Genomic DNA, 104,469 nt, shown 5'->3' with positions numbered 1-104,469 from the left:
TGTGGGGTTCAGAGCAGGACATGCCCCTCTCAGGGGCTGCTTTGTGACTCAGGCTTTGGGCAATTCCTGCTGGATTTTCAGGGTTTTCTGTGTGGTTTTGTGGTGTTTTTTTGTGGTGTTTTTATGGTAGTTTTGTGGTGGCTTTTGTGGGTTTTTTTGGGGTGTTTTTGTGGTGTTTTTGTGGTGGTTTTGTGGTGGTTTTTGTGGGGTTTTTTTGTGGTGTTTTGTGGTGTTTTTTGTGGTGTTTTTGTGGTGTTTTTTGTGGTGCTTTATGCGGTGTTTTTGTGGTATTTTTGTGGTATTTTTGTGGTGCTTTTTGTGGTGTTTTTGTCGTGGTTTTGTGGTGGTTTTGTGTTTTTTGTGGTGTTTTTATGGTGTTTTTGTGGTGTTTTTGTCGTGGTTTTGTGGTGGTTTTGTGTTTTTTGTGGTGTTTTTGTGTTGTTTTTGTGTTGTTTTTGTGGTGTTTTTGTGGTGCTTTTTGTGGTGCTTTTTGTGGTGTTTTTATGGTGTTTTTGTGGTGTTTTTATGGTGTTTTTGTAGTGTTTCTGTGGTGTTTTTTTGACCTTGCTGAATGCAGAGCTGGTGGATCCCTTGGCAGGGTAAATTGAGCACCACTTTCCTTTTCCAGCAGCACCTGTGAGAGTTCTGTGACCCAAGGGGAAGAGGAAGGGTTAAAACCCCTCAGAACCTGAATTACCCAAACCTTGGGATGGCCCGGACAGATGCGTTACCATGGCAACGGCTCCAGGGCAAAGCTGCGGGGATGGGGAACCGCAGCCCTGCCCTGGCCTTGGCCCAGCCCCTGCTGGCAGCCCCTCATTAGCGGCAATCATTAATTATCCCTCCACCAGCCCCTCCGGTGACGCCAGCAGGGCTAACGAGGCTGGGCTGTTAATTTGCTGCCTTAACGATGATGTTCTCCCGATTTGGCTGGCAGGGAAGAGGGGGAGGTGGGTTTAAAGTCACTTTTTCTGTGGGTTTGTGCTTCTATTTCACCCCATCCAGGGCTGGGAGTCCGGGGGAAAGGGAATTCCTGAGCTCTGGATTCAGCCGAAATAGCTCTGCTCCGAGAGCAGCACGCTCATTTTAATGGGGGAGCTGGGAACTGGTGCCTGGGGGATGCTGGGCTCTCATTTTCCAGGGGTTTTCTGAGGGGAGAACTGTGCCTTTATAGGTGTTCAGAGTTCCTCACCTGCCTTTTCTGGGCACTGTTGGACACCAGCTTGGGTGTTCTGCTTTGCTGAAGGACGGGACTCAGCTCCTGCAGGCTCCTTTGCCATGAAAAACGAGATTTTTTGGTGAAGTTGAAGCTCCTGATTCCCCAAACCAGGAGCTTCTCTGAGAGCAGCACACTCAGTTTAATGGGGGAGCTGGGATCTGGTGCCTGAGGGATGCTGGGCTCATTTTCCAGCTCCAGGAATTTTCTGAGTGGAGAACTGTGCCTTTACAGATGTTTAAGAGTTCCTCACCTGCCTTTTCTGGGCACTGTTGGACACCAGGCTGGGTGCTCTGCTTTGCTGAAGGACACGACTCAGCTCCTGCAGGCTCCTTTGCCAGGAAAAAGGAGATTTTTGGTGAAGAAGCTCCTGATTCTCCACACCAGGAGCTTCTCCAAGTGACCAAGATGTGAATTGTTGATTTACAGAACAGCCTGCCCTGGAACAGGGGAAGGAACAGGAAAATGATGTTTTTGCTCCCTTCTGAGAGGTTTTGCTCTATGCAATGTGTGTGACAGCACCTGAGCTGAGCCTCCAGAGCAGCTGAAGGAATTTATTTTTGTAGCAATATTCATTCTGTACTATTTTGGTGGGGCTGGTGGTCCTGGAGAACAGTGCCTGGCTCTGCTGAGGAGTTTTCCATGGAAGCAGCCCCCTGTGCTCAGGGGAGGCAGGCCCAGGTGATTCAGCCCTGCTTTCATTCCCCCTCCTGCCTCAGCTCTGCTCCCAGCCCTGCTCTCCACAGGGAATTCTGAGCTCCCAGAATGGGCCTGGGCCTGGCAGGGCCCTCTCAGCCCCGTGCATGCCCATTTGGGGCTGTTTTGGGAACAAACCTTCCATCAGCTCCCCGGGTGTGAGAGGTTCTGCTGCTGCTCTGCAAGGCAGCCCCGCACAGATCCTCATCCAATCCCCCTCGCCTTTATTTGCTGAGAAGTCACCCCAGCAGGGGCTGCTCCATAAAACCACATTTTGGCATTTCCCCGGCAGGAAATCACCACCTTTAGGGAGCTTTTTGAGCAGAGAGGTCTCTCCTGAAAGCCCCACATTGAAACTCAGCAAACGCCGAGTGACAGCTCTGGGGAAATGGAGCTTTCCTGGGAGGGAGGCTGGATTGGAAACCCTGGGAAAACGGGCAGAGAGAACTCCTAAAATGAGATAAAGGAGGATGAAACCTGCTGTAGCCTTGTGCCCACATTCCTGAGCGTGCTGCCGTGGGGGTGTGTGCTCCTTTTGGGATTTCCTGTGCCCAGGGCGTCCCTGCTGGTGTCCCCATGAGGGCTCTGGATGCTCCTTTTGGAGCTGTCAGGCTCCAGTTTCTCAGCCTTTACCCCCCACTCACTGTTTATTTTGCCCCCAGGGTTAACTCTTGTCCTTTGTAAGATTTGTGGGGTTTCTACCAGCAGGCACAGATTTTCTGTGGTTATTCAATTATCAGCACTGGATGGAATTCTCTGCTGCTGGAGCTGCAGGTGTGATTTTTCATCAGGGGCCGTTTCTATTAAATTAGAGGATGCTCCTTCCTTGGTTTCAGTTTCCACTCAATCTTGTGGTTTTACACTCAAATTAACCTCAAATTTCTTGGTTTGCCTGCGTGTCTGGGCTTTTCCACAATTCTCTTTTTGTTCTGCTGATTTTTAACCACTGAGAATCAGGATAACCTGTCCAAAACCAGATGAATATCAGGTTTAGCCCACACAGAGCCCATTCCTTCAGCCTTGCAAACCCCAGGCAGTGGCACTGAGTTATTCTCTGCACCTCGAGGTGCAGGCAGCAGAATCCTCAAAGCACTGGGGGCAGAAACATTTCCCTTATTTCTCCACTCATTTTCCCAATTTTTATCCCTTTTGCCTCAAATTCCCAGCTGATGCTCTATGGGAGTCACCCAATTAAAAGTTTCTTTTCATCACATTTCAAATGAGCTCTCTGCCATCTGACCTCCCCTCCAGTGCAATATTCCCATCAGAAAATCACCTGAATCAGCAAAAACCTCTGCTGGCTGAGCTTGCAGCTCTTTCCCCTCAGTGACCTGCTTGGCCACCTTCCCATCAGGGCCAGGGTTGCAGAATTTATGCCTCATTTTCCACTCCTGCTCTTTGTCCAGCAGTGGAGGGAGAAAGGGAGAAGAGGAGAATTAATTCCTGCTGTAATCTTATCGTCAGTCTGAGATATTCCTCAATTTCAGGACTGCCCAAACCAGCTCAGCAGCAGAGCTGGGTGCACTGAATTCAGACACAATTTTAAGGCTCTTTTTGGATTTTCCAAGCCTGTGTGCACTGAGCTTGTGTGCACTGAATTCAGGCACAATTTTAAGGCTTTCCTTGGATTTTCCAACCAGCTCAGCAGCAGAGCTGCATGTATTGAATTCAGGTACACTTTTAAGGTTCTTCTTGGATTTCCCAAGCCTGTTCAGCAGCAGAGCTGCGTGCACTGAATTCAGGCACAATCTTAAGGATTTTCCAAACCAATTCAGCAGCAGGGCCATGTACACTGAATTCAGACACACTTTTAAGGTTCTTCTTGGACTTCCCAAGCCTGTTCAGCAGCAGAGCTGTGTGCACTGAGACAGTTTTAAGGCTTTCCTTGGATTTTCCAGACCAGCTAAGCTGCAGAGCTGTGTACATTGAATAATAGAAGCAGCCTTAAAATTGTGCCTGAATTCAGGTACAATTTTAAGGCTCTTTTTGGATTTCCCAAGCCTGCTCAGCAGCAGAGCTGTGTGCACTGAATTCAGACACAATTTTAAGGCTTTCCTTGCATTTTCCAAACCAGCTCAGCAGCAGAGCTGTGTGCACTGAGCTCAGTCCCAGGGTCACAGGATTGTCACTAGTGATGTTAAAACAAGAGCTGCTGAGGATCTTTCCACTGGTTTTTTTAATCTTGTTTTAATTAATTCTGAACGAGCCTTCTGTTAATGAAAGTGCAAAGTGCTGTGCCACCCCTGTGGCACCAAGTTTTCCAGTCTTTCCAAATTAATATCTGGCAAAAGTCAGTGGTACCAACAACCCCAAGTGTGCCAGAACCATGGGGAGCAAACCTCATCTAGAAAATCCAGTGTTTGCAGCAGACATCAATTGTTTTGGTGCCTCAGAGAGAAAATAACTTGACCCTAATGAAGACAAGAGTGGCAGGCGCTGCTTTAGCTCACTAGAAATTTAAAAAATGAAATGCACATATTCTTTATTTTGTATTAATACACTGTAACTGCTTTACAGAGTCCAGCAGATCAGTTGCATGTAAATACTACAGATGAACTTGCCAAACTGGAGCTCACAAAACTAGTGCATTTATCCCAAAGCAGAGACTAAACCCTCTAAATCCTTAAAAAAATACATTAAAGAACATACCACACACACACATATTGCACTTTTCTCCGTATGAAATTTGTACCCCAGATACATCACACCAAAGTCTCTTCAAAGGAGGCTGTAGTACAAGATAATAAAGCTAATAATTACTCTAACAGTAGTGTACACAGTTCTCTAATGTTAGAACAGAAGAGATTGGAACAAAAAAGCCACTTCAAAGGAGTGGGAAGTGGTGCCCAATGGATCCTCTCTGTATGAGAAGGCTTCAGAAGCCTTTTAGTCCTAATTGGCTTAAAGGAAATTACATGAAATGTTAAATATGCTTTTGGCTGAGGGGAAGGAGTCAGTCTAAACTACATTAAAAAATGCTGCAGCTTCCCCTGCCCAGCCCTGCAAAGCTCCGAGGAGCTCACGCTGGTTGGCACATCCTGATAAATGAATTGCAGAGCTCCAGAACGGAATCATTTTTCTCTTCTGAGCCCTGAAACGTGCGGGCTCCTGGAGCTGGGTGGGGAAGGAAGTGGGTGTTGTTCTGGCAGCCCCCCAGCCCTCCCTGGCCAGCTCTGAGCACAGGTTCCACGCTGCTCCAGGTGTGGGCTGTGCTCTGGGGTGGGGCAGGGGCAGTGCAGGGCCCGGGCTCTGTGTGTGCTCCTTGCTCTGCTCTGTCCTGCTGCAGATTTTGTCAGGCTCCTTCCCTCCAGCTGTGGCTGGGTCTGGGTGTCCCAGGGTGGCAGGCAGGTTTCCTTCTGGAGGGAAACCACACGACAAAACCCTTTTCTCTTTAGAGCAGCTTTCTGGCCATCTTCACCTCGTGATCCCTGCTCCTCCAGCTCTCCTTTGCTGCTGCCTCGAGGATCCCTGTGCTAGCAGAGGCAGAAGCTGAGCACTTTTGGCTCAGGCCAGCATCAGAGAAGGTTCCAGAGTCGTCTCTGCCTGCCCACACAGGGCCCAGGTGCCTTCTGTCACCCGTTAAACCCTCTTCCCTTCACACAGGGTGCCCAAACCCCTCCTATTCCATGGTTTAATGTGGTCTTATTGCTGTAAATGCTGACTTTCACCTCCCTCTGCCCTGGGGATTTGCAGTATCAAAGACCAAACCTTCCAGCAAACTCTGGTGTGATCAGCACAGTTCCTCCCTCTCTCTTTGTGCTTTGATGGAGCTGCAATTGTGCTTAATGTTTGCTCAGGAAAGGGCTGGCCTGGCCCCTGGCCTGGCCCACGACACCTCAGGGTCAGAGCCAAACCTCAAACTGGAGATCTCAGCTTCCTGCAGCTCCCTGAGCCTCCCCCCTCCTGGGACTTGGGTTTCATGAGTGGAAAGTTGTGGAGAGACAGCTCCGGGTGGAGCTGGAGCATCCCTTGAAATGGTTGACACATCAAGAGCTGGATGCTGAAATATTGCTGTGATACTTTCAGTGTCCTATATACACGAGCCATTCAAGCACTGAGGAAGTTAAACATGTCCCACATGGTGGGACCTGTGCTCTGAAGGGACTTTGGCCACAGCAGGGATATAAATGGGGTATTGTCTACTTTCTTCAGAAAAAAGCATATAGGCTGATAAAGAACTGAAAAAGGCACAGCACTATCACTTCACAGGGGTGTTTTTTTTACTTTTTATAAGCTCATTGTTTTGTTTTTTGTTTATCCTTAAAGTTCTAAAACCCTAAATAATTGTCCAAATATACAAAGCTCAAGAAACCACCAGCAACACATACTGCAAATTCAAAACACAGTTTTGTTTGCTTGTTTGTTATTAAAATGCAACCCAGGGACAGGTGGATCCTTTCCAGCCAGCAGAATTCCTCCTGAAAAAGGGGGTGATTTTAAAAGCCACCCAGGTGGATTTTAATTTTTTTTTTTTTTAATTCCATTTCCTGCAGCTCTTGCTCTCTCTCTCATGGCTCTCTTACCTTCTGTCTCTGTTGGCTCATCCTTGATCCTCCAGAATTCCAGTCCCCACCCAGAGGTCTCTCCACACGATCCCAGGTTCCTTGTGACAAAGTCCAGGTCCAGGTTCCTTCAGCAGACAGTGAAGAGCTCCTTGGCAGCTTTGGGAAATCCTGTTTGGGTGCCAGCAGGAGGAACTGGAGGCTGCCTGAGATGCTCAGGGCTGGCCACAGAGGAATTCCAGAGCAGGAGCTCAACCCAAGTGCAACTTCCCTTGGATTCCACCTCGTGCTCCTGTTCTCCAGAGGATTTCAGCTGCCGTCAGCACAGACCCAAATCTACCCTGAATTTCAGTGAAAACTATTGCTTTTATTGCCAAGAAGTACGAGAAGTGTGCACTCACTCTCCTCTCTCTGAGTGGATGGTGGATGAATGCTGACAAACTCCCCGAATGTTTTCCGAAGGGGCTTTTTCCTTCCTCTGAAATTCTCCTTTTTTGCCTCCTTCCACGCAGACTTTGTGGGATGAAGCTGCTGTTGAACTCCCTGTTCTCCAGCCCCTGCCACTGGGGCCAAACACCTCCTGCTTTTTTATTTTCCTTGCAGCCAGGTGGATTTTCAGTTCCCCTGTCAATCTGAGGGTCGAAAAACTTCGATGGGGCGGTGGGGGGTAGGAACAGGATGGGAAAAAAAAACAACCAAAAACCAACCCAAAAATTCACATGCTTCTCCTTGTGTCCTTCCAGCGTGCCCTGGGTGCTAATTGACCAGGACATAGCCACTGTGCTGGGGATCCACAGCCTCCATCATCTCACAATCAAAGAGTCCGGGCAGCTCCGGCAGGGGCAGGGAGTCGTAGCTGGGCTGAGCCTCTGCAGAGCTGCTCTGGCTCTCAGGCAGTGCCCCGGGGCTCTGGGGGGCAGAGGGGACAGCAGGCAGCTCACAAGTCTGGTAGGGGAACGGGAGGGGCTGTGCTGGCTGGGCCTGCCCCGGGCTGGGCTCCAGCTGCACCTTGGGGAACTGCCTGAGGAAGGGCTCGAAGCGCAGCTGGCCCGAGGAGGGCTCCAGCACGGGGCTCAGGGGCTGCTGCAGGCTGAACTGGGCTGGCTGCTGCTGCTGCTGGGGCTGCTGGGGCTGCTGCTGCTGCTGCTGCTGGGGCTGCAGCTCCTCCGGGCAGGGCAGGGGCAGAGGGCTGGCCCGGGGGTACGAGCTCTCCGCTATCTGCATCTGGTTAAAGTAGGCCTGCAGCTGGGACTGCTTCTGCAGGAACAGCCTCTTCTGGTGCAGCCTGCAGGCAGGACAGAAAAAAATGGTTATTTTGGCCATTTGGGCCACTCACACAGCTCCAATCCCCGGGCAATCCTGCTCAATGACTGCTGCAGCACAGCAAAGTTACCCCCTTTCAGTGTTACCAAACTGTCCTCTGATAACTCTATCCACATCTCCTCTGATAACTCTATCACACATCTCCTCTCATAACTTTATCAGTTTTTTAAACTAACCCCATGCACGGTTTAATTCAGTTTGTTCAGAATGAGATGCATTTTTTGTGTTTGTATTTTAAAGCCTCCTGTTCACTGCTCTGGGGTATCTGGGAGCTGAAGATCGGGCAGAGAAATTGGTAAACACATGGCAGGACTTGTTCTTGCTTTTAAAAGAAGTTTTGCAGTGAAACTTGCCTTTCTTAGATCATTTCTAAATGGACAAGGAGAGTTCCAGTTCTTTTATTACTCTTGAGAGTAATTTTTGTGCCTAACTTGGGGGATTCTCACCTGTGCTCCTGGAGCTGCTGTTCCAGACTCCGGGGCAGCTCCTTGCAGTAGAGCTGGCAGGTGTTGGGAGCTTTGGAGAGCAGAGTGGGCTTCTGCAGGGAAAGCAGAGCTGCTTTAAATGCCTTTTGATTTAATCAATGAGTCCAGAAAGCACAAGAAACATTTTCTGCCCTTGTAACTGCCCAGCTGTCCACAGAGCCACTCTCTAAACCCATAATGCTGCCCATTGGCTTCTGACCCTTAGGCAATATTTTTGCAGGAGAGATTATGCCATAAAAATCCATGGAAAGCTTCTTCCCAAGTGGAAGAAGCTGGGAAACTGGGGAAAAACCAGTTTTTTATGAACTAAAGGTATATGAAAATGGAAATCCAGAAATGCTGGAGCCAGAAAATAAACTGCCCTTTTCCACCTTAAAAAAGCAGCGTGTGGGCATCGTGTTATTTCATGTCCTACAGTGACAGGGAGGGGCAGGGTGGGATTCAGAGGGTGGGGCAGGGCAGGGTGGGATGGGCAGGGTGGGATGGGCAGGGCAGGGTGGGATTGGCAGGGTGGGATGGGCAGGGCAGGGTGGGGTAGGATGGGGTGGGGCAGGGCAGGGCGGAGCAGGGTAGGGTGGGGCAGTGTGGCATTCCCAGGCAGGGCAGTGTGGCATTCATTCACAGAGCAGAGCAGTGTGGCATTCACAGGGAGGGCAGTGTGGCATTCATTCCCAGGCAGGGCAGTGTGGCATTCATTCACAGAGCAGAGCAGTGTGGCATTCCCAGGCAGGGCAGTGTGGGATTCGCAGGGCAGGGAGGGCAGTGTGGCATTCACAGGCAGGGCAGTGTGGCATTCACAGGCAGGGAGGGCAGGGCAGTGTGGCATTCACAGGGCAGGGAGGGCAGTGTGGCATTCACAGGCAGGGCAGTGTGGCATTCATTCCCAGGCAGGCAGAGCAGTGTGGCATTCACAGGGAGGGCAGTGTGGCATTCATTCACAGAGCAGAGCAGTGTGGCATTCACAGAGCAGAGCAGTGTGGGATTTGCAGGGCAGGGCAGTGTGGCATTCCTTCCCAGGCAGGACAGTGTGGCATTCCTTCCCAGGCAGGGAGGGCAGTGTGGCATTCCTTCCCAGGCAGGGCAGTGTGGCATTCACAGGGCAGGCAGGGCAGTGTGGCATTCACAGGGAGGGCAGTGTGGCATTCACAGGGCAGGGAGGGCAGTGTGGCATTCCTTCCCAGGCAGGGCAGTGTGGCATTCATTCCCAGGCAGGCAGGGCAGTGTGGCATTCCTTCCCAGGCAGGGCAGGGGTACCTGCAGCCGGTGTTTCAGGTACTGAGTCTCCAGGCTCTGCCTCCGGGCCAGCAGCGGGGGCTGTGCACCACTGGGGAAAGCAGCTGGAGCCTCCTGCTGCTGCTGCTGCTGCTGCTGCTGCTGCTGCTGGGAGCCTTCCTCCTGCAGGGGAAGAGGAGCAAGCTGCATGGCCAGAAAAGGCTCCCTTAAGCCTTGCTTTGAGGGTTTTCCCTGCCAGAGGTTCTGTTGTGTTCCTGTTCCACTGCAAACGAGTCACTGGGAGCTCTTTAACCCTCACTCTGCACATCGATCTGTGTGTAACTGCAATCTGCTTCTTGCAGTTGTGCCTCCAGCAAGAAAAGGTGTCATTGGCCTTTGCTAAATCCCAAACACCCCTCAGACTGAAAGCAGTGACTGTTGGGTTTGGGAAGCTGGCAGAGCCCCTCACTGACACCCAGGGGTGGGCAAAGGCTGCGGATTCTGCAGTCTGGGGAAGGCAGAAAGGAGAACAGCACATTTAATCTGTCCATCAGCTCTTCCCAGATCTCCACAACACCTCATCCTCTGCTGATCTGTCCCACGGCACTGAGATGGAGCTCGAGTTCTGCTTTAATTACCTGTGCAGGGCTGTTAATGAGGTCCTGCAGCTGGGTGGCAGCTGATGTCAGGGAAGGCTCTTCCTCTGATCCCATCTGCTCATACAGCAGCTGCACTTTGTTCAGCTCCAGGATTCCTTTGGTTCGTGCCAGGTTCTGGAGGTGCTGCCTAAATGCTACAATTCCTGGAGAGGAGAGGAATGAAGAGAAGAGAAGAAAAAAGAAAAGAAAAGAAGAGAAGAGAAAAGAAGAGAAAAGAGCAAAACCCCCTTGTCAGAATAATCTGATTTTCTGGTTAGCACAGCAGATAAACTGAGCGATAACTGAGCCACAGCTGAGCACAGAGGGCATTTCCTGCTGTGCCTGGCTGTCACTGCCATTAAAGCAGGCTATTGAAAGAGCAGGGTGGCGTGGAACAGAGGAGTTACCTTGTGTGAGGGAGGTGTCGGAGGCGCGGCGGCCCTCGCGGAAGCTGACGGGGGAGCGGTTGTGAGCCTCTCGCTTCTGGCAGCTCAGGGCCTGCATGGCTGGGTTGGCAGGCCTGAGCCCCAGGAAAGGGGAGGTCACCCCTGGGGGCTGCTGGCTGCTCAGCACCATCTCCTTCAGGGAAGGGGTCTCGCCCAGGAATTTGAGGTCCCTCTGCACGGAGCCCATGTCGTACTCCGAGTCGATGCTGCCCAGCGAGGAGTTCTCATCCAAGGAATAGACCTTCCCTGGGACAATAAAAACCCAAAAAGCAGGATGAAAGTGAGAATCAGCACCACTGACTCCAGCTACTCCTGCCAACAGTGGCTATCTTAGAGTGAACATCCAAAGAAATCAATTTGGACAAGGGAATTGTCAAGTGAAACTTGCAGTGCAATAATGGGGATTTGCTGCTGGGTTTTTGCAGTACCTTGCAGCAGCCAGACACTCTGCAGATGTTCACTGGAAAGGGTTTAGGGGCTTTTTTAATCCTGACAAAACTGTAGCCTGAAAGGCTTGGTCACCTCACTGGTGCTGGAGTCCAGAGGGTTTTATTTCCCCACTGTTCTCTGCCAGCTCATCTTTAGGGGATGAATAATACTTTGATTTGATGATTTGGGGACATTCAGTTGAGAAAGCAGCTGATCTTGCCACATTTCCCAGTACCTTTTGGGATTTTGCATGAGTTTAATCACCTGTAAATGTGCTGCTCTGATTTTATACCATCTCTAAAGCAGATTTTGGGGTATTTTGTGGTGATTTTTTCCCCTTTGTCTTTTCTAGTCAATACAAACTGTCTTGTACTCATCCCTCATAAACCCTGATCAGCCTGAGCGCTGAGGCAGAGCACGAGCTTTGAGCTGAGCTGTACCTGTGCCTGGCACCATCACCAGCTGGTTGGTGACCTCAGCCAGGGTGTGCCTCCTCTTGCCCCCTCGAGCCGCCTGCAGGGCAGCGAAGGCCTGGGCCGGGTCCTCCTCTGCCTCTCCTTCTGCCTCGATCCCTTCATCAATGGAGGTTTCCATCATGCTGGAGGGCAGGGACTGGCATCCTTTCCTCATCACCACGGGGGGCACGGGGTCCAGCAGGCAGCCATTCACCTGGGGGCACAGGGACAGCTCTGTTTGTGCCCAGCTCTGCTTGTGCCCAGCTCTGTACCCACCTTTGTACCCAGCTCTGTTTGTGCCCAGCTCTGCTTGTACCCAGCTCTGTACCCACCTTTGTGCACAGCTTTGGTTTGTGCCCAGCTCTGCTTGTACCCAGCTCTGTTTGTGCCCACCTTTGTGCCCAGCTTTGGTTTGTGCCCAGCTCTGTTTGTGCCCAGCTCTGTTTGTGCCCAGCTCTGCTTGTACCCAGCTCTGTACCCACCTTTGTGCCCAGCTCTGCTTGTACCCAGCTCTGTACCCACCTTTGGGCACAGCTCTGTTTGTGCCCAGCTCTGTTTGTGCCCAGCTCTGTACCCACCTTTGTGCCCAGCTCTGCTTGTACCCAGCTCTGTACCCACCTTTGTGCCCAGCTTTGGTTTGTGCCCAGCTTTGGTTTGTGCCCAGCTCTGTTTGCACCCACCTTTGTTCCCAGCTCTGTTTGTGCCCAGCTTTGTTTGTGCCCAGCTCTGCTTGTACCCAACTTTGTGCCCAGCTTTGTTTGTGCCCAGCTTTGGTTTGTGCCCAGCACTGTTTGTGCCCATCTTTGTGTCCACCTTTGTTTGTGCCCAGCTCTGTTTGTGCCCACTTTTCTTTGTGTCCACCTTTGTTTTGTGCCCACCTTTCTTTGTGCCCAGCTCTGTTTGTGCCCATCTTTGTGTCCACCTTTGTTTTGTGCCCAGCTTTGTTTGTGCCTTTCTTTGTGTCCACCTTTCTTTGTGCCCAGCTCTGTTTCTGCCCAGTTTTGTGCCCAACTCTGTGCTCACCTTTGTTTTGTGCTCACCTTTGTGCCCACCTTTCTTTGTGCCCACCTTTCTTTGTGCCCAGCTCTGTTTCCTGCCCAAAGAATCACCCCCACAAGCAGGAACTCCCTGGCCTGAAGGCACTTGGGATCTTTAACTCTGCTGAGGTAAGTAAAGCTTGTCTTCATTTCCTATTTGTAATTCCCTTAACACTCGGTTCCCTAAAACTAAATACTCTTATTCCCACAGTTCTGTGCTCTCCAGGACTGGGTTTTTTTGGTTTGTTCTTTTTTTTCTTCTTCTTTTTTTTTAGTTATTAAAAACTTTGCCAGCTCAGTCACAAGCATAAAATATTTCTGGAATGTGCAATACTGCTGTTCCCCCCTTCCTATACCTCCTGTGCTCATTTATCACACTCAGATAAACACCAGGAAAAAAACCCCAGCCTTGCATTTCATCCTTGCAGGGCTGTGCTCAGGAATAACTCCATAAATGCACCTTTTTCCAGCACAACTCCACTTGATTAATGTTGTTCCCCTGCAAACACAGGTTGCCTGGAAAAGCTGTGGAATCTCCCTCCTTGGATTTACCCAGCCTGATAAAGCCCTGAGCAGCCTCCCACAGCTTTGAATCAGACCTTTAAAGGCACCTCCCCAACCTAAACTGCTCCTGGGATTTGAATTCTGGTTTTATTCTCCAAGCCAATTTGCCATGTACCTTTAACTAATTCTTTGCCATATGAAATTATATGGGTTTTAAGGAAAAAATATTATTCTATATATTTAATTATTTTTATTTATTATTTATTTTTAATATACTCAATTACTTCATTATTATATATAAATATATTATATAAATATAATATATATATTATTTATATCTATATATCTATATATATCTATATATCTATATATATCTATATATATTTATATATATATCTATATATATTTATATATATATATATATATATATATATATATATATATATATATATATATATATATAAATTATTTATAAATATTTCCATGTCCTGCAGCTTTTGATACCTCTGTCCTATAATTACTGTCCTGCTCCTGCACAATCAGGATCACACTGGGTAAAATATGGATGGAAAAACCACAACCCTTTACCACAAAACCTGGCACTGCTGCAGCTGATTTTATGTAAAGCCATTTTTTGGGAGCCATTCCTGAATTTTCCTCCAAGTTCTTTGGTGTTTTGCAAAGGAGGAGTGTTTGGAAAAGAGCTTTCACTGCATGGACAGCAACTCTTAACAAATGGTCTTGAGGCAGAACTACATGGTAGGAAAATACCAAGAAACAGCAATAAATAATTTAAACAGCAGGAAAATGATGATTCCTGCACGGGAGAACTCTGGCTCTGCTGAGTTTTGACTGAGTGGATTTTACCTCTAAATTTCATTTTCTTTGAACGCCTTCCTTCCCATTTGGGACTTCCCCACTCAAATGCCTGGCACTGATCTGGCAGAAAGGAGGAGCAGAACCCATCCTACGTTGGCTCCCTGCAGATTTTCCAGGGATCAGAGCCTGGAAATCTTTAGTGCTCATGTCCTACAAAAATTAAGAATATTCCCAAGTGCCCTCAGCCCTGACACCTCACTGCTGTCACCAGTTGCTGACCTACCCTGGCCAAACTGCAGCTATAAAGCAAAATAAAACTGGAAATGTTAATTTTGAAGCGCCTTTGAACTGGTTTGTGCTTTCCAGCTGCCACAGACCACACAAGGAGCCCGAGCTGAGAACCAGGGCCACACTCCTGGTGCTGGGAACAAACCAGGGAGCAATAAACCCTTCAAACTGGCAGGCAGGAAATCAAACCCCAGCTGGCACCAGGCAGCAGAAATGTGCTGAAATTCAAGTTATAACGTGGTGCAACATGAGAGAAAACAACAGAGGTTTTATGAGAGTCACATACTTCATAAATGTAATTATTTTAAGCTATTTCCCCTCTCTAACTGCTGACTCCAAATCAGGCTGGAGCTCCTTTTGGACACTTCAGCTGCATCCAGGACTCCTTTGTGTAAGGAGTCTTCAGAGCTCTTGAAAATACATTTTAGAAGGACAACGGAAGGAAATCCACTTTTTTTGGGTTTTTTTCCCCTATCCAAAAGCAGTGTGGTGAGAATGGAATGAGAGCAAAGAACAGGAGGCAGACAAATGATGAAAAAAGACACAGCTCTGGGGAGTCACAGGGAAGGAGAATTTGGAATACCTACAGCTCTTGATGCTTAAACACTTAAATTTCAGGAAGCACTGCTGTGCTTTTAAAAGAAAACAATATTTTTTAGCTGGAATGATTTCTGAAAAATAAAAACAAATAACAGGGTGATTTCAAGCTGTACCTTTGGTGTCTCAACCCTTTCCTCCTCCATAAAAGCTGCCTCTCCCTGGCAGCTGGAGGGAGGGAAGGAAAAGGTTTCTGCTCCTGAGGCTGAGGGGAGCCCTGGAGACTGCAGCAGCCTTGGGTTTGGGGAATGCAGGTTCACCGAGGGCACCACGGCCTGGGCCTGGAAAACAGAACTGAAAAACTCAGAACTGGAACAGCTCGAGGTGGGGAGCAACGTCCAAAGTCAGGGATGGAACAATGTGCAGCCCAGGGCCAAAGCAGAAGTGCAAGATTTATTTCTTGGTTCAGGATGAAGAACATTCTTAGCTTTTTAACTTGGGGGAAAAAACCCAACATTACCACCCCCAAAACAGCCAGGCCAACCCCAAATGGAATTAAGCTCAGTACTTACTGAAGCTGACTTACTCCCAGCAGCACAGACAGAGTTTGGGGCTTCCTGGTGCTCTAAAATTCCTTTTTTATATTGAGTACAAACCCCCCTGACTGCTACCAGGAGGCTCAGGAATGGTTTCAATGACTTTTTTTGGGAAATTTCCTAAGAATCAGGAGAACAGGGATATCTTCCCTGGTTTTGAGCCTTTAATTCCTGGAGTGCAGTATCCACACCACTGGCCAAGAGGAAACAATCACCCTCAGCCAGGAGCTGTGGTGCCACCATGTGTGAAAACCAATTATCCTTGGGACAACTGGCAGGCTGTAACTGAAGAATAAAGGGGGAATGTGGCTCTAAAATGCAGGAATTCAGTACAAGAGGTGTTTTATTCCTCCTTGTTCATCCTGCTTTTAATCTCAAAACTGATCATTAATACGTCTTAAAATTGATCATTTTCTCTGCAATATTGTGACTTTCTATCACAAGAACCAAGCTTAAACCTGGGTTCAATCTTTGTCACGCTGTTCCTGGACCTGTGTTTTCATAACTGAAGCTGAGCTTGAGCTCAGCAGAACCCAAATATCCTGAAGGGAATCTCTCAGGTCAGCCTTGCCAAGGCATCACTGGGAGACGAGCAATGAGATCCTCGCTAAAACCAAACCCAACATTTGCATTTTAGGCTTCAGGATGAAACCCCACCAAGCAGAGAGGGATTGCAGGTGGGAAGGGAGGGATTTTAGAAGGGAATGAGGCAGAAGAGCCCAGGGGTGAGGAGGGAGCTGACCTTGGCCATGGTCTGCTCGGTGATGGTGCTGGACCAGCATTTTAAGCTTCAGGATGAAACCCCACCAAGCAGGGAGGGATTGCAGGTGGGAAGGGAGGGATTTAGGAAGGGAACAAGGCAGAGCAGCCCAGGGGTGAGGAGGGAGAGGCAGAGGAGCCCAGTGTTGAGGAGGGAGCTGACCTTGGCCACTGTCTGCTCGGTGATGGCACCAGACCGGCATTTTCAGCATTTTAAGGCTCAGGATGAAACCCAACCAAGCAGAGAGGGATTGTAGGGTGGGAAGGGAAGGATTTAGGAAGGGAATGAGGCAGAGGAGCCCAGGGATGAGGAGAGAGAGGCAGAGGAGCCCAGGGTTGAGGAGGGAGCTGACCTTGGCCATGGTCTGCTCGGTGATGGCACCAGACCGGCATTTTCAGCATTTTAAGGCTCAGGATGAAACCCCACCAAGCAGGGAGGGATTGCAGGTGGGAAGGGAGGGATTTAGGAAGGGAACGAGGCAGAGCAGCCCCGGGGTGAGGAGGGAGAGGCAGAGGAGCCCAGTGTTGAGGAGGGAGCTGACCTTGGCCACTGTCTGCTCGGTGATGGCGCTGGACCAGCATTTTCAGCATTTTAAGGCTCAGGATGAAACCCCACCAAGCAGGGAGGGATTGCAGGTGGTAAGGGAGGGATTTAGGAAGGGAATGAGGCAGAGGAGCCCAATGTTGAGGAGGGAGCTGACCTTGGCCACCGTCTGCTCGGCGATGGTGCTGGGCCGGCGCTGGCGCGCGTCCACGCGCTGCTCCACGGGGAAGCTGCTCCTGTGCGACTTCAGCCTCTCCACCAGCAGGTAATAGATGGCAGCAAAGTGGTTGTAGCTCTTGTTCTGCAGGGACTGCAGAAACAAAATTAAAAAATAAAATAATAAAGCACAGCGTAGGAATGTGCCCCCTGTTGATGAAGCGGCCAAATCATTCTCTGTCTGCTTAAAAAGGCAAAAAAGCCCAGGAGTTTCTTTCCCAAGGACACTGCATGGGACCTTTGGGGCTTCACCTCCCACCTGGGGCTGAGGACGGAGGCCAAGAGGTCCAAACTGTACCCAATTGTACCCAATTTGGTACAAAGGTACCTCACAGGACTTTTGGGGCTTCACCTCCCACCTGGGGCTGAGGACAGGTGTGTTGTACCCCCATTTGAGGTGTTTTACCCCAATTTCAGTGTGTTGTACCCCCATTTCAGTGTTTCACACCAATTTCAGCATGTTTCACCCTCATTTCAGTGTGTTTCACCCCCATTTCAGTGTGTTTCTCCCCCATATGAGGTTTTACCCCCATTTGAGGTGTTTTACCCCCATTTCAGTGTGCTTTACCCCAATTTGAGATGTTTTACCCCCATTTCAGGATGTTTCACCCCCATTTGAGGCGTTTTACCCCCATTTTACCCCCATTTCAGGATGTTTCACCCCCATTTCAGTGTGTTTCTCCCCCATATGAGGTTTTACCCTCATTTCAGTGTGCTTTACCCCCATTTCAGGATGTTTCATCCCCATTTCAGTGTTTCACACCAATTTCAGCATGTTTTACCCCCATTTCAGTGTGTTTCCCCCCATTTCAGTGTGTTTCACCCCCATATGAGGTTTTACCCCCATCTGAGGTGTTTAACCCCCATTTCAGTGTGCTTTACCCCCATTTGAGGTGTTTCATCCCCATTTCAGTTTTTTTTACTCCCATCTGAGTTTTACCCCCATTTCAGTGTGCTTTACCCCAATTTGAGATGTTTCACCCCCATTTCAGGATGTTTCACCCCCATTTGAGGCGTTTTACCCCCATTTCAGTGTGTTGTACCCCCATTTCATCATGTTTCACCCCCATTTCATCATGTTTTACCCCCATTTCAGTGTGCTTTACCCCCATTTCAGTGTGTTTTACCCCCATTTCATCATGTTTTACCCCCATTCCAGCATGTTTCACCCCCATTTCAGTGTGTTCTAGCCCCATCTGAGTTTTACCTCCACCGTTTTCTGCTGGTCTATGCCCAGGCTGTGCATCAGCCTCAGCACCTGCTCGTTGTACTCCCCCAGGGAGGGCTGGTTCTCCTCTCCTGCTGGGTACAGGATTGGCCTCTGGGCAGGAACCTCCACCAGCATCCACTTGTGCTCCTTGATCTGAGCAATGCTCAAACGTTTGGAAGGGTCCAGGACCAACATTCTCCTGATCAGGTGCTCACACTCTGTTGGAAAGGGGTGAAAAAAAAAAAAGAAAAAAGAATAATTTTAAACTTAGTGACCCACCAGCCCAGAGATGCATCACTGCTGCTAAAAACAAGACTAAAAATCACATTAAAGTGGAGAAAAGCCCAAATTCTTCATGGCCAGCAGTGCCATTCCCCCTGCCCACCTTGTGGTTACCCCAGCATTTATTCAAAGCACACCAAAATGAGTAAAACCATTCCACTGTTACCTTCTGACATGAAATAAGGGATCCTGAACCTCCCCTCCAGCACCCTCTGCCTCAGGATGGGCAGGGTGGGTCCATCAAAGGGCAGGGCTCCACACACCAGCACATACAGCACCACCCCCATGCTCTGTGGGGAAAAAAAGGGAATTTTCAGCTCAGTTCCAAGCTCCCAGCAGTGTCTCTGAGGGTGCAAGCCAATTATTTCTGCAGAAATAATTATTTTCTGCTGAAAAAGGGAATTTAGATGCAAAGGAGGGAGCTGCACACGGGTGACTGAGAAGTGAACCCCAACTTCAGCTGAGAATTTGGGATATTTTTATCATTTTATTATTTATTATATTATTATAGATTCATTAGAATATTATTTATTAATATACTATCCATTAATAGATTATTTATTATATTTTATTCATATTATCTACTACTAATTATTTATTATTTATTTATTTTGTTTTATTTAATTTTGTTTTATTTTATTTTATTTTGTTTTGTTTTATTTTATTTTATTTTATTTTATTTTATTTTATTTTATTTTATTCTATTTTATTATTAATCTCAGCCTTGCCCAAACAAAAGCAACCCTCACACAGCAGCCCCTCAAAGTGAAAAACTGTAATATTTTCCATTTCAAGCCTGTGGGGAGGAGTTTCTATGAGCAGTGAGTTTAGGGGATTGTTCAATGTGAGCAAAAGGGGAAATTCTGGGCAAGAGCTCTGCTGCAATTGTTTATTCCTGGAAGGATGCAATGAATTGGCAGTGCCAGTGGGAATGTTCTTGCCAAAAAAATCCCAGTGAGAGAACCACAGCAGCCTGGCACAGCACTGGGTCTCTCAAGGGGGAAAAAGCAGGTGTTGACCTCAAAACTTTGTAAAAATGCTGAGATTTCACAATTAAATATAGATTTTTTTTAAAAAGAAAACCCTGTCAAAAGCCAAACTGGGGATTGCTGCAAGCTAAGCACCTTCACAGAATCCTTAAATCAGAAGTGAAGGCGATTTTATTTTAAATACCAAAACCTTCTCAGGTTAAAAGAATCAAATACTCCAGATCTGCAGCTTCTGAACAATCAAATACTCCAGATCTGCAGTTAAGAAAAATTGAATATTCCAAATCTGCAGTTTCAGAAAAATCAAATACTTGAGACCTGCAGCTTCAGAAAAATCAAATATTCCGGATCTGCAGGTTAAGAAAAATTGAATATTCCAAATCTGCAGTTTCAGAAAAATCAAATATTCCAGATCTACAGGTTAAAAAATCAAATATTCCAGATCTGCAGTTTAAGAAAAATTGAATATTCCAAATCTACAGTTTCAGAAAAATCAAATATTCCAGACCTGCAGCTTCAGAAAAATCAGATATTCCAAATCTGCAGGTTAAAAAAATCAAATATTCCAGATCTGCAGGTTAAGAAAAATTGAATATTCCAAATCTGCAGTTTCAGAAAAATCAAATACTCCAGACATGCAGCTTCAGAAAAATCAGATATTCCAGATCTGCAGGTTAAAAAAATCAAATATTCCAAATCTGCAGCTTCAGAACAATCAAATATCGGTTCCAGCTTCCCAGAAGTGGACTGGAATGCAGTTAAAATTCAGGATGAAGGTACCCAGATGTCCAGCTGGGGTCCCTCGTACTGCTGCCCTTCAAAGACCTCTGGGGCTGCGTAGGGGGGGCTCCCACACCACGTGGTCAGAGGCTCCCCGCTCTTGTAGAAATTCCCAAAGCCGAAATCTGGGGGAAAAAAAAAGAAGGGAAAAGTCACTCCAAGCTTCCACTGCAGCACAAAGAATAATTCCAGGCACGCCCCTCTGTGATTTCAGCCCAAATCCTTCTGTGGGGACAATCCCAATCCCATGCTGGGATGCTGGATGTTCTCTGTTTTTGCTGTTTTTGTGTTGTGGAACTATTGAAACACTGCAAAACCATCACAACCTGGAGGAGTTTCGAGTACATTTGTAAACAGCCATCATTAAAATTCAACAAACTGTCAGTCCCAGCAGATAAATGAGATTATTGACTTGCCAAGAGATAATCTGAGATTTCCTGGGCTTTCCTGAGGTGCTTTCTAGCCTTGAACACACAACAAATTCTGACAAGGTTTGGAGCTGGGAGGAAGGAGCTGTGCCAAGAGCAACAGGATGGGAAAGCACGGGGACTTTGGCTGGGAAGGACAGACAGACTTTAGCTGCTGCTGGGGCTGTCTGCAGCCCTTGGAGTCACCAGCCCACAAACAAAACATTCTTTTAAATGTTGCTTTTTATGGCTTCGTGCAGGGCAAGCTGCGGTCTGATATTAATCAGAATTTTTATAATTCAGGCGTGAGAAGCAAAAGGAGCTCAGAGACAGAGGCTGGTGCTGCTGTGAGAGAGGTGACAAACAGGGTGACATCAGGCTGGGGATGCAGCTCTGAGTGTCCCTGGGAGGTGACAAACAGGACTCTGGGAGGTGACAAAGAGAGCACAGCCTGATGGTGCAGCTCTGAATGCTCCTGGGAGGTGACAAACAGGACTCTGGGAGGTGACAAACAGGGCTCAGGCTGTGGATGCATCTCTGAATGCTCCCAGGGTTGCTGTGAGGTGACAAGCAGGACACTGGGAGGTGACAAGGAGGACTCAGGCTGTGGACCCAGCTCTGAAGGCTCCCAGAGATGATCTGAGGTGACAAACAGGGATGCTGGGAGGTGACAAACAGGGTGACATCAGGCTGTTGGTGCAGCTCTGAATGCTCTGAGGTGACAAACAGGGATGCTGGGAGGTGACAAAGAGGGCACTGTGAGGTGACAAACAGGGCTCAGGCTGTGGATCCAGCTCTGAGTGCTCCTGTGAGGTGCAAACAGGGCTCTGGGAGGTGACAAACAGGGCTCAGGCTGTGGATGCAGCTCTGAATGCTCCCAGGGATGCTGGGAGGTGACAAACAGGGCACTGGGAGGAGAAAAACAGGGTGACATCAAGCTGTTGGTTTAGCTCTGAATGCTCTTGTGAGGTGACAAACAGGGCTCAGGCTGTTGGTGCAGCTCTGAATGCTCCCAGGGATGCTGGGAGGTGACAAACACGGTGACATCAGGCTGTTGATGCAGCTCTGAACGCTCCCAGGCTGCTGGAATGCTGACCAGCAGATCCCAGAGCTGATAAACGCTGTGGTTACCACAGGCTCTCCTGAACCATCCCATTCACCCCGTTTGTGTTGTCTGTGCTGTTCAGAGGAGCCAGAAAACCACGGGAGATCCCTCAGAAGCAGAGAAACAGAGAAAGATTTAACAAAAAATGAGAAAAGTCACCCTGCAGCTGGTTTGGGGCAGCAGGGCAGAGCTGGGGCTGCTGCCATGGAGCTCTGGGGGAAAGGACTGGGGGCTGCTTCCCCAGCAGCCTCTAATGATGGATCTCCACCTGCAAGACCACTCAAAAACGAAGCATTTTGGGAACAGTTTTGGTTTTGGAGCTGGGAATGAACACCTTGGAGCTAGGAATGAACACCTTGCAGTGCCCTAAACCCCTGGTGCGTGCAGAGCCCGACTGTCCCAGCCCCAGAGGGGACCAGGGTCGGCACACCCGATACCCTGCAGGGTGAACTCTGGCACCTGGGCTCCATCAAAGGCTGCTGCCAGCCAGGCTGGCTGCCAGGCAGGCTCTGAAGGTCAGGGTGTCACAGCAGAGCCCAGGGTGTCACACAGAGCCCCGATGAGCAGGGACGGTGACGCCACCGCGGCCCAGGGACGTCACCGGGCCCGGCGGCCAAGGCCGGCTCAGATTCCAAACTCCTGCAGGAGCCAGGGTGGAACAGGACAGCACAGCCCTGCTGCCCTCCCTCCCTCATCCCCTGCAGTTCTGCAAAGCCTTCAGCTGCAGCAGCACAGGGGGGACAACAGAACCCACCCCAAATCCCCCCATCCCTCTGGGTAACCCCAGCACGGTGGCACCTTTTCCCCTCTTCCCTTTTATCTCCATTTCCCTTTTTTCCCCTTTCCCCTTTTCACTTTTTTCACCTTTTCCATTTTCCCCTTTCCCCCTTTTCACCTTTTCCTTTTTCCCCTTTTCCCCTTCTCCCTTTTTTCCTCTCTTCCCTTTTTTCACCTTTCCCCTTTTTCCCCCTTTCCCCTTTTTCCTTTTTCCCCCTTTCCCCTTTTTCCCTTTCCCCCTAACACAGCCAGACCACTGCTGTGAATTCTTTTTTATCATTATTCCCTTTTTCTTCCCACAGAATTGGCTTGGCCACGGTGACAATGCCTCAGGAGGCACGAGGCCATTCCTGCTCTCCACAGGAGCATTTTGCCACCCCGTGTAGGTGAACTTAAATCTGATTTCTCCCCTCTCTTATCTCGGATTTGTCAGGTTTTCAACATCCTCACAGTGCAGATAAACATCAGGTTTTTATCTCAGAGCTGCAGCTCTCCCTCGGGTGCCACCCTCATAAATCTTCCTATCAGATTCACAAGTACAAGAACATTTATTTGTAAGCACAGCTAAAGAAAGCATGACTTGCTTGGGAGCACAAGGATTTCAAATCCTAAAAAAAGTGACATTCCTTGCCTGTCCAGACTGGGATTTAAAGTCACCTCTTTGAAGAAATCACCAAAAAGAAACATGAAGAAATCTGAGCAGCAAAAAGCCAGTGTAAGAGAAGCCCCAGGTTTATGTTATTATTACCATCAGATGATGAATTTTGTGACACACAAAGGTTTTATTTCTGGTCACCAAAGAGAAACATGAAGAAATCTGAGCAGCAAAAAGCCAGTGTAAGAGAAGCCCCGGGTTTATGTTATTATTACCATCAGATGATGAATTTTATGATACATAAAGTTTTTATTTCTGGACCTCAGGAGCCAGGACACATCCTGGAGGTGCTCCTGGCCCCTCAGAGCAGGAGAAGGGCAGAGCTTGCAGTGCTGAACTGGCTGAAGAGCAGCTCTTGGCTGACTCTGATGGCCCTGTGACAGCACAACTGACTGAGCTTTATTAGAAAATCCATGAATGAGAGGCTGTGAATTGCTCCCAGAAGGAGCAGCCACAGCCAGAGGGAATTCCTCACCAGCCCCTGTGCCTGCAGTGCTGTCCTGTACACCTGGACCATGATTTCCCCACTCTGCCTCAGCCCCGTGCTTCTAAAGCTTCAATTTCTTCTCTTTTCATGACCAATGAAACACCAGAACCCTTCAGCTCTGAATTTCAGCAGCACAAAGCACTGCCAGACACCTCCTGACTGGCACTGGGCTTTTTCATGGAATACATGAATTAAAACCAGTGCTCTGTATGTCAGCAACTGGCTCTTAGCTTTAAAAAATCCAATTCTGTTTTCTCTTATTGGACAAAATAATTCCCTGGGTGGGGGAGATCAGCATTATTTGTTAGGGTACACAATTTCTTGTGCTCACCCCTTTTGTCTCCATTATTCTCCCCACACAAATGGCTGGGAAACAATTTGTAAGCACTCCAGCATGGATAACATCCATGAAAACCCTTTCAAAGGAAAAAAAAAAAAAACAGGATTTAGTCAGGATCCTGGATGCTTGCTCCATGGGGCTTCCTCAATTTTTAATTACTGCACTGTCAGTTGAGTTGCCCCACTTTTTGGAGTGGCCAGGATTCAGTTAAGCACAAAAAAATCATCAGTCTCTCATTCTCCCCCTTCCACCTTGTTCCTCTTTTGCCATTGCTGATCTGTCACAGCCATTCTGGATCCAAAGTGGTCATTTTTAACCCCAAAAATGTCTCATTCCAGAAGAAACATCACTGCTATTCGAGGGAAAAAAATGTGCTAGCCCTCAAAAAAAAACCAAACCAAACAAATCAAACATATGCCAGCCACAGAATTCTAAAAGGACTGAAATTGGGTTCATTACCAGCGGACTGAGATTATATAATGGAGTGATCTCCTTAACATTTCCCTGAATCTGCACGTTAAAATAAAGAACAAACCAAACAACAAAAAGCCCAAAAAAAGGCCATCATTTGCAGCATTGTGTTCAGTTGAATAAACTCTGTGTTTGTGCAATCTGCAAATATTGGCTCTGCACAGTTGTGGTATTTGGTTTCTCAATCTCATTACCCCCTTCAGAATAATCTTGAATTTCGAAGGTATCATTTTTTCGAGCGCACATCACGCCAATGGAATCTGTTTTCCCCTTAAAAATGGAAAAAACCAGCCTGAGCTTTCAGCCCCGTTTGCAATCTGAGAAATGGCAGAGCCACTGCAGCTTCTGCTGAGCCTCCAGCAGGATGGCAGAGCCTCTCCCTGGTGCCTCCAGAAGCCTCCCAGAAGGAGCTCCAGAGCTATAATTAATCCATTCTCCTAAAACGAGGAGCAGAACTCAATCTGCCTGCCTTGCAGAGAGCCACAGGGAGCTTTTGTTGGAGGAGAAATGTGAGCCTGGCAGATAATGGGCACAGAGGTGCTGATAAAGGCAAGGTATGAGCAGCAAACCTGACCCACTTCAGGGGCTGAGGGCTGAGCAGCCTCTCCTGACGTCAATGCACATTTCCCTGTCCAGCAGCAGCTCCAGCCTCCTTCAAAATAACAGTCTCTGCCTACCTGGGCTGCTGCAAGCAGCAGGGTGTCACAGTTTCCTGCAGGCACCTCAATCTGGGGCTGCAAGGACAAGAACAGGAGCTGGCTCCCCATTCTGAGCAGGTTCGGGTTTCAGGGGTGCATTTCTGGCTGCACAGCAAAGGTGGAGCTCAGAGGGAGCTGAAATGCCTCAGATGCCCTCAAAAGCAGCAAAAGCAAAGGACACAGCACCAGTGCAGCTGCTGAACTCTGGGGAGAGCCAGGCAGGGCTGCCTGGCCAGTGCTGAGCACAAATTCCACATTAAACCTGGCAGGGAATTCCTCACCTTCCCCCTTTTCTCAAAGGACATTTTAGGTATCTCATTGATACCTTCAGTTTTGCTACTTGCACTAAAATTTAAGGGCTCTGCTCCCAACCACCTCTTACCTTTTACAAAATAAACCTATCAAAGCTCTCACCTCAAATTCTTTACTCATCCTCTGTTTGTTGTCCAGCTAGAGAGAAAAGATCCTTAAAATTCCGCCTGTCCCTGTCCTTTTAGAGCAATATTAACACAAAACTATTGGATTTCAGTCCAGCCTCAGGCATCAGAGGTGGCAATCTTATGAACCCACAGGTTTTGGACCACTTTTGAATGTTAGTTTATTCTCCTGGTGGCTGAAATACAGAGGTGACTTTGTGCATGTTTCAGTGTTGATAAAAACTGTAGTGCTCTTCATGTGTAAAAAGCTTCAATAAAAGTCTTGGAAGCAGGAGAACAAAGCAAGAGAGGTGACTTTGTGCATGTTTCAGTGTTTGACTAAAAACTGTTGTGTTCTTGAGGAGCAAAAAGCTTCAGTAAAAGTCTTGGAAGCAGCAGAACAAAGCAAGAGGCCCACTGGAAGCTAAGAAGAGCTTTATCAAAAGAATTCATCAGTTCTTGTGCTGGTTTTTCCAATTCCTACATGACCTGAAACCAGAGGAAAAGCCCAGCTATCAGAGCTGGGATCCTGGCTGCCCTCTGTCCTTCCCCAGCCTGATAAATGAGCCATGAGCAAGATGAACAACTGGAAGAGGCTGTTCCCAGGGATCTGCACAGGCCAGATAACTCCAAAAACCCCAGATAAACCCTGGGCACTTCGTCATCCTTCCCCTCTGCAGCGAAAAATCCAACAACTGACTCGGCACAAATCACTACAAAGTTTCAGCAGCCTGAACTTTCCTCCAGCTCCTTCAGCAGCCAGGCTGGACACAGGGAGCTCTTATCAACCTGATAAGGACTGAGATCCACGGAGGAACCAGTTCATGGGCTCATTTACAGCCCACCTGTAATTAACTCAGTGCACTGGAGAAGTGGGGCAGCAGAGCAGCTGGGGCAGGGCAGAGCTGATGGAATCTCCTCATCCCATTTCCACTATAGTTCTAATACAGCATTTTCTTTTCATATAATATATATCATAAAATAATATATCAGCCCTCTGAAACATGGAGTCAAAATTCTCATCTCTTCTCATTCTGGGGTTGCCTGCAAATTCCACAAGGCAGGAGTTCAGTCCAGCATGGAAAAATCAGGTGAGTGTGCAGGAAATTCTGAAAGGGACCCTGGTTCACCTGGGAGCAACCAAACTGGAGCCCCTGAGAGAGCACTTTAGGTCCAGAGCCTTTCCTAGGAAGCATAAAAAGAGCTGAAATCCCCCAATTATCACCTAAATGTGAATTCCCAGTGCCAGAACAGCTCCTGGCTCTCCTGGGATGTTCTGGAAGGAGCTTTTCTCAGGGGATTTGCATCCCTGCAGTGCTCAGGACATCCAGGGCAGGAAAAGCTCTGGATGCAGGAGCTGAGAGGAAAACAAGCAGAGGTCACTCTGGAAATCTAAATTCTTGTGTTAGGCAGGAATTCAGTCCTGGAATTCAGCAGGAAAAGAGCTGAAATATCCCAAATTATCACTTAAATATGAAATCCCCAGTGCCAGAACAGCTCCTGGCTCTCCTGGGATGCTCTGGAAGGGGCTTCCCCCAAGGGATTTGCATCCCTGCAGTGCTCAGGACATCCAGGGCAGGAAAAGCTCTGGATGGAGGAGCTGAGACCCCTGAGGAGCTCTGGAAAGCTCTGCCAGGCTGAACATTACAAGGTGGAGAGGGATCAGAGGGCAAAAACCTGGCAGTGAAGGCAGGAAAGAAAGCACAGATGAGCAGCAGCACAGAAATTCCCTTTTTTCAGCTCAGTTCCCCAGAGCAAGGGGGTGACTGGCAGCCCTCAGACTGAATTTAGGATTTATTCAGTATAAACTGGCCTGGTGAATCAATTATCTCCCAGCCATAACTCTCCAGGTGCTGTGATTGCTGCTGGAGGTGGGTTCAGGTGTGAAATCAGAAATGAAAACAGGAAAACCACCCCAGAAATGGCAGCACTGATGAACCCACCTGGGGAAGGCTCCACAAGCCTTCCACCATGCCAGAAATGCCAGCAGGGAAATGAAAAGGAAAAATAATCTAAAAATGTTTCATCATTTCACCCTTCTCAGCCTGACAAAGGGAAATTCCTTCTCCTTCCTTCACTCTTTCCCTTCCTGCTCCCCTGTTCTTGAAGGCTGAAGTTCAACAGCCCCCAAATCAAGAAATTCTCTCTTTTACCCATTTCCAGCCTCTCTGGGCTCAAGTCAGCGTGGAAGGATCCGTGGAATTGTAATGAAAATGATTTCTATTGCTAGCAACATCTGCTGTGTCGAAATTTATAATTAAAGTGAAATCATGCATGCAAAAAGGAAAAAAAAAAAAGAATCAATAAGCTTCCATTTTGAGTTGGTTTTTTTTAATGTTGAAAGAAGTTATTTGATTAACTCTGTTTTAACCTGAACATCTGGCAGCTTTAAAGACAGCTACAAAAAATGTCTATATATATTATAATGTCTGTATACATTATAATGTCTACATATATTATATATATTATGAATATATATTAATAATATATATAATGTCTATAACTATTATAATGTCTATAACTATTATAATGTCTATATATAATATATATAATATATATAATTAATATATATATTATATATTAATATGATATATATAATGTCTATAACTATTATAATGTCTATAACTATTATAATGTCTATATATATAATGTATAATTAATATATATTATATATATTAATATTATATATAATGTCTGTAACTATTATAATGTCTATAACTATTATAATGTCTATAACTATTATAATGTCCACATATATTATAATGTCTATATATATAATATATATAATTAATATATATTATATATATTAATATAATATATATAATGTCTATAACTACTATAAAATGTTTATAACTACTATAAAATATTTATAACTAAATTTTTTTTGCTTTTTTTTCCTTGTTTTTCTGGAAGTTAATATTGGAAATTTGGATGGACTTTGACACCCACCATGGAGGAAAATTCACGTGGAAAACCACAACAGAATCACAGGCAGCACCAGAGGGGGATTCTATTAAAAAAATACATAAAAATAAAGTGGAATACCTGCTATTTTGATGTTCATGTTGTTGTCCAGCAGGAGGTTCTCAGCTTTGAGGTCCCTGTGCACGATTTTCCTGCCATGGCAATATTCCACTGCGGACAGGATCTGCCAGAACTTGCGCCGCGCCTCGGCCTCGCTCAGGCGCCCGTGGCTGGCCAGGTAATCTGGGAAATGAAAATAAAATCACCCCCAATCAACCAAATCTGCTCTAATCAGCCTGGACAGCAGGCAGCAACGCTGATTTTTAATGGTTCCCCCCAAAAAATTAGCAGCAGGAAAATCAAATTGATTTCCAGGCTCTTAATCTCGCAGCTGACCCACCGTGAAAATGGAAAAAATAAGGAAAATTTTTTCTTTTCTTTTATGGCTACCTGGTCAATATTTACACAATATTTTCATTTGCATAATGTTCTCCTAATATTTCATATTTTTTCATAATATTTTCTTGGTAATCTGGGAAATAAAAGCAGCAGAACTCCAATAAATCAGGTTTAAATCAGGCTGGGCAGCAAGTAGCAATCACAAAACTCTGTAATTTCTCCCCAATAATTAGCACAAAGGAACTCAAATCAGCTTCCAGCTTGTTGCTCTCCCAGCCAAATCTCTGAAAAAATGGAAAAAATAAGGAAAATTTTCTCTTCTTTTATAGCTATCTGGTCAATATTTGCACAATATTTTCATGTGCATAATATTTTCATAATATATCATAGTTTTCATAATATTTTAATATTCCTTCTTTTATAGCTACCTGCTCAGTATTTTTTTACTTATAATATTTTTTTTTACTTATAATATTTTTACAATATTTTCACAATAGAACTGATGGTAATCTGAGAAAAAAAAAAAGCAGCAGAAATCAAGCAAATCAGGTTTAAATGGATTTAGGCAACAAGCTTGAAACTCAATGTTTTCTTCCCAATAATCAGCACAAGGGAACTTCAAACCAACTTTCAGTTTGTTGTTCTCCCACTCAACCCTTCGAAAAAATGGGAAAAAAAAGGAAATTTTTCTCTGCTCCTTCTTTTATGGCTACCTGGTCAATATTTTCACAACCTGAGAGCTCAAATCATCATAAATCAAACAATTCAGGTTTTAATGGACTGGGCAGCAAGCAACAACACTGAAATTTAATTTCTCCCAAATAATTAGCACTCAAACCAGTTTCTAACTTGTTGCTCTCCCACTCAACCCTCCAAAAAAGTGGAAAAAAAGAGGAAATTCTTTTCTGCTCCTTCTTCTGCAGCTACCTGGTCAATATTTCCACAATATTTTCACACCACAATTCATGGGGAATACTTGGAATCATTTACTTCATCATCCTGGACACGTCAAGCTTTAATTCTTCTTATGTTTCACATCACACTTCACCCTCTGAAGCCTCAGCAGTGGCTGTGTGCTGAATAAATTTTTTTTTTTTTTTAATTTCTGGGAATAAAAACCAGCACCCCAAAGGTGCCCATGCTGACCTCTCTCTCCTCTCCACTGCGTCACAGGCAGAGAGAACATTTTGTTTTCATATTTGATTACATTGTAAAAACCAATGGCAGCCCTGAAACCAAAAACTCCATTTATCCTCAGGAACAAAAACAAGGGGAGCAGCAGCAGCTGGGCGAGGGAGCAGTTTTAAAAACCCCTGTTCTGGGGGAAAAATCAGAGAATCAGGGCCTGGGATGGGCTCAGAACACCCCACAAAGAATGCAGGTAATGGCCAAGGAGCAGCCAGAGCAGAGATTTGAGAGTGATTAATTTTATAGTGATTAAGTTTATAGTGATTAATTTTATAGTGATTAATTTGATCTTCTACAGCACTTGTGCAACACCAGATCCCAGCAGCAGCACCTTGCCCAGCACAGCTGCAAACCTGCCTTGGTTAGCCTGTGTTTTAAAGGATTTTTAATTCAAATATTATTTAGGGGGCTGTGTTAGCCTGTGTTTTATAGAATTTTTAATTCAAATATCATTTATGGGTCTTTATTAGCTTGTGTTTTATAGGATTTTTAACTCAAATATAATTTAGAGGTCTTTGTTAGCCTGTGTTTTAGGGGACTGTTAATTCAAATAAAATGTAGGGGGCTGTGTTAGCCTGTATTTTAGAGGACTTAATTCAAGTATCATTAAGGGAGCTCTGTTAGCCAGTATTTTATAGGATTTTTAATTCAAATATCATTTAGGGGGCTGTGTGAGGCTGTGTTTTATAGGATTTTAAATTCAAATATCATTTAGGGGCTTTGTAACTCTGGCAACATTTTCATTTCAACTCTTCTCTGTGGTCAGAGCTGGTCTGTGGGAGCTGCAGCTCAGCTCAGAGCTCCCACCCCACCTCACACACTCTCAGCTGGTTTCACTTGGCAAAGCACAAGAACAAACAAAAGCCTGGCAGTAAAGGGAGATCATAATATTTGCAAGCTAAATATCACTCAGGCACAGAGTGACTGACAAATCATATGACAGCAAGGTGAAGTCAGATATCAAAGGCACAAACTCAATTAGCCCTGAGCTGTTAATCCAGCATTTGTTGGCAATGCAGAACGAGTTCATGGGAGGAGTGTTGGGGGGTAGGATGGTCAGGATGGATGGAGATGAGAGATTCTTGAAGCCAGGGCTTGGAATTTGGGGTTTATTGCGAAGGATGTGGGTGCAGGGCCCTGCTTGGGCCTGCCAGGCACAGCTCAGAGCAGGACTGAGAGAAAGAGAAATAAAGAGAGTGGTAAAGAGGATGAGAGAGCGAGGCTCCTGTTACAATACAATAAATCTTCTTCTGGTCATGGAATTTGGGGTTTATTGCAAAGGGCCTGGGGGCAGGGGCCTTTTGGAACTTGGGGTTCGTTGCAAAGGGCCTGAGGGCAGGGCCCTGCTGGGAGCTGCCAGGCACAGCTCAGAGCAGGCCCGAGAGAAGTAAAGAGAGAGAAGGCAGGAGTGTGGTAAAGAGAAAATGAGAGAGTGAAAGAGAGGATCAGAGGGTGAGGTTCCCGTTAAAATACAATAAATCTTCTTCTGGTCTTGGAATTTGGGGTTCATTGCAAAGGGCCAAGTGCAGGGTCCTGCTTGGAGCTGCCAGGCACAGCTCAGAGCAGGCCCCAAAGAGGAGCCCCAAAGAGGGAGAGAGGAATAAAAGCAAGAGGGAAAAAGAGAGCAAAGTTCCCATTACAACACCATAAATCTTCTTCTGTGTTGAATATTCTAATTCTCACTAACCAATCTAGTCCAAGACACAAATCCTAAAGCATTTACATGCAGCCTATAAGAATCATTACATCACCATCCTGTGTCACATTCTAAACAAGCTCTTTCCTCTCCAAGCCTTGGAAAGCAAGGCCAAGCCTGCAGCCTGCTCAGAGCCCCAGAACCTCTGTGTCCCCCTCATCCAGGGCTCTGAAAACCACTTGCTTGCCATTGTCTCTAATTTGTTTGTGTACAAACTTTATATTTAACCTTGTAAGGAGAGTTAAACCACATTACATCACCATCCTGTGTTACATTTTAAACCCTACAAACTCCTCTTTGGGCCCCCTCTGCCAAGCTGTAGGGTCTGCTCTGCCCCTTGGGCCTGTCTGCAAGCAGAGGGTGTTGTTCCATCAATAGGGGATCACCTTCAGCAGCCACACCATTGTTTTCCAGTTGTTCAGTAACTGAGGGATCTCAAAGCTTGCTTTCATTTCAATCTCACTTATAGTTTCCATATTCTCCAATCTTTTGCCAGGCAATCATACTGATAAGGCTTTCCTGTTTCATCTTCCCCAACATTCATGAAGCCAAGCTGGCCTTGGCTTTTATGGCCCTACCAGGATTTATTGGGAGATCTCAAACCCAGAACAAATCCCTGATTCTGGGATCAGCCCTGTCCCTCCTGCAGCTCCAGGGGTTGTGCATTAACCAGAGGGCAAACAGGGATGGGCATGGTGCCAACCTGGGCACAGCAGCCACTGTCCAGGGACCCTGCAGGGGACACCTGGGACCTGCTGGGGACACCTGGGACCTGCTGGGGACACCAGGACCTGCAGGGGACACCTGGGACCTGCTGGGACAGAGCCAAAGCCGGAGCTGCTGCAGAGCCCTGGGCATCCTGAGGGGCTGGAACAGCAAAACCACCTCTGCCAGGAAAGCTCCAAATTTTCTACATTTATCTCAGCCTGCTGTCATCTCTGGCTACACCTTTCTACAGCAGGGATTGGGATTTTTAAAAATCTTATAATAATTATATTTTTAAAATATATAAATATCTACATAAAATTATAAATATCTATATTGTGTAATAATAAAAATTTAATTTCATTATAATTTGATATATATATAAGATATATATAGAATTATATCTATTTATATTGTATAATAAAAATTTAAAACTTTAATAAATTTTAAAAATAATTTTCACTTTTAATAAAAATTAATTTTAGTTTTAATACAATTATATTATATATTTATTTGTGATCATATTATAATTATTTTATTTCTTGTATATGTATTATATAATACATATAATGTATATTATATATACTATAATATTATATATATTATATATAAGGTAATGCATATTATATTATATAATACATATTGTATATATTCAATATGTAATATATAATACATATTAAATATATACAATGTCTTTTATATTACATAATACATATAATGTGTATATATGTATATATTTTTATATATTTTTTATTTTATTATAATAAAATAGAAGCCAGAAGTGATTTTGGATTTGCAGCCAAACCAGCAGGATTTTTGTCCCAAGACAAAGCACAGCAAAAGCCACAGTGGAGACCAACTGAAACAGAGGAAATCAGCTATAAAAGATTTTTAACTCTGCAGGTGCACAGAAATATTCAATCTAAGAACAGACCCAAAAGATTCTTATTGACACAGACACCAGGAGTGCATTAAAAAGTTCAACATGCAAATATTCTCCTGCTTACCAAAAATCTCCCCATTTTTGGCAAATTCTGTCACGAGGTACAGCATGCTTTTGGTCTCCATCACCTGTGGAGGCAGAAATCACACATGAGGGCTCATGGGAAAAGCAAAAAAGCCAAAAATCACCCAAAAGAATCCTTATTTTTATGGTTCTCTCCTAAAGCTGTGAAAGTTCTGCCTCACACCTGGAATTGGCACAATCTTCCAATGTGTGCAAACAAAATAATCAAAAGCTTCACTGAGAAAAATCCCCCAGTTCAAAAAGTCATTTCAGATTTCAGGACAATTTCAAGGTATTTTGGGTTTATTTCAACAACCTCAGAGAAACATTTCAGCATCAGCTGAACTTGTCTGTGGGCAAGAGCTTTGTGAATTTGATTTTGCATTTTATGTATGAACTGGCTGAAAAGTCCCAAGAGACTGCTCACAAATAAAAGCAAACCAGGGAGACAATTTGAAGGCTATTTTAAAAACAAACTCATTTATCAAATGCATTTTTAACCAGGCACTGAAGGAGTGAGCACCACCCAAGCATCACCATCCCTTCAAGTGCTGATCTTCAGACTTTATTTAAATATTCTCAACCTCTCTTCTGCCATTTTTTGAGTGGTGTCATTCATTCAGAAAGGAACTGAGGGGAGATGTTATCAAATAATAAATTGCAAATTTATAAGTTGCAAATTTAACTCCTTAAGCTCCACCTCCACCTGGCACATCAATATTTTAAAGACCAGCTTTATTTTTTAAATAGACCATTTATTTCTGAAATATTTTAAAGGCCAGTTTCTTCTGCATAAAATTAATTTAAAGCTGAACTGGTCTTAAGTGGGATCTTCATTTTTGTTTAGCAGAACTAAGAGAGGGAAAAAAGTGGGAAAAAGGGGGAAAGAAAGGAAAATAAAAAGGGAAAAGCCCCTCTAGGCCCACCTGGTAGAGTTTTATGATGTGTGGGTGGTCCAGCATCTTCATGATCTGCACCTCCCTGTAGATCTTCTCCAGATTCACAGCATCCAGCTGAGATTTGTCAATGATTTTTATTGCCACCTGCAGACCAAGAGCAAAAATGAGGTTTAAAAACTCCCCCAACGTGAGTTCACCCTCATTAGGAAGGGAAAAATGCAGCCCCAGGCTGAAAAATACAGCAGGGCAGCACTGGAAGGGTCTGGGTCCCTCCAAGGGGCTGCAGGGATCTCACCCACAGCAGCATCAGAGGAAACGCAGGTTTTCAGTGAGAAAAACCAGATTTTCTTTGAGAAAAAGCAGATTTTCAGTGAGAAAAAGCAGTTTTCCATGAAAAAAAACCCCAGATTTTCCATGGAATGGAAGGCACAGAACAGGCCAGTGCTCCAGGTGCTCTTAAATCAACAATTTGCAGTGACCAAAATCACCCTAATGGCGCCCATTTCTGGAGCCAAGGTGACAAATCTGAGTCCCACAAAATGATATTTTAAGAGAAAAACTGACAATGCAAACCTAGGGGATCCATGCAGTTGCAGCTGTGACACGTTTAATTAATTCAAGTGCTGTTATAGGAGGGGATCTTCAGTTCATCCCTTCAGAGAAAAAACTCTGCAGATAAATTTACCAGTCAAGCCTTGGAAACACATCTCAGTTAGTTCACAAAACACATCCTGGCCCTGCTGACCTTGTTTTTAGCCAATAAATGCAAAGGGAAGATAAGTCTAGATGCTGAAGGGATTAAAAAGCTCCAACAGAAGACATTTAAAGTTGAAACCAAGAAGAAAGTGAAAATTCAGCCCCTGCACATGCAAAGGGTAAAAATGCTAAAGAGTGCTGAATATAGAAATGCTGTTTATTCAGCCTAAATGTCACTTTGTTAATGCTGAAGCAGGAGCAAACAATGTAAGTCCCACTAATGCTTCCAATTATAACAGAATTTCACAAACTATTGAACAGGGGAGAGCTGCTGGAGACAGAAATTCACGGGAGGAGAGCCTCATTATCTGCTGACACTGATTGTGGGCCCACCTGAGTTCACAATTTACTATTTACTGACCTCAGCTCACTCTGATTTTCCTTCCTTAAAAGTCCCTTTTATTCCCCTCAACTCCCAGGGAAATGTACAACCTCAAGTGTGCAGGAAATGTGTCCATAAAATGGATATACCTGCTAACACTGACTGTGGGCCCACCTGAGTTCACAATTTACTATTTATTGACCTTAGCTCACTTTGATTTTCCTTCCTTTAAAGTCCCTTGTCTTTCCCCAACTCCCAGGAAACTGTACAACCTCAAGTGTGCAGGAAATGTGTCCATAAAATGGATATACCACAGCAGAGCAGCAGCTCCTCCACTCAAACACAGATTAAACACCTCAGCTCATTCTGCATCTTCATCTTGCCAGGACCAGGGGAGGGTTTTACAGAAGAACCTCTTGAAAGTACTCAAAATCCAGCAAAGTCTTCCCAAGGATGTGAGGAGGAGCAGGGAATTCAGCAGCTCCTTTTGGAGCTCAGCTGTGTCTTGGTGACAGGAAAAGGGATGTAATTCTTAGAGGTGGAGAAGCTCCTTCAAGGCACAGAGCAGTTTCCTATGTGAAAAGTGTGTTTTGTTCCTAAACATGCAGCTTGCCAACAATTACTGGCAACAGTCTGAAACAAACAACAACAAAAAAATCCCAAATTTCAAGATATAATGTCAGCACATGCTTCATCTACAAGGAAAACCAAAAGGGAATCCCTGATCTCCCCCTGTCACCAGGTTTTGCTCCTTAAGGAGTTAAATTCCAAGGTATCTTTGCAGCTTTCACGCTTCCTTCTCATTTAAAAACCCAAGGAACTGCACTTATTTCTTATTTCCTTCCCTCTTCCACTGAAGGCCCAGGGAATGGGAGTTTGCTCAATCCTCCCCTGACATCTGGGAATTGCAGCTGCCAAGGAGTGAGGATGAAATGCTTGTCAAGAAAAGATAAAAGTTGTTCTGTTCCTCAGCTACTCCAACTGTCACTTTTCATTGTTTTTGTTTTATGCATTTAATTCTTGAAAGGAAAAACAAAGGCAAAAAGCAAACACCCAGACAAAAAAAAAAAAAACCCAAAACCACAACACAACCTCCTGTTACAAATTCACATTCAAACAGAGCTTTGTCCCTGCAGGTTACAGAAACTCAGATTTGTTAACCCAGGACATTCTTAAAATAGATAAAATGCATTAAAATTAACCAACACAACTTCCTGCAGTCTGGGAAAACTCCATCTTTTCCTGTGTGGCACAGGGAGCTGCTGTCTCTGCTGGAGTTACTCACTCTGCAAATACCTGAGCACACCTGAGCTGGTGCCACAGACCAATCCAGGGGCTCCAGGGTCATTTTCCAGACTTATTTCCAGATAAAAACACAAATTCCCTGTACCAGCAACCAGGTGAAAGCACATCTGGGAGAGCCAGGCTTTATTTTCCCCTGGGGAGCAGCGAGCAGAGCTCCTCTGCAGGGGATTAATCCTTGGGGAAGGGGTTAATTAAGGATTTGGGGGTGGGTTCCCAAATTCCCTGCATTTTCCAGGCAGCACCTTCACTGCTCCAAACCTTTTCCTTATTCCCTACATTCCAAACCTTTTCCAACTTCCCTGCATTCCAAACTTCCCTACACTCCAAACCTTTTCCAAATTCCCCACACTCCAAACTTTCTCCCTATTCCCTACATTCCAAACCTTTTCCAACTTCCCTGCATTCCAAACTTCCCTACATTCCAAACCTTTTCCAACTTCCCTGCATTCCAAACTTCCCTACATTCCAAACCTTTTCCTTATTCCCTACACTCCAAACCTTCTCCCTATTCCCTACATTCCAAATCTTTTCTCTATTCCCTACATTCCAAACCTTTTCCAAATTCCCTACACTCCAAACCTTCTCCCTATTCCCTACATTCCAAATCTTTTCCTTATTCCCTGCACTCCAAACCTTTTCCTTATTCCCTACACTCCAAACCTTCTCCCTATTCCCTACATTCCAAACCTTCTCCCTATTCCCTACATCCCAAACCTTTTCCTTATTCCCCACATCCCAAACCTTTTCCCAATTCCCTACATCCCAAACCTTTTCCTTATTCCCCACATCCCAAACCTTTTCCCAATTCCCCACATCCCAAACCTTTTCCCTATTCCATCCCCACCCCATTTCACTGGAATCAAACCTCCCCATCTTCTCCCAACTTTCCAATCATTATTCCTGCTCCCTGCTCTCCTCCCCAGGAAAATCTCTGCTCATTTCCACGCCTCATTAGCAGGAGCTGCCCTGGGATCACAGGATTTCTGAGCAGCAGGATCAAGGATGGAGCGTGGCAGGAAAAAGCCACGTGGCCTCCACTCAAATGGCACCAAACACCCAAACAAGGCAAGCAAAGGTCGGGTTCAGCCCCCCCTGGGAGGACTGGCAGTAAAAAGGGTCAGGCAGCACCTCTAGTCCTAATATCTTTAATTAATTTATTTATTCCTGATATCTTTATCATTTAATATCCTTATTAATTCCCTCCTGGATGGACTGGCAGTAAAAAAGGTCAGGCACCTCTATTCCTACATATCTTTCTTTAATTTATATATTCCTAATATCTTTATCACCTAATATGTTTATTAATCCCCTCCCTGGGTGGACTGGCAGTAAAAAGGGTCAGGCAGCACCTCTATTCCTACAATCTTTCTTTATTTTATTTATTCCTGATATTTTATCACCTAATATCTAATAGAAATATTAGATATTTATTAATCCCCCCATTTTTCCCAATTTTCACACTTCTGTATGGTTGTTTAGAACTTGCATTAATTCAAGTGATGATTTCTGATTTTGTTTGCACACACCCTGTGTTGCTCTCCTGCTTCATGTTTGTTTCCATTTAATTTCCACCTCTGCTCACAATTTATGGCAACAATTTTATTTTCTCACCTGTAGCCTTCCCATAGAAAGGATGGATTGTACACAATCCATAAGTGCTGCATTCAAGGTAATAAGAGCCCATCTTTTTTAATTTGATGGTTATTGGCTAGGCAGAGTTGTGTTTAGAAAAAAAAAAAAAGCAAATATTTTAAAGGTCAAAGTCATATAAAACATAATTTCAAAATGCCAGTGCTAGAAAATCCCAACAACAAACAGGTTCTGAATCTAAAGGGTTCAAATCAGGAGATTCAGGAGAAACTTTGACAATGAGTCCTTTTAAAACAGGATTTTGGAGCAAATCTCAGCAGCATCACAGCATCCTCCTGCAGCACAGACCTGAGGGTGCACCAGCACAGCCCTTCCAGGACCTAAAAACTGAATATTCTCCCACTGGAACTTAAGGAACAATTTAGAATAAGCTTGGAATATGAAAACCCTTCAGGCTGGAGTCATTACCAAGCAGGATTTCCACTCTGTGTGTCAGGGATCCAACAATCAGGTGAGCTGCTCCAAGCTGGAAGTGCTTATTCCAAAGAGTATTTGGCTGGAATTAATTTCCTCTGACATCACCAGAAGTGATCTTAACAGGGTTCCCCTTCCTCAAAGATTGTGTAAATACTTCCAGCAACCCAGTCAGCAATTCAGTTCCAGAAAAACACTCTTGCATCTCTCACTGCAGAAGTCAGAGCTGACTCAAAAAAATCAAAGACCTTGATAAAAAAATCCTCCAGCAGAGGCAAATTTGCTGTAAAAATCCCACAGAAGAGAAAAAGGCTGCAGACTGGACAGAAAAGCTGGTGAAAAAAAAAAAAAATTCAAGATACCAGAATTCAGCAGTTCCTTAGGACACAGAGGAAAGAATCATCCAGGACTTGGGGAGCTTTTTAAGCTCTGTGTTTTCTGTAACCTTTGTTATTTCCAACAATGCTAAACAAACAGGCTTTCTAAAACGACAACAAAAACGAAGATTAAAGTTTTCATCTCCATCACAAAGCCTGCCAAAGAAACGAGGGCTGAAGAGCAATGACAACCGAGTATCTTCAAGTGGAGCATTTGCAATTCTGGCACATGGCCCCAAACTTGGGAAGGGAGCGCTGGCACCGCTTGGCTCTTCTGCAGGAGCAAGGAAGGGCTCGGAAAGACCCGAGTTGATGATGAACTTGAGAAATGAGGCAAGAGGAGAACTTTGCTTCAGTCCCTGCGCTGCAGAGCTCATCAATCACAGCGTGGCCAGGGCACTGTGAGCACCAGGGCTCAGCTGAGCTCCAGATTTCAGGAATGCCCCCATTCCTTAGGGGATGATTTTCCCGCACAAGCTCACGGTGATGGACACCTGCAGCCCTTCCAGTCCGCGCCTGGGACGGGGTTTTAGTGACTTTGGTCAAGTACAGAGCAGCAGGAACCTCCTCTTCAGTCACCAATGGAACAGAGCAGAAGAGAGCCTTACAAAAATCTCACCTCTAGGTGTAGCAACTAAAACTACCTAAAACAGAAGAGGAAGCTCCAGAGCCATTGCTCTCATCAAATACCTCCTTTTTTTTTTTTTTTTCTTTCCTTTTTTATTTTTTTTTTTTAAAGTGAACACGACTGCATTTTTACCCAGGCAGACTGACAATCATTTCTGTTTTAGGTAAAGCACCAGGTATTAACAATAATCACCGGGTAATACACGGGGGCGGTGAAACAAAGGGGCTAAAAATGGTTGGATTTGGTGAAGTTGGAGGATGCCGTGCTGAAGAATTCAGCACACACACACCAAGTTCCTCTGCTGGAACAGATAACCCAGCATTGCCCGGGTCAGGAAACCCCAAAATCCCCAGGGCACCACGGCAGGCACAGCACAAGGTCTGACCCTCCGCAGGGAGCAGAAAGTGGCGCTGGAGCAGCCCCGGAGCATCCTTGGGGTGCCACCCTGGGGCGACGCCACCACCCCGGGGCGATGCCACCATCCCGGGGGTGACGCGCCGCGGGTGGCATCTTTGGGGTGACATCCCCAAGGGGAGGGGGGTGACATCCTGCGGGTGCCATCCTCGGCCATCCCCGCGCGGCCTCGGGGCGTTCTCCTGCCGTTCCCCGGAGGATGCGAGCGGGAGAACCCCCCCCACCCCGGGCGGCCGGGGCTCCGCGTCCCCGCGGGAGGTGCCGGAAGGGACAAAAGCGGCGGCCCCGGCCCCGGCGGCCCCGGCCCCGCGCAGCCCCCGCGGCCCCGCCGCGCCCCCCGCGCCGTGCCCACCTCGCTGCGGGTGATGCGGTGCCGCGCCAGCTTCACCACCGCGAAGTTGCCCTTGCCCAGCGTGCCCTCGATGTCGTAGAAGCCGACGCGGACGGGCCCGAGCCCGCGGGGCAGCAGCGCCGGGGGCCGCCGGGGCTCGGCCATCACCATGCTGGGCTCGGGGGGCGGCGGCGGCGGCGGCTCCGGCTCCGGCTCCGCGCGGCGCCCCCGGGGCCGCGCCGCCCCCTCCGCCACCGAGCGAGGCACCGAGCGACCGAGCGGCGTCACCGCGCGCGTCACCGCGGGCGGGGCCTCGCCATGGCAACCGCCCCGGCACGGCCCGCCCCGGCACCGGGACACCGGGACAGGGACAGGGACAGGGACAGTGACAGTGACACCGGGACACCGGGACACCGGGACAGGGACAGGGACACCGGGACAGTGACAGTGACAGTGACACCGGCACCGGGACACCGGGACACCGGCACAGGGACAGGGACAGTGACACCGGGACACCGGGACAGGGACAGGGACAGTGACAGTGACAGTGACAGTGACACCGGCACCGGGACACCGGGACAGGGACAGGGACACCGGGACACCGGGACACCGGGACAGGGACAGGGACAGTGACAGTGACAGTGACAGTGACACCGGCACCGGGACACCGGGACACCGGCACAGGGACAGGGACAGTGACACCGGGACACCGGGACACCGGGACACCGGGACACCGGGACACCAGGACAGGGACAGTGACACCGGCACCGGGACACCGGGACACCGCGCGGGGACAGGGACAGTGACACCGGGACACCGGGACAGGGACAGTGACACCGGCACCGGGACACCGGGACACCCGGACACTCGGGACACCCGGGATCGGGCACAGGGACACCGGCACCGGGACACCGGGACACCGGGACACCGCGCGGGGACAGGGACAGGGCCACCGGCACCGGGGGGCACCGCGCGGGGACAGGGCCACCCGCGCTGGGACAGTGCCAGTGCCACCAACCCCCGGGGGACACCCGCGGCACCCGCGCTGTGTCCCCGCCAGTGCCGCCAGCCCCGGGGCACCCGCGCTGTGTCCCCAGGGCTCGGAAGCCACAGGAACGTCCCCTCCGCGCTGGCATTTCCCGGTCCAGCGCCCTCGCCGAGGGACGGTCCCCTCCCTGGGGCAGGTGGCACCGCAGCACGGCCGGGTGCCTCGGGTGCCTCCAACCCCTGGGCAGCGCTGCCACCCTCCATGGGAAGAAGTTCTGACCCGTTTTGGGGTGGAACTTGGGGTTTAGTTTTAAATTTCTGACCGTTGTTCCTCATCCTGTCACACTGAACGGAGCCTGTCCCCATCCTCTGACACCCTCTGGAGATGTTTGTCCACCTTGGTGACATCCCCTGAGCCCTCTGTGAGCCAAACACGCCCTGCTCGTTTTTGGATGAAGAGGAACAACCTCAGGCTCTCTGCAACTTCCTGAGGAGGGGATGCGGAGAGGGAGGTGCTGAGCTCTTCTCCCAGCCACAGGACACGTGGGGATGGCTCAAAGCTGTGTCAGGAGAGGTCCTGGAGGTTATGGAGCATTTCTGAACCAAGAGAGTGCTCAAAGCTTCCCAGGGAGCTGCTCAGTGGCCCAAGCCTGGCAGTGTCTGAGGGGTGTTTGAATAAAGCCCTTAAATGACTTTTGTCATTGCACAGGGTGATTTTTGCAGGTCCTTTCTCAGGGAATTATTCTTCTCTTTTTATTTCCTGCACATTTGGAAAGGCAGATTTGGAAGTTCTGTGGGTCCCTTTGACCCGAAATGGTCTGAGGACTGTCAGAGCTGAGAATGTGTGAAGAAATTTAAGGCCCTTTCTGCTGAATTTCCTTTTCAGTGCTGAATTTCCTTTTCAGTGCTGAGTCCACTCATTCTGCTTTAGCACCTAAGTGTGCATTTAAAGGATACACTTACCAAGTGTGCATTTAAAAGGTGCACCTGCATTTTCAAATTCCACGTTTGTTTCAGCAATCTTTGCTCTCTGCTTTCATGCCTGTCCCTCCCTCTCCCCTGCTCCATCCCAGGCTGAAGGACTGGTGCCTTCCTGACATTTGGGAACCAGGAATCACTCCTGGAATCTTTTAGTTCCCCTGACTAAACCAGGCCCAGCCCAGAGCTGATGGCACAGCACGTGCCTGTTGAATCAGCCACAGAGCTTTAGGAACACACAGAGTGGACACTAAAAAAAAAAAAAAGAAAAAAGGAAAAGAGTGGAAGAATGCAAGGAACAAAGCTGTGTCATTCTTTCCCTTTTTAGGCAGATTTTACACGTAAAGCTGCCTCATCCTTGTGAAAAGTTACTTTTGTTCTGTGTCAAGCAGCGATGACTGTTCTGCAGAGGGAACTGAAGGTCTCTGTGCAGAAATTAATGCTTGTCCTTCACTGCTGACGAGATTCCTCCAAGGAGTGACATTTGGGGATGACGCTGCTGGCTCGGGCTGCCATGGAGAAGCAGGGAGCTGCTGCTGCTCTATTTATCCCCTGCAGAAGTTCTGGCAGTGAGTAACTGATGGCTGGGGTTAGTCAGACATCCACCCTTTCCGTGATTGATGGCTACGTGAGAGAGCCTTCCAGAATCCTCTTTGAATAGCAAATGGTGTCATCCCGAGCTGCCACTTGCCGAATTTCACTCCTCTTTCACCTTTTCTTCAAATCCAAACTCGGCGTGTCAAAAGTTACTTTTTTTCCTACAGAATGTTACCTAATACTCCTTCTCACTCACGTCACCCTAAATGAAGCTTTTATCCTCCAAACATTTATTTGCTTCCTGCCCACTTTCCAAGCCTCATCCTGGTGAGGGTGAATGATTGATTGATTGAGCCAGATTTGAATGATTGAGCCAGATTAATGAAAACGAACGACTGAGCCAGATTTGGGTGCTCGGAAGAGAAAATCTCTGCAGAAACCCCACCACAGAGCTGGAAAGTTCAGGTCACAAAAAACAGGGTTTAAAAACGCAGCGAGAGGAACTGAACCCACAAAAAAACCCCAAAAAACAAAAAAAAAAAAAAAACCCCAAAAAACATCTTCTGCAGGGCAGCTTTCAGCAGCCGCTGATGGATTTTGCTCTGCTCCAAGAAAAGGGATTCAAACTCCTCCCGAACGGGGCTGAGCGGAATTTCCAGGACACAACGTGGAGCGCACATGCCCTCGTGTGGTCGCTGCTCCCGCACATCCTCCCGCAGCTGGGATGCCCCAAAGGATTGATAAATCCCAAATTTATGAAATTTCCTCACTTTAATAACGCCCAGCACACTCAGATCGCTGCCCGAGCCCGGGGGCGGCTCAAGAGGTCGGGCCACACGTTTGGCTGCCGAGATTTGGCTTTACACAGCTGAGCTCCAGCATCTGACAAGTTCTCCTCATTTTCAATGCCTAAAAGATGCTTAATAGCTGCCAAAAAGAAAAAATAAGGAGGCCAGGAATCCAGGATTGAAAGTGGGCAGACTTTTGCTTGATTTGCATTAATTACTGCATTAGAAACTCCAGATATTGTGAGCGCCCAGCCCTGACCAGGATCCTGTACCAGGATTTTGCTTTTCAGGAGAGATTGTTGCCCACTTGATACTGTTTTCAGAACAATTAGAAGATTATTTATTTTTTAAAGGGATTTCTCCTTTCAGGGCTTTATTTGTACCACGTCCTGGTGGAGGAACAGCCTCTCTGACACTGCAGCCACAGCACCTGGGACATTTAGGAAGTGAGAAGCAGCTGTGACAATTGAAATATTTCAGAGTTTGCAACAGTCAGCAACAGCTCAGAGATCTAAAATCTTCTTCCTGCCTATTTTGGCAGAAGAGATTCATGGCTGTGCCTGCACTCAGTTCTGTTGTTGTTTCAGCCACATTTAAAACACCTTTTTGCCAAAGCTTTGTTTCCTCCCAGCTTATGAATTTTTTTTTTTCATTTTCCTATTTAATTTATTGACGTGCAATGGAGAACAGCCAACTTTTAGGCAACCAAAACGCATTTTAGGTGCTTCATAGTCTTGTCCTGCAGCAATGCTCCTCTCCTGGAGCCAGAAAATCACCTGCAGAACAAAAGTGTGAAATATTTGTGTTCCTTCCTGGCACTCCTTGGTTGCTTGGTCATTCCCCTTCCACTTCTTGGTCTCTGCCCCTTCCAGCAGAATGAGGGAGGAAATTGGAGGAGTAAAAATGAGCAAACTCATGGGTTGAGATAAAGAAATTTAATAGGCACAGTGAAAGTCACACACACAAGCAAAGCAAACCCAGGGATTCCTTCCCCACCTGCCACGTTCAGCATCTCCAGGAAAGCTCCACCACACATTAAAGGGAACTTTTAGCACCTTTGAGGAGGAGGAGGAGGTCTATAAATAAATAAGGATTTTGGATTGTCCTTCAGTTTAGGCATATCTTTGGTACAAAAAGGAATGGAGGGTATGAACAAGCCATTCCTGGGGCCTTGGTGCAAAGCAAAATCTGTACATTCCTTTCAGTTCGGATCTTTAAAAACCCCTATTCCTGCAGAAAATAGAAGAATAAGGGCACAATGCAAAACCAGGACAAACACCACACACACTATTGTCACCCTGATGTTTTAAGTTTTTCTAAGCTTTCTGATTTTTACATTCTTGTAAATGAACTTTCTCACACGCTTTCTGTAAATAACTGATTGGTTTGCATTCTTTTATGGAGGAGGAGAAATTTGATGGGCTGTTGGTTTGTGCAGTGTCATTGAGAGGTGGCACTGTCCCCCTCCAATCCACTGTCACTCTTGGAAATCTATAAACGTTGGGACTCAGAAATAAAACTTCTCTCTTTTTTACCTTGGAGAGTTGCGTGTCCACGTTGTAGTCACGGACAAATTTTATGAAAAATCCTTTTGCTGGGATCCTTTCTCCTGAGAAGCTGAGAGGCCTCAGAAATGAAATGTAACCAATCGTTATCTGCTGCTGTGGGATGCAACAGGGACATCTGGGATTGGTCTCATGTGGTTGTTTTTTATTAATGGCCAATCACAGCCCAGCTGGCTCGGACTCTCTGGTCAGTCACAAGATTTTATTATAATTATTTTCTATTTCTTTCAAGCATTCTGATGAAATCCGTTCTTCTATTCTTTTAGTATAGTTTTAGGATATAATTTTCTTTTAATATAATATATATCATAAAATAATAAATCAATCTTCTGAAACACGGAGTCAGATTCTCATCTCTCACCTCATCCTGGAGTCCCTCACAACACCACACACCCCATTACCAAACAAGTGCATAGAGAGGGCAAGAAAGCTCTTGCCGACACCCAAAATCCAAATTCCAGTGGCTTTTTTGGGTCCATTTCCTCAGTATCCATAAATCTCATTGTCCACCCAAGTGGACTCCTTGCTCCTGCCCACGCGGTCCCCGCAGAGCTCGTAGATGTCGTTGGTGACAAAGCCGCTCTCCGCGCCGGCCGGTGCCACCCAGCCCCTGCTGGAGGCGTCCCGGGGCTCCCTGCAGGGGCTCTGCAGCCCCTCCTGGGCACGGAAGGAGGAATTCTTTGTGCCAGGCCTGGCCCCAGCCAGGTCAGCTTCGGATTGCCTGTGGATCACCCTGGAGATGTCCAGCCTGGGGCTGTCCCTGCCGGGCTGGGGCAGCCAGCTCCTGTCACCCTTCGGGGCCACATCCAGCAGCTCCTGTCTCCTTGGGAGGGCAGGGAAAAAGGGAAAAGCCATGAAATTGCCCAGAGGAAAACACAAACCAGTGGCAGAACTCAGAGTGATTTGGTGATGAGCCTGGACATTCCTTATTCCCAGGACATTCCTTGTTCCCAGGCTGCTCTCCTGGAAAATCCCAGGGCAGGGCCACATCCAGCAGCTCCTGTCTCCTTGGGAGGGCAGGGAAAAAGGGAAAAGCCATGAGATAGCCCAGAGGAAAACACAAACCAACAGCAGAGCTCTGACAGTGATTTGGTGATGGGCTTTGAGCAAAGCTGGGCTCAGGACATTCCCTATTCCCAGGCTGCTCTCCTGGAAAATCCCAGGGCAGGACCTGCTGAAGGCCACATCCAGCAGCTCCTGTCTCCTTAAGGAGGGCAGGGAAAAAGGGAAAAGCCATGAAATAACACAGAGGAAAACACAAACCAGCAGCAGAGCTCTGACAGTGATTTGGTGATGAGTCTGGACATTCCTTATTCCCAGGACATTCCTTGTTCCCAGGACATTCCTTATTCCCAGGCTGCTCTCCTGGAAGATCCCAGGGCAGGACCTGCTGAGCTCAGAGGCTGGGGCAGCAAAACTCCTCCTGACATTCCCAAAATCCCAGCCAGCATTCCCCCTCCAAGCTGCTGTGCATGCAGGGAAAGCAAGGAGAGGGCATTGCTAAACATTCTCTGCTCCAAATTGTTTTTGTACTTTTGTTTCCATTGCTGCAATTCTTTTTTGCTTTTGAAGGGGAACTTCTGATAATTCAAAGCTTGAATAAGAAAAGTAGAAGGGTCAACACATCCAAATTGTAATCTTGGCGATATTTTTTTCCTGCCTGCTATGTCTGTGAATGCAGGAAAAGAAATAATGTGATTTACTTAGAGTTTTACTTCCAATTAACTCAGCCTGGAGCATCAGCATCACTTTTTCAGCATTTCTTTGGCTGCAAACACTCCTGTGCAGAGCTTTTTACAGGATGGTAAAATTAGCTGTGAACAGGACAAGGTGCCACTGCTAATTCAGAAGGAACACAAAAACTCCACTCACCTCTTCATGAACAGCCAAAAGCAGGAGATGCCTGTGATGGCCAGCAGGAGAAGCAGCACAGGAACGCTGGAAATGAGGACAAAGGCAAGGCCCTGAATGGGTTCTGGGGGTAAAAATGAAGCAGGGTCATGAGAAGAAATTGCAAGTTTTTCATGGTTAATCACAGGTGTACAAACAAAACATTCACAATAAATATAGTAATAAAATCCTCAATAATAATATAATATTCATTATATAACATTCACAATAAATAATATAATTCACAATAAATAAATAACAAAAGTGGCTTTTTCACACCCAAAATACTTGGCACAGCTTTGGATTTTGAACATTTTTACCTCCAGAGCAACCTCCTTATTCTGTCTGTGAAATACTGAGGGAAGTTTTTTTCCCAGAGGTTGTTTTCTATATTCAGCCTTCCACATTTTGAGCCAAACACTTGAAATGAGATTTTGAGAGCAGAATTTACCTTTGGCTCTCCCAGCTGTTCCATTGCCACCTTTCCGCCCGCGTTCCTCTGGGAATTTTGGCTTCCAGGGCTCTGTTGCCACAGCTGGAAAGAAGCAGCTTCATTAATTCTGCAAATTTTATTATTTTATTTTTTTAATAATAAAAAAGCAAGGCTGAGAGGAGATTGAAGAGGCTGAGAGCTGCAAGGATGCATGAGGTGCACTGGAATTCTTGCACTTCAATCCCTGCAGGATTTTCCCTGCAGGATGGGGCAGGGAACAGCACAGGAGAAGTGCAAACTGCAGGGGAGCTTCTTTTTGGGTGTCCTTGACAGTGAATGGCAGAGTATTTCCACTGCAAGCCAGCAGTAGATATTATTTTTAAAAAATAATTGATAATTAAAATAATTATTAATTGAAATAATTATTTTAATGATTAAAAATGTTTAAATAATTTTTTTTTAATTCCCAAACAAATATGTCCAACTCACCTCTTCGGGAATTGTCTATTGGAGCTCTTGTTGGCTTCTCTGGAAGAAAAGAGAAATGCAGAATTTCCCCATGAGTGAAATGCACAATTTCCAACATGAGCACAGCTCTTCTGTGTTCTCCCCCAATGTGAGACCTCAAACCCCTCACAAAAACCCCCAGGGAATTGATGCAAACCACAAGCAGCTACAGACACTGGGATTTTTTCCTCATTTGCTGCATGAATTAAAAACTGAGGGAGGGTTTTCTGTCCCTGTTATGTTGGATGTGACACACACGTGATCAGTATCTAAGGAGAAAAAGGTTTAATTCTGCATGTTCTCCAGCTTCTATACTCTTAACAAAGCCTGGCCTTATATCATTAACTGCACCACAATAATTCATTATATTCATTGGTGCAAAGCTATTAGCATCAATATGATTGGTAAGCTTTAGAGAAAATTCTGTAAGTTCACAGAACTTCTGTAAAACAGAAATTCTGTAAATTCTGTGAAACAGAAATTCTGTATAACTTAGAGAAATTTCTGTGAGTTTAACAGAAATTTAATAAGTCATGTATACACACGTACTCATGCACGTAGTCCAGTTTTCAAACATTTTCATGTATCTTTCCTAATCTGTTCCCAGCCTTGTCTCCTTCCTTGCTGTGGATACACTCAAAAATCATCAATTATTAATTAATCATCAATCATTATTTAATCTATTAATTCAGCTTTCCTTGCAGGCCACCTCTCAAGCCCCTCCAGAATTTCCCAATCACCCACCACACTCCCCATTCCTCCTCCTGGGGGCCTGTGACCCCACAGAGCCTCCTCACCCTGGGAATATTTGCAGATGAAGTTGTTTTTCATGGTGCATCTGTCATCATTCCACTGGAACATGTAGGGCCCCCCCAGCCTGGGAGGGGCAGAGGGTTGGTGGTAGAGCACCACGCACACCTCGGCCCCGCACGACGGCTCGTCCACGTACCAGTTCCTGGGGAAACACACAGAAAAACCACCTCAGGGGCGCCTTGGAGGGGGGAAAAAGCAGAGTTAGAGGGGTTATGGCCCGCCCTGCAGCTCCACTGGGGAAAATGGGAGGGGTGAAATGCGGTTATTTGTTCTTTTAGTTCAGATTTTTTCAAACCCCGCAAGCAAGCTCGACAAGTATCAGAGAGCAAAGGGTTGAGCTCCTCACAATTTCCCTCCCCTCTGAAGGGAAATTTTCCTCCACTGCAAATGGAAAATGGGAGGGATGAAATGCAGTTGTTTGTTCTTTTAATTCAGATTTTTCAAACCCTGCAAGCAAGTTCAACAAATGCGGGCAAGCAAAGGGTTGAGCTCCTCACAATTTCCCTTCCCTCCTTCCTCTCCCAGTCAGCATTACCAAAAGGTCCCAGCTAGTTCAATTAACAGATTTTTATAATTATTTTTTAATGAATTTTTTTTCTTAAATGTTGTGGCAATGAGTATGGACACCATGGAATAAACCAGAAACGAGGATTCGGTTCTGGTCCCTGGGTACATCTTTAACAACGTGGGTTTAGAATTCACCATTTTCTTGTAGACAAGGTCATTTCTTGAACATTAAAGTAGCTCAAAATGAGCTGCAATTGTGTAGAGAAAGTCCAAGTTCTCCTGAGCTTTCACTGAGCCTTGCAGAGGAATTTCTCCACACAATTTTGAACCTGTGAAAAAATCGTAATTTTTGCTTTCTCAGTCTCAATGCCTGCAGAATTTTGGCACCTATTTAATGAAAAAAAAAAGAAAAATCTGAAGCAGAACCTGGCTTCCTCTGTCAGAAATGCACCACCACAGTCTTGCAGATAACTTCTTTTTTTTTTGTTTTCTAAGAATAAACCTCACCACCAGCCACCTGTGCTGCTTTTCCAGGCAGTGCACAGGAAGAGGCAGCACTGTAAAATCACTGTTGGTGAGGAGATATTTTATGTAACTCAGAAAACACCTCTAAAAGTGCCCTGATTTTGCCAATTGTTCAATCCCCATTGATTCTGGAATGAGCAATTTTCTGCCTGCCAAGAATTATGCATAGGACATAAATAATTCCAGATATCCCGAGGTACTCAGCATGGGAGAACACCCATTTTAAATGGTGTTTTTCCAACCATTCCAATGCTTTATTCCTCCCTCATTTCCTTCCTCCCCTGGTGTTTTCCTTGGCTCTGTAATTCAGCAGAAAGAAGAATGTCTCACCAATGGAAGGCAGGAAAGCTGTGCCTGTTTCTTAGCAGCAGATTCTGGTTCCAGCTTCCCATTATCCACCCCCAATATCTGAACCACGGGAGAGAATTTAAGATATCAAATAATGCTAAAACCTGGTTTTATTTGTTCATTTCTGAGAGAATGAAATGCTTTATGGGCTGCTCCCAGAGCAAAAAGGTCAAAATTTCAAGGTGTTTTTTTACATGTCTGATACAAGGATGCAAATTGGTGTCAATGTTGTCGCTTTTATAATTTAATTATAACAAATCCTGTGGTTCCTTAAGACAAGGAAGCAGAAATTTTAAATTGCTGTGAAAACTTTAGTTTTCCATGGCTGCAATAAATCCTGCAGCTCTAATATTTTGCTGTCTCACAGGAAAAAAATACTATTCCCTCAGTAAGGGAATCCCATTTTTCATTATTCAGGACATCAGGTATAAAACTTTATGGGATCTGCAGTGCAGGAGCCTTCAGTAGGGGAATAAAATTTTTCATTTTTCAGGACAGCAGGTATAAACTTTATGGTGTGGAAGGGACTAACAGCAGGCCTGTTAGCTAAAGGAGTGAGGAGAAGCTGAGGAGAAAGAAGAAGCTGATAAGGAGCTCTCTTCAAGGCTGTAAGCAAGGAGAGCGAGAGAAGAAAGATAAGAGAACCTTGCAGCTGGAGGAAGCATTTTTAGAAAGTTAGTTAAGTCACTATAACTTCTCACCAATAGTATAACTATTATAGTTATAACTATTATAACTATATATATATATATATATATATATAACTATTATAACTATATATATATATAACTATTATAACTATATATATAACTATATATAACTATATATAACTATATATATAACTGTATATAACTATATATATATAACTATATATAACTATATATATAACTATATATAACTATATATATATAACTATATACAACTATATATATAACTATATATAACTAAATATATAACTATATCTATAACTATATATAACTATATATATATACCTATATATAACCATATATATATAACTATATATAACTATATATAACTATATATAACTATATATAACTATATATAACTATATATAACTATATATAACTATTATAATTATAATTATTTCACCAATAGTATTATGTTGACTCATTGTGGCCAATAGTTGGGGCAGAAGGAGCATAAACAATTGCAAAGTGTATAAAAGTCAGCCACGTTCAATAATAAGGAGTTGCCAGCTGAGACTGCTTTTGGTCTCTGCTCTGTGTCGTGACCGCCCCGACAGTGACATTATGGGCTCTGCAGTGTAGGAATCTTCAGGTCATTTGTAGCTGCCTAATCAGAGATTTTAAGGCCACAGCTCTTGTTGTTTCCCCCCCTTTTTGCCCCCCAAAATGATCAATTTAGCCTAAAGCAGCCACTGCCATGGAGCACCACCAGGAGGGCGATGGGATGGGTGCAGAAGTGTCACCGTCACATTTTCTGAAAATTCCCTTTGCCCAGGATTTTTCTCCTGGGAAGCTGAGAAGCCTCAGATCAAAATGAGAACAATAATTATCTGATTGTTATATATCTTCTCCTGTGTTTTGCTGCTTTGGAATGGGTTTGGAGATTGTTTCATTGCTTTCATGTGAATTGTTTTGACTTAATGGCCAGTTGGAGCTAAGTTGTGTTGGACTCTGAGAAGAGAGTCACGAGTTTTTCATTATTATCTTTTAGCCTTCTATTTGTATCCTTGTAACAGTTCAGTATAGCATTCTTCAATATAATATGGATCACAAAATAGTAAATTAGCCTTCTGAGAACATGGAGTCAGAGTCATCCTTCCTCCCAACAGTGGAGGCCTCCGAAAATACAACACAGGAGGAGGACAAGTGACAGCTGTCACTGCCTGGATTTACTGGACAAAATCCCGAATTCCTGAGGGCCCTGCCAGTCCCACAGTGCCACTCCCAGGTACCCACCGAAATTTGGACGAGCTCCCGTCTGACCAGGAGTAGAAGCTGTGACACTCAGTGCCGTTGTCCCCGTCCTCCTTCCTCCTCCTGAGCCCTATCCAGAAGTCCCCATCTGAGGCCAGGAGGCCCCTGATCAATGACTCAATCAGTCTCTGCTCCGCTGGGCTCTCGATGCTGACCAAGTGTCCCCCGTCAGCTCTGCAGGCCAGGTGAGCCTCCTCATAGCTGGTCCTGCGGGAGGCATCGTGGAAATAAACGATTTTGTAGCAGGGTTTCTGTGTCCCACGCCTGCAAACCGTCTGCCCTGCGGGGAGGGAGAGAAAACTGTCACAGGAATGGCACTAAACAGCAGCAAAATGGAAATAAAACATCGCTTTGAATGAGTTTTGTGCTGTTTATATGGAGAACACAACACAGGTAAAAGGGTTTTGTGTTACTAGGCTGGTAAATGGCACCTCCAGATTTTTATTAGTGAATCTCAAAGTTTAGGTCCTTTCATGTCCTGCTCTTCTCATGATTTTTCTGGGATTTGCAGACCCTGGGAGTTCCTCCCAAAGAAACACTATGCCAGAGCAAGCTGGCACATGCAACCTCTTAAAAAGCAAAGTTCCCCTGCAAGGGTTCCAAGAGGCTTTTAAAATTATGATTATTTTTAAGGAATTAAATGGTAAAAATTAGAGATTTCAAATACAAGCAGAGATAGCAAGAATTAATCATTCATGCAATAATATATTTCAATATGTAATATAGATATAATATAGATATACAATAAATATAATATATATCTCTATGCAATATAGATATATAGATATGCAATATAGATTAAATGTATATTATATCTATAGTAGATAATATAGATGCAATATATATTATCTATATGCAATATAGATAGATATATATTATATAGATATGCACTATAGATATAGATATGCAATATAGATATAATATAGATTATCTATATGCAATATAGATAGATATAATATAGATTATATAGATATGCAATAAACATACAATATAGATATGCAATATAGATATAATACAGATATGCAATATAGCTATATCTATATGCAATAGTTCAATGGATATTGCAGTGCCATAGAATCCCAGATTATTTGGGGTTGGAAAGGACCTTAAAACCCCCTCATGGGGACACCTCCCACTGTCCCAGGCTGCTCCAAGCCCAGTCCAGCCTGGCCTTGGGCACTGCCAGGGATGGGACATCCCCAACTCCTCTGGCCAAGCGGGGCCTCACCGCCCTCACAGGGCAGAATTTCTGATTTACATCCAACCTCAAGCTCTTTTATTTCCAGGATCTGTACTGGGGATCACAGGATGAATTCCCACAGCCCAGTTTCCAGCTCTGCAATGTTTCTGCCTGCCCAGGGAGTAAACAATGTCTGTTTTCAGGCTGTCACAAGCCAAGGATTGTCTCATGCAGAAGCAGCAGAGCTTATTTTGGTTCCGAGGGAAGATCAAAGTGAAAAGACACATCATCCAAAATGATGCACTCGGGTGTTTTTTTTCAGCAGAGCAGTCCCAATATTTAGACTGTGGAAACAAACAGCTTTGTTTTGCTCAGTAAATATTTCTTTGCAGGCACAATCTGCTAACCTACATGTTTTTACAGAAGGAAAACATTCAGCAACACTTGTGGTGTGCTTGGAACAAATGGATAATGCAAGGACAGGTCGTTATAAACCCTGCCCTGGGATCATTGCTGGCTTTGCTTTATCCTTTTATGTTGGTCACTGGAGGAGTGGGAGTTTGAACATCTTTCACACTAGGATTTTTCAACAGTTAAATAGCCAGAAATAGAGCTTGCTAACATTTTGCAAAGGGATTACAATAGAAGCAGGATTTTTACTCCAACAACACTACTAAAAAATACATTTCTAGCACAGCCTGTGTTTCTCTTGGAAATTTGACACTCTGAGGAAAAGACAAAGCCCCTTACCTCTTCTGAGGGAAATGTCCACTGCTGCTGGGAGAGGCAAAGGGAAAACACAGACAGCAGAGTGTCACTAAAAACCTGCAACTCTCTAGAAACAGCGTCCCAAAAACTGCATCGGCTCTTCCCTGACACACAAACACATTCTTTCCTCATTAAAAAAATAGAGGAAGAAAGTCTCTGCCTTATCGGCCAAGCTCGCCATTGCGTTCAGCAGAGGAAATGAGCTGGAGCTGATTCCTGGCTGGCTCTCAGCGCTCGGTTTGGGACCCGGAATGCGCAGCTCTGAGCCAGCCTGAAAGGATCCCTTGTGCTCCTTCCCCTTTATCTCCTCACTCGGGATCTGACTCCAGCGAGCTCCCCGGGCCGGGCCGGCGGGGAAAATCAGCCGGAAAAGTTGGAAAAGACGCCCAGAACCACCAAACCCAACCTCTCCCTGCACCGCCGCGAAGCGACAGCATCCCTGCCCATGTCGCGACAGCGCATCGCGACCCTCCCAGCCACAGAGGCGGGGGTGGCGGGATCTTTTCGGGTTGGAGAGGGTCCCCACACGATCTCGCAGCGATCCCCAGCCCCTCTTACCGCTGAGCAGCCGCGCCCCCGCCGCGCAGCCCAGCGCGGCCGCGCACAGCGCCGCTGCCGCCAGCATCGCTCCGCCGCGACGGGACAGCGACAGCGACAGCTCCTCCTTCCTCCCCTGCCTTCCTTCCTTCCTCCTCTCCTCCTGCTCCTCCTCGGCTCAGCCCCGGCCCCTCGGAGCCGGCGTTGTCCCGGGGCTCAGCGCTCCCCTCCTCCTCCGGCCGCCGCTCCCCGCGCCCCGCATGGCTCTGCCCGCATCCCCCCGATCCCGCTTTATGTCCCCATCGCAGCCCCCGCCCGCCAGGAACCACCCAGGGGCGGACCCAGCCCCGCGCTGGCCGTTCCGGATTTCCCATTTATTTATTTATTTATTTATTTATTTATTTATTTTTGGGAAGGTTTTTCCTTCGCTTTCCCAGCTGTGGATTTGCTGCGGAGAAGTGGGATGAGCTTCACGGTTTCCTGCCGCTCCAGCCACCCACTGACCTATTCTCCATCCCAATCCCAGTTTTGTAAATCTAACTATTGGGATTTTTTTGTTTGTTTGTTCGTTTGGTTTTTTTGGAAAGGTTTTTCCTTCTCTTTCCCAGCTGTGCATTTGCTGTGGAGAAATGGGATGAGCTTTAATGTTTCCTGCCCCTCCAGCCAACCACTGACCTATTTTATCCATCCCTGATTTTTTTTAGATTTAGAAAAGTTTTCTATTCGGATTTTTTAAATTTTTTAAGGTTTTTCCTTCTCTTTCCCAGCCTTGGATTTGCTGCAGAGAAACGGAATGAGCTTTATGGTTTCCTGCCGCTCCAGCCAAACACTATTTAAATCCATCCTAATCCCAGTTTTCTAAATCTAAATATTCATATTTTCTTTTTTAAAGGTTTTTCCTTCTCTTTCCCAGCCTTGGATTTGCTGCAGAGAAGCAGGATGAGCTTTATGGTTTCCTGCTGCTCCAGCCAACCACTGACTTTTTTTATCCATCTCAATCCCAGTTTTCTAAATCTAACTATTTTCTAAAGCTAACTATTCTAAATCTCACTACAGAAACATTGTATATTCTATATTCTATTCTATATTCTTGAATCTAACTGTTCTAAATATTCTGGCTATTCTGAGTAGGAAGGGATCACCACAAGGAACACCTGAAGTGCAAAATCGGGATTGGCTCCAAAATCTCAGCGTTTTTAGCCCTGAGAAGGGAAGCACAGCCAGGGAATTGTGATTCCTGCATGGATTCTTGGGAAGCTGCTCCACACCTGATTCCTGCAGCCCAGGCTCTCCATCCAGCCCTGTTTATGGCTCAGGCTGTCACATATTTTAATTGCAAAATTGCTGCACGTTTGCTGCATGTGAGACTCAGACGTGCATTATTACTGAGCAGAGCAACAGAAAGGCTTTGGGCAAAAAAACCCAAACCCAAACAGTGAAACAAGCAGCAAATTCCTCACCAAACCAACCTGTAGTGGTCAATACAGGGGGAGGAAAAGGAAAAGCTGAGATTTTAAATCATGACATTACCTGTGCAACAACTGACCACAAATCTGGTCACTTTATAAAAGCAGAAACTGCCATTGACCTCTCCACACATGTAAAGGGAAGTCAGTTCTTCCAGACATGGCTTTCTCCCCACTTTACTTCATCTGTCAGGCCCACCATAATGCCCCAAAGAGCAAAATAAAATAGGAAAAGCTCTGGAATGCACAAACCGATGATAAATATGAAAAAATGCAAGAGATGCTGGCATTTTTCGCAGGTGGTGGAAAAGCAGCAAAGTGAATCTGTTCAGGCAGAGAAAAACCAGGATTGATGCTCTAAAATAGGAGATTGATGGTTTTATAGGAGATTTCAAACTTTGAGCTGCTCTTGAGAGGTCAAGGGAAGAAGCTGATTCTGAATTTTGTATTTTAAGGGGAGGAAAATCCTTTAAAATGCCCTGAAAACAGCTCAGTCCAGAGGCCAGGAATTCCAGAGGGAAGAGTTGGAAAGTTGCTGGCGTTGAGGGTGTGTCAATCCTGGGAAACAGGAGCAGGCTCTGATGTTTCCTGGCTTTTCCAGGAAAATGAAAATACTTCCACAACCACTCTGTTCCCTGTCTTTCTGTACCTCAGCAGAATTAAAGCAAAATTATAAAATGGTGAAGCTTCCTTCTGAAAAATGGTGAAGTTTCCATTTCCTTTTCTTGGCCACTATTGAGAAATAAATGGGGAATATACAGAAAATAAAGGAGAAGAGTATAGAAAAACAGCAGGAACCTTTTAATTTCTAAATCTTGTAAAAATATGTACTAGTACAGGGTAAAATAGAGTTAGGGGTTAGGGTTAGGGTTAGTTAGGGTTAGTTAGGGTTAGGGTTAGTAGTTATTGTAGTAGTAGTAGTAGTACTAGTAGTAATAATAAAAACAATGGTAATGATGATGATAACAACAATAACAACAACTATTATTATTATTATTATTATTATTATTATTATTATTATTGTATCCAGGACATCTTTTTCCCCCAAATAGAATCTGAGTATTTAGACCAAGGGAAATAAAAACCAGAATTTGAGCCAAGCAGACAGACTTAGTTCAGCATTTTAATAAACTTTGAGAAGAGGAAGTGCTTAATAGGAACCAACTGAAAAGCTTAAATAAGGAGGAAGGAAAAAAAAGAGGCTTTTATGTGCAAAATGAAGACGTCATTCCTGAAAGTACCTCTTGAAATCTTGTTTTCCAGCTTATTTCTCCAATCTCTGCACTTATCTTCTTTAATATCTCAGTGCTACTCTGTACATTTGAGGAATTAAATTCTGTTAATTCAGATATTTGGTTCTTAATCTTCAGCTCATTTGTCTCTGCTTTGTATCCTGGGAATTACAGCAGGAGGAAGGAAAAGCCTTAATAGAATCCAGAGCTCTTACTTCTGGATTTTATTCTCCTGATAAACATCCGGCCAGGCCAGGCCAAACCATTATAAATCAGTAAATCTATATTTCACTGCTGATAATAATAAAAAATCCCCAAATGGAATTCTTGCCTTATTGCTCAAATCCAGTTTCTGAGAGCTTTTTTAGGGAGTGGAGAGGCCGGTTTGGTAATTTGGTTATGAACTGAGTGTTTGCGTTTCAGTGAGTAAAAACTTGGAGAGAGCAATGGAAAAAATAAAAAATAAAAATAGAAAAATAACAATGGCCAGGCTGTCAAGATTCCTTTCACATTAAACTGAGGAATTTGGACTCACTGCCTTATTTCTTGTGGTTTTGATATAGAAAATTGTCCTTAGTAACTTTTTTTAGGTCACTTAAACTTCATTTACCTCCTGTGCCTGGCCTGGAATTTCAGAGTTTCCCAGCCTGCAGGATCCTCCTTGCTTAAGGAATTTGTTGGATGAACCCACATTCTCTTCCCAGATTTATACAATTTCCAGGGTTTGCTCCTTTGGATTTGTTCACATCCCAATCAAATCTGAAATCTGGATTTGAACATGAAGCAATATCCGTGACTGATAATAGCCTGAACATTATTCATATTCTATCCACTGCATTAATTTGAATTTTCTTAGACTTATGGGATGCTTTTAGGGTGTCCTATATTTGTGTAAAACCATTTACTGCTTAAAATGAATCTTTATGGCTGCCCAAAGCTGCAAATCCTGGCTTTCATCCCTGCTTGGAAAACCCCTCCAAACCCATCAGGTCCAAACTTCCAAGGAATTAAAATAAAAATGAAATTAAAAAATAGAAAGAAAGGGAGCCTCAGTGAACTGTTGCTGGCTGCAGGCAGAGTTCAGAGCAGAGTAATGGCTGGTGATGGATGAGATTCCTTTTGGGATTATTGATGGGGAGAGGGGCATTGCTGACTCTCAGGAAAGGCTTGCAGAGCTCAGCACCTCCTGCAGATTGCTCTGCCTGGCCTGGCTCCCAAACCCAGCTCTGCACTGGAAATGGGGAGTGCACTGCTAAAATTAGGATAAAAAAAATTCATCATTGCAGAGTCAGGCTGAAAATGCAATTTCTGTGTTTAATAGTTTGCCTGGGATTGCTTTATTTGTGTTCTGTTGATGGTGAGACACACTAATTAACCAGTCCATTAATTGGGGCTCAGCAGGAGTTTCCATCTTTTTTCAGGCATTTCCACTCCAGTCCACTTCCAGTTCCCAAACCCAGCTCTCCACTAAAAATGGGGAGTGCTTTACTAAAATTAGGAATGAAAAAAGGAGAATTGCAGAGGCTGAAAGTCTGAGTTTGCTTTATTTGTGTTCTGTTGATGGTGAGACACTAATTAACCAGGTCAATAATTGGGGCTCCAGCAGGAGTTTCCATCTTCTTTCAGGCCATTTCCCCTCCAGCCCAGCTTCTACAAGGATGGGGAAGAGCTGCCACCACAGGCTTTAATTTCATTTATTCAACCAGAATAAATGGAGGGACATGAGAGAACAGAGGCCTTGCTGAGCCCAGTCAGAATGGGAGTCAAAACCTGCAAATTTGGAGGAGAAAAAATCCAAAAATCCATTTTATCCCTGTGCTTTTGGAAATGAGCTGTACATGAGGGGGATCACTGGGAAAATTGGCTTGGCAGGAAGGCAGCTCATGTTTTATTTCATGTTTTATGTCCGTTGGTGCTGCTCCCTGGTGTGCTCAGCCTCGCTGGGGCTCTGATTCCTGCTCCCAAATTCCTGCTCCCAGCATTCCAGACCTGTTCACCTGGCTGTGTGGCTAGTGATTGTTGCTGTGGGCAATCAGCTAACCACACTGCCTGGCAGCCAGGCTGAGGGCAGAGCCTTCCCCTGCACCAGGCACTTCTTCCAGCCAGGTCTAATGAGCTCTCGGAGGCCTAGAACACCTAAATGTGGATATAACACAATATAACCAATGTAACACACCTGAATATGGATATAAATATAGATATAACACAATATAGCACACCTAAATATAGATATAACACAATATAACCAATGTAACACACCTGAATATAGATGTAAATATAGATATAACACAATATAACACACCTAAATATAGATATAACACAATATAACCAATGTAACACACCTGAATATGGATATAACACAGTATAACACACCTAAATATTGATATAACACAGTATAACCAATATAACACACCTGAATATAGATATAACACAGTATAACACACCTAAATATTGATATCACACAATATAACCAATATAACACAATATAATCAATATAACACACCTGAATATGGATATAACACAATATAACCAATATAACACACCTGAATATGGATATAACACAATATAATCAATATAACACACTGAATATAGATATAACACAGTATAACACACCTAAATATAGATATAACACAATATAATCAATATAACACACCTAAATATAGATATAACACAATACAACCAATATAACACAATATAATCAATATGACACACCTATATATAGATATAACACAATATAACCAATATAACACACCTGAATATGGATATAACACAGTATAACACACCTGAATATAGATATAACACAGTATAACCAATATAACACACCTGAATATAGATATAACAGAGTATAACACACCTAAATATAGATATAACACAATATAACCAATATAACACAATATAATCAATATAACACACCTGAATATGGATATAACACAATATAACCAATATAACACACCTGAATATGGATATAACACAATATAATCAATATAACACACTGAATATAGATATAACACAGTATAACACACCTAAATATAGATATAACACAATACAACCAATATAACACAATATAATCAATATGACACACCTGAATATGGATATAACACAATATAACCAATATAACACACCTGAATATGGATATAACACAGTATAACACACCTAAATATAGATATAACACAATATAATCAATATAACACACCTGAATATAGATATAACACAGTATAACACACCTAAATATTGATATCACACAATATAACCAATATAACACAATATAATCAATATAACACACCTGAATATGGATATAACACAATATAACCAATGTAACACACCTGAATATAGATATAAATATAGACATAACACAATATAACACACCTAAATATAGATATAACACAATATAACCCATTGCATGCAGCACACACTGGGAACAAAGCTGCAGATAAATCCCATTTTTGGTGATTTTGCAGTGGGGAATTGGGAGTTTCCAGGCTGAGGCTGGAGCAGGGAATGCTGTGCCTTGTTTTGATGGCAGTGAAGTTAGTGATTGTGGCATGATGGAGACAATCAGCTAACTACACTGCCTGCAAACCAAGCACGTCTCCAGGAGTCATGGAATGCGAGCCTGCAACCAAAGAAAAAACTTCCAATAATTATATTCATATTCTCCATCTCCTCAAATGCTCTTAAAATAACAAAGAATTGGAAAGAATGGAAAATATTGGTCAAATCACCCTTATTCTGCTAAATTCCAAATATTTATATTTATATTTATATTTATATTTATATTTATATTTATATTTATATTTATATTTATATTTATATTTGAGGTATATTTCCATTATATGTAATTACACATATTTACATCTATACACAATATAAATTAGAGGTAAATATATATTAGATATATATTTCTGTTAGATGTAAATATACATCTAATATCCATATTTAGATGTATAGAAATATACTATGAATATACTAAAAATATATATTTATATTTGAAATGATGTTCATATTCATATATAGTTTAAATATATTTATGTATAATATTTATATCTATATTTAGTATTTAGATTCTTCCCTGTTCCCTTCTCCAGGAGCCTTTCCCTGGCAGAATTCCTCTGGGAATGTTCCCATCTTTTCCCCTGAGAATGTTCCCATCTTTTCCCTGGGGGTGCTCCCAGCTTTCCCCTGAGGATGTTCCCATCTTCTCCCCTGGGATATTCCCATCTTTTCCCTGGGTTGTTCCCATCTTTTACCTGGGGATTTTCCCACCTTTTCTCCTGGGTTGCTTCCATCTTTTCTCCAGGGTTGTTCCCACCTTTTCTCCTGGGATATTCCCATATTTTCCTTGGATTGCTCCCATCTTTTCGTCTGGGATATTCCCATCTCTTCACCTAGGGACGCTCCCATCTTTTCTTCTGGGATGTTCCCATCCTTTTCTCCTGAGATGCTCCCACCTTTTCTCCTGGGTTGCCCCCATCTTTTCCCTGGGGATGTTCCCATCTTTTCTTCTGGAATATTCCCATCTTTTCTCCTGGGATGTTCCCATCCTTTCCCCTGGGGCTCCTGGCTCCGAGTGTCCCCAGGCCAGCCCTTCCTGGGAGCTTTGTGTACTCCTGTCACCATGGCCACCCCGCCAGAGGGACCTGGGGACAGCGCAGGTGGCCCCAGCCGTGGGAGCTTTGTTGCAAGAGAGGTTTCCATGGGCAAAGCCAACACGGGCAACACACCCAGAGCTGGGAATTTCCACCCAAATGTCCCCAGGGGAGGGTGAGCCCTGGTGGCAGCCCCAGCTGGTGGCCCTGGGGCTCCAGCCTGGTGTAATTCCCACCAGGAATCCCAGCAGGGCTCAGAGGGGTGAGTGTCCTGTGCTGTGCCACCTCTGCCCTGGTGTTTGGGCTCTGCCCAGCCATTGGATCTCTTGGGTCTGTCCAGCTCTGAAAATCATGGCACACAGAGGAAGCAAACCCAGAAAATTTAAAGAGTTTTGGCAGCAGCTCTTAGACTCCATGAAATAAACCCAGGGAGCTTTGCAGTCTTTTCTTTGTTGTTTAATTTTAGAACGTCCTGGGTCAACACCACTGGGGTTTTCTGGTTTGTTTTATTACTTAAATCACTAAATCTTAAATCAAATTCCAGCAATATGGAGTACTCAAACCCTTACAATTTTTGTGGTGGTGATCAGAATCAGCTCCTGGTTCACTCCAGTCCACAATAATTCTTTTTACAGAGACTGCATGGCTTAAGTACAGGAGTATAAATTTGTAACCTCCAGGCAGGAAGTTTCTTCTCCCTCTGATTTAGTGGTCCATGGAATTGGTGCTTCTGGATGTGACCAGGACAGTGACCAAACAAATGCAAGCTGCTTTTCCCTCAGGAAATTGTCACCAAAGATGTTTTTCCCTATGGGAATCACTCAGCCTTCTTGATTTTTATATCAATATCTACAAACTGCAGCTGCTTACCTGGAGGAACTGCCTGCCATCCATCACCCACAAAAACCAAATGCCTTGCAGAGGGGAGACTGCACTTGGCTTCTTTATTTCCATTTTATTCATTTAAAGCAGGAAAACTGCAAAAAAAAAAAAAAAAGTCCTGGAGGGGTGGCTCCTGCCAGAGTGTGCTTGGGGGAGCTGTGTTTGCTCTTGGTTTGGGCTGCAGTTACTACAGAAACTGTCCCTGGGTCTGGCCCTGCCTGGCTCAAGCCTGGGCTTGCCTGCTGACCCAGGGACAGCTCATTTAATCTGGCTGAGAATGCTCCTGCCCAGCTGGGGCCCCATTTCAGTCCCACTCAAGCCTTTGGACACATTTCTGTGGTTCCAGCAGCTCTGGATCAGTCCCATGGATATCCAGGCACTGGTTTTCGGTGGTTTGGCTTTTTTCCCCCCTGTTCTAATAAGAATTAAAAGAGCATCATGTTCTAAAAGGCACAAAAATCTCCTCGTTTATCTCCTGCCTCCTCTCAGCCAGAGCACTTGGCTGCCCATGCTGGGTTTTGCTAAATCTGCTGGGATGAGAAGAATTCCTGTTTGGATGCAGCTGGGGAGGAGTGGGAGCAGAGTTTGTTGGCTGCTCTTTAATGGCTGTGCCAGTTTTGGTTCAGGAATTCCTGGGGCTGAAATGTGGCAGGGTGAGGAGTGATGAGGAAATTCTGCACTCCCCACCACGGCTGCTGCTGCTGCTTTAGCTTAGGTAGCTCAAAAATAAAAGGAAATCAAAGGTGAGAGGAAGAGGTCATGGCTTTTATTAGGTTACAATCTGATATTGAGGAAAAATGATGAGAAATCAAAGAAATCAGACTTAATATCCAGACTTTGCCAGAAAGACAAAATCATCCCTAGAGGATTCCCAATCTGTGAGTCTGGGATTGTCTAGGAAACCCAGAGTGGATTAAATGTACTGAGAAGAACTTAAAAAATTATAATTTTGTGCACCACCCATCATTTTAAAGTGGCAGATCTTGCTCTTTGACATTTCCCTGGACACCAATTTTGCCAGCTCGGAGAAGGAGCTGAGGTGGGAATGAAGCCAAGGAGATTGGGAATGCCTTTGGAACAGGTTGTTAATGAATCCAACACCTGCAGCTCCTGCACACCTGAAGATTCTTACAACCCTCAGCCCCACATGATTCCTGTTCCATAAAACCTGACCCAGCCCTGCCAGGGAAAGGGGGAGGGAGCCTTTGGGTATTGGGGTTGCTCCAGAGCCTTGGGGGTTTTTTATCTGCTTTTTTTGGTGCCTCTTTAAGCTGTTTGTGAAATTTATCTCAAGTTTTTACTGTCTCTGCTGTGAAAAGGTGATATTTTTGGTGGTTTTTACATAAAAAGCTCTCTTTTTGTCAGGTCTGCTACTTGTAATATATGTGATAAATAAGATTTATTGTATCTTAAGAAAAAATATAAAAAAAGAGTTTAACTTGCTTAGTGCAGGTACCTTCTAGTAATGCATTAGACTGGTTTTAATATCCCAAACTAAATTTAAAATGCTGCTTGGCAGTCAGGCTTATCCAGGCTCCTTCTATCCTGGCTCGTGTGGATTTTGCAGCATCAGTTTTTCTCTGCTGTGAAGAGGTGATATTTTTGGTCTTTTTTTACATAAAAAGCTCTCTTTTTATAAGATCTGCTGCTTCTAATATATGTGTCAAATAAGAACTATTATCTTTTAAACTTTTTTTTTTTTATTCCCTCTTAACTTGCTTAGTGCAGGTACTTTCTAGTAATGCATTAGAGTGATTTTAATATCCCAAACTAAATTTAAAATGCTGTTTGGCAGTCAGGCTTTTCTATCCTGGCTTGTGTGGATTCTGCAGCATCAGTTCTTGGAAGCTGATAGTGCTTTAACGTTATTAAATCTCTGCTGTGCTGTTCCATCTCTGCTCCAGCACCTCCTGTGCTCCAATTTAAGATGAAAGATGAAATTGCTGCCACGGTTTTCTTCATCACCAAGCTGGTGAGGAGGGAGGACAGGCTGAGCAAGCACAAAATGGAGAAGTTTGCAGCCAAGCTGACCACGCTGATGTTTGAAAAGTACAAAAATCACTGGTACTTGGACAACCCCTCCCGAGGCCAGGCCTTCAGGTGAGAGAGGCCCAGGAGCAGAACGTGGAGCCTCAGGCTGGCATCCAAGAGGCCGTAAAGTGAAATAAATAATGCAGAGGGAACCACCAGGATACCCTAAAACCTGAAGGAAGAACTATTAATTGGTGAAAATTACTTTGGGTTTTTTTAACCTGTAAATGTGGGATTAGAGGTGGAAAACTGAGGTGGAAATCCTTTTTTTTTTTTTTTTTAACCTGTAAATGTGGGATTAGAAAACTGAGGTGGAAATGTTGGGGTTTTTCTTACCTGTGAATGTGGGATTAGAAAACTGAGGTGGAAATGTTGGGGTTTTTTTTTTACCTGTGAATGTGGGATTAGAAAACTGAGGTGGAAATGGTTGTTTTTACCTGTGAATGTGGGATTAGAGAAGTGAAGTGGCAATATTTTTTTTTTTAACCTGTAATGTATGATTAGAGAACTGAGGTGGAAATGGTTGTTTTACCTCTAGATGTGGGATTAGAGAACTGGGACACTTGTCTTAAGATTTGCACCTCAAGTAGCCCCTGACTCCCAGGATGCAGAATTCAGGTGCTCTTACAGTGACTTGTGGGATGGTTTTGTTTCAAACACTCAAAGCAGGGACTCGGCTCATTGCTGAGAACTAGAATCAGTTCGTGAGGCTGAATTTCTGTTTGGGGCTCCAAGTGAGAGCCTGCATCAACAAGTTAAAAGTGCTGGGACCATAAATTGAGATCTTGGGTGCGCTCTGCACGATCAGACCCCGCAGGGCTGCGGTGCCATCCCCAGTGACATCCCTGCTGTCCCCAGGTGCATCAGGATCAACAGGCACCGGGCTCGGGAGCCCCTGCTGGAGCAGGCGTGTGTGCAGAGCGATGTGGACTTCGAGCTGCTGGGGCTGCCCAAGGAGATGACGCTGTGGGTGGATCCCTTCCAGGTGTGCTGCAGGTGAGCTCCGGGGCGCGCCTCCGTGTTCTCAGAAGGGTAATTTGTTATTTTATAATACTCTATTGTACTATAATATAGTATACTATATGAAATTAATTTATAGTATGCTATACTTTAATATATATAGTTATAATTTAATATTATATATAAAAATATATATAATATATACTATATTATAGTATAACATGCTATATGCTGTACACTATACTATATTATAGTGTACTATAACACATTATTATACGTTTATAAAAATACATAATATATAAAAAATACATAATATATAAAAATACATAAATTATATAATATGTAGTACAGTATACTATATTATATTAAATTATATATTTATTAAATATATATTTATTGAATTATATTATACATAATATGTATGCATATATATGTGTACATAATATGTATGCATATATATGTGTACATAATATGTATTTAATATCTATTACATATATTGTATGTATTATAAAGTATGTATTCTATATAATATATAAATATCTATACTATATAATATAAATGTTGTATATTAAATTATACATGTTGTATATTAAATTATATTAAATACTAAACTATACTAAAGAACCCAGAAAGGATACTTACAGAAGGCTAAAAAGATAATAATGGAAACTCCTGACTCTTTCCAGAGTCCCAGCACAGCTTGGCCCTGATTGGCCATTGAGTGAAAACAACTCACAGTAAAAACTAATAAAACAATCACCTGTGGGTAAACAAGCTCCAAACTCGTTCCAAAGCAGGAAAGCACAGGAGAAGCAAATCAGACAATTATTATGTTTTCTCTGAGGCCTCTCAGCAGAGAAATCCTGGCCAGGGTGTTGTTCAGGGGCTCTGTCAGTGCCAGCAGTGCTCAGGTGCGCCCTTGCAGGTACGGGGAGAGGAGCCGGCCCTTCACCGTGGCGCACTTTGGTGGGGACGAGAGCCCTGAGCTGCCGCAGCAGATCAGCCTGGCCGTGGGCAGGGCAGCCCTGGACTATCACTCCAGCAGCTCCTCGGACGAGGAGAGCTTCAGCAGGGAGCCCAGAGCCATCCCCACCGTCAGCAACCCCAACAGCATCTACCAGGTCAGCCGGGGCTCTGGGGGAGCTCCTCACCCTACAATCCCACCCTAAAGTCCCTCCAAAGAGCTTCTGGCAGGTGGGGTCAGGCCCCTCTCCCAGGGACAGGATGGGAGGAAACAGCCCTGAGCTGCTCCAGGGGAGGTTCAGGATTGATTTCTCCCCTCAAAGGCTTCTCCAGCCTTGGCACGTGGTGTCACTGTCCTGTAAAAGTTGGTTTGAAATGTCAAACCTGTCCATGCTTTGTGAAACAGAGTTTAGGAACTGTGGCCCTATTTCTTACTAATTCTCCTTATCCCACTCCATGTGTTTTGCCAGCAGTGTATGAATTGTTTGAGGAATGGAATTGTTCCATGGGGTGGTGACCAGCCCTGATGGTGTCACCATCCCTCGAGTGGTTTAAAAGCTGTAGCACGTGGGGACACAGCTTGGGGCACAGCTGGGCTTGCCCTTGGACTGTTCTCCCAGCCTCAGTGGTGCTGTGGGTGGGATGAGCAGTGCATGAACTGTTTGAAGAACTGATTTGTTCCTTGGGGTGCTGACCAGCCCTGGGGGTGTCACCTGGAGGGTGTTCAAAGGATGTGGCACTTGGGGACGCAGCTTAGGGCACAGCTGGGCTTGCCCTTGGAATGTTTTCCCAGCCTCAGTGGTGCTGTGGGTGGGATGAGCTTTTGGGATGAGCTGTGTATGAACTGTTTGAAGAACTGAATTGTTCCATGGGGCGCTGACCAGCCCTGGTGGTGTCACCTGGAGGGGGTTTCAAGGATGTGGCACTTGGGGACACAGCTTAGGGCACAGCTGGGCTCATCCTTGGAAGGCTTTCCCAGCCTCAGTGGTGCTGTGGGTGGGATGAGCTTTGGGAGGAGGCAGCAGGGGTGGCCCAGCCTGCTCAGGAAGGACTGGGGTGGCCCTGACTGCTCCCCCTCCTTGCCCAGCACACTTTAACCTCGTTTTTCCCCATTTTTGCCGCTCAGTTTGGTGACTTCTGCAAGGCTCCCCCCCAGCCCTGGTGGCAGCACCTGCACAGGAAGCCCCACCTGGCTGAGGGCTCCCACCTTGGCCAGCACAGGGGCCACAGGACCTACAGACCCAGTGCCACCTTCGCTGGCCCACGGGTGGACAGGTACCACTGGATCAACACCAAGAGGTAGAGCCAGGGCTCCTCTGGGACTTTGGAGCCCTGATTTTGTGAGGGGGTGAAGGCTGGCACTGCAAAACCTCATAAAAACAGCACTTCCTGTCTGATCCCTGTCTCTGACTCTGTATTTATGAATATTTTGGGGGATTTTATTTTTTTTTTTCTCCGGGATTTTAAATGTTTTTAATTGATGTTAACATAAGATTGAAGATGTAATGTGAGACTCTGCTTGTGAGTTAAAAAGGAAATGCATAAATCAATAAATCTGCTGATGTTTTTTTATCAAAGCCAGTTGCTGGTGGTGCCTTGAAGGGTGTTCAGGAGCTTTTTGGTGGAAACACCAGCAGGTGAAGGGAGATTAAAAACACCCTCAAGCTGCTCTGAAAAACACTTTGCTTCCTTCTGGCAGAGGTGTCAGGAGCTAAATATCACCAGCAGAAATGTCTGGGGCATTTAATGACTCACAAAAAATATTTAAATTCTGCTGTGGCCCCATGAGATTTGTATTGATGGGCGGGAAAAAAAAGAGTTTTGAGTGACTTTGCTCTTCCCTCGCTTGCTTTTTATCTACACTGGAGGCTGAGCTGATTTTGGGAAATATTGAATATTTCATGTTTTGGGGTTTGGCTCTGGAACTTGGGAGGACAGACTGATTCCCCAGGCTGAAGAGCAGGAATGGTCCTGGACAGGGCATTCCTGGGTGGGTGGCACCACAGAGCTGAATAAGGCAACTTCAGAAGCTGCTTCAGTGGTGGAAAAGAATATTTCTTGCGCTTGAAATGTAATTAAACAGCTATAATTAACCCAAGTAACTGCATCTGCAGCTTTTGCTGTGTCATAAAATCAGAAAACTGCAGCTCTCAGCTGCAGAGGCCTCAGAACACCTCGTGGAGTGATGCATTAGTTTAAAGGATCATTTATTTTCACACTAGGAATTGAGTGGTTCTCTTTCCTGCTCCTGTTCCTGGAAGCTCTGAGTCGGGGCTTTTGCAGCAATATTTCTTCTCAGCACTTGGATGTGGCCAGAAATGTCATTTCCTCTGGCCAAAATCTCGTCACTTCACTCCCTGCACTGCTCTCCCTCCTGATTTACTGAGCCTTTGGGATGGAGAGGAGAAACACACTGGAATTCAGGCAGAAATAGAGATTTCCTTTGGGTTGGACACACTGGAATTCAGGCAGAAATAGAGATTTCCTCTGGGTTGTAGGGGAGCAGTGTTGGGAAGGATGAAAGTTTGACAAGAAAGTCTCACAGATTTGTGTGCTTGGCAGAAAGATTTTTTTGAATGTAGAATCTGAAGAAGGAATAGAAATGGAAGCAAATTTTTATCTAGAAGAAAAGAATTGCTGAGCCAGTCTTACTGGATAACCAAGGAGGCAAAGGGTGTGTGAGTTAGAAGGGGTTTTTATGGCTTGGAGCAAAGGATAAACCCACCCCAAACAAGAAGATGTTTGTACCAAGCAAGAAGAGAGCACAGGCAAACAAGGCAGCAAATGTGGCAAGTAAAAAAACTGAATTTTCTACTGCAAGAAAACTGAAAAACAACTTCTGGCTTAAACTGTGATGTACTGACTTTGAGTGATTGGAGAACAGTGACATGAGTATGAAAATTACAGTAGTTTTGATAGGCTAGAGATAAAAGTGAAGGTATAGATTGGTTCTACTGCATGAAGATGCTCAGCAAAGAAAAGGAGAGAATGCATTGTGACCAAAAGAAAAGGATAGAATGCATTGTGACCAAAAGAAAAGGATAGAATGCATTGTGACCAAAAGAAAAGGATAGAATGCATTGTGACCAAAAGAAAAGGATAGAATGCATTGGAACCTAAACTCAGGGTCTCCAGGCCTGCCTGCAGCTGGAGCTGACAGCTGTGGGCACAGCTCTGTCACCCTGCATGCTGTGACAGCTTGGGTACAATGAGCTGCATTTTGTAATAAACTGCATTTTGTAATTAATAAACTGCATTTTGAGGAGCTGCCTGGGGTCCCACATCCCTCACCTCTGTTCTCACAGAGCAGGAACCACACCAGGGAGTTTTGAGCATCACAACTTCCTGCCCTGGGCTATTTGCTCTTCTAAAGCATTTATTTGTTTCACCAAACTCTCCTTCTCCAGGCTGGTTATTTCAAGGTAGTAAGAGAGCAAATCTTCGTTGCCTTTGCTGTTTAAAAACTGCTCCTCATCCTCTGCAATCTGCAGCAGCTCCTCAGTCAGCGCATCCACTTTATCCTCCAGCTCTGAAGGGGACAAGGGATTGACAGTTTCCTCTGCAGGGCTAAAAAAACCAGGGAAAAGTTGAAATTGAGAGAGGAGGAATGGCAATATTAAAATTTCATCTTCACAGGAACAAGCCAGAAAGGCAAATTTCACTGTATGAGGTGGTGAAATAATAAGATGAAATAGTAAATAATAGGAAATTCTGCTCACTGTGCCTTCTGTGCAAGGCTGTGCCTTCCACTGCTCAGGAGGTGAAGGAAATTCTGGTTTTTCTTCATCAGCCACTTGCTGTGTGATTCTGCTGCAAGAACAGTAGAATTTTAGACTAATGAATTTAATTAGATTCATTAATTCTTGCCAAAAAACTTGCCTTTTTTTGGTCCACTGCAATATGAGTGGATAAAACGCTTTTATTTCATTGAGCATCTATTTTATTTATGTTAATGACCATTTCTCATCTTTATTTCAATCTTTTTCAAAGCACATTGAATCCCTGTTGATGCACTGTGAATTATTACAAAGATAACGAAGGAAATGTCTAAAATTTTACTTTTCTTAGAGAAACTCATCATAACCAAGGTGTGGAAAAGTGGCATTAGACGATTAGGTGATGTGGGGAGAATAAATGAGGTGTTTGTGCAGCAAAATGTGATTTTAATCAAGGATGGAGCAGAAATCTCCCAATCACGCCCAATTCTGGCTGGTTTAGGAGGAGAAAAAGAGGTAAAATTGACATTTCTACAGCCTTTGGCTGTGTCCCAGCCCTGCTGCTGCTGCTGAATGAGCTCCTCATCCACCTCCTGCAGCAAGGAGGGGATTTGGCCCTGAATTCCACCCCCTGTGCAAAGGAACCCAGAAATGTTGGTTTTTAACAATCCCTTCCTCACTGTGGCTTTGGAGTAAATGTTTCTGGCAGGGGCACTTTTGTAGGCAAGGTGAAAAAGAAAGAAAAGTCAGAATGATTTCAGTTTTTATTTATTTTATTTTATTTATTATTTCGGTATTTATTTATTTATTTTCAGTTTTGATTTGTCCTGCAGAGGAGGTAATTTATTTATTATTTCAGTATTTATTTTCAGGTTTTATTTACCGGGCAGAGGAGGTAATTTATTTATTATTTCAGTATTTATTATTTCAGTTTTTATTTACCCTGCAGAGGAGGTAATTTATTTATTATTTCAGTATTTATTATTTCAGTTTTTATTTACCCTGCAGAGGAGGTAATTTATTTATTATTTCAGTATTTATTATTTCAGTTTTGATTTGCCCTGCAGAGGAGGTAATTTATTTATTATTTCAGTATTTATTTTCAGGTTTTATTTACCCTGCAGAGGAGGTGCTGCGAGCTCATCCCACCCTGGGCTGAATTTCCCCCAGTTTTATTTGCTCATTAAGCCCAAGGAGATCCTCAACAAAATGGGACCAAAATTTGATTTGTAGGAGAATCTTGTGGATTTTAAGCTGAAATGATGTAAGTGTAGAATAAGGGGGAGTGGCAGTGCTTTCCTCTCCTCTCTTACCTGGGCTCTCAGGTGATAAATTGCATTTTCTGCTTTCCTGCAGCATCTGGAGCAGGCCCTGGAGCAGCGGGATCAGTTTTTGGGGGATGAATTCCTGGGCATCCTTTGGGATGTCACTGAACCCCCTGGGGCTCTGGGGGTTCCCAAATCCCCGTGGGCACCCAGGCAGGGGCACCTGGAACAGCACAGGGGCTCTTTGATATCCATCCAAACCACAAAATTAGGAAATCAAACCCCCTGGCCTGCCCTGCCTGTTCCTGTAAAACTTTAATGATGGATTTGTCCCAAACCCACCAAATCCTGCAGCGATTTCCAGGCCTTTCCCAATGATTATTCCCCCAAACTCTCAGATGTTTTCACACCCTCCAAGTTGATAGGAATGTTGCAAATATCATCTGAATATTGCCCGATGTTTAACGCCTCTCTCGTGTCAATTTTTTGTTCTTTTGCTCTGATCCCTTGCAGTTTTTGGGTGTCACCTCTTGTTTATGGACAAATTGTTTTGCAGCTTATAAAATATTAAATATCTGCTGCACTAAAAGTGACATTTTACGTGGCTGTGTCTAGAATTTCTGGAACAGAATGCAATTTATTCCATGTATAAATTTAATTCACCGTTCCATGTATAAATTCAGGGGTTTTTGTTATTTCATGTATTAATTTAATTTGCCATTCCATGTATAAATTCAGTTTGTTATTCCATGTATAAATTCAATTCACCATTCCATGTGTAAATTCAATTTGTTATTCTGTGTCTAAATTCAGTTTACTGCTCCATGTACAAATTCAACTTGTTATTCCATGTATAAATTCAAATTTTTTTTTGTTATTTCATGTATAAATTTAATTCCCCTTTCCATGTGTAAATTCAACTTGTTATTCCATGTATAATTGCAAATCACCATTCCATGTGTAAATTCAATTTGTTATTCCATTTATAAATTCAATTCTCCATTTCATGTATAAATTTAATTCACATTTCCATTTATAAATTCTCCATTCTATGTACGAATTAAATTTATTCCATATGTAAATGCAATTTACTGTTCCATGTGTAAATTCAATTTGTTATTTCATGTATAAATTCAATTCACCTTTCCATGTATAAATTCAATTTTTTTTGTTATTTCATGTATAAATTTAATTCACCTTTCCATTTATAAATTCAATTCACCATTCCATGTATGAATTAAATTTATTCCATGTATAAATTCAATTCGTTATTCCATGTATATATTCAATTTTTTTTATTTCATGTATAAATTCAATTCACCTTGCCACGTATAAATCCGATTTGTTATTCCATGTATAAATTTCATTTATTCCATCCATAACTACTGCTGAGATGAGCTCTACCTGCTCTTTTGCCTCTGTGCCCTCCTCCTCTTCCTCCCCCTTTGCTGGGATGCTCAGAGCCTTCAGCCAAAGGTTTTTCAGCAAGGAGATTTCACTCATTACCTTGAGGTACACAACTTTCACCTGAGGTACGAAATAAAAACAAAAGAAATAAAAATTAATAAATAAATAAAATAAAAAAGCTCATTTTAGGAGTGAAGGATAATTTGGAACTGGTGAACTGAACCCCAAACTGGGGACAATTTTTGGTGTAAGCACATTGATGACAGCTTGGGGAACGATGATTTTTCCACATTATTTATTATTTAATTAATTTTTTCTAATTTTTTATCATAAGATTACTTATTTATAAATGCTCGCTGTGATCCAGCTCCCTCTGCTGTCTTTAAAACCTCACCTGGAGTTCCCACAGTGCCACAGGTGGACTCAGATTTGGGCTGTGAAATCTTCTCCTATTGATTTCAGCAGCAAAATTAAAATATTTACTATAAAATAAAAAAATACTATAAAATTTAAATAACCCACTAATCTAATCATTTCTTCATCTCTCCTCAGCTTAACCTGCAGCTCTCCAGTGCAGAAAATCCAATTTTTTTTCATTTTGCTGATAAAAAGTTGAAGCTGGAAGCTGAAGTCACTTTCCATAAATTGTCAGTTCAGCACCAAAAGAAAAATTTCAAAGAAAATCAAAGTGTTTTATCTCAAAACTCCTCTTCTTAACTTAAAACTCCTCTTCCCACTTTTAGAAAATATTTAATAAAATGAGGACAGATTTACTTAAAGAGCTGAAAGCTGAAGTAAAGATTCTCCCTCATAACCAAGGCTGGATGAAACAACAGGAATAGAACAAAAATACTCAATTTTAGGCTTTTCTACGTGAAAAGCAGCAGCAGAAAAAACGAATTTTTAACGAATCATGGAATTAGGATGAAAAAGAAGAATTTTTACCTCTTCTTTGAAGCGGCCCAGGGTGGTGGTGACGGACTGGGACTGCCTCAGCAGCAGCTCAAAGAAAACTTTGGTGTTGAAATCCTCCAGATCCATTTGTGCCTCAGGCTCCCAGGCCTCCCCTCTCCCGGGCAAAGAGGCTGGAAATCGGAATTTACATTCATTTATTTAATTCATTTTTATTCATTTCCTTAATTTGATTGAGGTTTGATTCGTTTTTAGGCTGGTTCTGAACACAAATTCCTGGCGCTCCCTGAATTCAGCAGCCTGAACTCTGAATTCGGGGTCCATTTTGTGCAGTTTTTTGTGGTTTTTTTTTTGTTTGTTTTTTGAGTTTTTAGGGTTTTGGGGTTTTTTAGGGTTTTTTGAGGGGTTTTAAGCATTTTTAGGATTTTTTTTTTGTTTTTAGGGGTGTTTTTGGGGTTTAGGATTTTTAGGGTTTTTGGGGGGGTTTTAAGCATTTTTTTTGATTTTTAGGATTTTTTTGTTTTGTTTTTAGGGGTTTTTTGGGGTTTAGGATTTTTAGGGTTTTTTGGGGTTTTTGGTTTTTTAGGGGTTTTAGGGTTTTTTTAGTTTTTAGGGGTTTCTAGGATTTCTTTGTTTTTTGGGGTTTTGGAAATTTTTTGTTGTTTTTTTTGGGGTTTTTAGGGATTTTAGGATCTTTTCGGGTTTTTAGGCTTTGTTGAGGTTTTAGGATTTTTTTTATGGGTTTTTTTTTGGGATTTTTGGATGGTTTTGGGGTTTTTGGAGCGTTTGGGGTTTTTAGGCATTTTTTGGGGGGGTTTTAGGGTTTTTTTGTGGCCTGACCTGTCCCCTCAGCACTGCAGGAGTGCCCGGCCCGGTGCAGCAGCGAGGGGTGAGGTTTTCTCATGGCAAACACGCCTGGAATTCTGCAGGAAAATCTGTCCAGGCTGGAGCGGAGCTGCCGCCTCCGGAACGCGGGGCTGGGGCGGCCCCTGGGGGCCAAGCCCAGGCCCCGGCACCGCAGCTGCAAAATCCCAAATTAAATTAAATAAACGAAAATTAAATAAAAAAAAAAAACAACCAAAAAACTAAAAATTAAATAAACTAAAATTCACAAAATTCAAAATAAAAGTCATAACACTCTGAATAAAAGTCGTAAAATTCAAAATAAAATTCACAAAAATTCAAAATAAAGTTCACAGAATTCAAAATAAAGTTCACAGAATTCAAAATAAAGTTCACAAAAATTCAAAATAAAGTTCACAGAAATTCAAAATAAAGTTCACGAAATTCAAAATAAAGTTCACAGAATTCAAAATAAAATTCATAAAATTCAAAATAAAGTTAATAAAAAGAAAATTAAAATTCAAAATAAAAATTAAAAATAAAATTAAAAATTCGAACTAAGAGTCACAAAATTCAAAATAAAATTCAGAAAAACTCAAAATAAAATTCACAAAAATTCAAACTAAAAGTCACCAAAATTCAAAATACAATTCAGAAAAACTCAAAATAAAATTCACAAAAATTCCAAATAAAAGTCACAAAAATTCAATTATTTATTTATTATTATAAAAATATTAAAATAAAAATCTTAAAAGTCACAAAAAATTCCAAATAAAATTAACAAAAAAATCAAAATAAAAGTCAGAAAAATTCAAAATAAAAGTCAGAAAAATTCCAAATAAAATTCACAAAAATTCCAAATAAAATTAACAAAAAATCAAAATAAAATTCACAAAAATTACAAACAAAATTCACAAAAAATCAAAATAAAATTCACAAAAATCAAAATAAAATTAACAAAAAATCCAAATAAAATTAACAAAAATTCCCAATAAAATTCCCAACAATTCCCAATAAAATTCCCAACACTTCTCTAAAGCACTGAGCCGAATCAGCAATGAAATGCCATCAATCCCCGCCCTTTCTTGCACTCACAGCCAGCGCCAGGGCCGGCAGCAGCAGCAGCAGCAGCAGCAGCAGCAGCAGCAGCAGCGCCGAGCTCAGCCCGGCCAGCGCCGCCCAGTCCGGGCTCAGGGGCAGCTCCCGGGCCCGGGCAATTCCCGCCCGGACGGCGGCGCTGGGCCTGCAGGGCAGGAAGGGCCCGTCCTGAGGGCACCGCGCCCCCGCTGGCATCGCCCTCACGAGCTGCGGGGAAACACAAAAAAATCAATTTACAATCATTGAAATTATTGAAATGCGTTGTTTGCGCTGACGCTGATTTGCAGGAATTTCTTCATTTCTGCCATTTATTTCTGTGCAATATAAAAAGCTGCTCGCTGTTGTTTTTGCAGCTTCCTGCGCTTCCAAACTTTCACCTGGAGCACAAAATTCTTCTCCAAGAGGGAAATTATAAATTAAAAAATTAAGATCTTCTGGGTAGGAAGCAAGAAATCCAGTTAGGGTTTTGTGTCCCCCCGCTGGCATCACCCTCACGAACCGCAGGAAAACACAAAAAAATCAATTTACAATCATTGAAATTCATTTTTTTGCACTTCCGCTGTCCAATTTGCAGGAATTTCTTCATTTCTGCCATTTATTTCTATGCAATATAAAAAGATGCTCGCTGTTGTTTTTGCAGCTTCCTGAGCTTCCAAACTTTCACCTGGAGCACAAAATGCTTTTTGTGCATTGTAATTTTATACATTATAATTAGAATTTTTATTTTTGGGGGGAATTCTAAATAATAAAAGAAGGATTTTCTGGGTACAAACCCAGAAAGCCAATTAGGGTTTTCTGTCCCCTCACTGAGGTACTGCACGACAGCACAATTTCATATTTGTAATTATTTAAATTTCTAATATCATGTATTTGTAATTATGTAATTTTTTTGCTCTTACACTGTCAAATTTGCAGGAATTTATTTATTTCTATAAAGAGATGCTATTTATTTCTACAAAAAGACGTTCATTGTTGTTTTTGCAGCTTCCAAACTTTCACTTGGACCACAAAATGCTTTCCGTGCATTATAATTTCGTATATAATTTTATAAATTATAATTATATCTATAATTTTGGGGAATTCTGAATAGAAAAACCAGGATTTTCTGGGTACCAACCATTCTCTTGTGCTTGTTGCTGCTCAGCTGGAGCACGTAGGTGCCGGGGGCCTGGAACTGGAAAGGGAACAGGAGGAATTTCTGGGAATTTCTGGGAATTTCCCTGATTTCCTCCCTCAGGCTCCGGAAATCTCCCCAGTCAAATTCAGCATTTGTGTTGTACAGGTTGTTTCTAGCAGGGAAAATACAAAAAAACAAAAAATTCTTGTCACTTGTTTTATTTTAATTATTTTTTTCCTTCTAGGCTGATAAATAAAGTGGAGATTTATGAATTCAGAGTTGTTATTCCATGTAAATACAGCTTGTTATTCCATGTGTAAATGTATAAATTAAATTCACCATTCCATGTATAAATTCAATTTATTATTCCATGTATAAATTCAATTTATTATTCCATGTGTAAATTCAATTTCTTATTCCATGTACAAATTCCATTTGTTATTCCATGTATAAATTCAGTTTGTTATTCCCTGTATAAATTCAATTCACCATTCCAGTATAAATTTAATTTATTATTCCATGTATAATTTCAATTCACCATTCCATGTATAATTTCAATTTGTTATTCCATGTACAAATTCCATTTATTCCATCTGTAATTACTGCTGCCACACCATAATTTGTTTTGGGATGATCCAGCCACCCCAAAATACAGCAATGAACCCTGAGGAGCAGGAATTTTTATTTACTGTGCAAAAATAGTTCTAGGTCAGAAACATCATCACCAGGACACCAGGAGCAGTAAGCAGGGATTTAATTGTGCCTATTTCAATGAATAAATGTGAATTTCTTAATGATTTAAACACTGTTTCCTACTGTGCAAAGCCCTCTGTAAAAATACACTGAATTATGTTTAAAAACGAGAAATTTCCTGTTCTTTGTTTTGTTTCCTTTCAGTTCTGTGCTGGAAAAGGTGAAGAGTTTCTGGTGGCTGATATAAAATTTCTGTATGGCCTTGGTTTGGTACTCACTGATCATAAAGGGGGAAATGCTCCCGGGTGAGGAGGAACAAGTAAATGTGAATTTCTTAATGAGGAACAAGTAAATGTGAATTCCTTAATGAGGAATAAGTAAATGTGAATTTCTTAGTGAGGAACAAGTAAATGTGAATTTCTTAATGAGGAATAAGTAAATGTAAATTTCTTAATGAGGAATAAGTAAATGTGAGTTCCTTAATGAGGAACAAGTAAATGTGAATTTCTTAATGAGGAATAAGTAAATGTGAATTTCTTAATGAGGAACAAGTAAATGTGAATTCCTTAATGAGGAACAAGTAAATGTGAATTTCTTAATGATTCAAACATTGTTTCCTGCTGTGCACAGCCCTCTGTGAAAATATACTGAATTATGTTTAAAAATCAGAATTTTCCTGCTTCTCGCTGTGTTTTCTCTCAATTCTCTATCGGAAAAAGGTGCAGAATTTCTGGGGGCTGATGTGGGATTGTGTGGATTTTTTGGTGCAGGATTTTATGGTTGGGCCGTACTCACACACTGCAAAGGAAAAGGCGCAGAATTTCTGGGGGCTGGTGTGAAATTCCTGTATTTTCTGGCTGTACTCACACGTCATAGAGGGGGAAATGCTGCGGGGTGCTGAGGAAGAGCAGGGTCACGGCGCTGCTGACGCAGGTGATGGGGTTCAGGATGCCCAAAAACGGCGGCTGGGATGTGGAATTCGGGGGGTTCGGGATCCGCTCCCTGCACTCCTCAGGGCCAGGGGGATCTGGGAGGGCACAGAGCAGCCTCAGGGAGCAGAAATTCCTTTGTGTGTTCACAAAGGTGCTCGTAAATGAATGAAAACATGCCAATTTAAAATTAAAATATAGAAATAAATATGTATTTATTTATATATTTTATATATAAAATATATAAATAAATATATACAATACAGAAAAAAATCACAGTGTTGTTGTTTAAATATTAAAATAGAAATATAGAATTAAAAATGTATTTTTCTAAATTCTCATAAATAAATAAATAAATAATATATGCATAACTAGTGACATAACTATATATATATATATTAAAAACCCGACAGATATATGTTCATTTAATTTTATATATAATAATGATATTTAATTATATATACATAAAAATTATATCTAGTTATATGTCTATATATATAAATATAGATTTTATGTATATATAGTTATATACTATATATTTATAATTATATATACATTAAAATTACATATAGTTATATATCTATATATAAATATAGTTTTCTATATATTATATATATAACTATATGTATAAAACCCCTATATATATGTAAATCTAATTTGATATAAAATAAAAATATTTAATTTTATATATCTTATATTATATGCATCATACAACTATTTTAAACTAGAAAAATAAAAAATATAAAAATTAAATATAGAGACATTTCTAAATACTTTAAAATGAATAATAAACAATATATTTATATATGCATATATAACTCTATATATAAAAACAGGAAAAGCCCCAGCAGGAGCTCAGGAGCAGCATGGGCACATTGAATTCTGCTTTTTTTGGCATTTTCTGAGGGAATTACCTGCTGTTCCCTGCAGGGTAGGGCAGGGGCTGTGAGCACTGGATGAAATTAAAAAATTCATTTTAAAATAGTTTTTATTAAACCCAAATTGAGGAGCTCTGCAGGAGAACTCACCTGGAGCTGCTGCTGAGGGAGGATTCAATTCCTGAGCTGTTGAGGCCTCATCCTGCACCAGGAGGTCGTGAATTAATTGAGGGTCAGGATTATAAACCCCTAAAAATCCTTTCCCTGGAGAGGTACAAAAAAATTCCAAGAATTTCTGGTTTTCACCATGAATTTTGCTCTGAATTTTGCTTTTCCTTCCAGAATATCTGCTCAGCAAAGCCCCCGGGCTCTAAACGCAGATGGGAGCATTTTCAGCGCATTCTTCTCATTCTGGGGCAGTTTTGAAAATGTTTGGGCCTTTTAAAAATTAAATTTTAATTAAAATTGAGTTGTTTTTTTAAATTAAAACCTTTGGTTGAAGTCAATGAACCTGTTCAGGGGCAAATGAGTTTTTTCTGATGTTGGGGTTCAATTTTCTGGCTGAGCAAATTGTGCTTTTTGGCCCGGATCTGGAATTCTGAGGGGAATTTTTTTTTAACACCTTTGAATTTTACTTGGTAAAATTCAAACTGGTAAAATATACACATTAAAAAATAATTGAAAAAATACATTAAAATCTCAATCCCAGGAAAAAAATCAGTACAGGTAAAGGAGATGAGAGGGGATTCCAGCTCTGTTTATTGTAATTTAGGAGGGAAACCCCTGAATATTTTTCCTGTACTACTAGAAATACACAAATATCCTTTGGAATACACGAATTTCCATTTAAAATACACAAATTTCTGTTGGAAATACACAGATTTCTGTTGGAAATACACAGATTTCCATTGGAAATACTCAAATTTCCTTAGGCAATAAACACATTTCAAATGAATATTCTGGGACCAAGCAGGATCAATTTTGTGTGAGTGCTATAATTACATTTTTCTCAGAAATAAACCTGGAGATTTCTCATTATTTGTGTTTTAAACCCCACAAAAAGGCTTTTTGTGGGCAAACCCCATTAAACACCCAAATAATTCCTTTTCCTCACCACTCATCTCCACGATGTGTGCTGGATGGGTTTGCTGTCCTGGAGCACAAACATCTTCCAAATAGAAATTTGGTCTTGGTAGAACTTTCCTTAAGTTTTCTAAGAAAACAGCAGTCTGAAAGGAAAATAATTCAGTTTTTTTCATGGGTGAAACAGAATTGAAAAGCACTTTATGTGTGTAACAGAAAAACATTTGGGGATATTTTTTGTTGTTGTTGCATTCCAGGATTTTCTGAGCAAAAAAGGAACGAGGGGCGCAGCCTGAGAGAAAGAGAGGGATGGTGAAAATGAGAATTTTTGTCACCTTGCTCCCATTGCTGTGGGTGATGAGAAGCTGAGGTTTTTGCTCTGCACAGGAGAGCAGCAGGGTGGATTTCTGGTCTTTTCTGCACTGGGAATTGCAAACCCTCTCCAGGCTGTCCGAGCGGCAAATGCAGAGCCCCAGGACTTTGTCATAGCCCTGGAAATCCCTGGGGTCAGCACAGACCTGGGGCAGAGAGGAAAAACAGCAGTGCCAAAAAAATCAGAATTTCCTAAAGCTGGAAAAGAGGCAAAACCTCTTCTGAAATCACGAATAACACTGGAAAACCAGCCCTGGGAAGGGAGAGCTTGGGAATTTTGCTTTTTTGGGGTATTTTCTGCCTGGTTTGGGGATTTAATAGAAAAAAAAATTTAAAAAAACCAACTTAGTACCTTGGGAGTTCCTAAAGCTGGAAAAGAGGCAAAATTTCCAGTGAAAACACAAATAACCCTTGAGTACCACACTGGGTGTGCCCTGTGAAGGGAGAGCTGGGGAATTTTGCTTTTTTGGGGTATTTTCTGCCTGGTTTGGGGATTTAATAGAAAAAAAAATTTAAAAAGTGTAATACCTTCTGTGTCTGGGAATTTTGCCTTCTGTGTCAGGGCTTTTTTGGGGTATTTTCTGCCTGGTTTTGGGAATTTAATTAAAAAAAAATCTTAATCTCTTGGGAGTTCCTAAAGCTGGAAAAGAGGGAGAACCTCCTCAGAAAACACCAATAACTCTTGAGGCTGGGTGTGCCCTAAGAAGGGAGAACTTGTGAATTTTGCTTTTTTTGGGGTGTTTTCTGCCTGGTTTTGGGAATTTATAGAAAGAAAAATTTTAAAAAATCTTAATATCTTCTGGATTCCTAAGGCTGGAAAAGAGGGAGAACCTCCTCAGAAAACACCAAGAACTCTTGAGGCTGGGTGTGCCCTAAGAAGGGAGGACTTGCGAATTTTGCTTTTTTTGGGGTGTTTTCTGCCTGGTTTGGGGTCTAACAGTAAAAATAATTAAAAATAATTAAAAATAATTTTAAAAACCCCCCTGCATACCTTTTGGGAGCAGTAGCGAGCCCATCCCCTCCGGGTCAGGCACTGGCCCTGCTGGTTGCGGGCGGCCGGGGCGCGGCACACGGGGTAGGATCTCCTGGCGCAGCCGTTTCCATCCCTGCCAGCGCTCCGGAACCCGGGCGGGCAGGTGCAGAGGGAGTCCCGGGGCTGGGAACGCAAGCACGGCGCCTTTGGAACCCGCCCGTGGTGCCACACAGCGCCCCCAACCCGCCCCCGAGCAGGGAGCCTTGGTGCCACCCCGAGGAATTCGGAATATTCCTAAATCTGGTGTCCACACGCCAGCCCAAACCTTCCATACTTCCCCCAGTTCCAATAGTTGAAAGATATAATTCAATTTTGAATGCATTTTATATATATATATATATATAATATTAAATTGAATGTATTTTGTATATATTGAAGTGGGAGGATTGATGTCACCCCGAGGAATTCGGAATATTCCTAAACCTGGTGTCCACACGCCACCCCAAACCTTCCATACTTCCCCCAGTTCCAATATTTGCTTCCCTATGTTTCCTGGTTTCAATATTCAAAAGATATAATTCAATTTTGAATATATATAGATATATATAAAATTGAATGTATTTTATATATATTGAAGTGGGAGGATTGATGTCACCCCGAGGAATTCAGAATATTTGTAAACCCGATGTCCACACGCCACCCCAAACCTTCCATACTTCCCCCAGTTTCAATAGTTGAAAGATATAGTTCAATTTTGAATGCATTATATATATATATATATATATATAAAATATTAAATTGAATGTATTTTGTATGTATTGAAGCGGGAGGATTGATGTCACCCCGAGGAATTCGGAATATTTGTAAACCCAATGTCCACACGCCAGCCCAAACCTTCCATACTTCCCCCAGTTCCAATATTTGCTTCCCTATGTTTGCTGGTTTCAATATTCAAAAGATATAATTCAATTTTGAATATATATATATATATATATATATAAAATTGAATGTTGGCCGTGATGACCTTGAAGGTCTCCTCCAACCTGGTCATTCTGTGTCTCTGAGATTCTGAGGTTTTGTGATTCTCTGATTGTGTGATTCTGGGTTCTGAGATTCTGTGATTCTGAGATTTTGTGATTCTGAGATTGATTCTGTGATTGTGTGATTCTGGGTTCTGAGATTCTGTGACTCTGTGACTGAATTTTATGACCCAGAGAGCTGCTGGCCCAGCTGCTCACTCATACCTGAAGCACCTGTCCTGGTCCCAGGCACTCACAGGTGCTCAGCCATACCTGGAACCTGCGATTCTGTCACTGTGATTCTGTCACTGTGATTCTGTCACTGTGATTCTGTCACTGCGATTCTGTCCTGGCCTGGGGCACACACAGAGCTGCTCACACACACCTGGTACACCCGTCCTGGTCCCAGGCACACACAGAGCTGCTCACACACACCTGGTACACCTGTCCTGGTCCCTGGCACACACAGAGCTGCTCACACACACCTGATACACCTGTCCTGGCCCAAGCCATACCTGATACACCTGTCCTGGCCTGGGGCACACACAGAGCTGCTCACACACACCTGATACACCTGTCCTGGCCCAAGCCATACCTGATACACCTGTCCTGGTCCCAGGCACACACAGAGCTGCTCACACACACCTGATACACCTGTCCTGGCCCAAGCCATACCTGATACACCTGTCCTGGCCCCAGGCACACGCAGGTGCTCTGTCCCTCTGCAGGCTGCACAGCCCCGGAGCCGCAGGGCAGGCAGGAGCTCTGTCCCACTCTGGGGTTGAAGAAGCCCTCGGGGCAGGGCAGGCAGGAGCTCTGGGCAGCTCTGGGGTTGAAGAAGCCCTCGGGGCAGGGCTGGCAGGAGCTCTGTCCCGTTCTGGGGTTGAAGAAGCCCTCGGGGCAGGGCAGGCAGGAGCTCTGGGCAGCTCTGGGGTTGAAGAAGCCCTCGGGGCAGGGCTGGCAGCCCGGGGATGGAGCCGCTGCCCCGGCCGGGTGGAACGTCCCCGGCGGGCACGGCACGGGCACTGAGCTGTTCCCTCGGGGGCAGAAATACCCTGGGAACAGCAAAAAGTTCCTGTCAGGTTTATCCCTGCCAAGCAGCTGGAATGGATGTGTTTGCAGTTCTGATATTGAGGGGTGTTTTTGTTATAAATTAGTTAAATGCATCCTGCTTCCACCAAAATATTTGCTAGTTTGGATGTTTGAAATGTATAATTTACTGGTGAAGATATTTTGTACTTATAAGAAATATATATATATATATATATAAGGTATAAATAAGATATATATTTTTTGTATACTATATAATTATTAATTATATTATATATAACATATACTATAAAAGATATAAATATATAATATAATATATAAATATATATGGAATACAATATATAAAGTATATATAATTATAATATATAATATGTATAATATATATAATACATATAATATTTAAAATATATTAATCACATCATATATATATAATATATAAAATAGATTCATCACATAATATATAATTATATAATTTATAATACATTAATTATATAAAATACATAATTTCATATATATAATATATGAGAATTAACATATTTCATGTATATGAATATATATAATATTTCATATATTGAATATATTTCCTGTATTGAATATATTCGATATAGAATATATTTCATATAAATTCAATCTTGAAATGTTGAAATAACAATATACTGAACATAATTACACATATTAAACAGTGACATATTGAAATAATAATATATTAAACATAATTAGACATATTGAAATAAAAATTGTCCAATATTGAATATTTATTTTATGACAATATTTTATGGCAATCAAATCCAGTGCCCTGCATTTGTTCTCCAGGCTTTTTACCTGTTACAACATGAATTTCATCAAGCCCAGTCAATTATCTGAGAACTATTGCAGCACAATCCAACCTGACTGCATTTTTATTGCAGAAAATGTGACTGAGAAGCAAATAATCAGCAAAATGATCCCCAGTTACCTGCTGGGCAGGCGGGCAGGCTCTGCTCTCCTCCCTTGCAGGGAACCCCACTTGGACACTCCTCATCATTTTGAGGTTGTGTTCCCCCCTTGATGCCAGGCAAGGCTGGAAAAAGAGAGAAAAAGAAGAGGAAAAGGGCCATGGATTTACTGCCCTGAGCTGCCAAAGTGGGTGAGGACAGAGGAGTGAGGAGAGCTTTCCTTCCCTGCTGAATATTTCATGGCAGGGAGGGTGAAAAGATTGGTGTGAAATATTGATGGGAGTTATCTGAGCCCCACAGGCCACAGAGCAGGGCTGCTCCCTGCCCTGCCCGGGAATATTCCTGTGCAGTAAGGCCAGGGAAGGGCTGGTTTGGGATGATGCAGTTTGTTCCTCTGCCAGCTGGACTTTTAGGGTCCCTAGAGCAACCCTGGGTTTGAAAAATCCTCATTTACCCCATTTACCTCAATCCACAAATCCTCATTTACCCCATTTACCTCAGTCCACAAATCCTCATTTACCCGAGCCCACAAATCCTCATTTACCCCATTTACTTCAGTCCACGAATCCTCTTTTATCCCAGCCCACAAATCCTCATTTACCCCATTTACCCCAGTCTATGAATCCTCTTTTACCCCATTTACCCTTTACCCCAGTCCACAAATCCTTATTTACCCCATTTACCCCAGCCCACAAATCCTCATTTATCCCATTTACCTCAGTCCACGAATCCTCTTTTACCCCATTTACCCCAGCCCACAAATCCTTATTTACCCCATTTACCTCAGCCCACAAATCCTCATTTACCCCATTTACCTCAGTCCACAAATCCTCTTTTACCCCAGCCCACAAATTCTCATTTACCCCATTTACCCCAGTCCACAAATCCTCTTTTACCCCATTTACCTCAGTCCACAAATCCTCTTTTACCCCATTTACCCTTTACCTCAGTCCACAAATCCTTGTTTACCCCATTTATCCCATTTACCTCAGTCCACAAATCCTCATTTACCATTTACCCCATTTACCTAACTTACCCCAGCCTATAAATCCTCATTTACCCCATTTACCCCATTTGTCATTTACCCCTTTTATCATTTACCCCATTTACCATTTTCCCCAGCCCACAAATCCTCATTTACCCCATTTGTCATTTACCCCATTTACCCCATTTACCGTTTTCCCCAGCCCACAAATCCCCCTTCCCAGCAGGGACCAGCTGTGGGTTTGGGATATTCTCATCACGACCTCTGCAGCCTAAAGCAAAAATCTGTCGAGAAATCGGTGTATTTTTGGAATTTGCTATGACAATTTAATTATCCACACCTGGATTGCACCCTGAGGTTTCCAAAATCCACAGTGCAATGCAGGGACCTGGATTGGGAGGATTTCTGGGGGTTTTGGAGGTGATAACCCCAAATCTGGGCAGGATTTCTGCAGCTCGGAGTCATTCCCACAGCAGAGGGCAGCCTGGCTCCCTGCAGCATGGGGAGCAGGGAATTGATTTTTTATACACATTTTTAATTTTTTATACACATTTTTAATTTCTGGTTTTAGACACATTTTTAATTTAATTTTATACACATTTTTAATTTTGTGATTTTAATTAAAATCACAATTTTAATTTCCCCCTGGTCACCCAGAGCAGAAATCCAAGCCCTGCTGTGCTGGAGATGTCCCACATCCAGCAAAGTTTCTGTTTTCTCCTGGAGGGATTTATAATTAAATAATCCAGAGCATTCCTGGATGAATTTTCCCATTTGTTCATAAGAAATGCACATTTTTCTTCAATTCCTTCGCACAACTGCTCGTCCCAGGACCTGCAGCTGGGTGGACTTTCTAGGGACACAACAAATGAGGGGTTTGAATATTTTGATTTATTTTGCCTGAGAGAAAAACAGAAGAGAGGGGTTTTCAGAGAAATATTTATTTATGTGATTACCAAAGTTTACGTGATTAAACTGGGAATGTGCAGGAATTGCCAGGAATTGTTGTTCCCTGGACAAATCCCTGATGTTTCAGTGAGGATCAGTTGGATTTTCACACAGAAAAGCCAGGAGTGCCCAGCCAAAGGCCGTGCCACACTAAAATCTGACTTTTAAAGCAGGATTTGCTCCCACCTGAACTGCCTGTATTTGTCAGTGATTAATTCAGCACTGGGGAAAAACAGCAGAATTCCAACCCAAAATAATTAAATGAGTTTAAAACCTCTCTGTGCGTGCAGCAGGGATGATCCCACAAGCTCCAGAGCTGCTTTTGCTTTGCTCTTTGCAGGAGCTGCTGTGACATTTCTGCGCTCCAGAATTCAGAATTTTTCAATTCTGTGCTCAACCATGCAGTGAATTCAGGGCTCACGTTCCCAGGGCGTGCCTGGAGCTGCCCCTTGGGAGGATCCTGGGCTCTGCCCGGAGCTCCTGGAATTCCGGAGCTGCTGCCTCTGCCTGGCCCTGCTTCACCTCAGGGGAAATTCTGAAATTCTGCTCGTCTGCGTTTCACCCAGTGCTGGGAAGGATTCCTCTGCGAGCCCAGAGGCTCTGCTGCTGGATATTCTAAAATAATAATAATAATAATAATAATAATAATAATAATAATAATAATAATAATAATAATAATAATAATAATAATAATAATAATAATAATTTTATTTTAAATATATTTCTATTATTTTATTCTATTCTATTCTTTTATTTCTATTATCTATTCTATACTTTTATTTTTATTATTTATTTTATTTTCATCTTAATTATTTTATTTTATTTTTAAATTTAATTTAATTTTAATTTATTTTATTTTTATGCATTTTATTTTCATCTTAAAATTACCTTTATTGTTTTATTTTATTTTAAAATTTAATTTTAATTTATTTTATTTTATTTTTATTATTTATTTTCTTTTTATTTTAAAATTACTTTTATTACTTTTATTATTGTGTTTATTTAGGTAGTTAGTTAGTTAGTTAGTTAGTGAGTTAGTTAGTGAGTTAGTGAGTTAGATCTTTAATCCAGTCAAGGTGAGGTTGGGCAAACCTCCCAGCCCTGAGTCTGCCAGAGCTCAACTTTTGGGAATGCAAAGTGGGAAAACCCCCAGATCTTCCCTGAGGGATTGAGATCCACGGGCAGAGAGTCCCAGGGGCAATGGGCACCTTTCCTTCACCTGGGAAGGATTTCAGAGTCATTTATCTGCTGCTGGCCACACAAATCTCAGCTGTGTGGCCCAAACAAATGAATAAATAAAAATAAAAAAAATTAAAAAATATATAGAGACATATTAGTGTATATAAATATATATAAAATATATAAAGTATATTTATAAATGAAATAAATATATATATTAAAATACAAATAATATATGTGTATACTTTATTAGAATTATATCTAATATAATGGGTATTATAATTTTATATGTAAAAATGTACAATATGTAATAGATATTATAATATATTATATATTTGTATATTATATATATTATATTTATATTATATATTTGTAATATATGAAATATATTACATATTTAATCACCTATATATTATATATAATATATAATATATAATATATATATTATATATTATATATTATATATTATATATATTTGTATATAATATATTATATATTTATAAAATATATAAATATATATTTTTTATTTATATATAATTTATAATACATAAAAAATATATATATTTTAAAAAATATAAATACAGATATATATTAAAAAAAAAAAAAAAAAATAAAGTGCCTTGTGCTAAATGGGATTCCCAGCCCTGTGGTTCCTGGCTGTGCTGAGCACACTCAGGATTTCCCTTTTCCCCAGAAGTGCTCCCTGGGTGCCAGGCTGGCGTTTTCCTGGCCAGGACAGACATTTACCAGCCCCATCAAATGAATCAGCCCCAGGAATCATTGCCTGAGTCACCTCGGCCTTGGCTGATTTATTCATCCCCAACCTCCTCTATTCAGCCTGGGAAAGGGGCAGGAAAAAACAAGGGAAGGCTGAAAAATTCGGATTTCTGTTGGGTTTTCAAAGGGATTGGGGAAATGGCTCAATAGCACCTGAATTCACTGCATTGTTGAGCACAGAATTAAAAAATTCTGAATTATTGAGCACAGGATTAAACAATTCTGAATTATGGAGCACAGAAATGTCACAGCAGCTCCTGAAAAGAGCAAAGCAAAAGCAGCTCTGGAACTTGTGAGATCATCCCTGGTGCACGCACAGAGAGGTTTTAAACTCATTTAATTATTTTGGGTTGGAATTCTGCTGTTTTTCCCCTGTGCTGGATTAATCACTGGTGTTTTCAGTCTATATTACACAAGATTCCTGTTATTTTTACATGGTTTCGATTTTTATTTAGTTCTTATTTTATTTTTTATTTTTAGTTGCTTTTAAGCTATTTTTAGCTGTTTTAAAGCAATTTTTAGCTAATTTTAGCTATTTTTATCTATTTCCCCCCTGCCCATCAGGCTTTGAAATGATTTATTTTAATTCCACAGCAGGTGAACAAGCAGGCACTGATTTGTCAGTGAAACCCATGGCTAGCAAGTCAGATAAGCCAATTTTTTGTCTTATTTCTTTTTTCTTATGGTAAAATTTCAGAGAACTTTCTCAGCAAAAGGAGCCACAAGTGGAATATGCTGAGTGCAAATATTTGATGAGCCTACATTTGAATTAAATTGAATTTTACCCCATCAAATGGGCTGAAAGAACAGCCCACAAGCTCTTATTTTTCCCCACAGAAACTTTCCTCTCCGGGTTTCACTCAGAGCAGGATTTGGCTCTGCTGCAGGAGGTTTTTATTTACACAGCCCTGGGTTTACAGTCCCGTGAGGAGGAGCTGTGTAAAGGCTGAAATAATCTTTTATCATTTCTGGGGAAAGGCTGGGCACCGGCTCTGGGACAAAGCCAAAGCACCTGGCTGGATTCCTGTGTCACAAAACCAAAAAAACAGCCCCGAAGTTTGGTTATTTTGAGATAATCCTGAAAAGCAGCTGAGTCACAAATTAAATTTAAACAAATGAGGATGGAGGCCTAAGAGAGCTCAGAATTTCTCCAAATGCCACGGACAAGGCAGTGACTGGAAGGGTTTATTTAAACTTAGGCTTTGTAGTTGTGTTTTTGCAATGGGAATGTTTAATAGATGGATAGATTAAAATATGAAAATAAAATAGAATATAAAAATAAAATAGAATATTAAAGTAATATTTTAAAATATACTCTCTATTATTTTAATATATGTTAAAATAATAAAATAGAGTATAGTATAAAGATAAAATATAATATTAAAGTATTTTAAAATACTTATTATTTACATATATTAAGATAATTATAAGATAGAATATAAAAATAAAGTATGATATAAAATATATTAGGATCTATTATATACTATTTTAACATATGTTAACATAATTAAATTAAAATAGAACAAAAAGATAGAATATAAAATTATATTGAAATATTTATTATTTTAATATATATTAAAATAGATTCTAATAAAAACATCAAAATGTTTTAAAATATGTTCTAAATTATTAGAACATATATAGTATTATACAATGATATATAATATATATCTATGTATTTTGTAAATAGATTTTATATTCTTTATTGTTATTTATTATCGATATATTTACATTTATATTTATAAATTATAAATCTATATATTTATATTTATAAATATATATTTATATTTATAAATTATAAATATATATTTATATTTATATTTATATATCTATATATTTATATTTATAAATTATAAATCTATATATTTATATTTATATTTATATTTAATGATAAAATATAAATTTTCTCTCTGCAGCTCTGTTTCTAAGGGAGGGGGTGATGTGGGGAGCTGAACCCCAGAGTTTGTATTTTCAGTGAGGGAATGCAGCTGAGGTTTTTGGGTTTGAGCAGACTGGAGGGAACGAACGGGAGGAGAGGAGAGGAGCGGCCTCAGTCCCAGGACAGGTCCCCAGGGTGATTTTCCCTGCGTGCACTCAGCAAACACCGGCTCGACCCCGAGCTCCGGGACCTGCTGGGTTCCGCAGAACTTTATCAGCCATAAAATCTCCCCAGGAGCTGCCCCGGGCTGTGAGCGAGGATTCCATGGAAAGGGCACAGCCCCTGGCGGCTCCAGCGGCGCTCCTGGGTGTGGAACAGAAACCGGGAGCCTCGGAACCCTGGGGATTCATTTCTGCTCCCTGCTGTTCCTAGAGCCTCTCCGTTCTTCATTAAAATTCATCGTTTCAGTGATTTCATCACAGCCTCAGCAGAGCTGCAATTAAAAAAAACCCTTTTAGTCCTACAGATCCTCCAGAGAAAGAGCAGAAAGACTGGGCCCTGCAGTGGTTATACAGATTTATATATTGTGAAAAATGCCAATCACTTCTTTTTAAAATTGTAAAAGTTTAATGGTAATAAGATGGTTATAAAAATAGCAATATAATTAGAGTGATAATAATTTGGACAATTTGGATTAGGACAATATGAGACAATAAAAACAAAGAGTTAGGGACAGTCTGGGTAACTTTTCTGGGCAAAATAAGCCCGAAAAAGGACCCACATGAACAGAGGATTAACCCTTAAAAGCAACAGCCTGTTGCATATTCATACACATCATCCATGGTGCAGAAATTCCATTCAAACACAGGATTCTGTCTGGGCAGGGTCAGCTTCTTCCTCTGAATCCTGACAGCTCTGCAGGGCTGAGCAAGGCAGGCAGGAGTTCATTTCTTCTGATAAGGGAGCAATAAATTCCATTTCTCTGAAAGATTCAGGTGTCCTGTGGCTGCTATCTCTGTGAGAGTCCTTTCTTTAAAATAGTATCTTACACAGCACAGTTTCTATTTTAACATTTTGTTATAACCTAAAATTGTATTTAACAGTATAGAGCACAGCATACCTTTCTAACACAACACACATAATATTCATTTGAATATTTGCAAAAAGCCAATCCTGAAATACCCATTTTTCACAGGGAATTAGGGTTGTTTTTTTAATTTATTTTCTTTTCCTCCCTGTGCTTTGCTTACAGCCCTGGCATTGTTCTCTGCCTGCCACGATCTCTTTTAGTGGGCAGCATCCCCCCTGCTCCTCTGCTGAGGATTCTGGGCTCTGGGAGGCGCAAAAATTTCTTTGAGCAAAATCCAGCAGCCTTGGGGAAGAGTCTTTGGAGCAGTAACTGAGACTGTGCAGCAAATCAGGGCCTCAAGGACGCTTTTTGTGAGGCTGAAAACCAACCAGGGGCTGGGTTTGTGCTGGGGGTGAGGTACCAGGGGTGGGGATCCTTCCAGAACCTTCTGCCAGGAATTTGGGTCCTGTTTCCCCTTGGAGTGACAGGAGTTACTGGAACTGGGAAATATTGGAGTTACTGGAACTGGGAAATATTGGAGTTACTGGAACTGGGAAATATTGGAGTTACTGGAACTGGGAAATATTGGAGTTACTGGAACTGGGAAATATTGGAGTTACTGCTGGCACTGGAGGATTTCTGCCACCCTAAAAACCAAACCAACAACAAAACCTTCCCACACTTCTCAGCTTCCAAGCTCTGCTTAATTTGCCTTTTCCATGGTGTCCCTTCTGCTGGGAGCTTAGTGTGAATAGAAGAGTACAGAAAAAAACCAAGTTACTGCATGAAATAAATGTATTTATTGACAGGAAGGAGCATGAAACAATGTAAAGCAATTAACAATGCAATTAATGGATAACTGTGGTAGAATATACTGTAGAAGCAAGTTCATCTCTGAGTACATTGAATAAATGATATCTATAACAATAGTTTAATACTCCTGTCCTTTCACCTGAATGGTTCCCATGACTACAAGATTAATGTTGGATTATTAAATGAGAGTTTTCTATGGGTTTTTTTAAGAAAAACTGTGAGAAAATTCAGGTTTTTCCCCTGAAGATGTTTATGGCTGCTCTTCTCTTTGTTCCTCACTCTGCTCCACCCTTGTGATGTGGGATTTCTGGGTTGGTTTATAATGAAAATAAAGAGCTGGGTCTGACCCTTCAATCCCACAAATGGAAGCTGAGCTAACCCAGAAGTTCTTCCTAAATTGTCCTCAAATGAATAAAAAGTTCAGTGAGAGTTAAAATGCAAACAGAAGGAAGGATGGGCAGTGGTGGAGGGACAGAGAGAAATATTCAGAGGGGAAAAACATCCATAAAACCTGGGACAAAAAGGGAAAAAGAAAATATTTAAGATTATTAAAACACAAGGGAAAGCTTTGGAAGGAGGTGGATGAGTTATGCAGCTCCTCATGAGAATAACATATAATATATAGAATTTTTAATGAAATACTGAAAGATTATGAATTATTACGTCTCACTCAAGCTAAAGGAAACACAAAAGAGAATTCTTCAGCTGTTCAGGGCATCAGAATCATAGGATATGACCCAAATCCCACTGGAATTCACTTCAACACTGCCACTTCTCCAAGTTAATTCACCTTGTGCAATGTAGCTCTTGGAGCTTAACACTTAAGGAAACCCCATAACACAAAAATAACCTTTTTTTTTTTTTTACCACAAGAAACAAATGCAAAGGGTTCATTAAAATCATTCCCCAAAGATGCTGAGTACTTAACACTGGATCCTGCAGTGGTTTCACGTGGAAATCTCCCATTTTCCTCCACAGGAGACACGTGAGGAGCTGCTGGATCAGTTTTTGGTTTTGCTTTTAGGTTCTGTAAAAGTAGAATTGCTCCCTATGTAGCAAACAGGGAAGTTTCATAGAAACCAGCAAACTCGCAACCAGAAGTTAAAATTAAACGAGAATAAGTCTGGGAAGAAGTAATAAATAATAAAATTTATCTAGTTTATAATAATTCTGCTGAATAACTTGGTTTTCTGGCAGTGCAGGATCATTTCAGCTCCTTGCTGTGCTCCCAGCTTTGTTTAAAGAAGTGATCCTTCAAGAGCTGTTCTAGATTTAAATTTTATAAAGGTAAAATTCTCTGTTAGATCAGTTGGAAAGGAGCTGATTCGAAACACTTTGTCCCAGACTTCACCTACAATCCACTAAGGGTGCAAAATTCTGATTGCATCAATAAAAAGCTTGATTTTTGTTGCAGAAACATGCTCAGCACGATGCTTGATTTTGGAAGGACTTCACCTTGAGACTGCTTTAAAGTGTGACCGCTCCAGCCTTGGCCAAATTCAGGGCCAGACTGCAGAAAATATGAAATATTTTTAATATTGAGGCTCTGAATTCCCAGAGCTCATGTTTAAAATCACTGAGATTTTCAGTCTATCTGAATGTTGGAGTGCATAGATCAGTTTTAGGCTGAAACCCCAAGATTAAACCCTGGATAGTCAAAATCTTTTTTCTTGGGCTAAACACCTGCATGAAAAATCATCAGAGCTTCAGACCTGAGCAGAGAAGCACAAATCTGTGAGAAAATGAAGATGCAATTCTTCCTGGAGCACCTAACACTGAATTCCTGCCACAACCTGCACTGAGGATTTCCCTCATTTATCAGCTTCTTTAATTCTAGGTCCAGGTGGGATCTTTCCAGCAGTCAGTTCAAGGTATAATATAAAATATTCTATATTTTGGTGTCTGTCCTCTGCAGCAGGTGGCCCAGCAGGTGCAGGTGGTGAGGGCTCTCAGCATTTCCCTGCAAGGCAACAAAGCAGCAAATCTCAGCCCAGTCCCAGCCCAGCTGTTCCTGCCAAAGCAGGAAGAAATTCCCTCATTTTTCTGGCTGGTTTTGGGGGAGGAAGGAGGTTTGCAAGGAAAATGAGGGAATTCAAAGGCTGGGATGAGGTGCTGAGCGCTGTTTCCAGCAGCTCCATGCTGTGGAGGTTTGATCTCGATGATTTTGGGGTTTTTTTATCCACCCCAAATGATTCTGTGGGATGGGACAGGACTGAGCCACTCCATCCCAGCTGCTGAGACACACAAACCCCCAACTACCTGAACTCCACCTCCTACCACAAAATACCTTGGAGAAGGACATCAAGGAGGTCTGAGGATGACAAGGAGCCAAGGCCAGGGGAGTTATCTGCAGCTGGGGGAGCGGGGATTCCTCTGGGAGCGTCCAGCAGGCTGCAGCTCTGGGCAGTGAAGAGACCAGAACAGTCCATTTCCAGCTGAACTGCACTGAAATGATTTTATTTTTTTTTTCCTCTCTGCTGGGTTCTGGGAGAACCTCAGTGACTTGAAATGGGGCTTTAAATCTGTATTTCTAATGGAAATCTTGTTATATTATTGCATTTATTACATGCACTCTGGTGGGAACTCTTATCTGACCGAGGCAACAAAGACCTTGTAAAAGACAAGAGACATGTAACATTTTTTTTGTTTGTTTTTAAGCACTGAATATTTGCCTAATCCTGGAAATTAATCTTGGAATTAGACATTGCCTGTGTAAAGCAGCCATGGTTACCTCCTGAGGAACATCCTGTGCCTGGGCTTTATGAGTCTGAAGCAAACACATGAGCTCTGTGTTCTCCTCGAGCTTCAGGCAGGGGGTGGAGGTTGGACACGAGTGCAGAACCTGCAGATGACAGCAAATCCCGTGGTTGCACAAGGACAGGAACACTTAAGCCAGGCTGGAGATGTGCTGGGCTTGATCCTCACCTGCAGCTGGGGCTTTGCTCCCATCTGGAGCAGGCAGAGAATCCCCTCCAGGATCTGGGCTCTCCGGAGCCTCAGGACCCTCCCGGCGCCGCTGTCCCTGGCAGAGCTCTGGGGCTCTGTCACCAGCACAGTGTGGGCAAGGGCAGCACAGAGCAGGGGGGTCAGACCTGCGTGGGACACCATGGCACAGTCAAACCCCGTGCCTGACCCCTGGCAAATCTGCATTTTAGGGATTTGGGATCTAAGCCAAGCCCCGTGCTGGAGCTGTGCCTCTCACCGTGGTGGTCAGGCAGATCCACTTCCACACACACCCCATTGCTCTTGCAGCTTTTCAGGACCTGAAATGAGGAATATCCAGGTGATTCCTGACTTTTGGCAGTGCCAAAAATACCCTTTCCTCCCCCAAATCCCTCATAAAAATACCCTTTCCAGCCCCAAATTGTAGCCATGATATTTTCTGAAAAATCCTTTCTTTAGGATTTTTTTCTCCTGAGAAGCTGAGAGGCCTCAGGAACAAAATGCAACCAATGGTATCTGCTGCTGTGGAATGCAACAGGTGCATCTGGGATTGGGCTCATGTGGTTGTTTCTAATTAATGGCCAATCACAGCCCAGCTGCCTCGGACTGTCTGTCAGTCACAAGCCTTTGTTATCATTCCTCTTCTATTTCTTTTATTTCTACTTATTTCTATTTTCTATTTATTTTATTCCTTTATTTATATTCCTTTATTATTTTTATTTATTATTTAAATATTTATTTATTATCTTTATTTTTTTATTTCTATTTCTTTTCTTTTATTTCTATTTATTTCCATTTTCTATTTATTTTATTTATTAATTTATATTCCTTTATTATTTTTATTTATTATTTAAATATTATTTATTTATTATTTTCTATTTATTATTTTATTTCTACTCTTGCTACCCTTCTGATGAAATCCTTTTTTCTATCCTTTTAGCATAGTTTTAATATAATATACATCATAAAATAATAAATCAAGCCTTCTGAAACACGGAATCAACATTCTCATCTCTTCCCTCATCCTGGGACCCCTGTGAACGCCCCCACACCAAATCCCTCTGTAGCCACATCAGAGCAGAGCTGCATGGAACACCCTTGGTTATTTCCAACACCAGGAGGTCCATGAGCTGCTTTTAGTCCACCTTGGCCCCAGCAGAGCCCCCAGTTTACCTGCAGAACCCTCAGGTAGCCATTCTCTGCACACAGGTGCAGGGGAGTTTTCCCAGAGCTGTCCTGCTCGTTGACGTTGGCCCCCAGGGAGATGAGGTCGCTCACCATCAGGTGCTGGTTCTTTTCTGCAGCAAGATGTAAAGCAGTCTGAGAAGGGAAGAAGGGCACAGAGTTGCAGTGGAAGGCAAAAAAAAGCTTAAAAACAACAACATTTTTTAGATAATAAAGTGAGGAGTTGGGATTTTGGGGTTCTGTTCCCACTTGTGCTCCATCACTCCCTCCCCATACCCATTTTCCCTTCTTTTCCAGGACAGCAGAACAATGTTTGGTGCTTGGCTGGGGTTTGACAGAGGCTTTCAGGGGATAAAAAATGACTTTTTTTTCGTGGCAAATGAGCCCCTCCTACCCTTTTCTCTGCATCCTTCTCATCAATCTTGTTGAGGGATGCAAATCTTCGGGCCAGGGCAAAAGTCAGAGCCCTCCTCCCCTGGGCAACAGCCTTGTGCAGCAGCCTGGAAGAGAACTCAGTTGGGAACAAGCAGAAGGGAAAGGAGGGGTTAAAACCCCCCAAAGGGAGGGGTAGAAACCCCCAAAGAAATGGTTGAAACACCCCAAAGGATGGGTCAAAACACCCCAAAAGGGGGGGTAAAAACCCCCCAAAAGGAGGGGTAGAAACCCCCCAAAGAAATGGTTGAAACACCCCAAAGGAGTGGTGAAAACACCCCAAATGAGGTGTAAAAACACCTCAAAGAAATAGTTAAAACCCCCCAAAGAAATGGTTGAAAGCCCCCAAAGGGAAGGGTAAAAAACACCCCAAAGGAACAAGGAGAGTGCATTTTAAAGCATAAAATACTAATGCTGGAAAAATGCTGAAATTTTGGGATGTTTAAGGGTTTATTGCTCTCTACAGTAAAAGTGCAGTTGCTGATTTTGTCTGCAAAAAATGGGACAGAGAGGGAGGGGTAAAACCTGTTGCCATTTTCATCAGGAGCCAGCAGCTCTTCCTCTGGGATGTTCCTCAGCAAATTTTCCTCCCTGTGCAGCTGGAACTGGAAGAAGGAGAGGGCAGAGAGGTCCTGCCTGGTGAAGGAATTTGAGGTCGGCCTCAAATGTCCCTCCACATCTGGAGAGCCCCTGGGAGCCTCCAGCAGCATCTCTGCCAAGCTGGGGACTGCAGGCGTGTCCTGGGGTGCAGAGTTCCTCAGGAGACATTCCTGGGGTGCAGAGTTCCTCAGGAGACATTCCTGGGGTGAAAAATTCCTTGGGAAACCCTTGTGGGATGGAGAATTCCTCAAGAAAGCTTCCTGGGATGGAGAATTCCTTGGGAAACCTTCCTGCGATGGAGAATTCCTCAGGAGACATTCCTGGGATGGAGAATCCCTCAAGAAACCTTCCTGGGATGGAGAATTCCTCAGGAGACATTCCTGGGATGGAGAGCTCTTCAGGAAACATTCCTGGGATGGAGAATTCCTCAGGAAACCTTTCTGAGGTGGATGATCCCTTGAGAAACCTTCCCGGGATGCAGAGTTCCTCAGGAGACATTCCTGGGATGGAGAATCCCTCAAGAAACCTTCCTGGGATGGAGAATTCCTCAAGAAACCTTCCTGAGATGGAGAATTCCTCAGGAGACATTCCTGGGATGGAGAGCTCTTCAGGAAACATCCCTGGGGTGCAGAATTCCTCAGGAAACATTCCTGGGATGGAGAATTCCTCAGGAGACATTCCTGGGATGGAGAATCCCTCAAGAAACCTTCCTGGGATGGAGAATTCCTCAGGAGACATTCCTGGGGTGCAGAGTTCCTCAGGAGACATTCCTGGGGTGCAGAGTTCCTCAGGAGACATTCCCGGGGTGCAGAATTCCTCAGGAGACATTCCCGGGGTGCAGAATCCCTCGTGAAACCCTCCTGGCAGCTCAGGGCACCATCCTGCACCCACCAGCCGCCCCCATTCCCGCCTGTCCTGGAGAAGACCCCAGGCGAGCCGGACCTCTGGGTGCTTTCCCGCTGACCATGGAGGGCAGGCTCCGCCTGTCCCCTCAGCATGGGGTGGAAACCTCTCCCGGAGGAGCGGGGGTGAAGCTCTGCTGGTCCCTGCAGGCCCCCGTGTGCCTCCCTGCTCTGCCAGCGGCAGCTCTGCAGCTCCCGGCTGAATCCCTGCCAGAGCCCGTCTGGCACGGGGCGCTGGGGCTCCTCCCCGAGCTGGCTCTGGTTCAGATCCTCCTGAAGCACCTCCACCAGGATGTCGAGGTCCTCCAAGCCTCTGGGGCTTTGCCCAGCGCTCTGCTTGCTCTGAAACAGCAACAGGAGGAGGAGGGAAGGGGAGGGAGGCAGACATGAAGTGTCCTGTTCTCCCTGGGTGATAGAACAGGAATTCTGCCCCAGGAGCCTGGCACAGAGGGGTTCAGGGTGTTCTGCATACCTGTCTAAGCTGTTTCTCTGTATAAGGGTGAGATCTCCTCTTCTCTGCTGGAAAAAAAAAAAAAAAAAGGGGAAGGAAAGGTTCAGAGCTGAGGAGAGGCACACACAGAGAGCAGAGATTGCCACCAGTGCTGCCCCAGATAAGAGCCAGATAAGCCAGGCAGGGTGGTGATGCTCAGCTGGAGTGGAAGGGACCCAGCAGGGACCACTGAGCATGGGACAGGAGTGCTCTGGCTCTTTGGGTACCTCACAGGGATGATCCTGCTAGCAAAGGAGGCTCAGTTACCAAGTGAGGCGTTTCCAAACCTGTTTTTCCTGAGGATCCTTTGGCTACCATCTTCACTGCTGAGGCTTCCTGAGGAGACAAAACCACCCAGCTTCAGTGTGAGGAGCTTACAGGGAGGAGAGATGAAACAGGGGCAAATACTGGGACATGAACAGGGTGCAGTTGCCTCCTGGGCTATGGGTTCTGCTCAGCAGGGGCTGCAGATGAACAGATTTCCATGAGTGGGCAATTCATTCATGGCAGCTTTAAAAGGATCTTTACAGCAGCCTGGGAGTTGATCAGCTCCTTGGGCTGCTTTTGCAGGGTCTGGAGCAATATTTTTGCTGTTTATTGGGCCATCTTTGCCTTGATTGAATGATGCACAGCACCCATGGCATGGATGGGCTCCTGCTGCCACTGCCTTGGAACTGCCCCTAGCCCAGCCCTGGTTCTGTTTGAAATTTGGTTTATTCTCCACTTTTAAAAGCACTGGTGGCTGGAAGAGGCAGCAGCTGCAGAACAGCCAGTGGGGTATGGCTGTGTGCCCCAGGGTGCTGCAGGAACCCTCCCAGCCCTGGGCATTTCTCACCTTGCCTGGAGCTGGGTCCAAGCCTTTGGACAGTCGGATTTTCCTCAGCAGTTCCCGCACTGGCATCTTCACTCTCACACCCATGTAGCGCTTCTGAGGGGGATCAGAGCTAAGTTCAGAGTCTGGAAAAGTCACAACACGATGCTGAAAGTGACACAATTGTCTGAGCTGCTGGGGAAGGGTGGGAGGGCGAGGGCAGCCCGGGGAACGGGCTCTGATCCCCGTGTTCAACATCACTTGTGGGAAATTTCCACATCTCCCTTGGCTCTGCTCAGTAACTCCTTCAATGAATTCCTTCTCAGTTTTCCTGCGTGCCACAGAGCGTGGATTTGCTTTTGGGGAATGTGGATTTGCTTTTGGGGAATGTGTCAGCAGTGTTTAGGTGTCTGCCCCTCTCACACTCTCATTTTCCTGTGTTGTGGTAAATCTGCCTTTGCACTTTCCTGTCCTGTGGTTTGTGAAATTGTTATCAGTGCAACAAGGAGCAGAATTTGTTCAAAATGAAGATGGGGATGCTCTGTCCAGTGGCTTTGCCCCGTGGCTCTCAGTGTGTTTGGGAGTTTTTGTGTCCTTCAAAGTGAAACAATGATTTTCTGCACTGAAATGGAACAGTTACTTGAGAATATACCTCGTTGTCCAAACAGGCTCTCTCTCTGTCAAAACAAGCTGCTCTGTGATTGTTTGTGTTAGGTCTCCTTGCATCTGGTGCCTGCATCCCCAAACTTGAAAGACTTGCCCAGATTAGGAGCTTAAATCCATTGGCTTTTGAAATACCTTTTATGTAACTCTGGCATTCACATCCCTGCCTTGTGTGTCCCCCTGCCTGGGATAACCTTCATCTAAAATTCATTCAGTAACAGATATTACCATTAAAAAATTACAGATCTCATGCATCAGATCAGGGCTTTCCCAATGAAATATGGAAATGAACAATGGAGAGAGCCCCAGCTCCAAGGGAAGCAGAGCCTGGGATCCTGAGAGCAGGAGAAACTTTCTGCTCCCACTGCAGCTCGTGGCAGGAGGAACAGAAACAGCTGCTTGTGATCAAACACAATTCAGGATGAAACAACACAACAGCCTGAAATGAAAGAGGTGCATTGGTCCAGAGGCTGCTGGTGCTGTTAAATCAAACAGGAGCTGCCTGGGCCAATATTCCTGACCAAAATCTGTGTGTGGGATCCCCAGGAGGGGAAGCAGGGGAGCTCAGCAGATGGGAATGGAGCAGCTCCTGGTGAGGGGAATGGTGGATTTGTCTTTCCAAACCAGCTGTGGGGCTGCTGGTGGATAAAACCAGCACTGGGAGAGAAAAGAAACAATGGGAAGCATTCCACTGAGTGGTGAATGGAAAAAGAGATTTGATTTTACAAATAAACTTTAGGTTTGCTGAGAAACGAAATTAGACATTGAGAGATGAAAGAAGCAATGGGGAAGAAAAACCCCTAAATTCCATAAGAATTAAAAATGAAAAGGGAGGGTTACACATTAGAAAGAAATCTCTGGTATCAGGTGTGCTGGGGAGTCTGAACCTCTCAAGTACCTCAGCCAATGGGGAAAAACCCCTAAATTACATAAGAATTCAAAATTAAAAGGCAGGGTTGTACATTAGAGGGAAATCTTTGGGAAATCTCTGGTATCAGGTGTATTGGGGAGTCTGAACCTCTCAAGTACCTCAGAAATGGGCAAAGAGAGAAGGGAAATGTGGCTGGAAATTGGGATAAAAAGGAGGCTGCATCCTCCAAAACTTGGAGAGACCCCAGGGGATGCCCCATGGCCTCTGCCTTGACTGGAATAAAGCCAAAGGACTCCTCTGTCTCCTGTTTGGACACCAACCTCTGCTGTCTGTGGGTTCATTTTCCTAGCCTGGGATGGCAGAGAGCAGCAATCCTGGCAGGGGAACCAGCCCCACAAGATGTGGTTTCTTGTTGCGTGATTTTGTTTCCCAGCCCTCCAGCAGGAGGGAGCGATCCCCATCCTGAGCAGCAAATGGAGCCTTTGGAATGGAGATGGGGCTGTTGTTCTGTGCTGAGACTTCTGGCACTTCTCAGTGTTTAACCTATCACTGAATAATCAAAACACTGAACTCTCCAAAAGCAGAGTTTGTTTCTAGAAATGATTTTTTTTTTCATAGATTGGTGTTTTGGCAATGAATTATTTACTGTTTGGAGAGCATTTTAAAGGTTATCTTGAGAAGCTTTATAACAAGCTGGTAAGATTGCTATGTGTTGTTATCTGGGAAGAGTTTCCAGTGACAGATCAGACATTTCCTAGGAACTGAGGGACTCTGCAAAGGCAGTGATTCACCAGCCACACTTTGCTGTGACTTTGAAATGTTAATAACTCAGAAGGTCACATCTATTACCCTGCTGTTAGCTCAGAGCCAAACTTGCAATTCAGAATGCAAATGAGCAGCAAAGCGCTGGAGATGGACAGAAAGGATGGAACATTGGGCATCCTTTGGAATTTCTGACCTCAGCAGCAGAACACAGCAAAATCCAGCCAAGCCTGAGTGGGGGGAATCTGAACATCTCTGGGATTGCTTTGTGCTGCTCAGAGCCCCAGGCCCCGCCAGCTGGTGCAAGAAGCACAAAGTAGGGAAGGGGAATAAAGATTTTTCTCTTACCAGCAGCAGCAGGCATCCCTGGAGGGTTGCATGGAGGAGGAGGAGGAGGAGGAGGGTGGTAGATCTTGGGGCTCGCCACGTTCAGCTCAGTTAATCCAGAGTCTGGCAGAGATGGGCTCTGCTGGAAGCAGCTCTTGGGACTGGCAGTTTCTCCAGGCAGGGGAGATCCCTGGCCTGGGCTGTAGCCACAGATTTCACCTTCTTCACTCATGTTTTGGTTGACAAGCAGCTCAGGGCTCATGCAGACTGTCTGCAACATCTCCACTCTGTGTGTGTGTGCAGAAAAAGATGAAAGAGAAGAGGGGAGGGAAAAAAAACCCCTGCTCAGTTGTGTTAAAAAAAAAAAAAATTAAAAATCAAACCAGTATCACATGGAGACCGTGGCAATGTAATTAATCCTCCAATGTAATTAGCTGAGTCCAGCTTCCCTCTTGTCTTTGGAGCAGCAAGTTCCAGCAGGGGAAGAATGAAAGCAGCCTTGGGATCCCAGCAGGCACTGGAAGCAGCTTTTGAGAGTTTCTTGGCTGCAGCTCTGCTCTTTATACTCAGGTATGGTTTGGAGGATGGCAGCCTGGGAAGGCTCCACCCTCTTTCCTTACAACCTGAGCAGCTGATGAGGAAATGAGTTTTCCCAGGAAAAAGCTGAGCTTCAAGTTGATTTTTTTTTCCCCCCTGCTGTGAGAAACAGAAAAAAAAAACCCCAAAAACTGATTTACTGGGAAGGGAAAAGCAACCTCTGACTTGGAGTTGTGCAAGTGAGTAAAGTGGTAGTAGATCCTCAATTAAATGTTTTGGGAATTCCCAAAAGTGCTTTTCTGGCATAGTGGGTGAGTTTTGTTCTCAGTAGCTGGTGCAGTGCTGGGTTTTGGATTTAGCAGGAGAATATTTGCTACCAAACTGATGCTGCTGTGCTTGCCCCAAATGAAGGAATTTTCCCAGACAGGAGGTGCAGGAGGAGTCCTGAGGGAGCAGCTGACCATGGCCAAAGGGACATCCCATCCTGCAGGAAAATTACCCAAGATTTAAATTAAGGGACTGAGGCACCAGTCTCAGGGCAGCAGCTGGAGAGAGCTCTTGTGTTTATTGTTTTAATTGGAGTTTACTTATTTATCTCTCTGATAATTAAATTATTATAATAAAATTATCTCTCTGATAGTGAAATTATGTTAATTTCCTTCTAGTATTCATCTATTAAACTGTTCTTATCTCAACCATGGTTTTTTACCTGCTCACAGCTCTCTCCCCACCCTGCCAGGCACTGTGGGGTGTGTGGTGCCACAGGGGTTAAGCCATGACAAATGGGGACACTTCCTATAGGAAATCTATTTCCTTGTCACCAGATCTCAGTGTCAGATCTCAGCTCCATTCCCATGTCCCTGGGAAATGTATTTCACCCTGTGGGCTGTGCCATTTCAACTGAACAAGCAGATATTTCTCTTAAGTAGCTAGATTGGAAAAAGGATTACGATGTTATCAGTTCCATCTCCTTCCCTGGCTGTGCCCTGGAAAGCATTTCAGATTTAATCCCAAACAAAATCATCTTTTCATCTTTGCCCTCAGCCTGGGCAGAGAGCAGCCAGACTTTCTGGGGCAGATTGAAAAGAACAAGATGACATTTGTGCTGTGGTTTAAAGTGGGCAGTGACTCCTCTCCCTGGCCTGGCCAACCCCATCTCCTGCTTTCTCTGCACCGGGAGCAGCAACCA

At 43.5% G+C, this 104,469-nt stretch overlaps 4 protein-coding genes across 6 annotated transcripts; 1 reads left to right on the top strand and 3 right to left on the bottom strand.

Annotated features, from left to right (window-relative positions):
- Positions 1–4,352: 4,352 nt before the first annotated feature.
- Positions 4,353–40,669, bottom strand: SIK2 (salt inducible kinase 2). Its single transcript, XM_071449473.1, has 15 exons — positions 40,395–40,669; positions 34,204–34,320; positions 33,279–33,342; positions 28,365–28,526; positions 19,964–20,088; positions 18,361–18,484; positions 17,910–18,130; positions 16,644–16,796; positions 14,764–14,928; positions 11,388–11,616; positions 10,480–10,764; positions 10,073–10,236; positions 9,477–9,617; positions 8,184–8,275; positions 4,353–7,699 (listed from the first exon to the last, which is right to left on the bottom strand). Exons 1-15 carry the CDS (start codon positions 40,542–40,544, stop codon positions 7,171–7,173), a joined length of 2,721 nt encoding a protein of 906 aa, XP_071305574.1. The 5' UTR covers positions 40,545–40,669; the 3' UTR covers positions 4,353–7,170.
- Positions 40,670–44,583: 3,914 nt separating this feature from the next.
- LAYN (layilin) lies at positions 44,584–54,972 on the bottom strand. 3 transcript variants are annotated; one of them, XM_071449614.1, is made up of 8 exons: positions 54,719–54,972; positions 54,143–54,169; positions 52,195–52,492; positions 48,856–49,013; positions 48,041–48,079; positions 47,570–47,653; positions 47,101–47,203; positions 44,584–46,051 (listed from the first exon to the last, which is right to left on the bottom strand). In XM_071449614.1, the coding sequence occupies exons 1-8, from the start codon at positions 54,783–54,785 to the stop codon at positions 45,712–45,714; spliced, it is 1,116 nt and encodes a 371-aa protein (XP_071305715.1). In that variant the 5' UTR covers positions 54,786–54,972; the 3' UTR covers positions 44,584–45,711. The 3 variants fall into 3 exon arrangements, with proteins under 3 accessions (XP_071305715.1, XP_071305716.1, XP_071305717.1); XM_071449615.1 differs by having other exon boundaries at positions 54,143–54,166; positions 54,719–54,971; XM_071449616.1 differs by lacking the exon at positions 54,143–54,169 and having other exon boundaries at positions 54,719–54,971.
- Positions 54,973–64,790: 9,818 nt separating this feature from the next.
- On the top strand, positions 64,791–68,559 carry BTG4 (BTG anti-proliferation factor 4). The gene is made up of 4 exons (XM_071449564.1): positions 64,791–64,963; positions 65,753–65,890; positions 66,780–66,975; positions 67,944–68,559. The coding sequence occupies exons 1-4, from the start codon at positions 64,791–64,793 to the stop codon at positions 68,118–68,120; spliced, it is 684 nt and encodes a 227-aa protein (XP_071305665.1). The 3' UTR covers positions 68,121–68,559.
- Positions 68,560–92,721: 24,162 nt separating this feature from the next.
- LOC139601004 (uncharacterized) lies at positions 92,722–103,279 on the bottom strand. The gene is made up of 12 exons (XM_071449662.1): positions 102,765–103,279; positions 100,145–100,266; positions 99,597–99,645; positions 99,292–99,338; positions 97,843–99,161; positions 97,280–97,385; positions 96,874–97,020; positions 95,960–96,020; positions 95,683–95,849; positions 95,489–95,599; positions 95,045–95,156; positions 92,722–94,717 (listed from the first exon to the last, which is right to left on the bottom strand). Exons 1-12 carry the CDS (start codon positions 103,021–103,023, stop codon positions 94,707–94,709), a joined length of 2,511 nt encoding a protein of 836 aa, XP_071305763.1. The 5' UTR covers positions 103,024–103,279; the 3' UTR covers positions 92,722–94,706.
- Positions 103,280–104,469: the final 1,190 nt, after the last annotated feature.

This window comes from Agelaius tricolor, unplaced genomic scaffold (assembly GCF_023055355.1).
Source record: "Agelaius tricolor isolate 1412-34295 unplaced genomic scaffold, bAgeTri1.0.p SCAF_29, whole genome shotgun sequence".
In the NCBI taxonomy this organism is placed as follows: Eukaryota; Metazoa; Chordata; class Aves; order Passeriformes; family Icteridae; genus Agelaius; species Agelaius tricolor.
Note: the sequence above shows the minus strand (reverse complement) of the source record. Positions and strands in the feature narration are given on the sequence as shown.

Bases quoted from the DNA above. Each gene is read 5' to 3' on its own strand.
- SIK2 (XM_071449473.1), bottom strand. From the start codon at position 40,544: ATGGTGATGGCCGAGCCCCGGCGGCCCCCGGCGCTGCTGCCCCGCGGG. The intron at 34,321-40,394 runs GTGGGCACGGCG...CTTGGTCTGCAG, and splicing joins ACCGCATCACCCGCAGCGAG to GTGGCAATAAAAATCATTGA. The intron at 7,700-8,183 runs GTGAGAATCCCC...TCCTGCCTGCAG, and splicing joins CAGCAGCTCCAGGAGCACAG to GCTGCACCAGAAGAGGCTGT.
- LAYN (XM_071449614.1), bottom strand. From the start codon at position 54,785: ATGCTGGCGGCAGCGGCGCTGTGCGCGGCCGCGCTGGGCTGCGCGGCG. The intron at 49,014-52,194 runs GTGGGTACCTGG...GTGTTTCCCCAG, and splicing joins GGGAGCTCGTCCAAATTTCG to GAACTGGTACGTGGACGAGC. The intron at 48,080-48,855 runs GTGAGGAGGCTC...CTTTTCTTCCAG, and splicing joins CATCTGCAAATATTCCCAGG to AGAAGCCAACAAGAGCTCCA.
- BTG4 (XM_071449564.1), top strand. From the start codon at position 64,791: ATGAAAGATGAAATTGCTGCCACGGTTTTCTTCATCACCAAGCTGGTG. The intron at 65,891-66,779 runs GTGAGCTCCGGG...GCGCCCTTGCAG, and splicing joins CCCTTCCAGGTGTGCTGCAG to GTACGGGGAGAGGAGCCGGC. The intron at 66,976-67,943 runs GTCAGCCGGGGC...TTTGCCGCTCAG, and splicing joins ACCCCAACAGCATCTACCAG to TTTGGTGACTTCTGCAAGGC.
- LOC139601004 (XM_071449662.1), bottom strand. From the start codon at position 103,023: ATGTTGCAGACAGTCTGCATGAGCCCTGAGCTGCTTGTCAACCAAAAC. The intron at 96,021-96,873 runs GTAAACTGGGGG...TCCTCATTTCAG, and splicing joins GCTACCTGAGGGTTCTGCAG to GTCCTGAAAAGCTGCAAGAG. The intron at 95,157-95,488 runs GTAACCATGGCT...TTCACTGCCCAG, and splicing joins CACAGGATGTTCCTCAGGAG to AGCTGCAGCCTGCTGGACGC.